This window comes from Paroedura picta, chromosome 8 (genome assembly GCF_049243985.1).
Source record: "Paroedura picta isolate Pp20150507F chromosome 8, Ppicta_v3.0, whole genome shotgun sequence".
Classification (NCBI taxonomy): Eukaryota; Metazoa; Chordata; class Lepidosauria; order Squamata; family Gekkonidae; genus Paroedura; species Paroedura picta.
Window position 1 is genome coordinate 83315648 of NC_135376.1, and position 131582 is coordinate 83447229.

General features: G+C 45.0%; 1 long non-coding RNA gene and 1 pseudogene across 1 annotated transcript; one reads left to right on the plus strand and one right to left on the minus strand.

Moving 5' to 3' along the window:
• The first annotated feature begins 56753 nt into the window (after positions 1-56753).
• LOC143844021 (annexin A4 pseudogene) lies at positions 56754-62540 on the plus strand (annotated as a pseudogene).
• Positions 62541-90624: 28084 nt separating this feature from the next.
• On the minus strand, positions 90625-120022 carry LOC143842683 (uncharacterized). Its single transcript, XR_013233284.1, has 4 exons — positions 119888-120022; positions 110354-110667; positions 100205-100301; positions 90625-90984 (listed from the first exon to the last, which is right to left on the minus strand). It is a non-coding gene; the product is annotated as an uncharacterized LOC143842683 (long non-coding RNA).
• Between the last annotated feature and the right edge of the window lie 11560 nt (positions 120023-131582).

Below are 131582 nucleotides of genomic sequence, written 5' to 3' on the forward strand. Positions count from 1 at the left end.
TGAGAATTTATGGACACAGCCTTTGGAATTCCTTATTTCAGACTTTACTATTGACGGTTCAACTACACTGAATGCATTGCGTGAACAGAAGGGCCACAGCTATAAGGAAAGAAGTGTGAAACATTTTCTACATTCCCAATAGATATTCACTGTACTGTGTGGTATTTATTATCCTGTGTTTAATTGTTGCAGGCTCTCCATATCGTTGACTCAATACAGATCCTTGCAGAGGCCATGGCTCCAGTATCCAGTTACATGAACTCGGACAGCACCTTAGCAAAAGAATGCAATTCACATGAGGCTGAGCATGCCTGATCCTCTTGAATCCAGTGGAAATTAAGCATTCACATTAAAGATTTCCCACTGATTGGGACTCGGATCTGATTCACATATGTACAGCGGTGTGAATCTCATAGCAAATCTCCACTGATTGATGGGTTTTCCATCAGCAGAGCTGAACTTCCTTGTTTTCCCTGATCTTTGCAGGTCAAACTGTCCCCACAAATACTCCTCCTAGGGGACAGCCCCCCCCCCAAGAAACAGCATGAGGTGGGACTCAGGGGTATACAGGAGGGAGAAGCTGGGGAAAATTGACTGCAAAGGCCATTTGCAAAAATTTGACAGGATCTAACCCACTGATCACAACATGATGATTTGTATGTGGCATTGGGTCACAACAAATACAAAATCACTTAAAACAACAACAACAAAAAACAAAAAGAAAGAAGTGGTACTTTGATATGTTGCCAAACAATTCCATGGGGCCTGCAAAAGGGAGCTCCTCCACCAGGCATTTGGTTGAGGTAGACCCAAACCATCGCTTCCAATTGGCCCTCAACCCTCCCCCCTCCTACTACGACCACCACTAATCTGCTTAACCCACTGGGTCCCATTAAGAGTTGAGCTGAGGCTCCTTTGCAGTTCTATCATATTATTATTGCTGTTATCATGTTGGGGTTATGGTTGTAGTATTATTGTTGTTGTCACACGTGTTACCTCATGTTATCTGTTTCCTGTTCCCTGCATACCACCCTGAGCCTTCGGGGGAGGGCGGTATATAAATATAAATATATATCAATATAAAATGTTTCTTATGTCCTATGACATTCACTATTTCCTTCACATTTGGCCAGGAAAAACTCTTCTCATGCTTCTTGTCGATATCGATTTTTAGAGTTCCAGAATGATATTTGTCATTCTTTGGGGGGAAAAATTGTACAGGTTCTCAAAAGCTTAATGAATTCATACTCATCTGCAGGTCTTTGAATCCAATTTTCCTGGTAGAAAGCCTGACCTTTAATCTTCATCTCTGAATTGCTCCAAATGTAGGCAACATCATGCTGCTTTGAGTTTACCTTTTCTTTAGGGGAGGGGCCTTCATTCATCATTGTGTTGTCTAGGCTTTATTAGAAAAATGACTGGCATTTTCCAGGGACTGAGCGGAGGAAAATTCCAGTGATTTTAATTTATGCTAACAGCGTGAGTCTATCCTTCAGGATATATGGGTTAACCCTCAACAGATCACTGAACTGACTTCTGTGCACAGCAGGTCAAGATAAATTAAATAATTAAATACCCTCAGGATCCAGAAGAACCATCTACAGTGGGGGTTGCCTGCTCTTCATGATCTCTTCATGATTGCCTGTTCTGGTCTTGCCTCCTTTTATTCAGACTCTGGTGGGTTCAGATAACTCTGCTGCATCCCTGCAATGGATGTAATTGGACTAGTTTATCATTCCCAAGGCAGAGACATAACAAAATAATCTGCTCCCAGAGAACACTGTCCATTGTGCTTTTATGTGCTGAACAGATCAGAAGGCCAATCCGCTTTACCCATGACCTGATCCTTTCCATCGGAGATGCCAGGGATTGAACCTGGGATCTCCTAAATGCAATGCAGATGTTCTTCTACTGAGCCACTAACCTTCACCCACTTGGCACAGTGGGACTGGAGTCCTACATGCATGCTACTTCCTTTGCTATGGAGAAAGCAGACTCCAGTCCTACCTGGCCTGGGAGAACATGTAGCAGCTGTATGCCACAATATGCACCATCTCCTCTGTGATGAACATGTATCATCAAGAGACGAAAAACTGGAGGTCAGTTCTTCCATTTGAGGGGAAAAAAACATCTTGACTTGATTGTCTAAGTCAGCCTTTTTCAACCCATTGACTATGGAGGAACCCCTGAAATATTTTTTTCAGGCTTTGAGGAACCCTGGAAGTGGTGACATGCCCCTTCTGAGAAGTGGACACATAAGTAAGAAACCAGCCAATCAATCGATAGATCATTTGCCATTTCCATTGTGGAGAAGGACAAGGTCTGTAGAGCAATAGGAGAACTGGACTCCAGGAATATCTAGTGATGTCAGGGGCCATCTGAACTTCTGGGAAAGGCCATATGACCCTTGGGGACTCTTCTGTAACCCCAGGGTTCCCCAGAACGATCCAAGCAATGGGGAGAGAAAAGGAGGAATATACACATCTGGCATGTTTTTATTTATGTTAATTTCATGTGATAATTTTCTCTGGCACTCTTCTGCTCTGTAGATAAGCTACAGCCAAATAACATGCCTTTTGACTGGACAGCAAATCAATCTGTACAGTACCCCAAACAGGCTTCTTGCTGTGTCTCTGAGAAAACCAAAGCCAAGCAGCTGGCATCCTAACAGCGCTAAAAACAAAAGAGCTCCTTGTTTCAGTGTTCTTCAAAAAGCTGGACATCAAAGGTTTGCCCAAATGGAAGGCTTCTGCCAGAATCAGTGATCAATAACAACATCTTTCTTTTCTCTTCTGCAAAAACAAGCATCCTTGTAGGGCCGTCAAGATGGGGAGAAAACTCTCAAAAGTTGTTCTCAGTGACTCCAGAAGCAATTGTCCCAGTGAAGAGGTGGAGTTATGGAGATGAAGCAGATGGGGAACTGTTGGCGTTTCCAAAGAGCCAGCTTGGTGTAGTAGTTAGGAGTGCGGACTTCTAATCTGGCGAGCAGGGTTTGATTCCGCACTCCCCCATATGCAATCAGCTGGGTGACCTTGGGCTCGCCACAGCCCCGATGAAGGTGTTCTGACCGAGCAGTAATATCAGGGCTCTCTCAGCCCCACCTCCCTCACAGGGTGTCTGTTGTGGGGAGAGGAAAGGGAAGGTGACTGTAAGCCACTTTGAGACTCCTTCGGGTAGAGAAAAGTGGCATAGAAGAACCAACTCTTCTTCTTCAAAGCAAGCTCTGATCTTCCGTTGGGTGGCAGCAGTGATGGAGCAGTCCCATCAGAAAAAGGGAACTTAAAAAAATTAATAATAAAGTATGGGGCTCTTAATCCACTCTAATTGGGTTCAGCAGTGGTGGCAGATAGCAGTGGCCCTGTTCCTCATCTGTGATGAGTCCAGGGAAGTACTCATGGGCTGCAAAACTGGGTGAACCTTGCTCCTTCCTCCCCCACCAACACATAAGCTCTGCTTACAACTTACAGCGAATGCATGGCCAATCCATGTACAGAGTACATTTGATTGTTCTTCATATGGGCATGGAGGGATTCTCATGTTATGTTCAACAAACGTACAGCTCATGATTGGAACTGCATCATCAGTTCCATACGTAAACGGAATAAGTGCTCACTTTTTCTTATAACCGGATACAAACAGGTACATGAAGGAAGGTACCCAAAAGATCCATATCCTGAATGAATTTGTCCTTGTGGATACCGAGAGGTTGAATCAATTGAGCATGTTCTTTTATATTGTCCTTTTTACAAAGATATGCGTGATAAACTTTTATCTCCATTATTACGAAAATTCCCAGGAAGCAACGAAAAATTATATCTTACTGTTCTCCTTATGGATTAATCACACCAGCCCATGGAGAAGGTTGCGAAGTATTGTACTCAAGCCAGAATTTTCCGAGCCTCACTGGAGAAATGGAATGCACATGGCACTCTTAAATGTTAACTCTGTGGAACAAAGATTCTGATACTATATATAGTTTTGTAGTACTGCATCTTTATGTGTATTGTGTTTATTTCTGCTGATCATTGACCATAATCAATCACTCAATCAATCAATGGATGTATGTGCATTCAAGGAGCTCTGTTTACAAGCTACAGTGAATGCATGTACAAGCCATGAACAGTGTATGCTTGATTTTTCTTTATAGGTGTGTATGGACTAATTCTCACATTACATTCAACACATGTACTGTTCAACCCACATACCTCCTGGTTTTGTCTGTAAAGTGAAAACACACTGTCTCTTTTGCACAAACAGGTGCATGGGCGAACATGACGGTGGTTCTACATGCAATCACTGCCGCATGTGAACAGGGTATCTGTGTACACTGAATCCTTGATTTTCCTTTCTTTCTTTCTTTCTTTCTTTCTTTCTTTCTTTCTTTCTTTCTTTCTTTCTTTCTTTCTTTCTTTCTTTCTTTCTTTCTTTCTTTCTTTCTTTCTTTCTTTCTTTCTTTCTTTCTACATGCATTGAGTACTTCTCATGTTACATTCAGTGAATGTACTGCTGCACATGGGACACACAACCCACATTCCCCCAGAGGCTGGCCGCTGTATTCATTTGTAAAGTGAACACATGTCGGCTGCTGATTGCAAACCAATGGGCATGTGTACATGCAGGATATACATGCCCGGTGCAATGTGTAAACTGGGCTTGAGAGTTTTGCGGCCAGGGTTTCCATTTGAAAAGCCCTCAAGGACTAAGGATGCCAACCTCCAGGTGGGACCAGGGGATCCGCTGGAATTACAACTGCAGAGATCAGTTCCCCTGGAGAAAACGAATGCTTTGAAAGGGGGACACTATGGCATTGTCCCTCACTGAGGTCCCTGTCCTCCCCAGGATGCATCCCCAAATCTCCAGGAGTTTCCCAACCTATATCTGGAACCCTACCCCCCCTCTCTTTCCCTATCAGTGGCTGGGGAGAGCTGGCAACCCTAACCAGGGCACACGTGACTTGCCCCAATATTTTAAAAACAAGGAAGTTTAGCTTCTCTGACCCCCGGGTGGAAGAATGTAGGGAGGTTCCAGGCTCAGAGCAGGTGAACACAGCAGTGTGTGTAGCCTCCAAGACAAAAATATACGGATGCCTGGTGTCAAAAGATTTTGCTTGCTGATGTGTCTGCACCATTGGCATTTATTTTGGGTGTGTGTACACATGCTCTGAAGTCAGCCTTGCTGAAATTGGCCACGCCGCATTGATCAGACCGCACCTGGAGTACTGTGTGCTGTTCTGGTGGCCTCACTTCCAAAAGGACATGGATGAAATGGAGAGGGTGCAGAGGAGAGCAATGAGGATGATCCACAGCCAGGGGACCAAAGCCTGTGAACAAAGCCTGGGGGACTTGGGAATGCTCAGTCTGGAGAAGAGGGTGTTGAGAGGGGACATGATTGCTGTCTTTAAATATTTGGAAGGTTGTCATTTGGAGAATGGCATGGAGGAGTTCCTGTGGGCAGCAGGGGATCGGACCTGTAGTAATGGGCTTAAACTATATGTAGAATCATATTGGCTAGATATCAAGGGAGGAATTTCACAGCCAGAGTAGTTCAGCAGTGGAATTGGCTGTCTAAGGAGGTGGTGAGCTCCCCCTCCCTGGCAGTCTTCAAACAGCAGCTGGACAGAGACTTTTCCTGGATGCTTTAGGCTGATCCTGCACTGAGCAGGTGGTGGGACTAGATGGCCTGTTTGTCCCCTTCCAACTCTATGATTCTATGCAATTCACCGTCAGCTCATGGAAGTAGCATCCTCAACTCCTCACCTGCAAGAGTCTTCAAAAGCTTCGCAATGCAAAACAGAGGAGCTTGAAAACCCAGGAGCCCTAAAGAATGCTGCTTTCCTTCCAGATGCTGCTTCAGCCTTCACCCCATTTCTCTTTGATAATGTCCCTGGCATTTGCAAAATTATAAGCCATGTGTTTCACCCAATAAACACGCAGAGCGCAAAAAATAAATAAAAGCCTCTTTCAGAAAGGAATCGTTGTGCTGTACACCAAGCCCGTAATTGGAGGCTCTTTATCGTTCTCTCCCGTCGTGTTTGCAGCTGCGAGAAGCATAACCTCGATAATAAGGATGTGATAATGTGACCGAAACCTGCTGATAGGAGAGTGGCTCCTGTGACAGCTAATTTATTCCACGTGATGCCATCATGATGCCTCCTCTCCTCCGCCAGAAGATTTATTAAACATTATAGTGCCACCTGTCAATTAGAATAAACTGATTAATGAAACTGGGGCACCTCGGGATATTTTTCTCCCTCCTTCTCTGGCCCTGACTACAGAAGTTCCCCAAATAAATCACACTGCCCGGAATTGTCCTAGGTTGGGATCCACTATGCACGTGCAGAGTGCACATTAAAAAAAATTAACACATTTTGGAAAGGCAATAAGGAAATTTTAGACACGTTCCAATGTGTGTTCGTGTATCACTTGGCAATTAGACGGCAGATCAGTTTGTCAGGGGCAGAAGTTCCGTAGCATTTCCAAGGCAATGTGTTTCAATGGAATCAGTTCTCTCTGACCGTTTCCGCATTAGGGGATATACCTTGTTTTAGCCTCACTTTGGATTTCCAAAGTCGGCTCTAGCAATCCTGCATTTGGGCTTTCCTTCCGTTATTTCCCAGGTTGAAATTTGTGATACTTTCCACACTGAGTCCAACAGATGCAGCCTCCCATCATACTTTACTCCAATCCCTTTTCCCAAAAATGTCAGTTTTTGGCAACAGTGCCCCTAAATACCACCATTCTATGCCCTTGATTGCCTCCCCCTTGCTCCCAAAGTGCCCTGGATGATTTAAAAAAAAAAAAACTGAATTATCATACACATAAAGAGTGATTCCTACTTCTGATCACATGTTGAAGGTTCATAAGACTCCTATTGGTGGAATCTCCCCTCCCCCAGGGCCAATGGCTGCTCTTGCTCCGGATTCCACACATACCCCCTCCTCCCTTCAGGCCTGCTGTAAAGGAAGCCTCTCACAACCCCTGACTGAGGGGAGGGAGTCATTTCGGAGAGCAATGCAGGAGAGTCTGAGGGTGTGCGTGGGCATTCCTTTTGAAGCGTCTCCATTCTGCCTAATGGTTGACTGACAGGGAGACCACAGAAAAGCCCCTTCTCTCTTAAAATACTACTGTGGCCAGCCTCACTTCTTAAGGGAAGATGCAGCCTAGCCATGTGGACTTCTCTGTGGCTCTCTGTAGTTTTGAGGCCTACCGCACAGGGTTGTTGAGCAGATGAAAAAGGATGCTGTTGTGGAGGTTCTTTTGCCTCCTGTTTCATCTGCACAACAACCTTGTGCAGTAGGCCTCAAATGTTTCAGCTCCACAGCAACATTTATGGAATATGTTAAATGTTTCTTCTGCACAATATTCTGCACAACAACCCTGTCCAACCTCCAAAGTAGCCCTTTCTGCTTGGGGAACTAATCTTTATAATCTGAAGATTAGCTGTAATCCCATAACCTCTTTTTGGCAGCCAAAGCAAGAGTCAAAATTCTGCAGGTCCATGGTTGAGGCCACAATGAACAGAAGATCATATGACCTTTCCTCCTTTTCTTCCTCTTTGCCGTGGCATGAAACAGAAAGAGTCAGGAGAAACAGATAAATTAGACCATGTTTTAATCCATTTTAATGGGTTTTAATATATTTTGTTGCAGTGCTAACATGCACTTTGGAATACAGGCACAACATACAATGCATAGGCAAGGACTAAAATCCTACAGTTTCTGGGGAGTAAGTTCATCTCACTCTGAAGTATGATACCATTTTGTCTACTTTGTGTTGCAGTAAAACCTTCTGTATTTGTTCCCTTACGTTGTACCTCTTTTATATGTGCCATTAAAGGCTTTGTGGTTGTCCTTAAGTCCCATTGCATGAAATAGGGTTGACTTCTAAGGAGCCCAATTTAGGACTGCACACTTGGAGAGCATTTGTAAATAAGCGTTTATAAGTAAAACAACGTGTAAATCAAACTGCCCCATTTCAAGTCTATAAATTAATGACTCAAAAAGCTCATATAATCCAAAATAATAAGAGATTTTTAAGGATCTGTTATATTCTAGGAATTCTAGAAGCAGAGATTTTACAATGGTTCACTGAATGATAATCCCAGGTACTGGGCAGTAGAAGAGGCTGAACTGGGTCACCACAACCATGGCCGTTAACAGTGCTAAGGAGATAGTGATTGGGGTTATTAGTCAGTGGTTAATTAACTTGGTAAGATTTAAATGAATGGATTAAATCAGGGTTGGAAGAACTGTGGTTAAACAGGGTTATTTTGACAGAACTGGTAGATCTACCGAGGAAATCACGATCTTTGAGCAGCAAATCTTTTTATACATATTTCAAATTTTCCTCAATGTTTATGAGTTCATTCACTCCTTGGCAATATACTTTCATGATACCGGCATTTATTGCCATTACTTTGTGGGGCTGCTGAAGCCAAGTACAAAACAAAATTATTTTTCTACCAGCTCAGTACTTTATAGCTATGAGGAATGGCCAGGAAGTTGCCCAGCGTTAGCTCTGTAATTATTTACAGACTCCTCGTTTTGAATCTACAAAAAAAAGATACCCCAACAGGCTTCCTCGGGAAGTGGTGGGTTCTCCATATTTGGAACTTTTAAACAGAGGCTGGATAGCCATCTGATGGAGAGGATGATTCTGTGAAGGCTCAAGGGGGTGGCGACGGGTTGTGAGTGTCCTGCATAGTGCAAGGGGGTGCACTAGATCAGGGGTAGTCAACCTGTGGTCCTCCAGATGTTCATGAACTACAATTCCCACGAGCCCCTGCCAGCAAATGCTGGCAGGGGCTCATGGGAATTGTAGTTCATGAACATCTGGAGGACCACAGGTTGGCTACCCCTGCACTAGATGACCCAGGGTGTCCCTTCCATCTCTATTATTATATAATTCTATTATTCTAACCTGCATAGCTCGGGCAGGTCTGATCCCATCCGATCTTGGAAACTAAGCAGTGTCGGTCCTGGACAGCACTTGGAAGGGCACCCTTCAAGGAATGCAAGGGTCATGATGTGGGGACAGGAAATGACGAACCTCCACCCCCCAAATGTCTTTTGCCTGGCTGTCAGGCAATCTTAGGATCTCCTGAGAATCTTATACACATGTCCTGGGATGGATAAAGAATAATAAAGAAACAATAGCAGAAATATGGTTTTTTCCCCCCACATCCAAGCCGATCCTGCATCGATGGCCAAGCAGCCTGAGCAACAATCAGACATATTGCAGATGAAATATATTTCCTTCATTTGGGTCCTGCTGGTTTTTGGTATCGCCTTCATTTGTCAGATTGGGTTTCCGAAATGGAAATTAATGGGCAACGGAGTTGTTTTTGACAAGCGCTTCCTCCAGAAGCCGCTAGGAGCAGCCTGGACCAGGCCCCGGTCTCCACGCTTGGCAGCGCAAAGAGCTCAGCTGTGAGCAATCCAAGAACACCTGCTGTTGGCGCAGTTGCCGCAGGCCACAGCAGCTGAGCAAGCGGAGGGGGGAAAACATGACACGGAGAGAGAAATGAAGCAAACAGGGACGACAACGATGAAACTGGAGCTGATAAACAAGCTCGCTTGGAGAAAGATGCTGAGGGTTCCTTGGAGGGGAGAAGCAGGTCATTCCCCAAACGGCTCAGCTGAATGTTGCAGTGGCAGTTAGGTTGCCAACCTTCAGGTGGAGACTGGAGATATCCTGGTATCGCAGTTGATTTCCAAGGAACAGAGGTTGGTTCACCTAGAAATTGGTTCATCTTCAAATACCAACATGTTGGTGATCCCTGGCCCAAATGTTCACCTAGCCCAACTAGGGCCAGGGTCTTTTTGGCCATGGCCCCAGACAGGTGGAACAAGCTGCCAATTTGTCATGTGCTCCCAGTAAGTGTAGTGGTTGTGCTGTATGGCACCGTACCCAGCTAAGGTTCTTCCCATCCACAAACCTCACCTTCCTCAGGCTCCACCTCCAAAATCTGATAGGATATTCAGAAGGTCCAGTTCATGTTTTATTATAGTTCACTGGAGGAGAGCCAGACTGGCTTTTATGGGCAAGCATAAGATCATAGAATCCTAGAGTTGTAAGGGGTCATACAGGGCTTCTAGTCCAGCCCCCTCCTCAATACAGGATCACCCTCAAGCATCCAGGAGAAGTCTGTCCAGTCACTGCTTAAAGTCCACCAGTGAGGGGGAGCTCCCCACCTCCATAAGCCACTGATTCCACTGCAGAGCTACCCAGACTGTGGGGGGAAAAAATCCCTGCTTTCTAGTCAACACCGTTCTACACCCAGTTTAAAGCCATTACTGTTGGTCCTGTCTTCTCCTGACAACAGGAACCTTTCCCTGCCCTCCTCCAAGTGACAACATTCCCAATTCCCTCAGCCTTTCCTCACAGGACGTGGTCCCCAGGCCCTGGATCTTCCTCGGCCTTCTCCTCTGCACCTTCTCCATTTTGTCCACAGCCTTTCAGAAGTGAGGCCTCCAGAAGTTGGCAAGGGAGATGCTAGGAAAGAATTCGGCCAGCCTTTGTGTTCCTTTCTTTGTTTACAGTGAATAATGTTATGCCACATCTATTTAAGAAGATTCTCTGCATTGTCCTGAGTGGTTTTACAAGGAGGTTCACTAGAGAAGAAACATTAAATTGTTCTAAATTTTTAAAAAGTACAATTGCTTCCAGTCTTGACTTCCCCCCATCAGTTTCCCTAAGGCTGCCAGCTCTGTGTCTGGAAATACCTGGAGATTTTGGGGATGGGGCCTGAAAAGGGTTCGGGTTTTGGGAGAGGGACTTCTTTGGGTATAATCCTATAGAGCAGGGGTAGTCAACTTGTGGTCCTCCAGATGTGCATGGACTACAATTCCCATGAGCCCCTGCCACCTGGCAGGGGCTCATGGGAATTGTAGTCCATGCACATCTGGAGGACCACAGGTTGACTACCCCTGCTATAAAGTCCATCATCCAAAGTAGCCATTTTCTCCAGGGGAATGGATCTGTAGCCTGCAGTTGTACTAAAGGAAATTCTCCAGCCACCACGTGGAGGTTGGCAACCCTATAAATGCCCAAAGCATGAATCAGTTGTGCCCTCTCATACACTGTGTACCTGTGACAGTGTTATGTTTGCATGTGTGAATGCTCACTGTGAGAAAGCCTGAGGTTTTTGAACTGCCTTCGAAAGGGATTCGCAGTTTGATTTCTGACTGCCGTTCTTACTTCCCTGCTGAAATATGGAGAGAAGGGTTTTCCCTGGAAACTGAAGACAGAAAGTCCCTGCGCAGAAAAAATGATTAAGAGTAGCTGACTCTAATCTGGAAGATCAGGTTTGACTCCACACTCCTCCTCCAGATACTGGATGACCTCAGGCCAGTCACAGTTCACTTAGGACTGTTCTCTGAGATCAGTTCTCCTAGAGCTCTCTCAGTTCCACCTATCGCACAGGGTGCCTGTTGAGGGGAAAGGAAGGGAAAAGGTGTTTGTAGGCCACACTCCTTCAGGTAGTAAAAAGCAGGGTATAAAAATACAGCTCTTCTCCTTCTCTAAATGCACACACATTTTTTCCTCCCAATCCCTTCTGTTTTTCATGCTAGGCTGGGAAAGGTACACTGAAACCACCCAATTTATTGGCACGTGTGTTTAGATCCTTTTTCTCCAGCAAGACAATGGAGTGTAAACTTCAGATCAATATGGTTGGTAATGGTGTTAAAACGAGTCCACTGCAGTCACCTCAAAGAACGCTCCTATGAGTCTTCTCAGAAATGTTGGCAAAAGCTATCGCTAATAGATATCTACAAAATGGAAAACAGATATACTTGCATAAAGAGGTTTTTTTTAAACCTTGAATAATACCACAGTTGAAATACCAAGCAAGCTTACTTATGCTGTGCAGTCTGCTGACAAGGCCTGCCAAAGGACGGTTGAAATATTAAACTTCTAGTCTTGCTTTTCCCAAAAGCACATTTGATTGTCATAAAGGTGCACTTTTACACACAAGATCAGACCTGAAGTATTACATTTTTTTCAGAAATCCAGCCTTCATTGTATGCTGCACTGAAAATGTCAGCTGTGATTTTATGTGCCCAAAAAGACAAGCGATATTGGGATCTGCCCTGGCTCAGTGGCAGAGCATGAGCATTAGACATGGAATCAAAGAATAATGGATGGTTTATAACAGTAAGAAAACAATCAATAAAACAATAAAAACAGCATGAAATACTAAAATAAGCAGTCAATAAACCATCTTGCCTGCAGGGTTGGTAGTATGTGCCAGCAGTGGAAGGAGTGGAAGGAAACAGAGTGGAGAGGAAGGAGGTCTGCATGGCGGCCTCAACCATAGGCCGTGCAGAAGAGGGCCATTTTACAGGCCCTGCAGCACTGTGATAACTCTGTCAGGACCCTGATTTCAGACAGGTTGGAGCCAGGATTGAAAAGGCCTTTTAGATACCTTTGGATCTAGAGATGACCAACAGATTGACCCGTGAAGAGCAGGGGGACGGTCCAGGGGACGGTCCCTCAGATATGCAGGAGCCAATCCATTATTGTTACATAGATATTTAAAAAGATCAATTCCATGACTCCATAAACATATCTTCCCCAAACGTAAACAGGTCACAAGCAAGCAGGCCCTTCCGAGAAGCTCCCAATCCATTCAGCTGCCCATATTTAGAGGCCTTTTAAAAAGATCTTTGAAGAATAACTCACAGTTCCACTGGAAAAGGGCACAAACTTCCCTCACTAATTTCACTTATAACTTCAAACACCATCCATAGGTATCAATACTTGAAAGAGCTTCCTAAAATATATTGAAAGCTTAGTTCAGTCTTGGCACTTTTTATCTAAAGTGGTTGGAAGCCTCTCATACATATGGATATCTGTTGTCCCTCAACCAATACATCCCCTCATCTTTGAACCAAAATTTCACTTTTGTGAAGTTCAGCATTCTTGCCATGCACCGATGCTTCTGCTCCGGGATGTCAACACATAATATCAATTGATTTGGTTTGTTGTTGTTGTTAGGTGCGAAGTCGTGTCCGACCCATCGCGACCCCATGGACAATGATCCTCCAGGCCTTCCTGTCCTCTACCATTCCCTGGAGTCCATTTAAGTTTGCACCTACTGCTTCAGAGACTCCATCCAGCCACCTCATTCTCTGTCGTCCCCTTCTTCTTTTGCCCTCGATCGCTCCCAGCATTAGGCTCTTCTCCAGGGAGTCCTTCCTTCTCATGAGGTGGCCAAAGTATTTGAGTTTCATCTTCAGGATCTGGCCTTCTAAGGAGCAGGCAGGGCTGACAGGGCTGATCTCCTCTAGTTGGATTTGGTTTAGATGGCATCTAATCTACAAAAGGCCATATAATTGGGTTACGACTTTGTTTCTCATCTCTCTCCAAAGCTCTTCTGTCCTGGGCCTCTAAATTCCCTTTTGGCAAATTTAGCTGAGAGGTGCTGCCAGCTCTGCCTTTGGTGAGCAGACCGAGTCTCTGTGATCTCGAGCCAAGTCTAGCAATGGCCCCCCTGTATTCCTGCCCACATTCATGACAGCAGGAGAGCCAAATGGGCTCATTCCACGGACAAATGGCAGTATGAATGATACATTCAGTATGTTCCTAGACATCAGCTTTAGGAATTGGGCCATGTCACACATTGAATCGTAGAATCATAGAGTTGGAAGGGGCCAAACAGGCCATCTAGTCCATCCCCCTGCTCAATGCAAGATCAGCCTAAAGCATCCAGCATAAGTATTTGTCCAGCTGCTGCTTGGGAGCCCGCCCCCTCCTTAGGCAGCCAATTCCACTGCTGAGTTACACTGACTGTGAAATCCCCCCTCCATATCTAGCCAATGCCATTCTACACATAGTTTAAATCCATTACTGCAGTTCCTGTTTTCTGCTGATAACATTAACCTTTCCCTGCCCTCCTCCAAGTGACAACCTTTCAAATACTCAAAGAGAGCCATCATGTCCCCTCTCAACGTCCTCTCCTCCAGGCTGAACATTCCCCCCAGCCTTTCCTCATAGGGTTTAGCCCTCATAGGGCTTAGCCCCCAGATCCTGGGTCCCTCACAGAAAAAAGGCAAGCGATTGAGTGAACACTTAGGGGGAAGCTGCAACCAATCACAATTCCCCATTGTCCGGACCTGAATGGCATGTACAAGTTCTGTATTCACATTCTACGTTCTTAGCTGTACACAAGTATCTTAGTTAGTTGTCCAGCAGAGATTGGATCTCTTCACTAGAGGGATGTGCAATTTGGTTCAGTTTAGCAAACAAAACAAGCCAGAAACAATGTCAATTCATTTCTGGATTTTGTTGTTGTTGTTGTTTTTTGCATCCCTTCAGCCGAACAGCAATTCCCCCATGCAAAGTGTGCTCCAAATCGCTGAAACCTAGATCCATGTGGATGATTCTGTGAAAGCTTCAGGTAATTCCAGAGATTGTTTTCACTTCTCTCCCTTGGGAAGGCAGGGGAGTTACAGGATGCCCTAAAATGGCTACCGGTCATTTTAAACTTCCCTTTTCCTTCCCCGCCTTCTGAAGGAAGGGGAGTGCAAAGGATTGGTGGAATGCCTTGCAACCATTCCAGCCTCACAGGGGGCACATGTGCCTGCCTCCCTGCCAGTGCTCCTTTTTGCTTCCAATACGGGCATTCAGGTGTATTGGAATATATTAATTTTTTCAGGCCGAATCCAGCCATTCTTCTTTCACAATCATATTCCTCACTACAAGTTTTGGTAGCTTGTACAGGTCTACTAGATGGGGGAGGGGGGAAGAGATCAGTGTGATGTAGCATATCTGCCCCCCTTTTCAACAAATTGGTCATTTGGGCCCAACTAATGTATTTACACATGAGACAAAATCTTCAGAGCAAACAGGTGCAGGATCACCATGATTCTTTGAGCATCCCAGAAATTTTCTGGCAGTGGTGGGCCAGAAATATTGGTCCTTCTGGAACCAAGAGAGAAGACTTGTCCATGTCTACTATCAGTTATTCATCGGCCCAAGTAACCTCAAGAAGCCTCACTCCTTGGCTGTGCCTCTCTCCTTCAAGAAAGGCCCCAGGACAGCTCAGCATAACTGGTCCCCATCCACATCTTACATATGTGCAGTCCAGACCGATTCAGCCCTCGCTTCTCAGAGTATTTTCAGCCTTACCTTCATTTCTGACCATGCCCAGGCCTTCTGTCCTGCCACCCAAAATGACCTACTGGAATTGACCTCTGTCTAGGTTCAGCAGCAGAGCTCTGGTTCTGCTGACTCCGACGTGGCTTCTTTCTGACGGATCTCCCATTGCTCTCCTGGGCACCCACACTCGCCACCATGTCTCTCCAAACAGGATCGAGTTGCAATTGGACTGGTGTTTAACAGAGACGAATGTTTCAGACTGCGCTATCTCGGTGTGGTCCTGATTAAATACGAGATGTCAGCTTCTCAGTTTGCACACGTTGATTACTGTGTTTATACCTGCCACCTCGACTAATTTAACCCCTCCCTTTACACGACAGTATAGAACATATGCTGATTAGAAAAAGAAGATTTTTTCCCCCAAAGGCAGGGATTGCTGGGGAAGTCACTAGTTTGCATTCCAAATGTAAACAAAGCTGGCTGCATTTTTCAGAGCCTAACCTACTTAGGCAGATGTTAAGAAACAGGAGATGCAATCCTTCGTCAAACAACAGGTGTCATTCGGCAGTAGGTTGCATCCATTTACCTCGGGTCAAAAATGCTTCAGAATGAAAGCCTTCACAGAGCCTCATCAAAATTGATGAAAAGGCAATAAGTGCACACATAATCCAAAGGATAGTTCAAGCCAAGGTGGAAATGAACCCCCTCTAGTCACGGGTGGCTTAAAGGAAAGAGAGACCTATTTCTTCTCCCCTTCACTGGCAGAGGGCAAAGCCAGAGGACGTCCCTTGCAGCCACGAGATCTTGCAATCCATCCATTTTGACAAGCCAAGCATAACCTAGGTATAACTCAGCCATTTAGCTGGCAACTTCATTGTGGGCTAGCTGCATTCTTTCTCTGCTGAGCGATGAGATATCAGAATGAACGGTGGTGCCTTGGCCAAGATGGAACACCAGCCTTATGCAATAGCCTCTAAGAAAGATGGTCACAACAATAGATGAAGGTGCGATACCTTCATCAGTACACTGGTGATCATGGTTTTCAAGCAACAGTGTTATGCTGAGCTTTAATACTATTTATGAGTATGGATGTTACCTGGAGTCTGGAGATGAGTTGTCATTGTAGAGTACCCCCTCCAAAACAGCCATTTTCCCCTGGGGAGCTGTTCTCTATAGTCCAATTCCAGGAGATTTCCAGGCCGCAGATGGAGGTTGGTGACCCCCAGGTCAGGAATATTCCTTGAAATTTGGAGATGGGGCCTCAAGAGTCCAAGGAAGAGCAGAAGCTTTTGCTATGTAGCCAGACCTCCTGCAGATGTGCAGTTCTGATCTGAACAAGGCTAGCATAAAACAGTTTCGTATTTTCACAGGGAGATGAAATCCTCGGTACTTTCGAAAACAAGGCTATTATGTTTAAGGGATTATTTAAGAAAAAACATCTCCATCCTGTTTCTCTCACCATTCCAGGCAGTTTATCCCTATGCCTCAATAACACCGCACTTGAAAAGTGCTAAAACGTTCAGCCAAAATCCCCCTGAAAACAACAACAAACCTGGCCCCAAATGACAACCGGTATCCATTCTCTCACATGGCACTTCAAATTACAAACAACTGGTCTGAAATGGTTCACATTGTGGGCATGATTTTCTGAAGTCTGATAAGGAGGGAATGTTTTATTTCTCACACTCGGATCCCAGAATTCCTACAATGAGTGAAAGAAGGTTTCCTCTGGCTCCTTCATCTCAACTCTGTTGAGTTGTTTAACAAGATAGATCTCAGCTAGCCTGAGGGGACCTCGTGGATGACTAGGGCCTTGACGCCCCTGGCAACAGGGTGATCTTCTCACCACTAATGAGACAGATCTTCATTGACATGTAGGGAGTTGGTCAGGTGGGCCTTTCCTGGATCATAAGCCCGTCCAGAGCCACCATTTTGCTGTCCTTTGGCTCTGCTAGTGGTGTGGTATGTGCAAAGATTAAAAGTCCCATGTAAGAGGAGCAGTAGGACATCAAATTGAGGTCAGACAGAAGTGGAGAGTATTCCCTCATGGCTCTGAACCTTGTTTTCCTGCCTCCTGCTCTGATAATCTGCTACCCCTGGCTTTAACATTGTTGAGGTTGTAACTTTGGCTCCCCTTCTTCCTGTCATGTGATTTGGATGTCACATGACTTCTTGTTCCACACTTGCAGTTCAGGCCTGGAAGAGGTCTGGAGAAGTAGCTCTGGAAGCTCATTCTGGAATCTTGCTTAGAATTATTGCTTCAAAAAACTCTGCCACACCCGATTCTCCCAAACAGATGACAATGGAACAATAAAATCAGAGTCCAGTAGCACTTTTAAGACCAACAAAGATTTATCCACGGTGTGAGCTTTCGAGTGCAAACAAGTAACTCACAAATATTAGCATTAGATAACCAAGCTTGATTTTAGGAACAGGGTCACATCCTGGAGACTAGGGCCTATTCTGCACACAATAGATAATACACTTTCAATGCACTTTAGAAGTAGATTTTCCTGTTCTGCACTGGAAAATCCAGCTGCCAAAGCACATTGAAAGTGCATTATCCTTTGTGTGCAGACTAGGCCTAGAAATATAACCTGATCACATAAGGGAAGTGGGTACATTTTACCAATTCTCCCAAGGTACTTTACTTACCAAGGGGTAAATCATATTGGACCCAGTAGGTCTCTCCAGCTTGGTGTAGTGGCTAAGACCAGTGGCTTCTAATTTGGAGAGCTGGGTTTGATTCCCCATTCCTCCACATGAAGCCAACAGGATTACCTTGGGTCCTCGCAGTTCTGTTACAGCTGTTCTTGCAGTGCAATTCTTTCAGAGCTCTCTCAGACCCACCAACACCTGTTGTGGGGAGAGGAAGGGAAGGTGATTTTAAGTCATTGTGAGACTCCTCTGGGTAGTGAAGAGCATAAAAGCAAACTCTTCTTATTCTTCTTGCCATCTTCTTGCCTCCATCCCCCCCCCCCTTGTCTATTGCTGACATATTTTGGAGTCTTTCTTATCCTTGGCTTGTGTCATACACTAATAACAGGTCACTCTCTCCGGAGTCTCTAGAATCCATATCTCAGAACGGAACAGTTGGACAGGTGATTTTAGGTATACATTTCTGGCTATGATGTTTTCCGTTGCCAGCAAAAAGCCTCTTCAAGGATAAAGAGTGACCTCCAATGGCAAACCAGAAAACTACAATGGAAGAAATTCACAGCCAGATGAGCTGTTCTGACAACTGGCCCCCAGCACAGTACTGTATAGACACAGTTGGTATGTTTTTTGCCTCTTCCCCTGCTATTTCCATTATTTATATTTAATACATCTGTGAACAATATTCCTACTGCATACACTAGGCCATCATTTCCGAAGGTTTCTCTTGATTTGAAACCCATTGAATGTTATCATTAAAGGAGACAGCCACCAGAGAGGACACCAGGAACCGAGGTCCCCTATGGGTTTACAGAGAGCAGGCTCAGAGAGGGCTCCTGATACGCAGGGGCCTGGATAGCATCTGCAAAGACATATGAATAAATAATTTGAGAACTGCCTGACTGGAGTGATCAAATGCTGTCTTTCGAAAACAGACAAACAATGAGTCTGTACAGATGACCAAACAACCACAGTGGAACTCTCTCATCTTCTCTAAGCCCCTTGGTTGTCTCTATCTTCCTATAAATGGTGAGGAGGATTTTAGCATACATCAGGTGCAGATGTATGTATAATGGCAAGAAGAAGAAGAAGAAGAAGAAGAAGAAGAAGAAGAAGAAGAAGAAGAAGAAGAAGAAGAAGAAGAAGAAGAAGAAGAGTTAATTTTTATACCTCGCTTTTCATTACCCGAAAGAATCTCAAAGCGGCTTATAATTGCCTTCCCTTCCTCTCCTCACAACAGGAACCCTGCCAGGTAGGTGGGGCTGAGAGAGCTTTGACAGGACTGTGCTGTGAGAAGAGCTCTAACAGGATTGTAACTGGCCCAAGGTCACCCAGCTGGCTTCATGGGGAGGAGCAAGAAATAATAATAATAATAATAATAATAATAATAATAATAATAATAATAATAATAATAATAATAATAATAATAATAATAATAATAATAATAATAATAATAATAATAATAATAAAAGAAGTTGCTGTTCTTAAACATTACACCAATCTGGCTCTATATCACTTCCTCCTTTCAGCATTTGTTACAGAAAACAGAGAGAGAGAGACACACACACACACAGAGACACAGAGACACAGGGGCAGACAGAGAGACCAGACAGAGAGACAGAGACAGAGAGACAGAACATTATGTAGTGGTTAGAACATTGGGCTAGGATCTGGGAGGCCAGAGTTCAAATCCCCACCCTGCCATGGAAGCTCACCTCGCCCTGTTACTTGGTCTCCTCCCAACCTACTTCACAGGGTAGTGATGTTGGGACAAAATGGAGCAGGGCAAAAGAATACTAGTTGCCACTTGAGGTTCCAGTTGGGGAGGAAATTGAAGCATAAACATCCAAATTACCCCCTCCCCTATCTTTGCACCCGATGTAAGGTGGCCCAATGAAGGTTGCAACGTACTTTCTACATTTTCCACTTTAAGATTTAGAGTTTGCAGGCTGGGGCTTCCGTCATATTTTCCCCCCTTTGCCTTTTATTTCATATTCAGTTTGAAGAAGAGTCCTGCTGAACTCAAGAGCTGGAGCGGATTGCTGCTATCGGTCCATAAAAGGTGCCGCATTCCTGTCCCCATTTGAAAAGCATGCACGAACCAGACAGGAGCCGAAATAACCGAGGAGTTAATGCATCAGTCCAGTAGAAAAATTCCAGTCATAACACAGTAAGCCCACATAAATATACTGATTGAGACCTCCTCTGAGAAAGACGGCACAATAATATGTAGGCTCCAAGGAGGTATTTATTTATTTGGGTTGTATGTGTGTGTGTGTATATGTGTATATGTGTGTGTCTGCCTTGTTTACTGAGGCTCAAGGCAGGTTGTGGTGAGGATGCCTGCACAGTGCTATCCAGTCGCAAACAACTTATGTAGGGTTTTCAAAACAAGAGATGCTCAGAGAGTCCTGCCTCTGTCAAGTGACCTTGGGTTTCATTGGTGGTCTCCCATCCAAACCCTCACTAGGTCCCAACACGCTTTAGAGATGGGATGAGAATAGGTATCATGGATCACATCCGCTAAACTACATACTATACGTATTATGCCAGGCTTTGGCCGTGATGCAGACCTCTTGTTGAAATGGGGCAAAATTCCAGATATCGAATGGGATTATAGTGCAGCCCGCCAAACACGAAAATAAAGTTCTAGGGTGCACTGAAAGCAACGTGTGCAGAATCCAACGTGTGCAGAATGAGTCTCAAATATTTCCAGGAACTCAGAAGCAGAAATCTAAGATAATTGCTCTCCCCCCCCCCAGGTCATTCCGAGCACCTGGCACTATCTTTTAGCACAGAGGGTCTACTGAGTGATTCTCAAGGGAAGGAAAGAGATCCTGTATTTCCCCCATTTTTTTTTCTTTCATTTCAGAACATCTCAGCCTTCATTGTAATATTGGTCTGAAGCTCTCTGGATGCCTTCTGCATTTGTCAATGCAAAGGGATTGCCCTCTTCAAATCTCTGCACTCCATGACTGGTGGAAACATTTGGTTAGCTCTTCCCATAGATCAGATTGTATTCCCAGTTGTTGTTGTTGTTTTCACTCCCTCTGAAATAGGACGGGTTGCTTGTGCTTTGTGAAATCTGGTCTGTAGGAGTCCACCGCTGAAAGTGCAAAGAATTTATTTTCGGAATAAGAGGATACCTCCTGCTGGGAAGACAATCTGTTAAGCGAGATGCAAAAAGGATGGTGACCTCGACTCCTTTTTCCTCTAGGAGAAAGAAGGAAAACAAAGCAAGGGAGGAGGATAAATCCTGGAAAAGCATCCTCTAGAGCAGGGGTAGTCAAACTGCAGCCCTCCAGATGTCCATGGACTACAATTCCCTTGAGCCCCTGCGAATGCTGGCAGGGGCTTATGGGACATGTAGCCCATGGACATCTGGAGGGCCGCAGTTTGACTACCCCTGCTCTAGAGATTCTCCTACACAATTTTCCCTGAAATGAATCGGAGATGCATGTGCCTATTCAAGAGGGCTGGATCTGATACATCAAGGCACGGTGGTTGAGGACATGGACACCCAACCAACAACAAGACAGAGTCCAAAGATCTTATGAAAACAAATCCTGGCTTTCAGAACTGTGTCTCCCTATGCTCGCCCCACAGTGGCACTGCATTTATGGAGAAAAGGTAGGTCAGTAAAAAAAAAAAAAAAAAAAAAGCACAGAGAGCCAGTGTGGTATAGGGCAGGGGTAGTCAACCTGTGGTCCTCCAGATGTTCATGGACTACAATTCCCATGAGCCCCTGCCAGCAAATGCTGGCAGGCGCTCATGGGAATTGTAGTCCACGAACATCTGGAGGACCACAGGTTGACTACCCCTGGTTAAGAGTGTCAGCCTCTAATCTGGAGAGCTGGGTCTAATTCCCCACTCCTCCTTTACATGAAATCACCAGTTCGCTCAGAGCCCTCTCTGCCCCACCTACTGTACAGGGTGTCTGTTGTGGGGAGAGGAAGGAAGGAAGGGTGATTGTCAGCTGCTTTGGGACACCTTCAGAAAGTAAAAGGCAGGGTATCAAAACCAAGCTCCTCTTCTTCATATGATGGAGGGATTGTTTTGTAATGGTTAGAAAGACACCCTGTGAGGTAGGAGAGTCAGAGACAGCTCTAAGAATAGTGTGACTGGCCCAAGGTTACCCAGCTGGCTGCATATGGAGGAGGAGTGGGGAATCAAACCCATTTCTCCAAATTAGAAGCGACTGTTCTTACCCACCACACCATGCTGGCTGGGAAGGCAGAGTGGGATATAAATGCACTTATTAAAGCATAAACACAAGACCTTTTGAAAATTGTGACCTACTTAACCGATGGTCTCTGCCCCCTCCTTCTCGTGGTCAATAGTTTTCTTTGGTAAGAAATATTTCAAAATCTTTTACTTTCTTTAAGGGGGGGGGGAAAGGGGACTTTAAAAAAGAAATATTCAGAGATGAAACGGCCGGAGGCTAAATTCTGAGTCAGTTGCCCTCGTGGATTGGAGAACCGCTGCCTCAGTGGACACTGTGGAGAGAACACTTCTGAACCGGAGCGATCCATATGACGCTTTCAAAAAGGAATGTGTTTTTTTGTTCCCTCAGCCTTTGCCAGAGGTTGTGAGAGGGAAATATCTCACTAACAAGCAAATTAGATGCCCCGGAGTGTTATGACAGATTTAGAAATATCCGACTATTAAAGCATTAAAAGAAAGTACCGAGCTGCAGATGTCGGAGCCACCGAAAGGATTAGGGAGGCATTACCGAGGCCTAAGAAGCAAATTCTCTCTTCATAGGGGCCTGTAAACTTCCCATTCTCATGAATGGGGATTAGGGGGGTATCGGGAGAGTTGAAAAGAGAAGTTTGATTTTCGCCTCTAGGTTTTATAGCCGCTGTGTTCTAAACCGCATTATGTAAAACGACGCCAATGGACAGGAAAGAAAATAGGTCTTAAATTCAGGGGACAAGACTCTCCAGTGGGTTATTTTGCCACTTAAAATGTACTTAGAACAAATAGAGATGCTTTATTTGCCCCGATAGCAATGTTGAAGGCTGCCAGCATAGAAACAAGGTCATCCATAAGAAAGTCTGAGTCTAGTGGCAGCTTTAAGACCAACAGCTATGAGCTTTCATGTGTATGCACATTTCTTCAGATACAATGATCTGTGTATGAATAAGTGTGCATGCACCTGAAAGCTCATACCTTTGTTGGTCTTAAAGGTGCAGCAAACTCAAAATGTGTTCTGCTGCTTCAGATCAAAATGGCTACTCCCCCCTGCCCAAATCTGGGGTCATCCATAGGGAAAGTGGGAGGGTTCTGTGTACTTGGGAGATTTCTGAGCTATGCAGGGAAATGGTGGTTCATATATTTAAACTACTAAATTGTTGATGGGGACTGAGAATGCTCATTGCCCTCTATGAGGCAATGTTGAGGGAGTTCAGATTTTGTTAACGGGGGAAAAGGAAACTCTAGGGTTGCGGGATATTGGCAAGGCTTCAGCTTATTAGCATAGGAACTTATTGTATCCTGGAGGCTCTTTCCCAGAATGCCAGCCTCTAGGCAGGACCTAGAGAACCCCTGGAATTACACCTCATCTCCAGTCTCCAGAGATCATTTCCCCTGATAAAATAGCTGCTTTGGTGGGTGGACTCTGGCATTAGGCCCCATGGAGATTCCTGTTTTCTCCCAGGCTCCATCCCCAAATCTCCAGGAGATTCCAGCCTGGACCTAGCAACCCTACCCATCCCAGCATAGGGAGTGCCTGGTAAAAAGTATCCTCCCACCTAGAGAGCTTGCTCAGATACATTTGGGTGCCAGAAATAGAACATGTTTGCTCTAGTGAATTGCCATATTATAATTATATTATTATTATTGTTGTTGTTATTGTTGTTATTTAATTTTTTACCTACCACTCCCAAGCAGCCTCATGGTGGGTTACAGGTGTCCAGTTAAAACTCCCATTAAAAACTTTAAAATGGGCAAAAAATACCAATACAGAAACTGTCAACCCAGCAACCTGGTGGAACCCCTTCCACCCCCAATTCCTACTACTACCTTCAGAGGGAGGAGGCAGGAGAGACAAGATACCCCAAAATTGTAGCTAGACACCAGGGGGGGGCATCAATATTTCTAGAAGGATATAGGATATCAGAGTAACCTAATGAATTGCACAAGAGGCCTGGTCATTGACTTTTCCCTCATCTTGGAATGCCTGACCAAAGGAATTTTCTGACCGTGGCAATTTGTTAATCCTCTTAGATAGCCCTTAGCACTGTGCCAACACCTGGAGTTATTTGTTTCCCAATTTCTCCCCTGATTAATCATAGAATCATAGAATCATAGAATCATAGAATCATAGAGTTGGAAGGGGCCATACAGGTCATCTAGTCCAACCCCCTGCTCAACGCAGGGGGTTATCTACTCCAGCCATTTCCCCATACATGATCACCAGATCATCAAGCCCCTTTTATCAAAGTAGTCCCACAACACCAAAACACCTATTCAGGTAAGAATGAAAAAGCTGAAACTACCTGAGAAAACACCTCACTGCATTACATCACTGTGAAGGTTTCCCTTTAACTCAAACAAGGTATCTTTGTCACAAATTTGCTAGAACCATTAGCGATTCTGTTTCTTTATTTCATACCGATAATGAATTCAAACATATTGTTTTATGGGCTACCCATCCAAATATGGCTTTAGGACACATTTGGGAGGATTTAAATGTCAAACCAGGTCCCAACTTGCGTGCTGGTTCATCTTGCTACTTCTCTCTTCATGGACTTATTCATGTAGGAGAAGGTAGCTATTAATCCTTTTCTGACCCAAAATATTCTTCCTTTGTAGCACTATTTCAAAGCTGTTCTTTCTTTCTTGTATGCCTTTCTTAGGTTAAACATCACAACTGTATGTTAGGAACATTATTTTTTCCCCAATAAAATCCCTTTTGGTTAATTTCACCCTCTGCCTGAGCTTTCTGGCTAGGATACTCTCTTCGAATGCACAAATGGAAAATTTTGTTTGTTACTTCTCTTGCTCAGCTCATCTCCTAGAACTGCTAAATTCCCCCATTGGGAGATGAGTCTACTTCAGGTAACAGTACCTGTGTCACAGGCAGAAATTCCCTGGCTGAACCCCAGCATCTCCAGTTAAAGGATCTCAGATCACAGGCACCAGAAAGCTCATTTTGGTCTGAGACTCCGGAGAGATGCTGCCTGTCTGTTCTACACTAGGTAAATCAATCATCTAATTTGTTACAAGGCAGCACTACATATAATTGTTTCAAAAATTCTGGCAGTGTTCTCAGTGATAATTGTGGGATTTAGTAGTTTTACACACACACAATAAGCCTTAGTGTCAAGTTACTTAATATAGATATTGGAGAGTATTTAGGCTTGCCAGTTCTGGATTGGGAACTACCTGAAGATTTTTGGGGTGGGGTTTGGGGAGGGAAGGCATATCAATGAAGTATAAAGTCATAGAGACTCTCTTCCAAAGTGGCCCAGGGAACCTCATCTCTGTCACCTGGAGGCCAGTGGTAATAGCAGGAAATATTTGGCCACCACCTGTAGGTTGGCAACCCCAAGAGTATTGCTCTAACATTTAAACACAAGACTTAATCGGTAGCGTTGTTTCCCTCAAAAATTGATATGTTGGTAGTGCAGTCATATAGTTACTCAACTTTATTGTAATGCCTTATTTGTTTATTTAAAATGTTAATATCCCATTTTAGTTTCTTACTGAAGGTGACTTAGGTGGGTGACTGGATTAGTCTGAGAATAATTTCTCATAAGAAGCACTATCTTCAATGTTTTCTGTCTTTGAATTGGTCTGATTTAGTTTTAATTCCCCCCCCCCCCGCCCCACAGTTGAATTTCACAAACAAAAGTTGAAAACTTGGGAGACTGGAAAAGGTATGTGCTTCTTAGAGGCATGTCAGTAGCCACCATTAATGAAGAGATGCTAGCCCAGATAGACCCTTGCCTGGCTCCGATTAGCCTTTTGTGTTTCAATGGAGATCTTCTGATTTCTTGGCTCTCTTTAGCCTCTCCCGAGCATTCTAAGCACAAAAAGCTCTGAGAGAACAAACGAGGAACTAAGAAGAGCATTTTGTGCATTCGCTATCACCGAGGCTCAGCTTGAATGTAGTCATCAAGCATTTGAAGATGGGTGCAGGCTTCGCCCAGGGAAGACAAAAGATGTCCTGACAAACAGGAAAGGAAAGCAGAAGGACAAATCAAACTGTTCAGAGTTAGAGGGGTATTTATATTCCAAGTGGTTATTTTTAAGCCAAAGAGGGGGGAAACTCGCTATCAGGACCAAAAAATTGGACATGTTAAATTCCTTTTATGTCTTTCATGCACTTTGCAATCAAAGTGATGATGACTTCTCTACAAAATAATGGGCATGTAATGGGCATGCCATATTCTCTAATAAAGTCAAATAGAGTGAGGATGATTTTGAAGAAAAGTATCCTGGCTAGAATTCAGGGAGGTGTGTGTTCATGCAAAACCCTATTTGAACCAGGAATGAAGGTGATAGGGGAAATTTTGGTGGTAGGGGAAATCATCAAATTTCAAGGCATATGGGGGCTTCCACCATAGCTAAAAGTAGGGATGCCAGCCTCCAAGTGGGACCTGAGAATCCCATGCAATTACAGCTTATCTCCAGACTGAAGAAAGCTACCTCCCCTGCTTTGAAAGGTGGAATCTATGGTGTTGCACCCCATTGAGGTCAGTGTACATATGTCTGGGAGAAGTGCATATGTCTGGGAGTTAGAGGTGAGCAAAGCTAGACGTGTTGGGTGCATCAGACCTTCAGTAGAGGCAATGTGGTCATAGATCTTCTCTGCTTTCTGCTCTGCCCATCAAAGGCCCGAATGCTAAAGAGTGGGTGGCTATAAAAATATGGAATATTTTTGGACTTATGGAGATCTTACGGTGTTTTCAAAACAGTCAACTTTCAGAGGCGGTTGGCCATTATCTGCCCCCACATCACAGTTTCTCAGAGATTCTATCCAAATGATAGCCAAGGCTGACTCTGCTTAGCTTCCAAGATCTGATGAGACCAGGCTAGCTTGGCCTATTGAGGTCAATCATTACCTCCCACCCATTGGCCAGGACACACAAGGCCACATCGGCCCTGTTCTCTGTGTGCCTTGTCCTTCTCCAAGGAGTATAAGCCAAACTCAACCTCCACTCTGCACCTGCGTGGGTGTGCCTGCCATCGCCTGTGTCTCCCCCCCCCCCCCCCCGTGCCACACGCTGGCTGCTTTGGGCACTTCAGATGCCGAAGCGCCCAACCCTAGTTCCAATGGCACCTCCCCCTCAAATTTAAGGCAGATCAGGGAACCCCTCCCTGTTGTCATGGAAACAGCAGACACAATTCATTTCTGGCTTTCACATTATTTCTGTGAGGTGAGAAAAGCTCTGGAGGTGCTTTCCAGTGGCCCTGCATTGCTCACCCAAGGGAGCTTCCCTGCCATATGGTAAGGAGAGAGGAGAAAGCGTCCTATTTTCCAGGCCACCAAAATTCTCTTTTGTGGAGCCACAGATGTGGGGGGGGTGAATGTTTTACTCCTGAGCCTTACTTCCTCCTAGCCTTCAGAAAACCTGCAGGCATGCTTGGAGATAAATGAAGCATACAGTGAGAGGGAGGGTTCAGGCTTTGATTCCCTTCGCCCACATGCTTCATGGAGATTAAAAAGATTTCACCCAGCCCTGACCTCCTTTTAGAATGGGCAGAATTCATCATAATTGTGATGCCCCAGGGCTTCTTTTACATAACAAGAGCAATCTGAACTTTCTCTCATCTTGCCCTGCTCCACATGTGTGTGTTTATATGGCCCCCTGTGGCCCTACCAAATGTTAGTCGAAGAAGGAATGGAAAAGTTTGCTTATACTTTTTCTAATCAGATAAAGAAAAAAATGTGTTAAAGTTGTATGCATGAGAGATCTTCAATATGTACTATAGTAAAGTACATCTGTACATAAAGTACATAATATACCTCCCTGTGATTGTAGATAATACTTTTATTGATTGAACAAAGACTTTTATCCTGTGTTTTTGATGTATGGGATCCCCAAGACAGCCTACCAAGTGGAATGCCATGTATGGATATGTAAGGGGGTAGGGTTTTCTTCTAAGTAACACCAGCTTTCCCCTGATCTGGATGACCCGAACTAGGCCAAGGTAATCATATCTCAGAAGCTAAGCAAGATCCCTTGAATGGGAGATAATGGGGTGTCAGTCCTCTTGCAAGATAATGGGGTGGGATAATGGGGTCTTAGCCCTCTTGTTTCCAAGCAGAGGCATCTGGCCTGTACATAAGTGAGTAGCTACTTCTGCTGTTTCCCCAGAGATGCTACTGGGTATCGGTTGTAGCTCAAGACCCAAAATTATTGTGGGCCCACCCAGTGGCCAGTGGATAAGCAATGATGCAGGACAGAAGCCATGCCATTGTGCACAGCAGCAGACAGGAAAGATTTCTGTGCCTGGGATTATATCCAATTGTCCACCTGGATCTGTTCTTCCTTGCAAAAGCAAAAATAAAAAAAATAAATGGGCTTTAAGAAGGGGCTGAGTAAAACCTTGCATAAAAGCGACTGCATTCAATCAGGTACTCTTCAGGATTGATTCTTCCCCGGAGATTTCATCAGCTTACAAGCCAAAAGGCTTGTTGGTTTCACTTCCCGTTGGGATTCGTCTCGGTATAAAGCAAGAGACTGCGGCGAAACAGGAAAACTTGGAACTAAAACAAAATTCTCTGCAAAAAAGGGAGGGGGGGAGAGATGTTTCCTGCTACAGCCCCTGCTCCTCTTGTGAGAACAAATTGCCTTCCAGTTCAAACTGGTGAGTGAGAATAGAGCTGCATTTTCTAAAAGACGTGGGGCAGTTCAGAATGTCAGGGGATAGTTTCATGTTCTCTGCCATGGTAACATCTGGCACAACTTGCCCTAAGTTCAAATTGCATTTTGCACTATAAGTTTTTTATTTCTAGGATACAATAGGAAAAAAAACAAAATTAAAGAAAACAAGCAAAGAACAGACATCATGTATCTTTTTAAATTTACAATGACAGTACTCGGAACATTGTTATGTTATTATTTTACTTTACCTCTAACCATTCTAAATCTCATCACCTCTCTAATCATTAGCCCCTTTTGCTTATAAAAGGCAGATGTCAGAATCCCTCTTCAAGTCTGTAGGTTATCAAACCATGGTTCCTCCTAAAAAATCAAGTTCAAGTTTCACAAGGCCTTGTATTCCTCTTATTCTGGAGGCAGTCGTAGGCTGGTCTACTCGCAAGTAAGTCCTGGGACCGATTAAGGATAGTGAGTTTAGAATTGTAGCCTCTGCCACTGAGGGAGGTATAGCTGGGGTATAGAAATGCATCATGGAGAGTTCAAGACACAGGACAAATATAAAATTAATTATAAATTGATCAGAAATAAATTTTTAAAAATCAGTTAGGCATGGCAATGATAGTATACACATTGTTACCAAGGCCTTTGATATCCTGTATCCTCTGTGTGCTATCTGCCAGGGAGGGAGGGTGGTGGACTATGTTTTAAATGATATTTATATATTTTATTTGATTTTATTAGGCATTGGTGTGACCTGCCCTGAGACCTTCGGGTGAAGGTGCAGAATTTAAATAGCTGTATCAACAAACACAAAAATAGTTACATTGGTCACAAATCACATAAAACCCTCATAAATAAACACTCTGTGTCCAAATAAACCCAATCATTCAATGCTTGTTGAAGCTCTGTTGATCTCTTTGGATTTCTGCGCATGTGCAGTTTTGCAAAACCTAATTCCCACCTCTTCAAGTTGTGTGGTGCCAAATCAATCAGACTTTGTGGCTGGCTCACATCTGATCTTCACAGGAGAACACGAAGTGAGTTTGACTGTTGGAATGTTGCTGCATCCCTGCCGACATGTCATACTGATGAATAGTTTTCTAGCAAGTGGTTCACACCCAGATTTTTGGAGTCCATTTGGTCCCGCATCTTACAGATGGAGCAGTCAAGAGCGCAAAAGAAAATGAGAAGGCAGGCAGACGCCTTTATCTCACTCCAGTCTTTGTCAGAAGATACACCTGGGAAGAAAAGAGGCTCAGCTTGAAATAGAATCTTTCTGGCATGCTTAATGAAGATATGGGCATGGGTGGTGTCAGAGTAATTAGGATACATTGCCATCTGCTATGACAACAATTTCTGGCTTTTGTATTTTCAAAATGGCCTGGGAATAATGGAACACATCCAGGCACCTTTTGAAGCTGTTTTGGTCTTCACATGGTAACTACTGAAGAAATATATCTATCAGCTGCCATTGTCTTCTTTTAAAAGGCAGGGCCAACAATGAAAAGGAAAAGATCTGAGGCAATGGCTTGGAATTGCCACCTGAAAATACATTAGAAAACCAGCAACAACACTTCTAACCTAAGCAAAGCCTCACCTTTTCTCCCTAGAGCAAAATGTCCTGAATTAAAAATATCTTGAGCCAGATTACAGATGTGAATAAAACACATACTTGTATCCAGACTTATTCTCACCATTGTAGGTTTTCAGTTTACAGGGAGATCAATCTGAAATGTTCTACTAAGGTCATTGTTCCTCCTTCATAATTCACTAAGGGCAGTGTGGGTTTGACTGGTCCGGGTGAGGAGCCAATCAGAAGGTGCAAAGAACCTTCCAATTGGACCCTCACCCGGACAGACATGAGCTGCAGCCAGTTGGGTGAGGGGCCAACTGGAAGGTGCGAAGCGCCTTCCGATTGGCCCATCACATGACTGGCTACAGTTCCCACCAGTCAGGAGGCACTCCATGCCTCCCAACTCGCCTCCCCCATGGGCCCCGGCCACTCCCACCCACCCAACCAACCAGGAGCTCTCTGCCACCATTGTCCATAGAGAGCCCTTGATGCCCCCCCAGGGCACAGGTTAGTGCCTTGGGATGGGGGCAACCACAACACTTCTTGGGGGGGCACAGAGGGGGCTGGGGAAGGCTTTTGTGAGAATTCCAGAAGCTTATGTTGTAAAGCTCTTCCCAGTGGGTTGGTCCTACTTGCTGTGATTCCAGCTCATGAACAGTGAGGAACCATAGTACATGACCAGAACTTTCAACATTGCACCCAAATCATCTTTGTTTTTTATTCATTTATCTTTGGCTCTCAAAGGGACTCACGGCTGTTCACAGTAAAACAGTAAAAATAATACAACCCCTAAAAAAACCCATAACAATACAACAGAGTTCTAACTCCAGCTTGTGGTCCAAAGAGCTTTTTCATTAGGAGTGACACTAAAGGATTCTCTGATAGTAACTCTGGAACCTCATCCTGGCCTCAAACATACGCCTGGTGGAAGAGCTCCATCTTGAAGGCCCTGCAGAAAGCTGACAACTCTGAAAGGGCTCTCATCTCTTCCGGGAGCTCAGTCGACCAGGTTGGGGAATGCAGTGGAAAGATCCACAAACCAGTGCTCCTCAAGTTAAAGAGCTGGACCTGAAGATGAGCCCTGTAACCAGACTCTTTTCCCCCAAAGAGTAAGTACTCACTCCACCTGGCGCCTCCCATTTCTCAAACTCTGTGTGCTGATGGGGGCCAGGGTTGGGAGACGGAGTTTAGCCACAGGAGGACTGTACTGGTGCTAAACCTGTTGGCAGTCAGTTTCTCTGCTGGCCTTGAGAAGCTGAAATCCTTGGCTTAAGTGAACTGTCCAAGGTGCTGAACAATTGCATTGGACTGCTCTAGTTCCTTCCAGAATACGGATGCCTGTCTCTTGATGGGACACGACTTCCTGTGGACCAGGGTTTCCCAACTAGAGGTCTGTGTACTTCTGGAGTTTGTAGGAGGTTCATAGGGGGAAGGAGGAGTTCAAATGTGCTCGCAGTGTTTCCTTCCCCTAGCTGGCAGCTTCCTTCATGCACAGAACACTCAAGCCTGGGCTTCCGAGAAAGGGATGGATAGACACGGCAAGCTCCCTTTTGGGCTCTTGAGATGGCACCTACATCTGTGCAGTTGATATCACTGGCAGCTCCCTTATTGCCATAACTGATTGTGGCACTGAGGTTGTCTTTCATACCTGCTTTCTTCCCAGTCTGTCATCCTTCTCTGGTAAGGGAGAAAGCTAGTTCTGGTCAGGATGATCTGGGGCACTTTTCCCCAGTAGGGGAGACATCAGGGAGTTGGTGGGAAGGTCCAGAAAACTGGACATACAAGAAGTCCCTGGCCAGTAGGGGAACTGTGATGACAGAGGATGGTGAAAATGTAATGCACTGTTGGAAGCACTGCACTGACCAACCCCCCAAAATGTTTAAATGCAAGTAAAAATTCTGATAAGCGAATGTTGTTACGATAGTCAGGGGTTGTTTTGCAATGCCTTGATATTTGCCTTGCCAATCTCAGCATCAACAAATACCACGAGATAGCCTAGGCAAAACCGATCCCATCCAATCTCAGAAGCTAAGGAGGACAGACCCTGGCGAGGATTTGGATGGGTAACCTCCAAGGATTTGGGTCCTGGTGTTCCTCCAAAGAACACCAGGGCTCATGACATGGAGGCAGGCAACAGCAAACCACCTCCTGCCATCCCTTGCCTGGTTGCCAGACCATGCTCAGATTTCCTGGCTACACTACATATGCCATATGATAAATAATAAATAAATGAACAGGCCTCTGTTGAGCTTCACCTTCAGTCCTTACAGCTGGCATCCGAATGAGCAGATGGAATTCAAAGCCACTCTGGTAGCAAATTGTGCCCGATTACTGAGCATCAGCAAGATGCCAAGCATTACAGCAATTGACAGGTATTCGCCATATGCTCCAAACTAGTTACAAACACTGACCTCAATAGGAAACGCTAATACAAATCCGTTATTTAAAAAGTAATGATCACCAGGGGGTGGGAAGTAAGGGAGTACTCTCAGTAGAAGCAACTGGCCTTGTTTACACCAAGTCTCATTTTTGGATGTTTTTTTAATTGGCAGAGAGGAAAAATCAGAGGATTCTTGTGTTCAAAATGGAACCGTCTGACTGCTTGATTTCTGCAATAATTTCCGTTGTGTTTTGGAGTCTGTGTTTATCCTTCTCTTCTGCAAGGCTTGGAGGAGACAGCAGATGGGCATTTTTGCTCTGATAAGATGCCCATCATGACAAAGAGTTCCCAGAAGAATCTGGAGAAACCAACGGCAGAAGGCGTCCCTCTGTAAGCAATATGATGTTTCTCTTCTCCCCATGAATAAATTCATGTACTCCACTTTCTGTTTCCTCTGTGGTCTACTCTGGGCCACAATACCCTGGTGCGATGAATTCCATATATGGGCTTTAAACTCGTGTTTCACAAATAACACTGTCCCATGCCATATGGCCAACTGGTTTGAAACTCAGGGGGACGTTGGAAGCAGTCTGTGATACAGTAGGAGGTTTTTTGTCAGAAAAACAAGACAAAAAAACCCAAATCCTTCTGTCCTGTGCAAGTTTTTGTGTGTGCCTGAAATCAGATTTTAGATCCCATCCTTTGGACAGATGTGGACATCTTCAGCAGACATTCTCTATTTATATGTGCAAATAGAGATGAATGTGTGAAGCTGCCTTATACTGAGTCAAAACCTTGGTCTAGCTACTTCACTGTCTTTTCCTACTGGTAACATCCCCCCCAAGGGTCTCAAGCAGAGGTATTCCAAATGTCTTACTATGTGATTCTTTTTAAGCTCTAGATCAGGGGTAGTCAAACTGCAGCCCTCGAGATGTCCATGAACTACAATTCCCATGAGCCCCTGCGAATTCTGGCAGGGGCTTATGGGACATGTAGCCCATGGACATCTGGAGGCCTGTAGTTTGACTACCCCTGCTCTAGATGTTAGAGGTTAAACCTTGGATCTTCTACATGCAAAGCAGATGATCTGCTGATGAATTGCAACCTCTCCCTTTCTCTGTGAGTATTACTGCCAAACCCAAAGATTGAATTATAATATCTTGGAATACCTGGGGTTGATTGGGCACTCGCCTTTTTCTTTGTGTCATCTGAGAAGTTGATCCATTTACCATTTTAATTGGCTATTGTCCCATTTATGCATTTGCGCTGTTAATGTGACTTTCTTTTGTCTTTTGGAAGAAAACATTTTTGCATGACAACATGAAAAAAAGCAGACAAACCTCAGAAACAAGAAAAAAAGTTTTCAGGTGGGGGAAGGTTCTTCCTCACGTTTGCTCATTGGTGGGCAGTGTGGAGCAAGGGGCCAGCCGTCCTCCCATTGATGAATGAAGGGAGGTGCATAATATGGGTGGTTAAAAAACAGTGGAAAGTTTCTTCATTTTAAAAAATTGCCCAGGAACCAACGAAGGAAAAGAAACATTGGAAAGTCGCTTTCAAATACTGCTGGGAAAACATGAGGGGAATGGATACTCACCACTAGAGAGGGTAAGTACAATGTAGAATTTTGAAAAATGAGGGGGACATTCTATTGGAATGTGGGGCCATATGCAGAAACAACCCCCCCCCAAAGAAACAGAGGGGACTTCTGACTTAAAATGGAAGCAACCTCTTGTGCATAATTAACCCTGGTTGCTTCATCTGTCTGTCTATGAGTTCGGGATATCATTTAATATATTTAAGCATAGTTAATTAATCCATTGTGTATTGGGAGACACAGTGCAATTAAATTTAATTATGGTTGTCCAGTAAATTTGTATCATGATTTTATCCCATCCTTCTTCCAAAATTCTCAGAGCAGCACAAATGATTCTCCCATTATACTGTCACCATAGCCACGTGAAAGAGAGATTGGGGGGAGAGCGGGAAGAAGGAGAAAGAGAGAAAGAAAGAGGCCCAAAATTGCCTAGAACACTCAAGGGCCATGTGGGGATTTGATCCCACGTTGTCCAGACCTTAGTCCATCTCTAACCACTTCACCACTCTGCAAAACACACAGAAATTCTCACCAATTCATTAGCGACTTGCCTTTAGTGAATCCACTGTGCCTTCCAGATAAATGTTAAAATTTGCATGGAGCATAGGGTTTTTCTGTGGAGCCACACCAACTGATAGCCAGAATGGAACTCACTCAGAAGACTTTTTCCTGAACAGAGTAAATATGCTGCCACCACTGATTGTGCAGTCAATGAGCGCAAACATTAAAAAGACCCCTGCCCAAAGATCTTGCAAACTTAAAGTGCAGTGCTAAGCATAGCAACACCGCTTCCAGCTTTAGAGACTAGGAGCAATGGGGGTCAAATGATGGGAGAAGGGGTACTACTTAAATATTAGAAAGCATTTTTTGGATGGTGAGGGCTGTTCATAGATGGAATATGCTTCCTTGGATGATTTTGGAATCTCCTTCATTGGAAGTTTTTAGGAGAGGATTGGTTGAGCACCTGTCAGGTGTATGTGATCTTTAAGACCTTGAGAAGGTGTAGAGCTGGACTGGATGACCACTTGTGGTATCTCTTTTCCAGCTCTGCATTATTTTAAATTAAGTTAAGCAGTGTGTAGCTCTTTTCAGGATTGCACTGTTTGACTGTAACTTCTTACTGGCAAGGACTTGAGGTTTTGCCCTACACTGTAAAGCACCACTGAAGGACATTGGTGACACAGTATAAATCATCGCTATTCATAAGGCATCTTTTTTTCTCCCCCCCCAAATGGACACCCCTCCCAGCCAAATGTGAAATAGTTCCCATGAACCACAGGCCAGAGACACCTGCCCCAATCCTGGGAAATGCAATTCTGCGTCCTTGGAGGCAGCTGTTAGGAAGGCCATCCTTTGACTTTGTGAACATCCAAGTAAGGAAACCTCCCCTTCTTCCTACGGGGTAGAGATGAAGTGCCTGCCAACTCTGGCACAAATTAAGTATGCTAATTTGTGAATCTAATCTGCATAAACAGCTCTTCCCATTTGCATATTATGGTAATTCCATGGCACATGTTTATTTCGGAGGCGGGAGGTTCGCTTCGCGTACAGCATCCTTGGCTCTACGCATCCCGGCGATGCATAAGGCGCTTGTTACGTTCCGCCAGCTGACAAACATTAAACCTGTTATTCAAAGCAAAGAACCCCGCACTGGTGTTTCCAATTATTCCTGAACAGCCAACATTCTATGCCGCTAACCCATTATCCAGCCTTTAAAAATTCTCCAGAGGGAAGGTGAGATGTAAATTCGGGAGAAGCATCTGGGAGTCCCAATTGCAAGAACATCACTGACGCCTAGCAGATAGGGTAAGGCTTGTTAAGCTAGCTTTTTACTCACAGTATTGTTAAGAGGAGTTGGTTTAAAGATGTAAGGAACTCTCCATGATATTTTTCCCAAAGTTGAAAGGTAATGCTGCTTCCCTCTGCTCCTCTGTGGGCAAGCATTGATTTCCTCCCCCCCCCCTTCTTTTTGGGCCTGCTTAGAATATGGAGAAACAGATCTCTCATTTTGTTCTTTGTTTGTACGGCAGGGCTTTTCTGGGAGGGGGGGGGGGAATGAACAGTCTTGCCAGGAAAGTTACTTGGACCAGCAAGAGCACTTTCATAAAATGACTATTGACTAACTAATGGCATAATTATACCTTCTCAGTGTTGAAAAGACCATCTTTTTTCTATCAGTAGCTACTTGAGGAAGGCCAGTTCTGCTTGATTCCAGCTTTCCTGGGGATTTATTGCAGGAAGCAGCTGCAGCTTAAGAGATGGTGTAATATGAAGAGTTGCCAATCTCTACGCTGGGCCTGGAGATTCCCCAGAATTATACATGATCTCCACACTGCAGAGATCAGATCCTTGCGGAGAAAATGGCCGCACCCCCATCCCTTCGCCAAATGTCCAGGGATTTCCAAAACCAGAGCTGTCAGTCCTAAGGATGGGGCTATTCTCATAGGGTGAAACCAGACAAATGGTAGCAAACACAGCCTTCTCCTGTCCTCCTGCCTCTACGGTATTTGGTTACAGGAGTCAAAGCCTATTGCACCCAGGAATACAACAGGCACTAGCACCTGCATTGTGATCTTCCTGGGTCCTGGCCCTGCTCCCCCCCCCCCCACTCCCCACTCGGACTTCAGATCCAGTATGGTGAAGTGGTTAAAGAGTAGCAGACTCTAATCTCAAGAGCTGTGTTTGATTCCTGACTCCTCCTGCATATGCAGCCAGCTGGGTCACCCATTTCCAGGTGGGGGCCTGGAAACCTTCATGAAGATGAAAGGGAGAAAGGCAGGATGAAAGAGACAGAAAGAAAGGAAACAGAGAAAGTGAGAAAGAAAGTGAGAAAGAACAAAGAGAGAAAGGAAGGAAGGAAGAGGGAAGGAAGGAATCAATTTTCATGAAAAAACAGCTGCTTTGGAGGGGAACAGGCCCTCCTACCTCCAGCCCATACAATAGTGTCTAAACAGGTCACCACTGTCCCCATCTCCCATCCAACCCCACATTTTCCAAAGGCCAGGCAGGCTGTGGAGCGGTGGGCTGCCACCTCCCCACCTTCTAAATCTTCCAAAGCCCTGGCCAGGAAGGTTGCAGGGGGTGGGCTGACACTCCCCTGCAGAGGTTAGGCAGGGAAGGTGGGCCTCCCCCGCCTGACCCACCACCATGTTCTCTGAGTTGAAAGAGCCCAGGCATCCAAAGCAACTTACTGGCAGCAGGGCATTCTCTAAGGCTGGCTCCTCTTTCACCCAGCAAACATCTGAAACTGGCAGAAAGTTGGAGGTGGAGAGCTGACTCATTTATTAGCCTTTCCTGGCTGAGGGCTCCCTCCTGATTGTGGCTATACTACCAGGATGGGCCGTTCCAGGCTGAGGGCTATCTCCTATTGGGGGAATATTTCCAAGAGGGCGATCAGGTAGGGAGTGACTTACCTGAATGCAATTTGAGCTGATTGCCCCTCATTGGCAGAGTGCAATTTGAACAGATTGTCCCTCATTGAGAGAGTGCAATTTGAACTAATTGGTCCTCATTGGCAGAATGCAATTTGAATTAATTGGCCCTCATTGGCAGAGTACAATTTGAACTGATTTGGCCCTTATTGGCAGAGTGCTCTGTCTCTATTGGTGGCACACCCCCAAGGAGGGCCAATCAGGTAGTGGGTGAGCAGTCAATTTGGATTTTATAAGGTTTACTGATTAAGGATTTCTTCATGTTCACCTGGTTCTCACACTTCAGCCAGCCATCATCTGTCTGTTTAGGTCAGGGTTTCCCAAACATGGCACTGAGGTACTACAGTGAGCAGGTTCTCAACATGGCAACTAGGGAGAATCCTCCCATCCTATGCCTGCCATTTCCAGCTCCGATGAAAGAAAAGAGGATTTTTAATTTAAAAAATTCTATTCTTATTTGGGCAGGTTAACCTACCCCCTCCCAAAGTGGCCAATGATGATCCTGGAGGGGTTGAGAAGGGGAGAAACCCTGTCCATCTAAACCTTCACTGGCTGAGGCTTCTTTCACTACCAGGGCACGGTGTGGTAGGAAGGCATGACTAGCTGACATCACTTCCTGGTACCACAAAGCTTGAAACGTATTTCAGCAGTACCTCCATGGTCAAAAGTTTGAAAAAGGCTGGTTTAGACTCATCCCCCTCAATGCAAATATCTCCAGTGTTTGCTTCTTGGTGAGTCTTAACCTTAGACACAAGGTGGGACGTTATACTCTTAAGCATATTTCATAGACTAATCTGTCAAGCCTTTTGTGAGAAGTGTTACCCTTCTTCACAAGATTCTTCAGTGGCAAACAGTGACAAAACTGGCAGCCATTTTCTCCCTCCTTCCCATAAATATAAATGGTGTCTTGAATATTAATATAAAGAAGATGAGTTGACAAGTTATGATCAGGTAGGAGGTGATGTGAAAGATCTCTTCTTGAGGTGGTGGAGAGCCATTGTCAGGCTCAGTAGACAATACTGACCTCAATGGGCCAGAGCTCTGATTCAGAATTAGGCAGTTTTATGTGTTCATGAGCTAACCTGGGAAAGCTCCCATGATGCCCCTCTCTTTGGCTTTGTCAGTGGTACTGTTGCATCTGTGTTTACAGCTTCCAGTATGAGGGCACAGCAATTCTAGGTCTAGCACCCTCTCTCCTCTCATAATCTCTTGGCCGATGTACCCCCTATGTCCCTCTGCCTCTGCTCACAGAATGTGGAAAATGTACCTCATTGTGACATCAAGACAGAAGTTCAGGGTAAGTACGCCTTACAGAGTGAAGGGGGCAGTCCTGTTCTTCACCCCAAATTATAACTTCCTTTTCTACTTCGAAGTCTAACCCTACCAAACAAATCCACTCAGCCCATGTGCTGAGGTAATTAGAGAGGGCTCAAAAGAGACATTCCAGGAATGCATTTTCCTGAAATATGACACCATTTCAGGCGTGTCCCTTGATGTTGCTAATGCTTTCTGGGGTTGGTTGGAAGGAGCCACTTGTAAATATCAAAGAATGGCAGAAATCACATCACTCATGGCAGATGCTGGGAAAGAAAGTAAATAAGGAAGCGTATCAGGGCATGTTCTCAGGGGAACGAAAGATGTGGGGAGGAGACAGATGCCGAGTGCATTAACAGTTTTCACATGAAGCCACCGTGGTGTATACAAAATGGATTGCTAGATTTCTGGCTATTATCCCCGGGGAAAGATAAAAGGTGTCTGTTTAAAATCTTTTCTACATCACTTTAAAAGTAGCTTTTAAAGAACCGGGGCGGGGGGGGGGGGGGAGCGGGAGAGAACCCCAGCAAAACAGACAGATAGTGATACCTAGATTAATTTCCTGTGGTATGTAAACTTCAGGCCAGCTTAACAAAACAAAAACTCTGTTTCTGTTTACCTTTGTTTACCACTGAAGACTCCGGGAGCCATTTTGGCCCTGACTGGACAGGTTGAAGTAGCTCAACAGCAGTAGAGTTACACTGTGGGGGGATATCAATGGCAGCATTTCATTGTAAATAACCGCACCATGGTAACGCTTATGTGCAGAGGAGGCAAAACAAAATGTAAATGCAATTTAGTTGTACAAGGACAATCATGCTGTTTTTTTTAAGAAAATAAAATCATCTTGAGAACAGATATACAAAACAATGCGGAAGGAGGACAGTTTAACTTCTCCGATGTAAAAAATAAGGCAGGAGGCAGCAGATTCATTTTCTTCACGGAACTTGTCCCTGCTCTGGAATTAAGGTCACAGAGAGGGGCTCTCCTGACTGTGCCATCGATCAACAAAGCTTGTCTGGTGGATGGACAAGTGAGGGCCTTTTCGGTGGCAGCCCCACAATTGTCGAACAACCTCCACAGGAAGGTACACCAGACCCCCTCACTTTCAATCTTCTGTTGTTGTTGTTTGGTGCGAAGTCGTGTCCGACCCATCACAACCCCATGGACAATGATCCTCCAGGCCTTCCTGTCCTCTACCATTCCCCGGAGTCCATTTAAGTTTGCACCGACTGCTTCAGAGACTCTATCCAGCCACCTCATTCTCTGTCGTCCCCTTCTTCTTTGGCCCTCGATCGCTCCCAGCATTAGGCTCTTCTCCAGGGAGTCCTTCCTTCTCGTGAGGTGGCCAAAGTATTTGAGTTTCATCTTCAGGATCTCCTCTAGGACTGACTGGTTTGTTTGCCTTGCAGTCCAAGGGACTCGCAAGAGTCTTCTCCAGCACCAGAGTTCAAAAGCCTTCACCCACATCAACAGGCTCTTTAGTTCCTCTTCACTTTCTGCCATTAGAGTGGTATCATCTGCATATCTGAGGTTGTTGATATTTCTCCCTGCAATCTTGATCCCAATTTGTGACTCCTCTAATCCCGCCTTTCTCATGATGTGCTCCGCATACAAGTTAAATAGGCAAGACGACAGTATACAGCCTTGCCAAACTCCTTTCTCAATTTTGAACCGATCAGTGATTCCATGTTCGGTTCTCACTGTTGCTTCTTGACCTGCATATAAGTTTCTCAAAAGACAAATAAATATGCATATTCAATCTTTAGGAGACAGCTAATATGTATGTTTCTAATTTTTATATTGTGCATTTTGTCTGTCAGAATCCATCTTGAGGTCTATATGGAGGAAAGATGGCCAATTAATGTGTTTTTAAAAAAGAAATTAATTAAAGGTGGCATAATACCACTTGACTTGCAAATATGCCACTCAAAGCGAGTAGCTGGCAGTTTATATGTTTATTTGTCAGTTTATTTATTTATAAAGCCTCCCCAAACCTGCTGAAATAACCAATTTTACTGAACATTCCCTTGCCTGGGGGTATGAATGGTTACAAATCGAATACAAGAGGCTTTTATTATTAAGCTCATACCACCAAAGGTCTTGAGCACACAACCAATAGATTACAGCAGGATAAAACGAGTGTCGCAAAACATGCCAGAACAGACAAGAGAAAAAATGCAGAACAATAAAGGTATAGATATATCTCTTAAAAGTCTAAAAACACATTAGATTGAATAAACGAGTAGACACCCGCGGTTCTCATATGATCAGCAGGATAAGACTCATTTCAGCAGTATTTTAAAGAGACCGCTATTGTAAGGTATTTTGCAACAGATCGTTATTTCTGGATCTAACTCCACGAACAATAAAGATACGATCCAGGGCTCAGCAGGAAGCTGATATTGTTGGAACATGGGTAATCTGAAGAGCCCTGAGGTCAGTCCATTGATCGGATAATAACAGAAGGTGTTTCACAGTCTCTATTGCACCAGATACATATCCACAGAACAATATGTGAGTCAGTAGCACCTTAAAGACCAACAAGATTCCCAGGGTATAAGCTTTCCGGAGTCAAAGCTCCTGGAAGTAATACCATCTAGTCTGTATGACGGTCTAGGCTCCCCCCCCTGGCACTCTATGGTAAAACCATAGAGTTTTGGAGAGCGTCTGCATCACACCATTAGTTTGCTTAGGAAATGACATTGTGGCAACCCATCCTTGCACCCTCCCTCTCCTGTTGGTTGCCAGACACAGATCACATTTAACTACTTGTGTGGTGGACTCATGGCATGGACTCTCCTGGCAAGACAGTTGAGGGGCTTGTTTGTCTCTTTTTCCCTCCAAGGAGCTCAAAGCTCCTTGAAAAAGAGTGACTGACTCAAGGTCACCAAGTTTACTTCATATTGGAGTGGGGATTTGAAGTCCTCTGGGACACTCTAACTACTATACCACTTAGGCTTCACTTTCCACAGGATAGCATATTCTCTTAGGAAAGGCCTTTTTGGTTTGGGCCAGCTCTTGGAAATAGGATTCCCAACTCCAGGTTTGAGAATACCTGGACAAGTTGAGGAGAAACCCTAGAATACTGGGGGTTAGGAAGAGAAAGAATCTGGGTAGGGTATAATCCTATGCAGAACATTTTCCAAAGAAGCTGGTTTTCTGCCAAAAGAAGTTGAACAAACCTTTAAATAAATGTCATAAATAAGTGATTTCCGTAATCTGGGGATCAGATGCCAGTCTAGGAAATTTCCACCACTCCTCCCCTAACGTGGAGGTCAGCAACCCTATCTGGAACAGAGGGAGCCCTCTGGTGTAAAAAGACAAAGAGTTCAGAAACAAGGCGAGCCAACGTGGTGTTGTGGTTAAAAGCAGCGGCTTCTAATCTTGTGAGTCAGGTTTGATTCCTCAGTCCACCACTTACAGTCAGCTAGTGACCTTGGCCTCATCGCAACTGCTATTCTGACCAAGTAGTCCTGTCAGGGCTCTCTCAGCCCCACCTACCTCAGTGTCTGTTGTGGGGAAAGGAAGGGAAGGTGATTGTAAGCCACTTTAAGACTCCTTCAGACAGTGACAAGCAGGGCATAAAAACCAACTAAATTAGTAAGCATTTGGCCAGGTAGGCCCTGGGGAAACTTCCATACCTCTCCTGGCCACTGATTTTGCCTTTTCAGGCCTGTCCTTCCTCTGCTGGGGACCCATCAAATGTCTCACCAGACAAAGAATGGACACACAACTTTCCAGAGAGGTTACAAAGATGAGTAGAAGAAGAAGAAGAAGAAGAAGAAGAAGAAGAAGAGTTGGTTCTTATATGCCACTTTTCCCTACCCGAAGGAGGCTCAAAGCAGCTTACAGTCGCCTTACCATTCCTCTCCCCACAACAGACACCCTGTGAGGGAGGTGAGGTTGAGAGAACCCTGCTATTACTGCTCAGTCAGAACAACTTTATCAGTGCTGTGGGGAGCCCAAGGTCACTCAGCTGGTTGCATGTGGGGGAGCGGAGGATCGAACCTGGCATGCCAGATTAGAAGTCCGCACTCCTAACCACTACACCAACCTGGCTCTGGAGACAGGGAGAAGCCCATGGAGCCAGGATGCAAAGCCTTCGATCTATCTTTAATCTGACACTAATACTTTAAAAGCTTCCACTGATCACAGGAAATATTACAGTAGAAATATTGGGGTCAGGGGAATATATCTGCCGTATTGCCAGAGGTGAAAAGATTTACAGGCTGTGTGCCAGTGGGAACAGTTCATCTTCCAAGAGGTGGCAGCCAAAGGTCATGCAGGGAACCAGAGCCAAAAAACAGATGCCCTTGGCTTCCTGGAGTTTAGCAATGCCAAGCTGGGCAGCTAAAGCCAGATAGCTCTTAGACTAGCTTTTAATTAATGAGAAAGGGAGGAGAAGCATGCCAGGGAAGAAGTCATATAACAATGCTACTATTTTAGTGATAAGTAGACAAGGGAGTGATTTGTTCATCGAGAGAACAGTAGTATGGATTTGGGTCAAGTCCCGTCCTTTGCTGCATCTCATAAGTGAGAGCCATCTCCGAGAGCCAAAGTAGATGTGATTATAATACCCATCATCCCCATCCATAATATCTAGAGCAGGGGTGGCCAAACTGTGGCTCTCTGGATGTCGGTGCACTACAATTCCCATGAGCCCCTACCAACATCACACCAGCCAATCATTACACAGCATTGGATGTTTGAGTCTCATGCCAATATTATCCTATCCATTCTGGTTATCTGCCTGTAGTTCATATAACATTAAAGAAGATTTGTTATGAGCATACACTGTAGGAATTCTCCTCCCTCACTTCCAACCCAATAGTCCACAATATGTACTAAACATGAAAAGACCTTCTGATATCTAAGAGATTTGTGGATACTTTTGTATGTAGTGCTTACCTGACAACTGTTTTATTCCTCAGAAGCCTTTCAGCTTGATAATACATACTGCACCCCTGAGGAAGGCAATAGTCAACACGGGTTTGGTGTTTTGTTGTCTTATTATATTCATTGACCAATTGACTGTATGTCACTTAATGAATGCCCTGTTCAATGAGTAGATCTGCCATATTGGTAAAGGGGTTCATGAGAAATTTCGATAATGTGTATGTGGTCTTCTGGTTATTATTTTATTGTAATTAAGAGATCAGTAAAGCTTTTTTTCATTTTTATTTTATTTGTATATATTTTGAAGTTTATTTACGTAGCCCTTCTGGTTGTTTGATCTTTTCAGGGTTGAATATCCCCCACCTTTTTGTAAATCTTATTTTGCTTTCTCCAAGTAGACTAAGATGGACTGGTGTTCTCCTGGATTTCAGCACCACCCCTCTCATCTAGGCCGACCATAGGTATGCATGCTTCAAGTTCATATACCTGGATCTTTAACTGGGGTAGCACTGCAGTCCTGCTTGTGTGGCTTCCAACCTTTGCTCCAGTTTTGTTTTTGTCTGTTGGGTTCAGTGGATCAGTTCTGCCAATGGAAAGGGTATGATTTTTGCTGATTCTCCACCCCCAGTGCAGATCTCCCAACCCATTGTCTCCCTTCTTACCTGCTTCCCTCACAATCAGTCTACTCCTTAGTAGTAATATACTCTACAGTCTAATCCTATCTCAACAGATTTTGGGAGCTAAGCAGAGTCAGCCATGATTAGTACTTGGATGGAAAACCACTATGGAGCTGTAGAGTTGCTATACAAAAACAGGCAATTGAGGATGGGCACACACTAGGGAAATGCAGTTAGGTTCATGGTTTCTGGCATGTCTGATTTGTGAGGCATGAACCATCACCAACTTTTAGGCATCAAACAAACTGGTTCATGAGGTCCATGAAACAGTAGAATGTACACACACACCCAGCATACTAGAGGCACCAAACACACAGGGGATCTCTAGATCAGGGGTAGTCAACCTGTGGTCCTCCAGATGTTCATGGACTACAATTCCCATGAGCCCCTGCCAGCAAATGATGGCAGGGGCTCATGGGAATTGTAGTACATGAACATCTGGAGGACCACAGGTTGACTACCCCTGCTCTAGATCAGTGGTCTCCAACCTTTATATCACCGGGGACCACTCAACGCTTGACAATTTTACTGAGGCCCGGTGGGGGGGGGTAGTTTACTCCTCTACTCTCAACCACTGCCCTAACGCTTTCTGATCGCTATGGTAATGTTTAAACATTCCTTCAAAATAAGATACAGACACGCCACAACAATGAACATAAGGAACATTTTATTTTCCTGGAAATTTTAACTCATAACAATGACAAATCAATGGGAACCCTGAGCTTGTTTCTCTGCAGTGAGATAGTCCCATCTGGGAGTGATGGGAGACAATGACACCCGAAGTGTGTTGTAAAGGGCCAGGGGGGGAGAAGTCGTCCTTCGCAGCCCACCTCCAATTAGTCGATGGACCACATGTGGTCTGCAGCCCACAGGTTGGGAATTGCTACTCTAGATGACTCTCTTCTACCTACTTTCCAAGGTTGGCGAGGATTGGATTTGCAGGGTTTGAGTTACAGCTCCTCCAAAGAAGGTGCCCCCAGGTACGTACTTTCTGGGGAAATGACAGGTGCAGGTTCAGGGATATATCCAATGACCTCTGTGCAAGCTAGAGACATCACACTCACATGATACTTATCCCTGTTGCTCTTCTATATGCCCTCCAAGTTCGGATTTAGGAAATCCATTATCCCCCCCCCAAAAAAAAAGAAACAACCCCCATCCAGGTTTTGGGGGGAAATGTCAGATACAGGTTCAAAAGTGTATAGTATGGATTTCCTGTAAGCAACATGTACCAAATGCACAGGGAACTTCCTCTACAATCTCTCCAAACTGGAGGTGGATTGTTTTGAAATTGGCTTTGAAGTTCAGTAAACATTGACTAGAGGATATAAATGTCTCCATTCATGAATTGCAACAAACTTCTTCAAAGGTTGTGGAAAGTTCATGCTGGTTGACCTGATATAAATTTCTACTTGCAAACCATGAACCAGCCCAAAATTTGTCATGAACTTTAGTTCGTACCCATCCATACAGGCAATGGCAAACCACATCTGCATGTCTCTCGCCTTGAAAAATCTACAGGGTCATCAAAAGTTGTTGGCAACTTGATACCATTGTAAAAACAACAACAACAACCACAACCTGCCCTTTCTGCCTGCCGCCTGTCTACATCTTGATCTAGATGGATTATTTCACATTGACAGTGTAATAGGAATAGCGGATGAGACGCAAAGCAGGGTTTTTTCCCCTAATTTTTAATCTTAATCTATGATGCTGTTGACTACTTTGATTCTTATTTATAGCCCAGCTGGTGTGGTAGCTGCTGCAAACAGAGTAATGGAAACAATATTTCAGCCTGCCACAGTCATTGATTTGTATAAAAGACTTGTTGTTCACCCCAGTGCAATTGCAACAGTAAATGGGAAAAATATAAGAGACACGTTTTTATGTTTCATTTTATGATTGCATCTTATTTTTATTGCATTTCCAAATTTTGTGGTTGCTTCTCCTCCAAGATCTATTCAATTGCCTATGATATTGCTGAGTATTCTGATTCAAAGTCTCTCTCAATTAATAGAACTTTCAAACTACCAGCTATTAAAATGTTAAGATTTAGGTTCATGTCCCTTTTTTAAATGCAAAGGGGGGGGGGGGAGCCAAGTTAGGAACCTAAAGGTTGAGCTGCAAAAATAGGATTAAAATCCAAATATTTATTATAATTACGTGCATGTAATAAAAGTTTAAAACTTTGATAAAATCTCAGTTGTATACATTGTGTGGTACAGCAGGTACAGAATCAACATTAACACATGGAACATATAAGGACCAAGAACTAGATGTGTTTTGACCCCTAAGGGTCAAATGACTTTCAATGTGCTTGTACAGCACAGAAATATATAATATTGGACCATTCTAGGTGGTAAAAAAAATCTAGGAAGTGTAGATAAGAAGGGCTATGAATGGATGGATGGATGGATGGATGGATGGATGGATGGATGGATGGATGGATGGATGAATGAAATATTGCCTAACTCATTCAAAGTGTATTCTCATGCGTTAAGCAGAAGAGCAATTTTTAAATTCAACAACATTTATGGATCAAAAATTATAGCACACTTTAGAAATCAACATTCCAGTTTCAGTGTCATTTCTATAAATGTGTGTGCTTATTGGTTGGAATGCTCCTTTATTGGTTGGAATAGTCCTTTATTGGTTGGAATGCTCCTCAACTCCTTATTTAAACTGGAAGTGGGAGGGGCAAACAGGATTTGCAAATGAAACTTTATCCCTTCTCCCCTCCCCACCGCAAGTTTAGGTTAGCATTACTGGAAATATTCATTTGGCAGAATCATTTAGGGAGTGCTAATGAAATTGTTCAATTTGCCATAATCGGTACAGTTTGACTTAAGTTTCATTTCCTCTGCCTTCGTAGGAAATTAAAACCACAAAGCCCACAGCTTGAGATTGTTCAGCAGTGACACAAATTGAATTAGCTTTGATTTCTAGCTGACCCACCGAGTATCTTCCAGCTCTGGGCTTTTCAATGACCAGTTTAATTATTCTTTATGACCTTTGTTGAAAGCTGTTCTCAAAGTCATATATTTACTCTGGTAAATAGCAAAGCAACATGTGCCTCTTGTGAGCTTCTGTATTCATCTTGGCTCTTATTTAACTTTATCTCCCTGGTCATTTTACTTGTCTTGGTGGAAAGTGCCTTCAAGTCACCGCCAACCTCATAGGATGTTCAAGACAAATGTGGTTTGTCATTGCTTGCCTCTGTGTAGCAACCTTGGATTTTCTTGGCTGTCTAGCCAGGGCCAGCCCTTCTTAGCTTCCAAAATATGACAGAATCCAGCTAGCCTGGGCCATCCAGGTTAGGGGGTGATACTTTTCCTAGTCCTTCCATTTTTTCCCCCTTGTATGATCTGTCAAGAAGCTGCCAGACTCAAGAACTTGAAAGATCCTGTGGGTTTGCTGGATGGGAATATTCCCTATTTGAAACAGTTCTGTCCTCACAAACCATCTAACTCGCTAGTTACAATCACATACATGGCCATTCCTTATTCCCATCACATTGGACTATGCAACCCATAGGTACAATGTTCTGTTAAAAGCCATTATTTGTGTTAATCCTTGATTGCAGAATCCTATGTGGACATTTTTGCAAAAAAACAAACAAGTGAACAAAAAAGAAATGCCTCTCCCTATTCAAGTGCAATTGAGAGCGGGGGGAGGGGGGCAGTCCCTGCCCACCCCAGGGTCCAACTGCAAATCTCCAGGAGTTTCCCAAACTGGCTCTGGCCATCCTACCCTCCATTCCCCATCAGCTGCAAAAGGCCTGGCAACCCTATCTCATGAGATGCCATTTGTCAGTTTTAAAATCCCCACTGTTGAGTTTCTGGATGTTAAATAAGCACCCAAATAACTGTACTACATTTCCCAAGAAACACGTGAAAGTGACTATCATGGCAACCTTATTTATTTGATATTCTGCCTCCTAACCAAGACTGGCTCTCAGAATCAGGAGTCAAAACAGATTGGGGACCTGAAAATTTGGGGGAGGAGAATGGGGAGGGCAGGGTTTGGAGAGGGGTGGGACCGCTTTAGCATATAATGCCATAGAATCTACCCTTCAAAGCTGCCATTCTCTTGAGGAGAACTGGAGATCAGTGGTCATTCTGGGAGCTTCCCAGGTCCTACCTGGAAGTAGGGAAGTCTGTTTAGAACAGCCATAACTGGAATGGGGCAAAATTGAGCCACAATTGGGGTAAAGGACATTCCGATGAGAGGAGGTGAAGGCTATGGATACGGGGAGTCCATGAAAACCTAGAGTGTAGCCTGTTTAGAGATGACATAAGATGTTAGGAGTGAAGGGGCTGAGAGTAGGCGGGTGCTAACCATTCTAGCACTATGTGTTTTTTTGTTCTTGCCCTTTTCAATTCTCCTTGATACATCTTGCTTGGCTCCTTTATTTCTTCTATGTATGTTTAATTAGAGCCTAGCACTGAACCATCATGAAATGCATAATTAGTCTTCTGATTACTGTGGAAGGATGTACAGTGTTGTCTTCTCCATACAATGGATGAAGTCCCACCTAATACTCTTTCAGTTTTTTAATGGTCTGCTTTTGGTCTGAGAACAGTTCGGTCAATATCATTATAAGCTGCCCGGGGTTTGTTTTATGCTGTTTTTACATCCCTACCCAAGTTTAATCGCTGTGGCTCACTTTTAACGGCTGTGCTTTGTTGCTTCGTTTTACTGTTCAAGTTGGACGCCTGCTTGAGCAGTGTTCTGGAGAGGTGCATATCAATTTTCAAAATAAAGCAATGAATGAATGTTAAATGTTTATACCCCACCCTACCTCTACAGACTCCAGGCAGATAATGAAATAACAAAGCTGCAGGGCAGAGACATGGTAAGTCTCCAGCCAGTTAAAACCAATGCATAATTAAACACAGATAAATGTCAGTGGTGATGTAAAATGCTGTTAAGTCACAACCAAATTATGGCAACTCCATGGGGTTTTCAAGACAAGACATGGACAGAAGTGGTTTGCCACTGCCTGCCCTTGAGTAATGACTCTGGACTTTTGTGGTGGGCTCCCATCCATGTACTAATCAGGGCTGCCCCAGAGGGATGGACCAAAACCAATGGGATGAAATTAATTCAAAAGAAATTCCGTCTAAACATCAGGAGGAAGTTCCTGACAGAGCGGTTTCTCAGTGGAACAGGCTTCCTCAGGAGGTGGTGGGTTCTCCATCCTTGGAGATTTTTCAACGGAGGCTGGATAGCCATCTGACGGAAAGGCTGATTCTGTGAAGGTTCAAGAGGGTGGCAGGTTACAGTGGATGAGCAATAGGGTTGTAAATGTCCTGCATAGTCCAGGGCTTGGACGAGATCAGTGGTTCTCAATCTTTTCATTGCAGTGACCCCAACTTAGGTGCCAAGGCCCAGCAGGGACCCAGCCAGAGGAGCTGCCAGTTTAGCACTTCAGATGTGTTCCTGCCACCCCCCCCCCTAGACATGGCCATGGGCAACCCCCTGCAGGACGTGACTGGAGGGGGGTGAGGGCCCTGCCTGGGGGAGGGGGCTGCTGCTGTCACCACCACATCCACGTTGCTTGCTGTCCCGGGACGGGCTTGGGCACGCGTCTTGCTCCCTTGGCTCGCCGCTTCTCTCCTTTCTCTCTTCTTTTAACTACGGGGGTTTCTGCAGCAGCCCTGCTGCAGAGCACGCGAGGCTTGCTGGATGGAGTCAGGCGAGATGGGGCCACTTCGGATCCACGGGGGGGAGGGGGTCACTTTCTTGCCAGCTATGAAAGAGTTTTGGCGCATTCCTCAGCAGGCACCGGTGCCACCCTCCAGGCAGGCTAGGCAGCTGCAGAAGGAGCTAGTGGGGTACTGGAAATGTGTATGTGCGCATGTACACAACAATTGAGGTCACATGGAAGCAGCCGTTGCCATGGCTCCACTGCCTCTGCCCACCTCTGTTGGCCGCCGCCTCCACCCGCCGCCACCCGCCACCACTGCCCACCACCACCACATGCCTCCACATGCTCCCACCGCAGCCACAGTGGCAGGCAACCTGGTGACCCCATGGAAGGGGCCAAATGACCCCAAATGGGGTCCCGACCCCAAGGTTGAGAACCACTGGACTAGATGATCCAAGAGGTACCTTCAAACTCTATGATTCTATGACCTTGTTTAGCTTCTGAGATTTGTCTAGCCTGGTCAGAGCTAAAAGTCAGTGCAGAGAGTCAAACATAACCGAAATTATTGAACCACCTAAGGACTGGGGACCTAAGCCTGCACACCACTTGAGGGGAAAGGATGCTGTGGGGATACCTCCATGCTTTGGGGAAGACAGGGAGAGCATAGTGACAGGTTCACAATTTGTCTCCATGTTTCGCAATTATACTGATATTTAGGGTTTCATGAGCTGTGTTTTCTCTTTCTATTGTAAAACCCTTTGGACACTTGGATAATCATTTGGGAAACTGGATGAGAAACTTGAAACAAATAAAACGGAGAAACTACTCTACTTAAATGTACTAATTTTCATAAGAATCTCTTTAAATTCATTTTGCTGCCGACAATTGTCTAATCCTACCATTTGCCTCTGGAGAACTTGGCAGTCTTGTATCACATAAATGCCTATTCAAAGTTCAATGGATCTTCAATCACACCTTTGAGAATGTCTTTTGTTTAACAGAACTCTTGAATATAAACTGCTGGGATTCATTGGAACCGGTAACTGTAAATGTTGCCTAGGGAAAGATAGGAGGGGGGATTCCAAGGTTGGTCTGCGGAGACAGACAATGGGAAGACACTTCAGGTCGTCTCTTGCCATGAAATCCTTACAGGGTTGCCATAACAGCTGTGATTTAGTGACACTTTCCACCAACACTGGTTTTATAGTTATATCTGTCCATGTTTTACGGGCCAATTTTTGTTGTGCTGCTATTATTTACTTATTTTGTTGATAACTTGTTCTTCTTTGCAGCTATTTGCTTTTATTAATGTCTGTATATATTAGAAGCCAGGAGACAATAACTGGAAAAGCTGAAAAAATGGAATGGGGCTCAGTGGATAAAAGATTAGTAAAATGGATGATTGATTGATTGAATGATTGATTGATTGATTGATTGATTGATTTATTGATTGATTTATAATTGGATTTGTATGACCACCACTCCCAGAGCTGGCTCACGGCGGTTTACAATTTTTGGTATATAATCCATATAATAAAATAACCCCCCTCCTATTAAACCTGTTAAAAACATTCTAAAACCCAACGTAGACTATGGTGAAATACAATTTAATTTATATCCCAAGCAAGCCACGTGGGTGGACCAAAGATGGCCGATGGAATTTGGGATGTTGTCACTGGGGACTTGTCAAGTCAGACCAATCTAATACTGACCCAGATCCTAAGGGGAGAGGGGAACTCGATCTTAATCCCGGCACTGCTACCCGGCCTCAGACAAACACCTGGTGGAAGAGCTCTGCTTTGCAGGCTCTACGGATCTCGCAGAGCTCCGACAAGGCCCACAGCTCTTCCAGGAGCTCATTCTACCAGGTAGGGGCCAGGACCAAAAAGGCCCTGGCCCTTGTCAAGGCCAGGCATACTTCCGGCGGTCCTGGGATCATCAGCAGATTCCTACCTGCAGAGCGAAGAGCTCTGCAGGGGGCATAAGGAGGTAGGTGGTCCCTCAAGTTTGTAGGACCCGAGCCGTGTATAACAGTGAAGGTTAAGACCAGAACCTTGAACCTGATTCGGAAACAAATTAGTGGCCAATGCAGCTGATGTCGTGAGGACCTGCGCATCTGTGTTCTGAACCAACTGTAATTTCCGGATCATAGACAAAGGTAGGCCCACATAGAGCAAGTTACAGAAGTCTATCTTAGAAATGACCATTGCATGAATCACAGTGGCGAGGTGTTCCGGGGGCAGGTAGAGCACTAGTAGCCGTGCTGGGCGCAGATGGAAAAATGCCGTCTGGCCTACCCTAATGAACCGGGCCTCCATAGAAAGCGAGGCATCCAGGATCACTCCCAAATTCCTGGCTTGGTGCAGGAATTTGCAGATGCATGATCTGTCTGCAGTTCTCAGAAAGCTGAGTTGGTCCCAATAAGCCAGTAATCTGAGGTGTTAATAATAGCAAATAGATTGTCTTCTCTCCAAACAGCCCTGGCCATTACCTTGCTAGAAAGAACATGGTGTGCCAGTTCCCCAGGCTTCCTTCACAGTAATAGTGTGTTAGGAAATACAGCCTTCACGTGTCTCCATTCAAGCTATCTCTCGGGCTTGCACCTCTTCTGGAAGGAGAAACAATTCAAAAGTCAGGTTGAGGAGGAGAAACAAGAAGCAAGGGGGACCTGTTTGTCCTGCCCATGCACGGGAAGGTATGTCAATGGCTGCTGGATGGTAAAGTACCATGTGAAGGAGCTCGTAATGTTGAATAGCTAACTTGCATCAATTCATGTATGTGCAGGTATGAACTGGCCCTGTTAAGGTATTTACTGCAGATAGAATGGGTAATATCTCCCTCCTCTTTCCACTGAAACGGACAAGGCATCTCACGCAAGATATGGCCAGAGAACCCCCAGAACTAGGGCCCAAAGACTTGCTTTTTAACATCTACCTGATGAAAGAGTTCTATAGACATTGAAAGCTGGCACGACAAGTTGTGTTCTTCCACTTGGTTGTTATTCGAAGTATTGCATGGGCTTCTGCTGGTGGCTTTTGCTCTGGATCAAAGTAGCTGTCTACTTTTTTTCCCCCTACCTTCAAGGAAAAAAAAAACATCTGATTTATAAATAGATGGGAGAGCATTAAGGCAAAAATTAAATGAGGCTGCCTCATTAACAGTCACAATCAATTTTGCCCCCAAATGACACCACAGAAAATAAAATCCAGGCTGAAATTGCTTGTTTCGGTTTAGGCCAGAAGTCCGGAGATCTTTCAGATGGAGGGGGGAAGCTACTGAGGAGGATAATGAGCTTCAAGGGGAGCACCCCACCACTGGCACTTTCCAATTAAGAGTGAGGGACTTTTGTGCCTGAGAAAATAATGTCACTTCCCAAGTGTGTCGGATATATTTTTAGAAGATGTTCACAAATTTGCCTGAAGGGCACCAAGTTCCCGGAATCATCCCCATTGCCTCTTGCTACCTGCTGATTGCTTCCAGCATCATTGTACTTCCCTCCAAAGCCTCCTTTTAAAGGGAAAGATGCAGACAATATTCTCCATTTTCACAGCGCACAGTGCATGTACATCTAAACAAATCCCAAACTGAAAAATGCCTGTTTTATACAGTTTGCCTGGCTTTCAGCACTCAAAAGCCCTTTTCTATAGGTAACAAGAAACATGACATTAAAAAGCGGCCTTGACGCACCTTCGGCCACCAGTTGATGGGTGGATGGCGGGCTGCAAAAAGGCAAGCACAGCTGGTGGAGGCACGCAGTATAGTGCACACCTGCATGGCATGCACTATGGCTGAACACAGGGCAGAGCTTTGAGCACCTTTTATAAGGCACACATGGTGAGCCTCTGCAATTCTGCCATAGATCACCGCCAGGACAGCTTCCTGCCCTCCCTCCCTCCGTTTCAGGTTTAAATATGGTTGTTCATGGTTATAAGTTTAAGTTTCATCACAGCTGTGGTAATGGGCATGAGTAAGACCCTTGGTTCAGGGCCCCTTGGTTCAGGGCCCCAGTCTGCGAACTGAGGCCCTGAAGAAGGTAGTCTCAATAAGAGACCGGCTCGCTAACAGGCGTGGCCAACCCAGCTAGGAAGGCCAGAGCCTCAGAGCCAGGTTTGCTGAATGAGGTGGGCGTCCATCAGTTATCACATGCCTGCTTCCCTGGGAAGGACTCTAGGGGCAAGGGACTTGCCCTCCCAGCTGGGAGCTGGCGGGTTCCTGGGCTCCCCTAAAACCAGACACAGAGCAACCGGATGGCTGTGCAGGGTTGAGACTTTGCTCTGGCTGGAGGTGTGGTGTGGTATCAAATATAAGCTGTGGCCTTGTTAATGCCAAAACTAGAGACTCATCTTGTGTGGCCCTCATGCCGTCCTTCCAGTCAAACACATTAGGGTGGTTTAGTGACGGTCCTGTTATTCGTTGAGCGAAAGTTGAGTCTGCAAAGAACAATTTGACCGAAACAAAACAGTTTGACAAATTGTGCTTGCAATATTGAATCAAGCAAATGCCTGGGAGGGAGAGGCCCAGAAAGGGCAGGAGTGTTTGTTCCCAGCTTATCACAGCCTGCTGAATATTTGTACAGCTAATGTTGTCTTCCAGGTGGCAGCCATCTGAGCGTCCATCCAGACTTCTCGGTCCCGAACCGGGATTCTCGTCTTTTTCTCTTTGGCCAGTGAATATTCATTTTTTTTCAAAAGATATATTTCATAGTCTGGGCAGAGGACCAGGGGCAAAGGGGTGTGTGTTTTGTGCTCATATCAGCTCAATATTCGCACTGAGGATCAATGCCTGGACAAGCTCCTCACCCGACCATTACTCATTGCTAAAGTCTCTTTGCTTGCAGTTCACTTTATTTATTTACTCAGTAGCAGCCTGTCCTACATTGATTTCAAAGCCAAGTGGATTGCGTCCTGTAATGGGCTGCCAGCAGTTCTCAAAGAGTCTCCCCAGGTTGTCCCGTTTTGACATAACACTGCTGGCAACTACCTGTGCACATTTGCAAGAACAGTTCAAGCCCACCTTTTCTACCAATCCTGCTCTCCCCTCTCCTGCCCCTGAGGTGTCTGGTCAAGGTCTAAAACTATTTATGATGCAAAGAATTGCAATAAGAGTGCCCTGGACAAGAGGAAGAGCTGTGGCTTTTCAATGCAGTAGGCCATGCACTAGATATGGGCAGAGGCTTAAGAAGGCGGAGCAACAGAAAACGGCCTCTGGCATCGTGGCTAGAGTGGCCAAGTGGCCCAGTCTGGGAAACAACGTCCCACTTTTAGCCTAGGTCCCCTGTGGCTGCTGGACAGGCTGATAGGGAAACTACGAGGGACTGAAATGGCTTCCCACAATAACTGTGCTATCACTCCTGGCTGTGTAACCAGAAGTGACATCACTGTGTCGAAGGATGCTCTAGGACAGGGGTAGTCAACTTGTGGTCCGCAAACGCTGGCAGAGGCTCATGGGAATGGTATTCCATGAACATCTGGAGGACCACAGGTTGACTACCCCTGTTCTAGGATGTCCCTAAATGTCATGGTTTTTACCATGGTGTTTCTGGGCAATCCTAGAGCATCTGGTGGCTGGGTGTCATTACTTCCACTTACATAGCTGGAAGGACCTTGAAGCATCATAGGACACTATTTTGTTAAGTGTTCACAACCATCCAGTCTATGAGGGGTCACCAGCCAACTATATGGTGACTGAAAAACAAACTGAATGCTTCATTTTCCCTTGGAGAGGAAAACTTAGTTTCTTGTTAATTTTTTTTAAGTTTGTTCTGAGGCCTAGTTCAAAATTGTGAAAGGGTGTCTGTTGTGGGGTGAGTAAAGGGAGGGTGACTGTAAGCCACTTTGAGACTTCTTCAGATAGTGGAAAGTAGCATATAAGAACCAACTCTCCTTCTTCAGTAATATCAGGGCTCTCTCAGCCTCACCTTCCTCACAGGGTATCTGTTGTGGGGAGAGGAAGGGAAGGAGATTGTAAGCCACTTTGAGACTCCTTCAGGTAGAGAAAAGCATAATATAAGAACCAACTCTTCTTCTTCAGTAATATCAGGGCTCTCTCAGCCTCACCTCCCTCACAGGGTGTCTGTTGTGGGGAGAGGAAAGGGAAGGTGACTGTAAGCCACTTTGAGACTCCTTCAGGTAGAGAAAAGTGGCATATAAGAACCAACTCTTCTTCTTCAGTAATATCAGGGCTCTCTCAGCCTCACCTTCCTCACAGGGTATCTGTTGTGGGGAGAGGAAGGGAAGGAGATTGTAAGCCACTTTGAGACTCCTTCAGGTAGAGAAAAGTGGCATATAAGAACCAACTCTTCTTCTTCAGTAATATCAGGGCTCTCTCAGCCTCACCTTCCTCACAGGGTATCTGTTGTGGGGAGAGGAAGGGAAGGAGATTGTAAGCCACTTTGAGACTCCTTCAGGTAGAGAAAAGTGGCATATAAGAACCAACTCTTCTTCTTCTTCCTTGGTCTTGGACTGACTAGGTAGTAATGTGATTGGTGGTGGTAATAACATGAGGTTTGAGGACTCCAGGTTTTTGATTTGGGTTTGCTCAACCTACCCCTCAAATAGGATCTCTGACAGAATATATAGAAACGTCCTGGTGTGCTGCCTACAGCGTGGTAGGTCAGTTCTTCAGGTCTATCTTAGAATACCTCCATGGCCTCCCTCCGCTGGTTCATCATTGAAGTTGCTAATCCCTTGACCCCTGTGTGCCTGGGGGTGGGATACATGGAGCTAAAGCTCCACCTGCTGACCACAAAAGAAAATAATGTGCTTCATCGGCTGCCTGGAGAATGGAATGGAATTCCCTTTGGAGAAGGCACAGGCAATGCACTCATGACTCCTGAGAAGCTCTAAATGCATCTGGGTTATTAAAGGGCAAGAACCGCCGGGGTCATTCAAAAGGGAAGAAAGAGAAAGAAGAAAAGGAAAAGGAAACTGTTTTGTTTCGGTCATTTAGAGAAAAGGAATGCTCCATTCTGAATTTCTGTACTAGAGAGGAAGAAGAGAAGAACAGCAGGCTTTTTATATCCTGCTTTTCACTACCTAAAGGAGTCTCATAGCAGCTTATAAATACCTTTCCCCTTCCTCTCCCCACTACCAGTGTCCTGTGAGGTAGGTGGTGCTCAGAGGGCTCTCAGAGAACTGCACTATGTGTATAGCCTTAAGAGAAATGTGACTGGCCCAGGGTCACCCAGCAGGCTGACTGTGGAGGAGAGGAGAATCAAGGCCAGTTCTCCAGATTCAGGTCTGCTGCTCTAACACCACCCAGGCTCTCCTACATCAGGTTGACCTGAAAGTACATGACCCCTAGGTCTCCCAGGAAGCTTTTGTGGCAGAGGAGGGATTTGAACCTGGGTCTCCCAGATCCTAGTTCAGCACCCTACCACAGTGGCTCTCTGTCTCACCTTCAAGATTTATGGGCCTTCTGAATATTACTTTCCATAGACACCTGTCACTGCTTTTTCAGCAACCCCATTGTCCCAAAGCAAAGATGGCTGCCCTAGCCTCCACCCACCCCCTCTCCTGAATGATCCCATAGTCTTAGCTTACAAGATGTTGCAAAACTGGCCCAGTAAGGGAGCCTTATGCTTCAAGTGGCAAGTTCTGCTTTGTCCAGATGAAGCAGAGTAAAGTGCATTCCCCATGCAGAGGAGCTCCTATCTCCATCTCAATTTCTGACTATGCAAGTATTTTTGCCTGCAGTTCTGTAGGTTGTGGGCCACTCATTCCTGGCCTCCACATTTTGCAAAGCAGTATATACTAAAGAAGGGGTAGTCAAACTGTGACCCTCCAGATGTGCATGGACTACAATTCCCATGAGCCCCTGCTAGCGTTCACATCCAGAGGGTTACTCAACCAGTAACCAATGCAGCTGCCTCAACACTGGCTGGACGTGGACCCTCCAAAGTGTTCTCATGAGGATCCTAGAGGCTGCATTTTGCACCAGCTGAAGCTTCCCGGTCAAAGCCAAGGGAAGGCCCACATAGAGCGAGTTACAGAAATCCATCCTGGAGATGTCATTTTGATCACTGCGGCCAAGTGTTATGGGGACAGATAGGGTGCTAGTAGCCTTGCCTGGCATAGATGGAAAAATGCCACCTGGCCTGCTCTAGTGACCTGAGCCTCCATTGTATGGGAGGCATCCAGGATCATGCCCAGATTCCCGGCAGATTGCAAGGTCTTTAATTGCACTCCATCCAGGCTGGGCAAACGCACTTCCTGATTCAGCCCTTCCCTACCAAAACACAGGCTGTCTTGGAGGGGTTGAGTTTCATCCATGAGCCATGTCGCCACTGCTTGCAAGCAACTCGCAAATGTTCGGGGGGGGGGATTTGTGTGCCAGTGCTATGTCCTGAGAAGGAATGTGCTGGGCCAAAAGAAGAAGAGCATCCAGTAGGAACTAGTAGAGAATGGCGATGGCCTTGGCAACTTTTTGTGCACAATATAAGGGGAGTGAGACAATGCCACAACTGTCCATTCACCACCGTTCCACTAACTAATAGCAGCCTAAATCCACTAATTGGTCTTTTCAGAGAACAGCTAGATTCAGTTCCGGTCGCACTTTCAAGAACAATAAGATTCTCAGATACAAACTTGTGAGGGTCAATGTTCACTTCGCCAGCTATCCTGTTGGTCTCGAAGTTGCTGACTCAACTCAAATTGAGCTGTTCTTTTGCATTGCTGCCCTTTGAAACTTTCCAGGTATCAGTTCTTGACGGAGTGTCTTCAAATGTCAGGGTCCAAGATCATCCCTTTGGATGCCGTCCCCATTTACCATTCAGAAAGTGTCCTCCGTCTTTCCCCTGCTTTGAATTCATCTTCAACGTCCACTTCAGTTGCGGTTCCTGGATCTTGGTATTTCATCGCTAGATTAAAGAGTCTCCTGGCTTCCGAGGCTGTCTGTCACTTCTTCACCTCTTTTCTTCCCTTTGCTTTAATAACATCACCAAAGGAATATCTCATCTTCAAGTCTTGAACTGTCATGAAAGAGCCTGTCTTTTCCGTAACCCCCTGAGAAGGTAGCCTTCTGTCTAATTCTTAATCAGAACTCTGAATCTGCCCCCCCCTCCACGTACAGCTTGATGACATAGCATGAGAAGTACAAACAAGCACGTTAACGTCTTTTCCTCCTAGCAAAAGCTTAAGTTCTCCAAAAAGCTGTGTCCCTCACTTATGAAGGTATGCCTATAAATTGAAGCTTATTTCCCACAAGACGGAGGAGCTACTGCTGAGTAGAAGGTCATTCAAGAGTGCTGACCAACGGGGGGTGGGGTGGGCAGATGTGGTTTCTATATTTTGGCCCTACTTTTTTGTTACATCCCCCTAACATTTTTCTCTATAAAGATAACCTTGCCTTTTGATTGTGATCGCTGCTTTTCAGCTTCCATTGACATCCATTTCTTTTCCTAGAATGTTCCCATTTATTTAAAATATCTACTTTCTCAAAACTTATCCGGCCCTGCAATCGATTTCACAATAAAGCTTCAGAAATAACTTGTCCTGATGTTTAAAACATACTTGAATGCTTTCTCCCCTCTGATTTTCTCCCACTACCCCAAAGCACATACTACTTTATATATACTGCTGGTCATTTGTATGGGCTAGAGCAGTGGTCCCCAACCTTTTTATCACCGGGGACCGTTCAACGCTTGACAATTACACTGAGGCCTGGGGGGGGTAGCATTTTGCCGAGGGACGTTGCTGCCACCACCTGAGCTCCTGCTCCACTTGCTTCCCCGTAAGCGCCCTTGACTTTCCGCTGCCCGCTGGGGGGTGCTGCCAGCAACAGCTGCACAGTGCCATACCAAGGGGGACCCTCAGCCATGGTGGCTGCCGGAGAGCACCAAAGGTGAGCTGGCGGCAGAGTGGCAGGGCAGCCCCTGAGGCAGCAGCTGGGTAGGAGGATGAGGAGGAGCTGCGGCCAGGTACCAACCAATCCATGTACTGGTACTGGTCCCCAGACCGGGGATTGGAGACCACTGGGCTAGAACATTTCTGTTTGCATTTATAACAGGGTTATGGAAGTTCTTAAGCATTACTCCCACTTTCCTAGATATTGTATAAATTTGCCCTTTCTGTCTTTCTAAAATGGTGGATGTGGTCACTCCAATCGCATGCAAAACTTTCACTATACCTTAAAGGCCTCTGTTTGTTTTTCACTGGCTAAATGGGGCATTTGAACAGCTAGGGCCCTTTTCCTTTCCTGTTCTTATTCTTAGATGAACATTTCCATTACAATTATTTTTATACATTCTCTCTCTCTCTCTCTCTCTCTCTCTCTCTCTCTCTCTCCCCCTCTCTGTTTATTTGTATGATTTTTTCTTGTTCTTCCCTAAAGACAATTTGACTAACAAATCACTTTCATGTATTTTCTCCTCCATTTTAGAAACCACCCTACATTTCAGTCTGTAATAGACCTTTCCCTTATAAAAGTTTGTATGTCCTATTCTCTTCATGTGTGATGGTACTGCATCAGATTATTTCTTTATTTTTGTTTTCCACGCAATTTTTTGCTCCCTCTAGTGGTCACTTCAATATTTTGTTGCTGTATCCCTGGCATATTTGTATGCATCTTTAAATATACAGTGATGAAACAGTGAAGTGACCACTAGGTGGCACAAAACACATTGAGAAAAGGAAAAATAAGATGCACTATGTGTGCATAAGTGAGGAAATAACACCTGTGGAAAAACCCATAGTGTACTGTAGGTGGTAACCTTTAGCTGCAGGGGTTTGTATGTGTGTGTTTCCCCTAATATATATGCCTTTCAAATTCACTGGCAATTTCCCACCATTCTAATCTTTACTCTAATATTTGACTGAAGTATTTTACTGTTCTCTTTATCTTCTGTTCTGCAGATATCCTCACAGTTTTGCTTCTTTTGCATTTCCCATACTATCCACTTATTTCATTCTGCATGTACGAAATGCAAACATACACCCCCCATAATTCTGATTACCTCTATTTCCCTTTTTAAAAGCTGTGTAAATTGATCATTCGGTGTTATAAAATGACAGTGATTGGCAGATAAAATAGTTCTTGGGGCTGGCTGCATGCCAAAAGTGAGGGAAGAAGAAGAAAATGTTCTGATCACAGGCTTAATTCTCCTGAATTGTGAGATTGAGTAAAAGGATGTGAATGACATGAACACTATACACACAGTCATCCCCGCAAACAGCTGTAGTTTCTTTCCTACATAGTCTTCAACACTAATCCATTCTACAAGTACCTGAAGACTAGATTACTATAACACATTGTGTGAGGGGATGCCCTTGGACAGCAGGAAAGCAGCAGTTGGTGCAAAACCTCGCATCATTAAAGGATTGCACATATTTCTCCACATTTAAGATTGTTATATTGGCTGTGGGCACTTTTTAACATAGGAAGAAATGTAACCCAATGTGATATTGGAGTAACAAAAATCAAAAGTCAGACTAAGACTTCAGTCAAACTTAGCTATCTGAGAGATTCAAAATCGGCAGAGTTCTGATTTTCCATAGTGAGGGCAGGAAGCTGATAAACCATCAAAAGATCTTCTACCTTCAGTGGTGAAGAGGATGCCCAGAAATTTCAACATGCTAGGCTGGGAGTGGTCATAGATGATGATGTTGTTATTGATGTTGGAACCAAGAGGAATTTGGCCCAACAACACCAATGTTCAAATGGCTGCAATTTCCTTGAATTCAGAATTGAGTGGAAATTTTGAGAGGACCATTGTTGCACTGATGACCCCCACCACACTGCATAATGTTCAGGAACTGAAGAACATTATGAAGGGAGTTGTCTGCCTGACTGAAATTTTAGCTTCTCATATAAGTGAGGAAAGCCTACAGACTAATGGAACCTACAGACATCAGTATGGATGTCGCCTTGAGATGGACATTGTCTCTGACTTGTCTTCAGTGTTTTGGAGAGTGCTGGTATCTCTGGCAACTGAGATGAGAATCACTTTGTCAATGAGGCCTTGCCCCACAAGATGCTTGGGGCCTATTTGAAGCTGGGGAGAGTAGACGGGGCCCAGCTCATTACTATCCTCTGTTCCAGAAACAAAACATTATCTTTTAAGGATATTTGATAACTACAAGTCGCTTTCTGGTAAGGACCTTATAGAAAGCATTAAATCCGCTTTATTAGCAATAGTAAAATGCATAAGAAGAGTGCCTTCTTTTGTTGAAGGACTGTATAAAACCATGAAGGGTTTGCGAACCATTGATAATATGCTCATTTGAGTCATCATGTCCCGCTGTGAACCTGACATGATAAATATTAAGACTCAATAGAAACATATGTATGGGAAATCCCCCTACTCCCTCAATAAGGGAGACTCTTCAGGAGACTATAGAAAGGTTCTACTATATGGTGGTATAGGGAGTGGGAAGGCAGAAGGGATTGTGTCCATGCTTGGCTTTTGTGGGTCTTTCTTGCATGCACTGGGATAATAGAAATCCTCAATAGCAGGAACCTTCAATTTATGATGCTGGTAGATACTGGCTGCAGCTTCTCTTCCATATTCAATTCAAGGCACTGGTATTCAACCTTAAAGCCTTGCATAATCAGGGAGTCCCATATCTGCAGAACTAACTCAAAAATTGTACCTACAAGGCAGTTCCAGTCATCAGAGCAGAGACATTTAGTAGCCCCTGCCCCAGATTGCTGAATGTGACTTGTGAAATTCCTGGCAATTTTGGGGGTGGAGCTTGGGGAGGGGAGGGACTTCAGGAGGGTACGATGTCAAAGAGTTCACCTTCCAGAGCAGCCATGGAGATCAGTTGTAATGACAGGACCGTATATGGCCTTAAGTCAGCATCAAGACAGACATTTCAGAATCTATTTTAGTAACAGAACATTTAGACATTTATTCGAAGTTTGGTACCAGTCCCTGGAGCTGTCCAGATCAGGACCGTTTCCGCACTGGGAACTTTGCTGCCCTGGTTCCCATGCAGGAGCACAATTCTGGGGCAAATGAGGTGCATCAGGCCAAATGCTCCCCCATGTGGCCCCAGCTCAAACTCCAGCCTGCAGCCCGTTGCAAAGCCTCCAGTGCGGAAACAGCACAGATAGTGGCCAAAAAGCACAACTCTGCTGACAGACTGACCACGTACATGGTCATTTCCCCATCTCCCCTCACCCCAGTCGCTTTTGTGCCTCCTCTTTTTTTCCCTCAAGAAGACAGAGAAAGCAATGCCCCAATGAGGCCATCCGTGGCTTTGTTTTTCCTGAAAAGACACTTCATCCCAGTCATGAAACAGTGACAAGTTTAGAAAAGGAACTGTGTTATGCAGCAGAACTGGGGGCCTCCTCCATGAGACAGAAAAAGTAAAGAGGGTTCTTGTTGAATAAAGAATCACACCTCTGACAGGAAATCTATTTCTTTCCTGGAAAACTGGGGATTAAATGAGCCAACCTAGTGCAGTCCCATGAAACTGCTTTTCAGCAGCAGGTTTAAAGCAAGGGATTAACTTGACAGAAGAGGACCCCGTTTTTCATCTCCGAGAAAGATGGGCATACGTGAAATGCAAACGGAACAACTAGGACGACAACAAGAGAGCTGACCCTTATGCTGAGCTTGCTTCCCACTCTCGTATACATTTTTAATTAATTTGACTTCCCACCTTTTCAAATTACCTCATACTGGATTCTGAGTACCTCATAAACTATTCCATTACAACCAACAAGTTAATGAAGAATTTAAGAAAATATCTCTATTGGCTGGCACCACAGTCCATTGAACTTAGCATTCTGTCCCAAAATGTGACCAGATAAGAAGAGGAAGAGGAAGAGGAAGAGGAAGAGGAAGAGGAAGAGGAAGAGGAAGAAGAGGAAGAAGGAAGAAGGAAGAAGAAGAGTTGGTTCTTATATGCTGCTTTTCTCTACCCAAAGAAGTCTCAAAGTGGCTTACAGTCGCCTTCCCTTTCCTCTCCCCACAACAGACACTCTGTGAGGTGGGTGAGGCTGAGAGAGCCCTGATGTCACCGCTCAGTCAGAACAGCTTTATCAGTGCCGTGCCAGCCTAAGGTCACCCAGCTGGTTGTATGTGGGGGAGTGCAGAATCGAACCCAGCATGCCAGATTAGCAGTCCGCACTCCTAACCGCTACACCAAATTGGCTCTAAGTTCTTCAAGGGGGGTTTTGAGCAAGATGTGACAAGGATGACAATCTTGCTGTGTGTTCCCAGTACTTGTTATTTCAAGGTGCACTACCTCTGTACATGAAGGCCCCATTTAACACAATAGCTAATATCCCTTTTTTTTGGGGGGGGGAGTCCTAGTGAACACCTCAGAAGATTAGACAGATAATTCAACAAGAACTGAACATGTCGGGAAAGTGGGCAAATGAGAAAATGCTGCAATTCAGTAATGGAGAAGTACAGAGTTCTGCATTTAGGTTTCAGAAATTAGTAGCATGCTCCCTGGAATGGAGATCCACTTCTGGATAGCAGTGTGTGTCAACAAGATTTTGGGGTACTTGTGAACTGTAAGCTAATGATGAGCAGACAGTGTGATGCATTTTTCACCCTGCACTGATTTCTATGAGACTCTTTTGGCATCTCTTGAACTGCCGTGATCTCTTTCCTCTTTCTCTGTGGACGCCTTCCAACAGTGGATTGCAAAAGGAGGTTAGGCAAAAGCCCAGTGGGGCGAACAAATCTGACTTTAAGGAAATGAAACCCATCAGTGAACTCGATCACTTGTGAATCCTCAAAATCTACAAGACAGAGCTGCAGGTGACTTGAGAAAAAATAGAAAAATAGGAAGAAAAAAACCTACTTTCACCTTTTAGGAAGACTGTTAGTTTAAAAAAAAATAGTAAGCATTTGTAGAACACCACCAGATGTTTTGCATCTAGTGTTGAACCAAGGCTAATCTTTATGCAGTAGTCCATCCATCCAATTTCATTCATTTATTCCCTGCCATTCTCCCCAAAGGGACCCAAGGCAGCTTACATCATTTCCCTCTCTTCTGTTAGGCTGAGAGGCTGTGAATGGCCCAAAGTCAACCAGTGAGCTTCAATGGCCCAAGAGGGGATTCAAACCTGGCTGTCCCAGATACTAGTCAGACCATCTTAATGACTGTATCACACTGGTTGGCATCGGCTTGGTACTAGCAATGAATTGATCAATAATTCTCATTGTGGCTCCATCTGCGGAAATGCAAATCTGGAGACTGGGACCATGAACAGATAAGACAGTACTTTCTGCAAACCTGAGAAAACCCACAGGATTGCGGAAAACTCTGAATTTGAAAAATGAAATCTGCTGAGGGGTTAAGGCTCTCCTCATAATAAAAGCAATGCCTGTACCTTTAAGAAATGGATGTTCTCAGTGGTCATTGTGGAAGTTGCTAGACAACCACAACAATATTGCAGGGTTCTAGCTTGAATTATTTTATGCCCAGAGGGCACAAAGTTGATTCAGACAAAGTTGATTCAAACAGGCAATGGCCCAGTTTGGCTCTCACTTTTGTTTATATTTATACCCCACTTTTCACCCCAGTTGGGACCTAAGGCAGAGGACAATGGCGTTCTCCCTTCCTCCATGTTATCTGCACGACATATATGAGGCAGGCCATGCTGAGAACATGACTGGCACAAGACTCAGGATCCAAATGTGGCTCTTAGACAAGATACCTGTGAGTCTTCTGTGAACTGTTACCTTTGGTGGCACATATGCTATATTTCAGAAAAGTAGGCAAGGACCTTGCCTGGTGGGGACTGCAGTTCACAGGTAGTTCCCACCTCGAAACAGCCATAGACAGGGAAGTGGTGTACTAAGAGCTTTCAGAAGGTGCCAGAGATTAATGCAAATGTAAGTCTTTGGACTTGGTGGTAATTATGGGTCTTTGGATTGGTGGCAATTGTGAATGTGGCTATCTATGGCATGAATACCCATGCTCCAAACACTACAGCACACATTGGCTCAGCCCAGCAATCAGATAGATTGGCCCTCATTGGTACGGGATCCTTTGTAAGGTTATGTGCTTGAGCATTTCCTCACACAAGTCCCTGTGAAGCTCTTTGCAGCATACATGCCCTTTCCTATGCGCACATACCATCACACTGAGTAGCATTCTGCTAGTCATTAATAAAAATCCAATATTGCTAGATTGAGTCAATCTGTCGGTGTTAGGAAGGAAAACTAAAAGTCAGAGTGAGAGAGGTCAAGGAAGCCATCAGCCCTTTTCAAAAAGCAATTGATTTTCTGTCATTAGCGTTCTGCTAAGCTCACAGTTATGTCCCTCCAGCTGATTGAGATGCATCAGGGGTAGGGGAGCTCCTCATTCTCCTTATTATCTTTTCCTCCTCTTCCTGTTCTCTGTCATGACCGGACGATGAAGCCAGGAAGAGAAGGGATCCCTGAAATAAAAATTTAAAAGGGAGCTGGAAGCTGGTTTGAAGACCTTCATGAAATACAAAATGGACCGACTTGTCATAATTGATCCTCGTTCCTAACACCCCATCCCTTAATCGGGATTCTCACTTTCATTTGAAGGAATGAGGACATGTTTCCAGATCAAAAGAGTGCTCAGCCACCCACAGAGGTGCACGGCACTAAGCAAAATGCTGCTGATGTACTATGGCACCATTCTCACTTGGGAGCCTCTTCCACGAAATCAGTACACACAATGCCAAGGCCAGCCACCTACTGCTTTGCTACCACTTCCTGGGGGTGGAGAACAGCACTCCCCTGGCATTGCAAAATGCAGGAACCAGACGTGACAGCAATGCACTGGGTCAGCACTCTACCATATACCTGAACCCATTGGGCATGCTATTAAGACACGTGCTGCACTGCTGGGCATACTCAGGCATGCTGCTACCGCAGAGCACGGCTGGGTCAGGGGGGAAGCCAGGAGCAGGAACAGCTACTGGGCACAGTCTTAACTGAAATGAGCTCATTTATCTTTAAAAATTGTTCATATGTTTCACCTTTCCCCCAGAGTTTGAAGAAAGACAAGAAAGACAAGCAGGAAAGTCTTTGTGAGAAGGATGAGCTCATTGCCGCGGTTTGGTAGATGAGACAGAGGGAGGTGTACAAAAACAATTTAGTGTCATTAAAACGTTACTCACTGTTGATAGCAGACGTTTGAAGTTAGAGAACTCTGAAGTCTCTTCAAAACAGTTCAGAAAATGATAGAGGAATGAGAAAGAAAAGGTGATCCTTGTTAGAGAAGGCTCTGACGGCAGACTGCTTCTTGGCCTTGATCACGTATAGCTATTAGCGCAGTGGTCCCCAACCCCCGGTCCGGGTCAGTTGGTACCGGGCCACAGCTCCTCTTATCCTCCTCCCTGGCTGCTGCCTCGGCGGCTGCCCTACCACTCTACCGCTGGCTCACCTTTGGTGCTCTTCGGCAGCCACCATAGCTGGGGCTCCCCCTCAGCGTGGCACTGCACAGCTGCTGCTGGCAGTGCCCCCCGGCAGGCAGCGGGAAGTCAGTGGTGCCGGCAAGAAAGCAAGTGGAGCAGGGGCTCAGGCAGCAGCAGCGACGTCCCTCAGCAAAAGACTACCCCCCCCAGTCCTCAGTAAAATTGTCATGCGTTGACTGGTCCCCGGTGATAAAAAGGTAGGGGACCACTGTATTAGCGATCTGGAGAATCTCTCTCTGCAGATCAGTGACGGGTCTTTTTAGAGCTCTGGAGCTTTCCAAAGCTTTTATAAGGAGAATTTCGCAAGGTTTGCATACCTTGCTTCCTTCTGCCATACGTAGATACGTTCAGCCCCCTATACGGACCAAGAGCTCCCCCTTAGGAGAACTGCTCAAGCAGCCATCTTTCCCGTCCCCTGACAAATAAATTCTTATGTGCTCAATAAGTCTCAAAAGTTCCTGATCAAAAGTCCTAGCTATTTAAACCCGTTTCCCCAATATTTCTTCAATGATTAATCCTCTATATACGTTCTCAGTTTCAAGAAGGCTTAATACAAATCAAATTATAAGGTATCACATAGGCATCTGCTCCAATGTTATGGGGTTGTATTTCCTAACAGACCCCAAACTGAGCATATCCCCCCCCCACTGTGTTCCTTCAGTTAGGCTGAGCAGTCTGCATGGGAATCATCCTTCCATCACTCACTGTCATCAGAATTCTTTGTACACTTTTGCAGAGGAGATAACCTTTGATGTTTGAGAGCAGCTTTGGTCTCAAACTATGAAATTAACAAGGTGCCAACTTTTCAGAAAAAATTGATGAAAGAGGTTTTATGGGTGGCATTTGTTACCCAAAGATATAAGCAAAAGGTCTAGCCCGTTTCTTGGTAACTGTTGGAGATGTTATGTTTCTATAGGCTCTTCTTTTCAAGTGTGGTTATCTTGTGAGAGAGTTAAAAGGTTTTGGATTAAAATTCATGAGAAATGACAGAAGATATTTAAAATGCAGTTTCTGTTCGATTCGAAATGTATGTTCTTAGGTATATTTCCTGAGAATTTGCCAATGCTTGCCAGGGAATTTTTCTCCCATGAGACAATGGCAGGCACACTGTTCATCGCCTCAAGATGGAAGTAGCAAGAATTCCCAAACTTGGACTTAAGGTTAGAGAAATTAGAAGAATATGCTGTGATGGAAAAACCAACCTGTTGAATGGAAGACCACTGGAGGAATTTCATAAATTCTGGGACTTCTTCTTAAAACATGTCAATACATAGCTTATTGGATAGATAAACGATTTCCCTTGTGTCTTTTATTCTTTAACTTTTGTGTGTCTGTTGTTGTAAAATATACACTTTTCCACCAGCAAAAGTTCTTTGTATACCGGCAGCTCATTAAGTGTGCTGACCATTTCCTCTTGCACAGTGCGACCCTAAATCTTTGTTGGCAGCACCTGACTGGTTAGGGCAAATCAGGGCTACTCGATGAAGGTAGGGGTGAAGTTACTGGTTGGGGCTCCACTTCCGCAGCCTTTGTTGACAAAGCTGGCTGCGCCCCAGTCATCCGCTGAGTTTCTTGCTGTTTCAACTCTAAGAAATTCACTCCGCAGCTTTGTCTGATAAACTCATCACTGGCAAGGGGGGGGGATGTGACAAGTGTGTTAGCTGAGCAGTCAAGAGATTTTGCTTCTCAGCATCATTGAAATGGGACTATTGGATTCATGGACCCAAGGCATACAGCCAAGGCACTTTTCTTAATCTCTATCAAACGCATGTGCCCTCTGAATCATAGCTTTTTTGGGCGGCCCCCCCCCCCCGGCCAAGTTTTCTAGCTGTCTCTCCTTTGATACTTCCCTGCCAACTTGGCTCACTTTCTGAAGTCTGTCTTAGGGTGGGCAACCTTAAGGTGAAATTTCTGGGAGGCAACCAGAGGGCGGGGGAGCGCCCCCAACATTTTTGCTCTTTAAATTGTATTGCTACACAACATACTTGATACATAATGGTAGCAGACCTCTGTTTATTTCCCTGCTTCATTTAGACACCTTCTTTCTCCCCAAAGGTAGCTTTCAACATTCTCCTGTCCTCCATTTTATCTGTGCAACTGTGGGAATATGTGAGATCTATTTATTATTTATTGTCTGGAGTGTATGCAGCAAAGCCAGGAGATCTGAGGATTGTCTGGCAGCCAGGCAAGTGACATTCAGAGGTGACGTACCATTACCTGCCTCTGTGCCATGACCCCTAGTGACCCTTGGAGGCACTATCACCCAAATCCCTGGTGGTCTCCCATCCAAATACTCGCCAGGGTTGGCTCTGATTATCTTACTAGATCTGACAGGATCAGGCTCCCCAGGATTGCAGTGCAAGATCTACCGTGCATAAATACAGAAAGATGACAAGAACATCCTACAAGGGCAGCCAAGGGGACAGCTAGCGAGCACAGCAAGGTTAGGGACCTCCTCCTGTTTCAAATTGTTCCTTTCCTGTCTCTTGATTGGCTTGTTAAGGCTTTCCCAGTTCTTCCGAGAACAGTCGGCTCTCTTCCTCTCCCCCAGCTTCATCAGTCAGACAGGCTTCTATCTCCCTCTGCTCTTTCCTATAAAGTTTGTCCCTTTGATTTATTCCCAAGCAGCTTTTGCTCAGCTTTACTGAACATTTACATTTTGACGACAATAATGTGAGGTGGGCGAGGCTGAGAGTGTATGACTGGCCCAAGGTCACCCAATGAGCTTCCATGGCAGAGAGAAGATTTGACCCTGAGTCTCTTAGACACTAGCTGGACACTCTAACCACTGCACCATTGAAAGCTGGTAGGCTATAATTATAAAATAAATAAATAAATATTTTATTTGTATACCACCCCATCCCTATTAGCTCAGGGCAGTTAACAACATTTTAAAACAACATATTAGGGATTCAGTCCCTGACACCTCCAGTTTAAAAGGATCTGGTAGAACATGAGTGGAAGACTTTCACCTCAGACCCTGAATGGCTGTGGCCAGCCTGAAAAGATGATAAGGACCTTAACAGACAAATGGCCTTATCTGTTCCATTATATATTTCTGGTAAGGCCTTGGAGGAGGAGTGTGTCTCATGGCTTAAGTTCCACTCAGCAGTTAACATCCACTCAGGATGGCTGACCCACCCCTGAGAGCCTCCTCCTCCAAACCAGCTTGCCTGTCTGTCCAGCAGCCAGCCAATCACCTTCCATCCACCACCTCTGACCACCCCCTCCTCCTTCCAATTCCCTCTGAGGCTTGGAGGCTACAGATCCCTGCCATCTGAAAACTGCCTCTGCAGGTGATTTCCCTGCAACCTGCAGCCTTTCCAGGTCCTGGGGGAAGGCCATCTGCTGAGTTCTTCCACCCCAATTTAGTGCCTGTTGTATTCCTGAATGTATTCCCTAGTCCAGTATAAGGCAGAGTCATGTTTGTGCAGAGAGATGTCATTAAAGATGGATCCTTCACAAAGATCTCAACCGACTGCCTGCTCCCTGCAGTTCATATCTCAACCAGACGTTCTCTGACCGCCCATTCAAAGAGCATCTGCTATGTCTCATAAAAAGTTCTGATCAGTGTGACTTTTGTTCCCATCATTTCGCATGGAAATTCTGGCTGACATGTTTAGATATAACTTCAGGGCTCTCCTTCCCCTCCCCCCTGACAGCGTCAGCATGACTGCAGGGGGATGTCACTGTTTGTACACGTATGCAACAAAGTATAATCTAATTTATTTAAATGGCCGGAGGACAATGAAAACATCTGGAAAAATAAGAAATTCAGGTAAATAACATGGCTATTTATAGACTGTTGCATCGCCAAAGGACCCTACAGGAAACACACAACGAATTCAAATAACTCACACATGCTCCAATGCCTCCTATTTAGTAGGACAGTCCCAATTTTCTGATACCTGCCCTAGTGAAACCACTGTCACAGTTTTGCATTGTGGATTCTTTTGTCTGGGGGTAGGATGGGGCTGCTGCTTGGATATTCCTCGTCTTCTGTTCAATAACGCACACTGCAAGTCTTGGCTGTTCCAACATAAAGGAATAAATAGATACCAAAATGCCTTCTAACACACGAACACAAAAATTTCCAGTCTGGGGCAATCCAAGAAGAGCTGAATCCCTGTGTTGTTGTTTATTGCATCTTAAGCCATAGTGCCTTGAAGGCATTAACCTCTCCAACCTCAGAAATCAATGTAGTCAGTGAAGAATATCTTCTATTGGGAAATTTTTGCCTGAATCTCTTGATGTTTCTTCAGGTCGTTCCTTGTTCAGTCTCATGAACACACAAAAGAATTCAGTGAGCATGAAGGAAAAGGGAATTTTAAGGGAAGGTGACAGTGGGATATGTGTGTGTGTGTGTGTGTGTGTGTGTGTGTGTGTGTCTTTGTCATGTCCTTTTATCATGGGAACCTGGGCCATCAGAACAGCAAGGAATTATGTATCACAGCTCTCCTCAGAGGGTACCCAGCCATGAGTTCCTGTCACCCTCAAAACAAAGATCAAGACCTCAGCAACCTACAGAGTAGTGCGGTTGGCTTCTTGCTGTCTTGAAGATCTGACATAACAACGCGTCATTTCTTTTCCCACACAAATACTTGGCTCAGAAAATAGTTCAGAACAAAGTTGGAAACAGGGGAAGTCAAGGGTCATAGGCCACGGTTGTTATGTCACAAAATAGCTAGAGAATATTACTGCTGGCAACAAATCATGTCTGCATGGTGATTTGCCTTTCTTGTGCCATCTTACAAAGGGCATGTATGCTGGTGGTGGAAAGCTCGGTCAAGTCACAGCTAATCTATGGCAACCCCTGATGGAGTTTTCAAGGCAAGGGACAAACAGAGGAGGTTTGTCATTGCTTGCCTCTGTGTAGTGCAGCCTTTCTCAATACTGTCAAGAAACCCCTGAAACATTCTTCAGGCTTTGAGAAACCCCAGAAGTGGCCCAATCTTGCAGAATATGGTTGGGAAGCATAGCTGTGTACATGCCTACCTGGGGCCCCTTTCCTTCCCACCCCCAACAGTGAGCAAAACAGCAAGGACAGTTGTTAAGAGTTTGAGGCAGGCAGCAAACACGGAAGAGCTCTATAGTTCCTGGTGGGTTGGGTCCAGATAGGGGCTTCGCTTTGCAGCCCTGGCCTAGGATAATGCAGAACTTCATGCTTTCTCAATCCCTTCCTGTATGATCCTGGTTTGATAGAGGAGGCTCCCGACTTCCGTCATGTGCTTTCACCTAGCACATAACTGCAGTTGCTAATCTATGTCCTTTAGGCAACTTTCCTTAGATGTAACCCACTTTATTTTTTCAACCTATTTATTTATTTATTTATTACCCGAAGAAGTCATGGCTTACAATCATCGTCGTGCCTCTGCAATAGGCTAGCTCGCCCCCTCGCCATGGCAAGGAATGTTGTTATTTGTTGTTGTTGTTGTTTATTTATTACTATATTTTTAGACCGCTTCTCTCCCAAAATGGGCTCAAGGTTGTTAAACAACATAATTAAAATACATAGGCATCATACTTTAGAATTAAAACTTTAAAAATAAATGCCCTCCTTGTCCCTGTCACCTGCCCCTACAAACTAAGGTCCCACTATGTAAGGCTGCTGACTTCCAGGTGGTATTAGGTATATCCTGCTGTTACAGGTGATCTCTAGACAATCCCCGGGGAAATGGCTGCTTTGGATGGGGGGCTGCATGCCAGTATCCCTGTCTGAGTTCCATCCCTTTCCTAGAGAGCCAGCTTGGTGTAGTGGTTAGGAGCACGGATTTCTAATGTGGCAAGCCGGATTTGATTCCCCACTCCTCCCCCATATGCAGCCAGCTGGGTGATCTGGGCTCACCACAGCACTGATAAGGCTATTCTGACTGAGCAGGAATATCAGGTCTCTTTCGGCCTCACCTCCCTCACAGGGTGTATGTTGTGGGGAGAGGAAAGGGAAGGCAAATGTAAGCCACTTTGAGACTCCTTGTGGCAGAGAAATGTAGCATATAAGAACCAACTCTCCTTCTTTTTGTTGTTGTTCTTCTTCTTGTTGTTGTTGTTGTTCTTCTTCTTCTTCTTCTTCCTCTTCTTCTACTTCATAGAAGTCATGGACTGGTATAATGCTCCATAGGTCACTGCACTGCTGCAGTTATACCCCACCACTTGTTTCCAGTGAGGGGAGGGCAAATCTTCTTCTAAACCCTGCACTACCTAGTTTCCACCCCACAAATCTCCAGGTATTTCCCAATCCAGAGCTGGCAACCCTACCCACTGAAGGACCGAAACAAAATGGCAGCCATGCAGGTGCAAAGATTATTAAAACCCAACAATTAAGGGGGTGATGGAAAATGCTGTCAAGGCACTGCCAATTCATGGCAAACTCTGCAAGGTTTTCATGGCAAGATACTTCAGAGGTGGTTGGCCATTGCTTGCTTCTGTAGAGCAGCCCTGGACCAGCTTGGTGGTGTCCCATCCAAGTACTCACCAGGGCCAGCCCTGCTTAGCTTCTGAGATCAGACAAGATTGCACTAGCCTGGTCCATCCAGGCCACACCATCTACCTACCTCCCCCAATGATCACATCCCAAAGGACAAGATCATCCATATACCCTGCAAACTTGCAGAAACTTCACCCTTAAGTGCTTGGGATTTGTATTTTAAGCATTATTGATTTTACCATACTGAAACAACTAAAGGTTCTCCCACTGTTGCAATTAAACACTGACAGTTATACATAATGTATTACATACAGCAGCTAACTGAATGTAGCAGATATTTCATATCACTGTGAGTTTTTTTTTTTCTGGGCTGTGTAGTGGGAAAGTGCAGATGCTGCAGTTTGCATATTGCATTAGGGCTTGCCTAAAATGACACGTACAAGATCTCGCTATTTGGAGCCAAGAGGCAAGCTTTTCAGTATGACTTTCCTGCCGTTCTCATGCTAATCAGACGTTAACAATGGAGAAAGCCTCGAGGGCTTCACTAATATCATACCCCAGGAGGGGTATCAATTCAGATTTTCATAAGGGAGGGGGCATATTTGAGGATTTCTTTTTCAGCTTTTTGCCTTTGTGCAACCCCAATTAGGTCATGGAGCAAAACCAATTTTGAGGCTGTGTCAACTTTTTAGGGCTGTGAGAGGTCATGGTGGTAAGTCATCTTGTAATTATAGCTGATGAAGTTCCATATGAAACTGACCATACTAGAGGTCCATTTTGGATCTTCTCTTCTGTGAAAACAAATTTATTTTTTAGCCTTCTCTTCTGGGAACATCAGCTGGTCTAACATGAAAGAATCACACACTACCTCAGACTTTTGAAAAACCCAGTGCTGGTTCTTCTGGACCTGTCGGCCGCTTTCGACATCGTGGACCATCAGCTGTTGGTCCACCGCCTTGCCGGCACGGTGATACGGGGAACAGCGTTACGCTGGATACGCTCCTTTCTCCAGGACCAGACCCAGAGGGTTGCAGTGGGGGATGAGTTCTCGCGTTCCTACAGACTCCCTTGTGGGGTCCCTCAGGGCGCGGTCCTCTCCCCCACATTATTCAACATCTTTATGTGCCCTCTGGCCCAACTGGTACGGAGCTGGTACAGAGTTTTGGACTGGGTTGCCACCAGTACGCTGATGACACCCAGCTCTATTTCCTCATGGACGGCCGCCCGGACTCCCCCCCGGAACCATTCGCCAGATGTTTGGAAGCAGTGACAGAATGGTTCGAGCAGAGTTGCCTGAAACTCAACCCCTCCAAGACGGAGGTCCTGTGGTTAGGACGTAGGGAGCAGGACCAGGAAGCGCGCTTACCCACCCTGGCAGGGACGCAACTCACCATCACGTCCCAGGCCAGGAACTTGGGTGTGACCATTGACGCCCAGGAGAGCTGCGGGCCCTGCGGGATCTTTCAAAGTTCCGCAGGGCCTGCAAGACGAAGCTCTTCCGCCAGGTTTATGGTTGAGGCCGGAGCTGATAATAGATCTATGCCCCCCCCCGGGGACCCGGGTTCTGGACCCAAAGCAAAACATCATCAGGACCTCCTCTCCACCCGCTAGTAGTGGGAGGGAGGGGGGGAAGTGGAGCTGCCGTTCTTGCCATGCCGGTAATATTGGCAATGTTATTATTGTTTTTATGGGTTTTAATGGGGATTTGTGATATTGTTACCCGCCACGAGCTGCAAGGGAGTGGCAGGATATACATATAATAATAATAATAATAATAATAATAATAATAATAATAATAATAATAATAATAATAATATATTCAGGGAATGGGACCCTACGTACTAATTCTTGGGCATGATTCACAGCAGGGTTCAAAGATCTATCCCAGTTTTAATGGCAACAAAATTATGCAATCATAATGGTTCCTTTTGGGGGGCGGAGTAAAATATTTATTTCCAAAGGAAAAAAAGGGGGCAGGAGAACAAGTTTTTAAAAAACCTTTTTAAAAACAAAAACAAAAAAAAACGGAGAGAGAAAAATGGAGAGAAAAAGGGGGGCACAAATATTTTATATTAGAAATAAAAATATAATTGCAGCCATGACAGATCCACACATAAGTACCTATGAAAGGTATCCAAGTGCCTTTTAAAAAATCATCCGTGTGCAGTTGCTGGCTATATATAAAAATATAAAGTTCTCAGACCACTGATTTACAGCAGATAGGCACTTATCTCTCCAATGTAGTAAAACAAGTCTTTTAGGTATAGTAAAACCACAAATGGTCCATTTTCTTTGACCACTGGGTAGCCTCCAAGAGATGGGCAGAGAGTTGCAGTTCTTTTCTTTTTCTTATTTTTATACCGTGAGACAAATGCAGTGAAATTACCAATCCCAATCATAACCTGATTAGCCAGCTTGGTGTTGTGGTTCAGAGTGGCAGCCTCTAATCTGGAGAACTGGGTTTGATTCCCCATTCCTCGCCATGCAGCCAGCTGGGTGACCTTGGGCCAATAATGGTTCTGTAAGAGCTCTCAACCCCACCTACCTCACAGGGACCGTTTATGCACTGGAGGTTTCATGCTGGGCTGCAGGCTGGAGTTTTAGTCGTGGCAGATTGCCCCACCTCTTCCTGCACCCACACAGGGGAGCATTTGGCCTAGTGTGCCTCATCTGCCCCTGATTTTTGCTCCTTCACGGGAGCTGGGGCAGTGAAGTTCCCAGTGCGTAAACGGTCAGGGTGAGGAAGGGAAGGCCGTTTTGAGACTCCTTCTGGTAGTAAAAAGCAGGGTTAGCAAAAAACAAACACACATACATACAGCTCTTCTTCTGTTACAGATGAGGTTATAAAAAGAGGTTAAGTGGAAGACTGTTAAAAAGATACAATACAACTGGACATGTAAGAACCTGAAATAGCATACAAAACCATCACTTTCAGAGACCATATATTGATTGGGAGACGTTGGAAACAAAGAAAGGATTGCTTTCTCCTTTAGGCCCATTTGTAACCCATCTGTTTGGGTGGCTGCTGGACTACGGAATAGACAGGCCTCTGGCCCAGTCCAGTGAGGCAGTTCCTATTTCCATACGAGAACCAGCTGCCTCAAAAACCCCATGAGGAAACTCAATGACGGCGCTTTGCTGGATCAAGACAGCCTTGGCAAGTATACTAATCTCAGCATATTAAATTATCCCTAATTGTCACAATAATTTCTTATGTAGCTTTTCATGAAAGACAAGCGAGAAATGTTGCTTGCCGACGAAATCACCCCCAGAGTCAATGTAAATGACTTACAGATTCGTGATTGGCCCAAGGTCACCCAGCTTGCTGCATGGAGAGGGATGGGGAATCAAACCCAGTTCTCCAGATTAGAGGTTGCCACTGAACCACAACACCAAGCTGGCTAATCAGGTTATGATAAACAGTCTAAACTAGCCTTTCCAACCTTTTGACCATGGCGGTACTGCTGAAATGTTTTTCAGGCTTTGAGGTACCAGGAAGGGATGCCAGCTGGCCACCCCTCCCTGCCACCCCTCCCTCCAAAGTGAGAGGAGCCTCGGATGGCAAAGGGGACCTCCTCTTCCCACCCTCTCTAGGCCCATCAGTCAATCACACCAGAGGGTCAGAATACTGGAAGAGAACACCTCAAATGATGGTATTTTCCTTACCAGGTCACTAATACCTGCACTTTGCCAACCTACCTTTGAAACTCTACCATAATTTGTAGGGCGGTGGATGGGATTACAGCCAATTCCCATGGGACAGAGGCCAGCTCATCTGGAGAAAATGGCCACCTCGGGCTTTATGGCATTATACCCTTCGCCCAAACCGACCCTCCTCAGGGTCCCCCCAAAATCTCCAGATATTTCCTGACATGGAGCTGGCAACCCTCCTGATTTGACATTTAGCTCTATGTGCGGGACCGATTAAGCAAGTCAGACCAAGGGAAATTAGTTCATTGAATTCCATTTAATGTTTTTGACATCCTTGGAGCTCTGTAGACCTGGAGTCAGGTTGTCAGGGAGACACTCAAAGAATTGGTCCAGCCTGGAGCCATGCTTGGAGAAAGCCCTTAAGGTCTCCCTCAGAAATGTCATCTTAAGCCACACTGGCATGTCTCCTCAGGGACCGCAGAGTTTAGGCAATATTTAATCTACACTTTTGGGTAGGGCAGAGAAACTGGCCAGTAATATGGAGGGGGTTTTTTTTGACAAAAAGGATGGAGAAGAATTTTAGAAACAGGAAGGAAAAAATAATCACTTAGCCTCTGTTCTTCTTCACAACAGCAATGGGGGGGGGTGATTTAGGGGGAATGGCATAATAAATGTTATGACCCACAGGCTAAAGTAGTAGAGGGTTCTGGTTCTAAGGTTTTTGTACCGACTCCAGTATTGAAGAGGAATGACAAGAAAAATTAGCAATTTATGGACAGACTAGTAATCAAGCCTGCTGTAATATAAATACAGCGGGTGCTAGACCAGGGAGCCCCTGGCAGCCGCGCTCCGCTACGCGCGGCTGCCGGGGATTCCCTTTGTGGGCGGCCTGACGCAGCGAGAGGCGCGAAGCACCTCTCACCGCATCAGGCCGCCATCAAGGGAGCAACTACGAGCCATGCTCCGCGCGGCTTGCAGTTGCTTCCTTGTCAGCAGGGTGGGAATCGGCCAGGCCAATCGTCTGTCCGGAGGAAGGGGCCAATCAGGCCCCTTCCTCATCACGGACAAAGCCCTCCCACCAAGGGCTTAACTAATTATTTAGTCTGCGGCGCCCGCAGCGCCGCAGGCATGTTAAGGATATAGGATCGCTCTTGACCACTTGCTGACTAGTAGACATAGGATGCTGGCAGGACAAAAGGTTTCCTTGCCCCCAGACACCCATGGCCACTCTGTTTCTCATAAGAAATTGCCTGGATCCAGTCAGAACTCCATCAGAGCATTCTACCAGTAGCTATCCAAAAAAGGCTTACAATAAGGGAACAGAGGCCTGTACAATGCAATGAATGTACAATTAACAATGCCATGCAATTACAATAGAATTAAAGTATAATCTACAGATTTTATAAACTGCCTTATATGGCGTCAGTCCACTACTCCATCTGGCTGACTCTTTCTGTCTTTGACCAGACCAGCTCCCCAAGGCTTCCAACAGAGATGCTTCCTTCTACCTGACCAAGGAGAGAACCTAAGACTGACTGGCTTAGTACCTCCTGTTGCTAAGGTGGAGGTGATGGGTGGGGGGGCATGGTAACCACCTTTCCTGAAATTATTCTTCAGACATGTATTCTATTATTTCTTGTTTCCTTTGTCCATGATGGGGAAGCCAAAACCACTTACATCTCCTTTCCCCCATTTTTATCTCATAAATAACCCTGTGTCATAGCATGTTGGCAACAGAGCATAGGACTCACAGTCATCAATTCAATTCAATTCATTGATGTGGCCATTGACTAGTAATAATTCCAACATCTGTTCCTCTTAATATTTCTGGTAAGGCCGATTGAAAAAGTAGGCAGTCAATGTCACTGAGTCACACTTGTGGTCTGAAGCCAACTGGTCTGTTGGAATAGGCAAGATCTGTAGTGTACATGTTTCCAAAACATATGCAGAATATATCATAGAGGGGGCATTGGAGGAGATATATGTATTTAGCATAGTTAAATCAGGAACCTCCTAACATTTTTCAAATTCTCTCCTCCTGTGTCTTGATTGGCTCTTGTGGAGACTTCCTGTTCCTTCAAGCACACTTCCTCCCTCCTTGCCTCCAGAGCAACAGGCAGAGCGCACACAGAACAGGCAGGATTCTGTTAGGGAAGGATTCTAGCTCTTCTACAAAGGTTTTTTTCTCCTCTTAATAAAACTTATTTTAATTTTTTAAGCAACCTGCTGCTCCAGCTCTTGGAAAAATTTAAACTCTTCCAACATTCTATTCCTCACAGTCAGAGGAACAGAAATCCTCACTCCTTTTTGGGGAAACAGCATTGTTTTTTTAAAGAAAGGCTGAAGATCTCAATTGAAAACATCCATTCTAAAGTGACCAGATCGCTTGCTTGCTCAAAGTTTTCAGACATTATTTAGTGGCTCTGTTCTTTTTAATACTGTCCGAGACCTTGGCCTCTTTTCCTTATGCAAATCGGAATAGACAAGAGCACCGATTCTGGATGGCAATCCACACACAATACACGAGGATTTCATAAATATTTTGGCAATGTTCAAATATAGAGGGGAGCGTATTGATTGCCTTGTTAAAAATTTTAATCACAACACGAAGAAAACAGGCAGTTCTGAATAAACGTACCAACAGAAAAAAGAGAGAACCTGTCCTAGGCTATCAAAATATGTATAAAGTATAATATTTATACAATACAAATTAATAAGATATTGAATCAAACGTCATAATGTGTCTTAACTCTATTTTAATGATGAATGAAGCAACCAAAACAGACTCTAGATTTGTGCCATTTTCAATGTTGAATTTTCATCCGTGGTTATTTCCTCTTATGACTGTGAAAATTATCCTTGCAAGTTTCCAATATTCCAATATTTTTCCTATTCTATATTGCTGACAATCATGTCTTTTTACTATATATCCAACTCAAAGTTGTAGCATAAACTATTCATATAGCATCGGCCTTCAGCTCGCAGGTATGGGAGAGCTTTGTCAAGAGACTGATTTTAATCAGTCTTTTATTTTTATTTTTGTTTTGTTTCCTTTTTCTCCACTGGAAAAAAAAGGATTGTAATTCTTTTTAAACCAGCATAGTTGTGGACTCACATGCAGCAGCCAATTTCCTCTTAACTATGCTTTCATTTAGCGATTTGTCCGGTAACATCACCAGAACACCAGTGGAAGATCTCATCTATTCATTTCCTTGTCTTTCATTTAATTATCCAAATTATTACTGGTGGGCCTCTGAGTAGAAATGTTGAACTCCCCCTATTATATTCAGTTTCTACATTGGGTGGTTTGGGTTTTTTATAAAAATCTTTTAAAAAATAAGTTTTATTATACACATATGAACAAAAACCACACTAGAAAAACACAACTGAACAAAACCATCTGATAACAGACATAGCAGTTAACTATCATAAAAACTGTTTTGTTCTGACCAGTAAAGAAGGACACAAAAGACGTAAAAATGTATCAGACAAAAACGGAAATGAAACCAAAAACAAAAGGATGAGGGGCAGTTGGCATTCTTTCTGCATAAAATTATTAAATTCAGTTCTTAACAATATTATATGCATCGCCTTAATCCAATCTCAAACACAATAAAAAATAAATAAATAGAAATGCCTCTATCCCATTTAAAAACATTCTTAAAATATATAGTCTGGAAATTCCATCAGATACTTTATTAAACCAGTCCAGAATGTCATCAAGTCCTCTTCCTTTTTTCACCCCTGAATTAACCTAATTTTATTTGGGAGTTTCTAAAGTGCTGCTATAATTCTTATTTTTGCATGCCACCTCTCTTAAGGGGATCCCTTTAGCATTCTTCCAGTACCGGGTTAACAAGCAATCTAGCTGTGGCTAAAAGCTCCAGCAAGGTGTTTTGTTTGATTGTTGATATTGGGAGTTAATGATATATGTTGAGCAGGGCCAGTTTGTGAGATCCAGAATCCCGAACCTGCCCTGATGATCACTAGGTGATCTTGTTGCTCAGCACCCTGAGCTCCATGAAGGACAGGTGGTGTAAAAATGTGCCAGCATTATCTTGAGATTCAAGATTCGGAATAATAAGATTTTGGAGAAAGAGAGCTCCTCTTGCCCTTGAGGCTAGTTGATAAAAGGGTGAGACAGAAACTGTGTTTTGGGGAAATAGTCTAGGCTTATACCAAACTTGTGTGAATGTGAGGGTAAACATTAAGAAAGCACCGATCTGTATATTTTCAGTTCCTTCAGAGGTCATCAATGTCTAAAAAGGCCAATTTCTTTTAGGGATTTTCATTTTTGCAATTAACTATAATATCTATTGACTAGCAAGAAAGCCCATTGCAACCAGGAATACAATGGGCGCTAGGACCCAGGGGACACCAGGAGGTGCTTTTTTTTTCTGCTGCGTGGAGCTGTGAAAGGCTCCTACAGGGTTTTTTTTTTCTGCTGCTTGGAGCTGGGAAAGGCTCCTACAGGGTTTTGTTTTCTGCTGCTTGGATCTGCGAAAGGCTCCTACAGGGTTTTTTTTTCTGCTGCTTGGAGCTGTGAAAGGCTCCTGCAGGGTTTTTTTTTCCTGCTAGCTCTCGTGGGCGTGCCGGCTTGGAGCTCCTACAGGGGTTTTTTTTCCTGCTGCTTGGAGCTGGGAAAGGCTCCTTCAGGGTTTTGTTTTCTGCTGCTTGGATCTGCGAAAGGCTCCTACAGGGTTTTTTTTCCTGCTGCTTGGAGCTGTGAAAGGCTCCTGCAGGGTTTTTTTTTTCTGCTAGCTCTCGTGGGCGTGCCGGCTTGGAGCTCCTACAGGGGTTTTTTTTCCTGCTGCTTGGAGCTGGGAAAGGCTCCTTCAGGGTTTTGTTTTCTGCTGCTTGGAGCTGCGAAAGGCTCCTACAGGGTTTTTTTTTCTGCTGCTTGGAGCTGTGAAAGGCTCCTGCAGGGTTTTTTTTTTCTGCTAGCTCTCGTGGGCGTGCCGGCTTGGAGCTCCTACAGGGGTTTTTTTTCCTGCTGCTTGGAGCTGGGAAAGGCTCCTTCAGGGTTTTGTTTTCTGCTGCTTGGAGCTGGGAAAGGCTCCTTCAGGGTTTTGTTTTCTGCTGCTTGGAGCTGCGAAAGGCTCCTACAGGGTTAATTTTTTTCTGCTGCCTCTCGTCGGCGCGGCGGCTTGGAGCTCCTACAGGGTTTTTTTTTTCTGCTGCCTCTCGTCGCGCTAGCGGCGAAAGGCTCCTCCGGGGGTGTTTCTTTTTTTTCTGCAGCTTCTCGGCGGCTGGAGTCTTGTGTTGTGTTTGCGGCGGGGGCTTCCTTGGGGCCGGCCTGACGCGGTGAGAGACGCTTCGCGCCTCTCACCACGTCAGGCCGGGAGCAACTGCGAGCCGCGCTGAGCGCGGCTCGCAGTTGCTGGGGCTGGGAATCGGAGGGACCAATCGGCAGGCGCTTCGCGCCTGCCGTTTGGTCCCTCCGGTTGTCTGTCATGAGGAAGGGTCCAATCCGGACCCTTCCTCATCCCGGACACATCCCGCCCCAGAACCCCTTACTGTTTTATTTAGTCCGTGGCGCCCGCGGCGCCACGGGCGGTGTACAGATGTATAAATTATACTAGCTCTCTCTCTCCACCATCTTAGGAGGAAAATCAGAGGGCTTTTCCAAACAATTTATACCCACTGAGAAAATATCAACCAACTTTCTGAATCATCAATGTTACCGGAAGATGCAAAATGTACTTGCTGGTTCCGGTTTTTGTTATATGTTTTTGTTGTCCTGTTGGTTTTTAATGGGGTTTTATTGGGGGGTTTAGTGGACATTCTGCAACCCGCCATGAGCCGGTCTCCGGAGTGGCAGGAAATAAACTGAAACAACAACAACAACAACAACAGCAATATAATAATAATTGCAATGTGTATGATTGAGCAGAACTCAAGACAACCAGCATATAACAGGGTGGGTGGGAAGCTGCTCCACTCAGCTGCCACAGGGGGGAGGGAGGGAAGGGAGCTGGGCTTCTTCACGTTGTGTCCTTATAAGGGTGCCACTAGCCTGCCCCCCTCACGTCTGTGCACATTGCTTTCCATGCCACACCTGCCTACCCAGCTGCTGAAGCAGCACCAGAGCATGTTTCTCTTGCACCTGCTCCTCCACAGTGTCACTGGCGGGCTGCGGGTAAGTCTATACCACATTTATCACCAAATGCCCTTCCATAGGTACAAGCATATCTTGGGTGTGTGACTCTCTCTCAATATACCTGCTTCATACAGGTTTGTGTGGGAAAGAGCTCTTTTTATTTTATCTTCTTCAAATCAAAGGATGCTTTACAGAAGGCCAAAACACCGCAGCCCGTTTTAACATGCACACTTCATTGTGCTGATCTTTGCGCCCTTCCAGAATCAATTGCTTTTAATTTTAGTTCAAGACGGTTATGAAATGTCCCCATGTCTGCCTTGATGTTAAAATTGAATTTTCCCTGAGATCTTTTCCCCATTCGGCTTGGGTAATGAAAATAACAGCCGACTTTAATCTTCACATTTGAAAAAAAAATCCTGTCTTTTAGGGTATAATCAAGATCTCTTCCTTTGAAGCAAACTCAGGTTTCACGGCGGCCTTGTCTTTGTCCAAACTCCCTAACAAGGGCTGGGCCCACACAAATCACTGAGTCAGGAATTGCCATGACACACTCCCTTCATGGTAATGGAGAGCCTCAAATGCTTTCAAGCCTTTGCAGGCTAGTGTTTTCCCCATTGATCTCCCATCATTCTCAGGCCTGATTTGTGGTTATTGCTGTAATATAAACTGATGAGTCTTAGTCTGTCTGTAGCAGTAGGAAACAGCAAGAGACCAGGAGCACCTTAGACCTAACAAGATTGTGGCAACTCCAGCTCCCTGCTGACCAGTGTGAACAGATCTTACACAAATGCTGCTGCAAAAGAGAGCGTGGACATCACAGAGATCAGCCCTTTTCGACCTTTTGACCACAGGGAAACCCCTGAAATATTTGTCAGGCTCCGAGGAACCCCCAAAGAGGGCAGGGAAGTAAAATGCAGGAACCAGCCAATTAGTCAACTGAGCATTTAGCATTTCCATTGTGGAGAAAGACACTAGGGCTGTTGAGCAACAGTGATTCTTAGTGATGTCAGGAGCCATCTGAACTTCTGGGAAAGGCCGCATAACCCGTGGGGAGCTCTCACATAACCCCAGAGTTTCCCAGAACCTTGCTTGGAGTCCTTGACACAGACAATTATTCAGCCCCAGATGGTGGCAGGCAGTCAAATCTATTCCAAATGTGTCCGGACCAAAGAAGGGCCCCTGCCAAAGGCAGGAACATTATCCTCCTGGGAGGTTTTCATTATCACGTTAAACCAACTAAGTGACATTTGAGTCAATGGGCATTCTCTTGTGACACTCGCCAGCAAACTGGCCTCCACAGAAACACATTACTTTGTCCTATGAAATATTCTACCCTGACCTGGATAGCCCAGGGACCCTGATCTCACCAGACCTGGGAAGCTAAACCAGATCAGCCCTGGTCAGAATTTGAATGGGAGCCCACCACCACCACCACCACCAAGCAAACCTCCTCTGAATGTCTCTTGAAAACCAGATGGAAGTTGCCATAAATTGGCTAGAACTTGATGGCCACAGAAAAAAATAATTTGTTGTCCATCTTCACAAACCATAACGCTATGACAGGGGAACCACGTACTAGTTTGTTCTGCAAAGATCTGGAGCCAGTCCTGGATAATGGGACTGCAGCCCTGCCTCCAAACAGCCACTGTAATGCAACAGCCACATGCTTGTGGTTGTATCCATACATGTATAATCCTTCCACTTGAAAAAGAGGTGGAACAATCATCGGAATCCGGCGTGTGTATAAAAGGCATCACATGCTACATAAGCATCGAAGAGGTGCACAAGCTGATTGTTGAGCCGGGACATGTATTGAAGAATATCCATTGACAGGCAAAGGAAACAGAATAATTTACAATGGGAGTTCAGAACTCCCATTGTCATTCACGTCTTCATAGAAATGACAAAGTGTGGAGTTAAAAGAATATGGATTAAAAATGTTTCCTGGATTATTCCCAGGACATAAAATGAAACAGGAGGCTAAAAATAAGGCTATTCGGACATCTTGAGTCATTACATCCTAGGAAGAATTCCGAACACATAGGAATACGTGTGGCCCCATAATGAAACCACATGAAAAAACAGCACATGGGTAACTTGGAACTGGCTATTGCCTGGCTCCCCCCTCCCCCTCCATCTGGGGTTGAAGAAAGTATGATGTGTGCACTCTACACCTGAGGAGGTAGAAGGCATTCCTTTTCCTCAGTGCAATGCTGAACGTGAGAATGGGTCACCTTTCCCACACCAACCAACAACCCGTTGTTAATATCACCCCCATGAGCGAGACACCTGAGAGCAGGAAGAAATCACAGATTCAAGGGCTTAGTTGCGGGATCTCCAGCAGGGTGTCATGGCAGCCACTGAGATGTTTCCTGGTGCCCCAAAGCAAAGAGACAATCCCAGCATTCCTCACTGGAGCAGGAGGTGCTCCAGAAGAGCCCAGGAGGCATCTTTGTGTCTGTAGAGATCAACCCACTCCGAAAAAGCTTCTGCTATCATAGATGGATGTTGCTCTTGGAAACTCCCAACGTTTACCCATCGGTCCAAGCCCCCGACAGCAGCCATTTTGTAGCGGCACCTACTCTGTGTTCATAACATTTTGAAAGTACCCACAAGCTCAACCTGCCTGGGAGCCTTTGGTTTACTTGATACACATTAAAAGGTTTATTGAAAGACAACGATAAGAATCAATTACTGAACCTTCTAATTTGCATCCATTAATCCGCTGAGTATCCATCTTCCCATTGGTCAAATGTCTTTCCCACTGGGGTGATAAAGACCCTAAATTAACATTCCTGTTTTTTTCTAAAACAAAAATAATAATCCATCCTAAAACAGGAGCAAATCTACACCACTGTAGTGGGGTGGTTAAGAGTGGCAGACTCTAATCTGGAGAACCAGGTTTGATTCCCCACTCCTCCACATACAGGCAGCTGGGTGACCTTGGGCTGGTCACAGTTCTCAAAGAGCTGTTCTCACAGAACTGTTCTCTTAGAACTTTCTCAGCCCCACCAGGATTAGTGAAAAGTGGGATATAAAAACAGCTTCTTCATAGAAAATCTACCTTCATAGAAAATGTTTCATAAAATATTTTTAAATATAAATGAATAAATAATCCAGCAACATTAGATTGTGCTGTGAAATCTTGACTTCAGCACCAATCCCCCGGGGTTGGATCTTTTTTTTTGCAGTACTGCAACTAGTAGCCTGAACAGCCAGGAGCTCTGTACATTGGACATCTCATTTCAATAGTGGGTAAGAGGTAGGCCTCATGATGGATGAGTCTCTGCCCAACCGGCTTGCCTAATAATTCACAGAACCCAAACACACTGCCTCATGATTCTTCCGTGTCAGCCGAGCAACTGGGACATCTTTTTAACTTGCTGCCAACAACACTTTTGAGGCTGAGCCATCAAAGGGAGTGTGAAGGGAAAGGGAAGTTGTCTTCTCCAGTCATCCATGGGATTAACATATTTCCCATCCAGCACGACGCCCTGGTTCCTATCTTGCTGTTAAACAAGGTTTTCTCAACCAGGGTTTTGTGAATCCCTGGGGGTTCTTGATGGCCCTGGAAGGGTTTCCTAACAAAGTGGGAGCCAATCAATTTATATATATATTTTTAAAATTTGTTAAACATTTAGCAGGTAATATGACAATATATGATCATGTTGACCTGCACCCTTCCCCTAATGGCCAATGATGGGATGGAGAGGGGGAGGGGAGAAGCCACTGGTGGCCGTGTCCAAAGCTCTGCTTCCCAACCATATTCTTCATGATCCCACCACTCCTCGGGTTTCTCCAAGCCGGAACAATGTTTCAGGGGTTTCTCGGTGGTAAAAAAAAGTTGAGGAAGTCTGAGCTAGGCAGATTAGATGGAGTCAACTATAACCTCTTGATTAAATCCAGCCAGGATGAGTGTAAAACATGGACAGGACCTGATGAAACACAAACCCCAAGCTGCTTTCTCAGTTTAGCTGAAGACATGAAAATGCCTCACGTTAAGTCAGGCCACCGATATTGCCTCATGTCAATGATGCCAAGACACTGATCAGTTTGGGCTAATTGAACAACCTAAACTCATGGCCTTTTCTGGATCACAGTCTACAAAATACATCTGGGAAACGGGTCAGCAAACGTGAGAACACGTTAATCAGTTTTCGGTTGAAAAGACTGGCCACTCTTGGCTTTTCGACGAATCTGGTAGGTATGCTAAGGGCTAAACAGGTGAGGAAGCACACAAAAGCTCACGCCTTTGAATAAAATTTTGTTGGTCTTTAAGGTGGCCCTGGACTGAACCTTTGTCCCTCTCCTTCAGACCCACACGGCGACCCACTTGAATCTATCCGTCAGGATTCTTTCAATATTTTGGCCAGCCCTACTTGCCTCTTGTTGAGGCTGCTGGAGCAGCAATAATCTGGCAGCCTTTCCCCTTCCCTCCACACACACACACACACACACAGAACGGCTTCCCCTTTTATCGCCTTATAAAAGATACCAGGCTTCTTAATTAGTGTCACTGAAACCATGCAAATTAGCCAAAAGCAGCTTTTCTGTCACCGATGGCTGTGTCGATAACAGCTATTAGGCGTGACATTTCTTTCCCCAGCCTCCTCCTTTGATGGATGTCTCTGCTTGATTTTTAATTTTTTTATTATATATATATATATATTTACAAAAAAATAATAACCCCTCGCATAATACCCGTCCATGACAGGAATTGATTTTTAAATATGCAAAGAGGATGAGGGAAGCAGATACGCTGACAACAAAGGGGAAACATAATGATCGTGTTTGAAGGGACACGCGGGAAGAGCCCTCGGACCGGTGAGATAATAGAGCGAATCAGTCCCCCCGGGATTATGGTTAATCATTGTAATCCTTTCAGAGGAAGATGGGTTTCATAAGTTATATCAGAGTCCCCCTCACGACGCCCTGGTTCCTATCTTGCTGTTAATTATTTCCTCATGGCCACCTAGAGAGTTGACAGTTGTGCTTGGCCAGGAGCCCAGAGCCAAGTCTATCTCAGCAATTCCCAAACTTCCTGTCAGAGAAGGCTGGAGTGTGGTGGGGTGGGGCCAGTGTCACTTGACAGATGAAGCCGTCCTGTTGACGGGATCCACCTCAGAGCAAAGACCCCTCTCGTGGCATTTGAGTTCCCTTTCTCATGATGGGCAGGCACCATGCAAACGGAGTGGGTTTTGCTGATGTCGCAGACGCTTTGCTAAACAGTACGAGGCACATGCAGAAGGCAGTTTGGTGGACCGGCGCATCAGTGATTGCCATGAACACGTGAGTGATGATGTTCCTCCCTAAGAACAGCCACCCATAGCAACGAGATGGGTAGCAACGTTCAACTATATTTACAACAAATTTTATAGTTCATCTTTGGATATACACAACAACCAGGCTCTTGTGTCACAGAGTGGTTAGGCAGCAGACATGCAGTCTGAAATCTGTGCCCATGAAGCTGGGAGTTCAATCCCAGCATCCGGCTCAAGGTTGACTCAGCCTTCCATCCTTCTGAGGTCGGGAAAATGAGTACCCAGCTTGCTGGGGGGTAAATGGTAATGACTGGGGAAGGCACTGGCAAACCACCCCATATTGAGTCTGCCATGAAAACGCTAGAGGGCGTCACCCCAAGGGTCAGACATGACTCGGTGCTTGCACAGGGGATACCTTTACCTTTTTTTAACATCCAGGCTGATAATAGATTGAAACAGAAATTACCAGTCCATACATATAGGCAGAGGGTGAGCAGTAAATTAGCATACAGCATAATGAGGACGTCTAACAGATTCAAGGAGCAAACAAGGATAACAAGCTTAGTTTAAATGGTTGCTTTGTTCATATGGTTAATTCAGGGAGAGGGGAGTGCATAGCGAAGGAAATAAATATTTTGAAATTGCAGATTGATGGGCAGATGTACCCTTAATTGTCAAATGCTCAAAGTAATTAACTGAGGCCCAGGCATTACAACCCATCCTTCTCCTCTCGCGCAAGGAGATGATGTTTGCAGTGGGGCGAATGGCTGTGTAGTGATCTCCCAGATCAAAAGAATACATTCTACTATTCATTACATCATATTACAATCTATTATTCCAACCAATTATCCAAAATAAGAAGTAAAATTGAAGAGGATGTATGGCACCTTTGAGGGATTGCTGAAAATACACAGAAAGGTTTCATCTAAAATTCACCAAGTCTTCATGTTTGCTAATACTTTGGATAGCTCATGCAATGGGAGTTCTGTGCCTTGCAGACATGCCCCGGCTCTTTTCCTTTGGGCAGAGGCAAAAATGGGATAGAGGAGGAGCTGCTTCTCCCTAAATGTTGTGGTCCCATACAGAGAAGAGTCGGTGTGCCTCTGAGAGACACAAAACTCCCCAACAAATTCAAGGAGTTTTTAATAAGTAGGTGGAGTCTAAGTCTTCCAAAATGTTGTTCCTGGAGACTAGAGGACTCTTATGAACACTATAGGAGGCAAGGGCAGGGGGGGGTCTGCAGTAGAAGGAGAGGGAATTGGCAGAAATCACCCCTTCCCCTTCCTTTGATGAAAAAAGATTTGGGGGACAGCTCCAGCAGTGCAGTGACCTATGGAGCATTACACCAGTCCATGACCTCTATGGACAACCCCCTGAAATATTCATCAGATTTCAATGAACCCCGAAAGCAGTGACACGCCCCTTCAAAGAGGATTCAGGAGCCAGCCAGCCAATCAATCACTCATTTACCATTTCCATGGTGGAGAAAGAGATGAGGCCTGTAGGACAACAGGGGAAGTGGGCTCCAGTGGTATTTCGTGATGTCAGCAGCCATCCAAACCTCTGGGAAAGGCCACATAACCCCTGGGCAGATCTCGTGTAACCCCAGGGTTTCCCGGAACCCTGACTGGGAATCCTTGGCTCATAAGGGCATAAATGAAGTTCTCCGCCCTTCTTACCAAGTACTAGCAGAGATTCAAACATTCCCATGTTAGGATGGTTCATCCCGAAGCTAGGAGCAAGTTCCTGACTCCCCAGTCAGCATCGGCGGTTGCAAGGGAGCCTGTGCCGCCAGCCGAGCGACTGAGGTGTCTTGATTTGAGACGCTCTTAATGAGGCTGTGTTGACCTCCTCTAGGTGGCTCATCGGCAGGTCTGGCCTCCCAGCGCCTGACAGGTAAATGTTAATGCTGGCAGAAATAACACCTTCCCAGAGATTATAATTAGACACACGGAAGGGTGTTTTCTCCTTTCATTTTCACCGATGCCTGTTTGCGACTGGTCACAGGAAATCACGGTGGATTGGAAAGGGGCTCCTCTTCTCCGAGCGGGATATGTTAGCAGTCCTCTTCGTCGGTGGGTGTTCTTGCCAAAACAAACAGAATTAAAATTAGTTTTTTTGCTCTTTCACACTGCTGTTCAGGACAGCTCTGGGTGGGGGGAGATGGGGTGGGTGGAAGCCCCACAGGTGATCTGAGACTGGCTTCTCTCTTTACCTCTAGAATCAGGGATGTTTTTCATTGGCTATGATAGCTCCCCCCCCCCCCCTTTAACAGGGGTTGATAAACTGATACTAGGCAAAGGGTTTATTTTTATCTCTCTTTCGAGAAAAGCTTCAACTACGGACAGCGCTGCGTCAAGCCGTTGTAACTAAACCTGAGGAGTCTGACCTTCTTCAAGCTCCTTCACACACACACAAAAGATACAATTCTCTGCAAGGGTTCTAGAATCAGAGACCTTGATTTGGTCCTTCTCAATGCCCCTTAAGGAAAAAGCATGATTCGATCCACTCATTTTGAGTACCATTTTATTTGATAGGACTTACTACCCGGGAAATCCCTTGAAGATTGCAGGTCTAATCGGGTATGTATGTATGTTGGTTTGTTTGTTTGTTTTCACATTTCTATGCTCTCAAGAAGTCTTGCAGCAGTTCCCAACAATACAATAAAATACAATAATACCCGCCCCCAAACAAAAGTACCCCTTAATACATTAGCTTGATGGCAGACTGTTTTTATTAAAAAGTAATAAGAGGGGTGGACTCGGCTCTGGAGAACTGGGTCGGATCCCCTGCTCCTCCTCCTCATGCGGCCAGCTGGGTCACCTTGGGCCAGTGTTCTCTCAGAGCTCTCTCAGCCCCACCTATTTCACAAGGTTTCTGTTGTGGGGAGAAGAAGAGAAGGTGATTGTAAGCCACATTCAGACACCCATGGGTAGTGAAAGGGGGTCTAAAAAGCCGGCTCTTCTTCATCATCCAGAATCTATTTTCCACAAACTCCATTGGGAGCCCCTCCCCCTGCTTCTTCTCTGGGCTCAGTTTTCAGACCCCCAACTGAGCTCAAGGCTCCCTCCAGAACGTGGCCCTAGTTGCTTTCACACATGCTGAGCAATGCACTTTGATGTATTTCAGCAATCTTTTGCAAGCAGATTTTTGCCATTTCGCACATTAAAACCCAGTTGTTGAAGCGCGCAAAAAGTGGATTGACAGTGTGTTATTCAGCAAGCCCTAGGCAGTCACGACACCCATTGGCTGCTTCTGTCCCAGGTGGATCCCTTGTCATCATGGAATCCTGTGGATCCAGGGAACATGCCTGTATCACCTAAAGTTTCAGGGACAATATTGCCAGAGATGGGTGTGTCTGTGCCTCTGTTATTGTGGGAACAATCAGCTTTGGCCACTCCATTTATTGCTGTCCTCGGGTCTCAACTTGATGCAGGGGATAAGAGTGGCAGCTTCTAATCAGGCAAGCCCGGTTTGTTTCCCCACTCCTCCTACACACTCGGCCAGCTGGGTGACCTTAATCATAGAACTGTTGTCATAGATCAGTTCTGTCAGAGCTCTCTCAACACCATCTCCCTCATGGAGTGCTTGTTGTGGGGAAGGAAGGCCACTTTGTGACTCCTTCAGGTAGTGAAAAGCGGGGTATAAAACCCAATTCTTCTTTTTCCATGTCTCACACAAACACCCCTTATTCCCTGCTCCGTACAAGGACCCTGTTTGTGTCACAAGGGCTCTGCGTTTTTAAAGATGCATCCCAATCTCCGAGGCTTTCACTCCGAAAAAATGCCAGCCCACGAATAACCAGCAACAGTGTTTTGTAAAATCCCAGATCTCCTTTCCATAACCAGGTAGTGTCTCTGTGAAGTGAGGAACTGCTGCCCCCTGGTGGTAAAGGAAGCAGTTGCAGGAGAAACCTATGTAGATTATTTTAAAACTGGGACTTCTGGCTTATTCTACTGGAGGGGGCAGACAGCAGACAGGAGAAATCCATTGCTGTTCAAATAACCCATCTCCACCCTAAAGTGCTATTTTTTGTCCAGGCGTAAATACAAGATCAGCACGACTTATCAATAGGTTCATATTGCATGCATGTCTAATGGAAAAATCAAACAAAGCGTGAAAGCTCTCTGTTTCTCACAACTCTAATAGTTCTTGTGAATAAAACTGGAGGGGAGATTTCACATTTGGACTGAAAAACCTGGAATAAAAACATGGGACCAGGTGAGATTACCTTAGTGGCTAAACAGGCCTGTTGGATGCTATCTTTTTAATAATCGGTTCTGTTTAGCCCCCTCCCAATCTGACTGCTTCTTGAAGGTATTTCTAGAGCTGGCAGCTTTTTCTTTTTAAAAAATGGGAGCTCGTGGCTAACAAAAGCCTAACAGGCAGATATTACATCCGTGAGTTTTTTCTCCACCGCTTGGTCCCACCGTGGGAGCCAGCTTGTCAACTCAGGTTGATAAATTGCTACTGGGGGTTCCATCTTCCCGTAAAGTTTGACCGGCATCAGTGAGGATTTGGGACTTATTGATTTTTTTAACAGCAAGCGCTTCCAGCCTTTCCAGACCTGGGTCCCACTGACCTGCGAGCATATGACAGAAAGTCAGGGTCCTATGTCAAAAAAAGGAAAGATCACTGAGAAGAAGAAGAAGAAGAAGTTTTCATACCCTCCTCTTCCATGCTTTAAGGACTCTCAAAGCAGATTACAACTGCCTTCCCTTCCTCTCCCCACAACCAGCAATTGGTGAGACAGGAGGGGCTGAGATAATTCTAAGAGAACTGTGACTGACCCAAAGTCACCCTGCAGGTTTCACGTGGAGAGTCAACCCCAGTTCTGCAGAGCATAATCTGCTGCTCTTAACCACTACACCGCACGGCCTCTCTGTGACTTTACTGGCATTGAGGCCAGGACTATGAGCAACAGACTTGGGACTGGAAACACAAGCCAAGCACCAGGAAGTGAGGAAAAAGTCAAGTGTAACAACATGGGAGGGATCCACTCCATTCCTGAGTCACTTTGCCATCCTGCTGCTCTTTTAGCACATAGGCAAAGAAAGGCAAGGGAGATGGTACCCTGGTGGTCTACAGATACACACCACCAGCAGGGGCTCCCCAAAGACAGGAAACAGAATGGGAGATCTCTGTGGGCTACTAAAACTCATCAAGCATTTGTTAAAGACCCAGTTTGGTGGACCTGTTGAAATGCTGGAAACGCAGCTGCATCTCTCCAGCCCCGACCACTTAAGTGTGGGGGATTTGGCCACTAGGAGCCACTAGTCATGAAAGGCCAACATCCAAAATATGCATCTTCTAGCCACCAATACCCATCTTCTTTAGCTATTTCAATTAAGCCTCAGATAGATCCAGACAGCTGGCAGAATGGTTATGCTATGTAGTCAGCCTATTAATTAAATTACATTTTAAAATTACATTTTAAAAATATAGCGACAAGCGGATTCTCACCCATTTTTGCAGAAACACATTCCACGTAATGATGCGGGCTGCTCCCACTGCATCCCCATGCCCCCTCATCCTGGCATGAAGCCAAGAGGAGACTGGGGTCCTCAACTTTCACAGTGACCGGGGCACAGTGGCAGTGGGCAGGGCTGGCACTGAGCTCTGCTCACACCGCCACCACCACCCATCTTCTGCCCCCACCCCCGTGGCAGACTCCTTCATCCCAGCCTGAAGACCAGAGAAGGAGAGCAGGGCGCTTGACCTCAGGTAGAGGCTGGGTGCAGGTGAAGGATAGATGAGTACAGCAGTTGTGGGTGGCAGAGGCTGCACAGCAAGCAGGGCTCAGCACCAGCCCTGACCAGCTGCCACCTCCACCACCTGTCTTCCATCCTGCTCAGCTGCCACCACCTCAGCTGCTCACCCCATGGCTGGCTCCTTTCACATCTACTGGCATGCTCCTTCTTTCCCCTGCCTGTCTGTCACAGACGGGGGTGGGACAAATGGATGTTATGTCTGTTATCATTTCCAATACAGGAAGCATGTCAGTAGATGTGTTTCCATATCAATGGTGGATGAATATTAATCCAGCATGTATTTATTTGTGATATTAATAAACCTGATTCCTTTGTTGGTAAGAAGTCTGGGAAATGTTTGATGCAAATTTATGCAGAGGCCCCTGAGGGAATGGGGGAAGTTTATGGCTAAACACATTATGGGCCTAAGCATATATGACAATAGCTGTATAAGCCAAATATCGTAAATTAAATTGGTCATCTCCAGTTTATGATAGTATTTAAATAACATGAGAAGGTAGAGGGGCTAGAGGGTTTTTTACTGTGTAACCTGCCATGAGCTAGCTTGTCAGGAGTGGTGGGGAACAAATTGAATGAATGAATGAATGAATGAATGAATGAATAGATAAATAGATAAATAGATAAATAGATAAATAGACAAATAGAAATGTGGGTTCAGATTTCCCCTTCTGCCAAGAAACTCACTATGGGCTTTTGTGCATTTTCATCTTCCTTGCTTGTAAATGCCTGTTTCTTTGGGATGGGGGAATTTCTGTTCTGCACATGTTTTGTTCCCTGTATAGATTGATTCCATATTACAGCAGTTTATAACCAGCATATGGGTTTTATGCCACAGCTAAACCTGTGTAATACTGGATTAACCACCAGAGGGAGCAAAGCACAAACAGAAATAAACCCTGAAGAAACAGAAACTTACAAGTGAGGAAACTGAGGAAGTGGGAAAGCCTTAAGTCAGGAGTGGCCCGGATGTCCGTGGACCACATCTGCAGAGCCACAGTTTGACCACTCCTGCCCTAAGTGAATGTGGTCAAGTGGGACTCTCTCCCCTTCATCTTCTTCACAGGGATGTCATAAGGACCAAAGAGAATAAAATAAAAATGTGTTCAGTTCATTATGTTTCCTAAAGGGTATCGCATGACCAAAAGAAAAACTACCTGTACAATATCCCTGCGTTTTAGAGGGTCCAAAAGAATCCAAGATGGGATGCCTGCAAATCTCTTTTTCTTTTTCTCCAGTCCAAGTCTTGATTTGTGTCATCCTGAGTGGGCCTGTAAACATCCCAAAGCATGGGGGGGGGGGGGGAGGAGATGGCTGTTGGAGCCCTTGCAGGCTGTCAGTGGCCTTCCAGAGGGAAAGAAGACAGCAGAGAAGGGCAATCCAAATGGCACAGCTAGATGGCAGGATTAAAAAGAAGAAGAAAGAATCCTGCACACTCCTCTGCATCTGATGGAGGGCCTTTGACAAGGCAACTTAGGGGATTGCATTCAGAAAGTTCTCCACCTTTCAAACTTCAGCAGAGAGTCCCAGGGGCGAGGGGGAGACCCCTTGAACACACTGGAAGAAGGACATCTCTTCCCGGATGTCTCCCTTTCTCTGTGATGGCTGCAGAACTGTGATCATTTATTTTCCCATCTGCTGTCTGGCTGTGTGGATTGCCCTTCTCCCCACCGAGCTGTTTGATCGATGATGAATAGCCGGAAAACTTTTCTTCTGTCTCCCAGCTTTGTGACATTCCTTCCCTTCTCTGTGCCAGGCCCTTCTGCTTTAATTACTTTGGGAATCTCCCTCAAGAACCTGACTGATTTGAAAAAAGAAACCCACACAGCAAATTTCATATTAGCCAATCTGGTTCCAGAATGGGGAGGGGACCTAATTTTCCCTTCCTCTTTCTTGATACTGATGTCATTTTTTGGAGCAAGACACTACTCAGAGAATTGTAAGAAGAAGTGCTGGATTTTTTGTACCCCACTCTTTACTACCTGAAGGAGTCTCCAGAGCAGCTTATGATCACTTTCCCTTCCTCTCCCCACAACAGACGCCTTGTATGGTAGGTGGGGCTGAGAGAGCTCTGAGAGACCTGTGACTGGCCCAAAGTCACACAGCAGGCTTCATGGGGAGGAATAGTGGCGAATCCAAGTTGCTCTCTAGATTAGGGGCCACTGCTATTAACCACAACACCAAGCTGGCTCTCCATAAGCAGATATTCCAAAATTCTACAGGCCTTCAATCATCAGTTCCTCTAACCAGGGGTAGTCAAACTGTGACCCTTCAGATGTCCATGGAATACAATTCCTACAAGCCCCTGCCAGTGTTCTCTGGAAGGGGCTCATGGGAATTGTAGTCCATGGACATCTGGAGGGCCGCTGTTTGACTACCCCTGCTCTAAGTAATCTGAGCTTCTAACAGATTCCCCCTCCCTACTACATGATAAACTGGCCTCTGAAAAATCATGCAATAAACAGTGGCAAATGAGGGGTGGGGGCAGAGATTGTCATCATGAGGTATGAGCAGAACTCAATAATTCTTCAGATTTGCTATGATGTGCTGTGTGCTCTTTTAAGATTCAGGCCCCTTCCCCAAGTGTCACCGTTTCCATTCAAAACAATTTTGCAAGAAACTAAGAACTCCAAAAGGGAGTCTGCATTTAAATGATTTAAGTCTGTTGTGCAAATGATCCTATGAAAGGGATCAAATGTAATTCCTCCTTGTAAATTGCATCAGGAAAAAAAAATAACGTAAGAAAATCCCTGAACAATTTCATTCTACAAACAGCTGGTGCAATGAGGCACAAAACGTAACAAAAGAATTTGGATTCTCTGGTGGGAGACTACAAACAAGGTTACATCACTATTGCTGAAAGGACAAACTCTTTAACCTGAAATTCAGGGCTGATACCTAGAATTAAAATAGTTTTATGAAACAAGATGGCAATTAGGTTATTTTGGGGGCAGGAACTAACTCTTTATGGGTTTTTAAAAAATGATTCTCTAATTTCTTTATGATTTTGATGATTAAGTTAAGTGTCATGGAAAGCAATCAGGGTGATGAGAACTTTCTAAAAAAAATTCTCTCCCCTAAGCAAGTTGTTAAACTTCCCAATTGGGTCTTTTCTTCACGGTCAAGCAAGAAACTATCCAGAAGTCCCATCTCACAACTTATAGGCCCTTCTGCATGCCAAGAAGATGCTCTACCACTATGCCACAGCCACTCCCCATGGTCGGGGAGGGGTGCTGAGTTTAAGAATGAACCCATAGAACTCCTAGAGTAGGACATATCCTATTTTTCCAGACTTACTTGGCAAATCCATTTGCTTGATCTGCCTACTCGTGAAGTAGGCCCAGCTTCCAGCCTCGTAGCAGCAATGCAACATGGAGCATGGTGATGCACTGGCAATGCAAGGCACTGCTGTGTCCTACTAATGACCATGGCACCACGCCTCTTCTGGTATGGAGACACAAACTCAACTAATGAGGACTGGGATGGGGTGACTATACAATCTACAGATCATGTTCTAGGCTTGTAGAATTTATGGGGAGCTAACTGCTCTCCCAGGGAGAGTACAAGCAGTTCCATGCTGTTCTTCCCCTTGGAAAAAATAGTCCCAGTGGCTGTTCCTAGAAAATATCATGATGAGAGAGTTTGGGCCCCCTGTCTTCTAAAGGTTGCATTCTGCCATCCAGCCTTGAAGAGTGAATTGACTGAGATAACCTGTAAGGCACAGCTTGTTCAGGCAGGGAAACTGGAGTTTGCAGGAGTTGACGCAGAGCATCCCACAGATAGAGATGAGTACAAACTTGAAAAAATCATTATGTGTTGGTTTGTGGTTTGTGGATGGACCATGGACTGACCTGGGAGGTCCACTTGTGAGTTGAATCAGGAACACGGGAGGAAAGGGGAGAGAGATCTTAGGAAATAATGATAATTACTAACCTTGAGGAAAGGTCAGTGGAAGCAGCAAAACAGATAGAGAAGACTCAATGAAGTGAGTGCATTGGAGGAATCCAAGACACATGCATACACTGCTGGTAAGCAGAGTGCTTTCGATATAGAAAAAACATGCCCTCTGGTGGGTATGATGTGTTTGCCAGAAAAGCAATAACGATCGGCTTTCCTGTGGTGGACAATGATATGTGAGAGGTTTCATCACTCTCCAGGTACCTTTCAGGAAGAGCTAATGGTTTAGATTAATAGAATTAAGTGTTTCTTATATAAGGTAAAGGAGCACAAGGAAATGAGACTGGGTGCTGATGGGATTAGTCCAAGGGTGAGTCAATTGGTTCTTGAGAGACCCATTGTCCTAAATGATTCATCTCTCTGGGGAGGGAACACTAGACAGTCACACTTCTAAACTAAATGTCCAGGCTTGTTTCTGACTGGCATCTATTTTGTGTCATTTTGGAACAGGCAGGAACTTGCACTATGCTTTCTGAGATGAAATTTTAAGAAAGGTATTTATGGTTATTCTTGCTATTCTGCCCTTAGTGAGCCGTCTGACTGCTGACATCATCACCATGGTAACCACCTGGAAAAGACTGAATTGGCCATAGTGACATGGTAATAGGTTTTACTTCCCTTTCTCCACAGCTAGCTTGCTCTGCTCTGGGCATCCTAGCCATCTCAATCTCTCACCTGAGCTACTATGACTCATGCTGAGGAAAGAGCAAGATATGATACTGCAACAATTATATATCCATATATGCCAGTGGGTGGTGCTGTTCCACATCTGGGTGTTTGGGCTGGTTCTATTTGGGGTTGATTATTTTTAAGTAGCAATAGTTTTTAAGATCTCTGCTGGAACCCCCTTGGAAACTTTTTATTAAAATGTCTTCTTTCTTGAAGCAAGGCTTTTGCAATACTATTGTATGTGTATGTCTGATGGGATGGTACGCAGAGCATAGTCATGTGGGTCTTTTGGTTGATCGTGTTTGCTGCAAATTGCTAACTGATTACCAGTGCTTTGAATGATACAGATGTGCACCCTTCCACTTTGATCAGCTACATTGGAAGGTCTCTTCCTTTGATGAAAGTAGGTCTCCCTTTGGTGGAAGAACCAATGAAGCTGGAAGAAGGCTCCATTGAGCTGGAGGGAGGATTCAGGTTTTTCCAAACTGACTGTTTGAATGCAAACCATAATGAGAACATTCATTGGTTCTCCTTGCTATCAGTAACATTTGCTGTTTTAAAGACTACCTTGTTCATTTTAGCAAGCTCATTTTGCTAACCTCCAGGTGGGTCCTGCAGATCTCCTGGAATTACAACTCCAGACGACGGAGATCAATTGCCCTGAGAAAAATGGCTGCTTCGGACAGTGGACTCCATGACAGTAAATCCCTCTGTGGTCTTTCTCTTCTCCAAATCCCCACCTTCAAATCTCCTGCAATTTCATAACCGAGACCTAGCAATCCTAGAGGAGAGAGAGGTTCTGCCTCTGAACCATCAAACTATTTATCTTTTTTGCTTTTTAGAGCGTTCGAGCTCACAGTTCTGAGAAACAGCACAGAGGGTTAATTGTCCTGGCCCCATTGACTCTTACCTGCAATCTCTGCCTGAAGAGCACAGGCTGCAAAATGCCATGTTGCTTAAGTAGTCCAGGCACATTTTCTTCAAGAACCATAACCATTTTAATGTTCCTGGCAAACAAAGAGACAATTACCCTTGCAGTCACTGAAGGTGTTGATGTGCACCAAGGGGGAAAATAATACTAAGGCAAAACATCAGTGCAACATTTCTGCTGAAGACATTATTTTACCATGCAGACAGCCTAAGTGAACAAAGGAATCATTACTGTAAGCTTTCTAATGTTGTGCTAAAACCAGAATATAACTTAAACATGGAGCCCCCTGTATACCACATTGGTCAGACCACATCTGGAGTACTGTGCCCAGTTCTGGAGGCCTTACTTCAAAAAGGATGTGAACAAAATTGAGGTGGTTTCAGAGGAGAGCAACAAAGATGATCCAGGACCTGGGGACCACATTCTCCGAGGAAAGGCTAAGGGACTTGGGAATGTTCAGCCTGGAGAAGAGGAGGTTGGGAGGGGACATGATTGCTGTCTTTAAGTATTTGAAAGGTTGTCACTTGGAGGAGAACAGGGAGCAATTCCTGTTGGCAGCAGAGGAGAACGCCCACAGTAATGGCTTTAAACCATATGTAGAATGGCACTGGCTAGATATCAGGGGGGAAATATTCACAGTCAGAGTAGTTCAGCAGTGGAATTTGCTGCCTAAAGAGCTCCCCATCATGGGTGGTCTTCAAGCAGCAGCTGGACAGATATTTATCCTGGATGCTTTAGGCTGATCCTGCATTAAGCAGTGGGTTGGACTAGATGGCCTGGGTGGCCCCTTCCAACTCTATGATTCTATGACTTCTTTATATTTATTACATGTTTAGCCCACCCTTCCTCAGAATAGCATACATTATTCTCCTCCATTTTCTCTTCACAACAATCGTGTTGGGTAGGTGACAAGTTTACTTATCTACTTACATGTTTCATTATAGTCTAGCTTTTTTGCTGGGGCTCAAAGCCAGATAAAGGTGGAGGAAGCCATCAAGTTGCAACCAACTTATGGTCATGAGATGGGAGCAAGGGGGTTTGCCATTGCCTTCTCTGCGTCGTAACCCTAGTCTTCCTTGGAGGTTGCCCATCCAAATGGCTCAGCCTTGCTTAGCTTCTGAGTTTTGACAAGATTATACCCTGTGTAGGTTCCTCCCCTCTGCAAATTCTGCCCTCCCCAGGCTCCATCTCCAAATCTCCAGGGGTTTTCCAACCCAGAGTTGGCAACCCTATATTTTGAATGCCTTGCTACATTTTTGTCTGTAAATGCCTGGAAATCTATTGTCAAGGTAGTGGGCATATTTTGCCTCCCCCCCCCCAGTTGCCATCATGTTCCCAGCTATAGTGTATAACTGGGAATTCTTCAGTTAATGGGCAGGATAAAGGGGTACGCTCAAGAGAGACCAGTGAAGTAGAAGCCGAACTGGTTCCCTGACCCTGTGACCTGCTGCCAATGAGCATTAAGCCATCTCCCATCTGCACAGCTCTACTTCTTCATTTGCATAACCCCGCCTTTCGTTCCCCGCCACTAAAGTGGACGGAAACTTGGGAGCCGTTTTGCAGAAGCAATAGATTTCACAGAGTCTTTTTTTATGGTTGTTCATTACTTGATGCTCGTACGAAGGAGGGAAAGAATTCTCTTACGTATCTCTCTCTTCCTCTCCCGTTAGATCCATTGAAGTCTCTTCAAGCTTTGCCGTTCATTTCAAATGCTGCAAAACCAGTACTTAATGCGCTGATTGCTGGGGAGTACTTTGTGAGGCTTCTTCAGAGAACTGGATTGTCAGTACAATTAAAAAGGAGGAGAGGGAACGGAGAATACTAAAGCGCTTTTCCTTGAGGTAGAGCCCAGAGTGGACTGACAAGTAATTACATCGTCTTTGCAAATAAGATATCAAAGGGAGAGGTAACATCAATTATTTTGTCTCTTCTGATCCTCAATTCCAGCCCACTCCTGTTTCTCGAGGACACACAAACACAAATTAAGCTTGGCGGGTCTTTGATCGTAGGTGAAACAAGAACAAGTCACAGCTCCGAACGCCTGCAGGATCCCATCCGGCTGGTTGATAATTGTTGCAAAGGTACTTCCCACCCTCTCTTACTATGGAGACGGAGTCCAAACCAGAAAGCAATTAGGGCATGCTCATTCATGCAAACATCTCTTATGTTCTCAGAAAGAAACATCAAATCACCAGAAGGACACCCGGGATGTGCTTCTGAAGCCCAGCAGTTACCAAAATGCTGAATCGGCTCTAATTTATCAAGCAGGGAAGCATTCTAGCAGTTCTCTAATGTGTTTCCAGTGCGAACTTGTACATAATTCATGGCCAAATATGTTTAACATTAACAATAAATTCATGTAGGATGGAGATGCCAATCCACGGATAGAATACTGCCTGACTGCTATTCCTTCCAAAGGTCAAACATGACCAAATATTCCATGAAGGCTAGAACCCTACTAGAAAAAAATGTTAGAAACCTAATATTGAAACTGCCATCTCTTTGAAAGTGGGGGATAGGAGTACAAGGCCATGTACGAGGTGAGTAGGAATGTTTAACCCCCCAGAAAAGGTTAAAAAGAAGAAATAATACAAAAAAAAACCCTACTCATTGAATCTATGAAAACCTATTCATAATAGTACAAGATAGGAAAAAGAAAAGAAAAAGAGTTTAAAAATTGAAGAAATAGTAACAAAACTAATTAAGAAGTTTGATGAAGGTTGTAGAATGTACCCCTCCGTTAAAAATGGTGTGTACAAGCCTGAGGGAGCCTTGGTGTAGGAAAGAACACTGGACGCTAATCTGGAGAGCTGGATTTGATTCTCCCCACTCCTCCTCCGAAGAGCCTCTTGTGGCGCAGAGTGGTAAGGCAGCAGACATGCAGTCTGAACGCTCTGCCCATGAGACTGGGAGTTCAATCCCAGCAACCGGCTCAAACTCAGCCTTCCATCCTTCCGAGGTCAGTAAAATGAGTACCCAGCTTGCTGGGGGGTAAATGGCAATGACTGAGGAAGGCACTGGCAAACCACCCCGTATTGAGTCTGCCATGAAAACGCTAGAGGGTGTCACCCCAAGGGTTAGACATGACTCGGTGCTTGCACAGGGGATACCTTTACCTTTACCTTACTCCTCCTCTTCCACATGCTCTTTTGGGCAGGAGATGGAGCAGCAGGTAAACTAAGGCAAGAAGTCACATTCTCCCAGTCACTGCTTCTTGTCCCCCTATTTACTGGAGCAGATGCATGCTCTGGGAAAGCATCTTCCACCTCCTTTCTGTCTCTCCATCTGTGGAAGGGAGGGAAAAGCCATGCTGCGTCTTCCTCATTCTGATCATGTCACTGCCTTTTTCCCTGTCCAACATCACTTTTGCTAGGCAGCAGTGGGGCAGCAGTCCAACTTCTCTCTTCCAGCTAGAGATGGGCAATTTGACACGGATAAGCCGAAAAGTTTTCGTAATAGCTCATCCCCTATATTTAAATGGTCCAAATCAGAGGTGGGTATCTAAATGCATCTCCTCCGCCCCCCTCCCCCAAGAAGGTTGAGGGAAAATGGTATGCTGAACAATTGATAATGACAGGCACACAACCTGCTCCTTTTAAATCCTCCCTAAACTGCAAAGCAGCTGATAATGGCTGACCACTCCCACCACAGCTCTCTAAACTGGTGATTTAAAGGGAGTGGGTAGTGGCCTTGTCATTATCAGCTGTTAGGTGTGCTGCTCTCTCCCTTTAAAAGCTCATCCTACCTCCGCTGGCAGTGTTTCCTGTGAAGGTGGAGGGAGAATTTAAAGTGAGTAAGAAGTCACCTAACAGCTGATAATGACAAGCACACTACCCACTCTCTTTAAATTCCTCTTCCAGCAGGCTTAGGGATGACGCCATGGCTGTTTGAAAATGATATGGGCCTTGCTCCTTCACCCTATTTTAGACCATCCCCAGTCTAGTTAGTCCAGCGGAGGACATTTAAGACAGTTTGGGGAGGATACTGTATTTAAGTGTGTTTGCTTGCGGGCATGGGTGGTATGGGTGCCACCGGCTCACCTTTGGTGCTCTCTGGCAGCCATCATTGCTGGGGCTCCCCCTCAGTGTGACACTACACTGGGAAGTCAGGGGCGCCGGCAGGAAAGCAAGTGGAGCAGGGGCTCAGGCAGTGACATCCCTCGGCAAAGGACTACCCCCCCCCCCGGGCCTCAGTAAAATTGTCAAGCATTGACCGGTCCCCGGTGATAAAAAGGTTGGGGACCACTGCCATACAGTACCACAAAATCCCCTAAATTATACCACTGTGTGTGTGTGTGAAGGGGTTCAAAATGGAAGTTGGGGAGAGTCCTCCTACCCTGTGCCTGACATTTCCATCTCTGAACAAAGAGGAAAGAAAAAAATGTTTTAATTAAAAAAAAAAAGCTGCGAGAGCCAGTTTGGTGTAGTGGTTAGGAGCACAGACTTCTAATCTGGCGAGCCAGGTTTGATTCCCCACTCCTCCCCCACATGCAGCCAGCTGGGTGACCTTGGGCTCGCTACAGCACTGATAAAGTTGTTCTGACCAAAGAATAATATTAGGGCTCTCTCAGCCTCACCCACCTCACAGGATGTCTGTTGTGGGGAGAGGAAAGGGAAGGCGACTATAAGCCGCTTTGAGACTCCTTCAGGTAGAGAAAAGCGGCATATAAGAACCAACTCTTCTTCTTCTTCAGTAATATGAGGGCTCTCAGGTAGAGAAAAGCAACATATAAGAACCAACTCTTCTTCTCTTTAAAAAATTCTACCCTTATTTGGGCAGGTTCTCCCCCCCCCCCCAATGTGACCAGCTATAAGCCTGAAGGTGGTAGGAGGAAGAGTGGCCCTGGCCATTTAAACTTTTGCACCCATGGCTCCTCTCACTTCTGGGGATCAAGGAGGCCTGGCCTGCTGACATCACTATCTGGTACCTTGAGTACCGCCAAGGTCAAAAGGCTGGAAACCCCTGCTCCACCCACTACACCACACTATTGGCCCAAGGAGATCCTCGGCATATCTGTGAGTGAATGCAGCCTTTTACGACAGGTTTCCTTGGGGTTATGCCACCCAGGGAGTCAGCAGACCCACGAATACTGCCTCTCCAGCAAGAAGATTTGCCTTGTAAACATAGCTGTCCCATGCACGGCTAGCATGTGGAATGATTTGCTTAGAAGCCCGACGAAAGAAGTTGACAGTATTCTTGATCCAGTCCCTTAATAGAAAGATCAAACCTCACTCCTTGCATGACTAGGTAACAGAGGAGCACTTTACTCCCCGCGTGGAAAAGGAGTGCCTTTGCATTGTGTGAACCTGAATCTGTCCAATTATGCCTTGAAGATTGCATTGTGGAGATTGCCTGGGATTTGGCTTTAATACTGTCATTTCTTTAAGGCATCTCGCTTGATGATAACGTTCCTTTGCAGCTTATTCTTTTCTGAATGCTCACCGCAATCTTTAAAGGCTATTGCTCGCATCTGGGCGCATGGCGAACGTAAGGCCTGAACCACCCTGTCATAGCAAAGGAACAAAATTCTGTGCATTGTTCCCAAAGGAACTGCTGACAGACAGATTGGCCTGCTTGGCTGATAGATGCTGGTGGCAACTGAACACACGACGTACCACTGCCACAGTGGTTGTACATCCCTGCCTTCTAAACCGGAATCGTCAGGTAAACTCATGCTTGCAAGTTAAAGCAGAAACCAAAAACGAAGCCTTCCCCCCCCCCCCCAAAGTTTCAAGGACATTGTTGAAAAGCAACACTACCTGCTTCATGGCAATATATTTAGCAGGATGTAGTATAATTACAAAGTTATCTCAGTTTTTATTATCGGTTCACCTCCTACAACCTGCCCCTGATTCCACCTGACCTTTTCCCTCCAACTTAAATGAAATACTTTTGTTGTTTTTGAACTTTCAAAACCATGTCATGTGCCATTACAGAATAGAATATGAGCAGGTGATTTTATCTTTTCCAGCCTCAAAATAGGTAATAATGTGACAGTGTGGGGCAGCCATAGACCAGCAAATAAATAAAAAATAGGTATAGCAGCAGCTCAGCAAGAAAGAAAGAAGAAACAAAAGGCAAAATCCTGTATCGGAGAGAAGAAAAAGGGTGAAATCTATGCTAATGTCATTAATTGGGGATGTAGAAAGGTATAGTATAGCTCTATGTCACCAGGTTTTGGAAGCTAAGAACTTGGATGAAAGACCGTCAAGGGTGACTTTAAACAGGAAGGCAATGGCAAACCACCTCTTCTTAATCAAAACTCTGTTGGTTACCCTAAAGCAGCTACAGTTTTATGACACTTTACACACACACACACAAGGGCAATAACTAAATACTAGAAGTCTCAGAATGAGACTAAGCCTGCCTGAGACAACATCCTACCAGGAAGGTGGTCCGTAAGTCTACCAAATGGCAGCCCTGAAAGCACCTGGAGGCTGGACTCTTGTTCCACTCTTGTCCTGGACCAATTCTGCACTGGAGGCTTTGCGACGGGCTGCAGGGTGGCGTTTGAACCAGGGCAGGTTGCTCCGCCTCTTCCTGCTCTCACATGGGGGATCCTTTGGCCTGGTGTACCTCATCCACCCTGGATTTGTGCTCCCGCATAGGAGCTGGAACAGCAACTCATGTGCAGCAACTCACTGCTAATTTCCCATTTAAGAGAAGTTCCCAAATCAGTTGGGGCACTGGAACATTCATATTGTTTCTTTATTTGACTTGTCCTTCATTTCTAAGTTGCGAATTGAGTATCAATGACAAAAGTGTGTGGAGCTGGGCCAGGGCTAATTAGCGTTGCCATCTCCAGCTTGGAAAACTCCTGGTGACTTGGGGGTGATGCTAGGGAAGGAGAAGAAACTCAGCAAGGATTTGCTGCTCTAGAGCATGCCCTTCAAAGTTGTTTGTTGGAGGGGCATGGATCTCTGTAGGATGGAGACGTATTTGTAATTCCATGAGAACTCCAAGCCCAACCTGGAGGATGACAACCCCAGGATCAATATAGCAGTATAACTGCTATGCTCATAGAGTTAGATTCCCAAACTTCTGTTTCTTCCTTCCTTCCTTCTGTTTCTGGGAACTTTTCAGAAGATCCGCGTCAGGTGAATTGACAGTGAGTGATGAAAACTTGTCTGCAGCTTGAATTTGTTTTAGAACCGCATTCCCCATAATGATGAACCTCCTGATTATCTCCTTGCCAGTGGAGTAATCTGTGTTCAATCCACATTATTCGCTCTCTGAGCTGAAAAACAATAACAGAGGCCTCAATCCCGAGAGATTTCGTCAAAAGGCAGTTTACTAGTTAGGTCTACCTCTGTTTGTTTCAAATGCAAATTCTCCATCAAAAAACAAGAGTTGGCACTTTCCCCTCTCTTCGCCTCCCTTCCCCCTGATTCTCAGATCTGATTTTGTTGGTAGGCTGCCTGGAAGAAGTCAGAGGGAGGCTTTCATGTTAAGCTGTTGCTGCAGTAAACAATCTCCCTGCTTCTTTCCGATAATGCTTGAAGACCTTGGCTCCGGTGAGCACGCTTATCTTTCCATTGCATGTAATTGTGTGTGTTTGTGTGCCTAATGCATCTCGAATAACCGCAATTACCTAGAGTGTTAGCGTTATCATCCAGACTTTGGGCCAGCAGCTCCGCTCTCTCCTGCATTTTCAATGAATCAGGAGCTGACAAACAGGTCCAGAGATTAGAGGAATCCATGCAGCAATGCAGAATAGACAAAAGCATGAGAATATAAGAACTGTCCTTCTGGATCAGACCAATATTCCATCCTCTCTCACACAGTGGTCAACCAGTTCCACTGGATGACCAACCACAGGGCCTATAGGGTGAGGTGTTCTGCTGATGTTGCCTCCTGACTCTGAGATTCAAAGGCCTCATGGCTCTGAATGGGAAGGTCTCAGTCCCCATGGCTTGTAGGCACTGATAGACCTGTCCTCCAGGCATCTGTCTAATCCTCTGTTTATTCTTTTGACTATCACTACATCTTCTGGAAGTGAATCCCACCTTTAATCACTGTCTGTGTAAATTAGTACTTCCTTCCGTCCATCCTGACCCTACTGTCCATCAGCTTCTCTAAGTACCTTCAATCTCTGTATTTAGGGAGAAAGAGAAAAATCCCTCTTTGTTTATCCCATGCATAATTTTCGAAACCACAATCATGTTCCTCCTTAGTCTTCTCTTTTCTAAACTGAGGAGTCCCAGACTCTTCAGCCATTCCTCATACGGCAGGTGCTCCAGTCCCCTAATCACCTTGGCTGCCCTCCTGCTGTACTTTTTCCAGTTATGGAATGTCCTTTCTGAGATAAGGTGATCAGAACTGTACACAGTATTCTACAGCATGGATTGCATTGGCAGCAGAGAATCATTTAAAAATATATACCTGTTTGAATACCTATACCTGTATAAATTCCTTCAGTTCACAAACTCATGTACCATTTTCCAACACTTGTGTTGAGTCTTTCTCTCTACTTTGAAAGGAATAAGAATGGGAAACCAGTAGTCCATCAATGACAAATTGTTTCGCGTAACAGCCTACCAAACTGATCACAGGAGGGTCAACAAAACTGATCACAGAAATTGTCTCTCTCTGATGTCACCTGCCAACACTGGTATTTGGTTGTGTCCATTTAGGCTTTGTGGGTAGTAACCACTGATGGACCAACATCCATGAATCTGCTCAGGCCCCTCTTAAAGCCATTTATGCTCTTATCCAGCATTACATGGGAATTGACAATGAAGTCTACCATTTATTACTAGGGCTTACTACTCTGCCCAACCAAATGCAAAACCTTCCTCTAGGGCAGGGGTCCCCAACCCCCGGTATGCGGCCCGGTACCGGACCGCAAAGGCCATCATACCGGGCCACCAGCAGCCGCGCCTGCCTCCCCCCCTGCAGCAAGAGGGGGGGAAAGAGGCCGGCGCGGCAGCTGGTGCGGTAGCTGGCGCGGCAGCCGGCGTGCCAGCGACGCAAACGCGCACGCGCAGAACTGCCGCGCATGCATGTTTGCTCCCCCTGGTGGCCAAAACGCTCATGTGCGGCAACTCTGCGCATGTGTGTTAGCGCCACCTGGTAGCCAAAACGCATGTGCGCAGCAATTGGGCATGCGCGTTTATGAGCAACTGTGGCAGCCAGGCCGCTGGCTCTCCCCCACCCCCGGAGGTGGTCCCCGACCAGAAGAAGGTTGGGGACCAGTACTCTAGGGTAGCGATCCCCAACCTGTGAGCCGCGGACCACATGTGGTCCTTCAACTAATTGGAGGTGGGCCCTGAAGGACGCCTTCTCCCCCCCCCCCCCCACGGCCCTTTACTTCATCCCCTCCAGCCCTTTACAACACACTTCATTGTTGTGGCGTGTCTGTATCTTATTTTGAAGGGATGTTTAAACATTACCATAGTGACCAGAGAGCGTTAGGGCAGTGGTTGAGAGTAGAGGAGTAAACTACCCCCCCCACCGGGCCTCAGTAAAACCCGTTGAGTGGTCCCCGGTGATAAAAAGGTTGGGGACCACTGCTCTAGGGCAAAGATATTTGGTAGGAAAGGATCTTCCTCCCGGGGTGGCCAAGCTATGGCTCTCCAGATATCCATGGACTATGATTCTCATGATCCCCCTGCCAGCATGAGAGCCATAGTTTGTCCACCCCTGCTTCAGAGTGCTCCATGAGTTGGAGGAAAGCCCCATGCTGAGCTGAATGATAGAATCCAACCCCATTTAAATGATGGCCTAAGCCAAGGAACTTCATGATATGAAGACACCATATCATATATTGTATGGTTGTGCCTACTCAAGACAAAGGAGGTCAAGAGAACCCCTCTAGTCCAAGTTTCCTGAGAAAGGACATGATTTCCCCATCAGCAAGAAGGATGTTGTGTCACTGTATCCTTCTCTCTATTGAAATCCACAGAAACTCCAGGACCCGCTCTATCTTAACTCTAAAAAACCTTTAAATGAATGGCTGGCACATAATTATTCAAGACTGTGAAAACCAAGGATGACTGTGAAGAGCTCCAATGTTTTGCTAGGAGTGTCACTTGTATGATTATCTAGCCACTGGATAGAAAGTATGAGTGTGTGCTTGACACGGGGCTCTTGGGAGCAGAGTCTTTCCTTGAGGCTAGGGTTGCTCACCTGGAGAAGCTGAGAGAGAGGGGGGTGGCTTGGGTATGAGACCTTCAGGGAGCCACTAGATCAGTTCCATTCCTGCCCTTGACAGCTCTTCTGCACTTGTAGAGAGTGAGAGTCTTGAGGCCAGATGGTGTCAGTCTGTGAACAAGGGGTGGAATCCTAGAGAGGAGAGCTCTTTCTTGTGTGAAGAACTAATACCCTCTTGTATCAATAACTCTCCGGAGTGATTTCTTTCTTTCTTTCTTTCTTTCTTTCTTTCTTTCTTTCTTTCTTTCTTTCTTTCTTTCTTTCTTTCTTTCTTGCAATGGATGATTGTCCTAGATGGAAAAATTGGTTAAATGACAATAAGCACACTAGGAATAAATGGATAGTTCTCACAATGGGGGGAAGTATGCAGTGAGCCAATACTATTTCAGATGTTCACAAATTATCTTGTACCAGAGGTAAGCAGTGCATGAAGGATGGAAGGGAAGACCTTGGTTTCTATGCCCTGCTAGTTGGGCCTCCAGAACAGCTGGTTAGCTACTGTGTGAAACAGAATGCTAGATTAGACAGATCCAGCAGAGCTCTTTTTACATTTATGCAGGGCAAGAATATAACAGAGCTATTCAAAGGATACAATCAGCCAGACAGGGACATTTAAATCCTTGCAGGTATTGTTATATTTCTGCTTCCAGGTGGCTTGCTATAAAATCATTAAAAATAATAGTGCATTGTATTCTATTTATTGTATATTGCCAGAGGCCTTTACAAAATGAGAGTTAGTCAATAAAAGTATAACACAGAGAATTTCTCAGCATAACATAAGAAACCAGTAAAAACAAAACAAAAATGTGTTGAAATAAGATCAGCATTTCAGATTGGTGGCTTTCATTAAAATGACCTTAGCTTGGATCTTTCTGGCAGCCAGAGCAAAAAGAGCCATCCTATATGACAGGGGTAGTCAGCCTGTAGTCCTCCAGATGTCCATGGACTACAATTCCCATGAGTCCCTGTCAGCGTTTGCTGGCAGGGGCTCACGGGAATGGTAATCCATGAACATCTGAAGGACCACAGGTTGACTACACCTGCCATATGAGACATAGGGGTCAGTATCTGATAACGGAGAGGTTGATTGATCAGAAACAGACGGAAGAGATGAACTGGGCATGATCTTGACAAGGAATTTGTCTCTTGGCTCTAAGTACAAGGAACAGGCCAGAAGAGAGTGGGGGAGATCTTCTGAAACTGAATTCTCTTGTATATAGTGGCGTTGAGCCAAAGGTGTTGGAGAGTTAGCAACCAGAAAGCATAGCAGATAGCATTGTTTCAAATAGTAAAAATGTTAATGCCATTCTAAGACTGTGTGCATTATATTTACTAAAATGCATGCTCTAGAATTATATTTTATACCATGGGAACATTCTCCAGGGAAAATTTAGCCTGGAGAAGAAGAGGCTGAAAGGGGACATGATGGCTCTCTTTAAGTATTTGAAAGGTTGTCACTTGGAGGAGGGCAGGGAGCTGTTCCTGTTAGTAGCAGAGGATAGGAACGGCAGTAATGGGTTGACATTATGTGGAGAATGTTATCTGCTAGATATGAGGGGGGAAAATTCACAGAGTTGTTCAATAGTGGAATTAACTGCCTAAGGAGGTGGTGAGCTTCCTTTCACTGGTGGTCTTTAAGCATCAGCTGGACAGATACTTCTCATGGATGCTGTAGGCTGATCCTGCATTCAGCAGGGGGCTGGCCCAGATGGCCTGTATGGCCCCTTCCAACTCTAGGATTCTATGGGGCTTATTTTGACTGCAAGATTATGGAGTGCTAAAATCACAAATATAATAAAAATAAAGCACTATGAAAGGAACAAAATAAAACAGGAGTTTGGTGGTACCTTAAAGACTCACTTAATCAGAGCTCACTTCATCAGATGGAAAGGAAATTTACATAAACATTATTAAAGCAAATTCATTCAAAAAATTATTTCTGGCTAAATACATCTCATTCAAGGAAGGACATAACTTGCTTCCTAAAAATGTGTTGAGATGCGACCTTGCAGGTCTCCCTTGCAAAGGGATTCTATAGGGGAAGGGGCACTACAAAAAGGCCCTGTTGCTCATAAAGAACAAAGACGGTGGTAGCCATTGTCTGTAGCATTGTCTGTACGCCAGAAATAGACTCCTGAGAACAAGAAGGAGGCTTCCTGGGAGCTACAGTAATGTCACCAAAGAAAGTCATACCAATGGGAGTAGAATTGGATTGGGTTAACGTGACAACCCAGTGCAAACAAAGCAAAGATAGCAAGAACACTGATAGGTCTCCACTGCAATAAGAATCGGTATTGAGAGGAGCTAAGAACCAGTTGGGATTATTATTAAATATTATGGGTCAGATCTTATGCACCACCAGAATAAAGCACAGGGAGATCATTTTTTTTTCTCGTGTCTTCTTCCCCTGTGAACTTGAAATGGGTAATGCTGGGAATCAGAGGAGCCACACGGACAAAAAGCCACGCAACGTGAGCAGCATGGAGGAGGAGAAAGTGAGATAAATCACCCATTCCACCATAAGCCCCCCAGTTCATGGTAGAAAGAACTTCCTCCTCTGCTGCCTTGATTCATGAGTTGGGATATCAAAACCGGCCTGGGGCAAGGACAGCCAAGTGGCCTTTGGGGTACCAGCAGTCCATGGGATCTGCTCAGCTCAGATGTGGGATGCGATCAGGACAGCAAGAAGTGTATGTTTGCCAGAGAAGAGAGCCTATGCCCATTGTCACTGTGGCCCAGACCCAAACCAAGTGGATCCAGAGTCCAGTCATTGTTCAGCCACTGAAGCACAAGCAAGTCCCCGTCTTTCAGCCTAAACCAGGAGTGGCCAAACTGCAGCCCTCCAGATGTTCATGGACTACAATTCTCATGAGCCCTTGCCACTCTATGGACATCTGGAGAGGCACTGTTTGGCCACCCATGGCCTAGTCTATTTAGCTGAGTGGTTCTGAGAATAAAAGACAAAGGAGGGTGGATTGGCCAGAGTCCCTGGACAAAGGGTGAGATTCAAAGACCATGTATTTCCTGATAGTGTGGTCACCTTTATGGTCTGTCAGAGCTTACCCGAAGCCAACCAGGTAACATTTTATGAGGGTCTGACCCCAAGCTGGGTACCAGGCACACCTCTCAGCACCTGTATTCCGTTGGCACACAGATACCTGAGTGTCATAACTCTAAGGGAGGGTGACACTGTGGCTAATGGGCTATGCTGGATTCAAATGAAACAGCACGATGAATGTGTTGAAAGGGAAAGCTATTCTCCTTGGTGCTGATAAGGGTTTGGTGATTTAAACACTCCTCTGAGAGCCAACGGCTGAGATCTTGAATTGCCTGTTTGGAAATAATGTTGGGGGGAAGCTTTGATTTACAACCGATCTGAAATTTGGCTCTGTATTCCCCCCCCTGAAGATGACAGAAACTCCATTTTATTTGTTATGATGAAATAACGGTTACAACTTTCTCCCTCCGCCCTCATCCGAGACTACCGGACTGTTCTCTGACTTTTATTATTCCCTTCATCATGTTCATCTCTTACCCACCAAGCAATTACAGCCAGCCTAAAAACACTGCTCATGTCAGAGTCGAATATTTATAGCGCTGATACCCTAACATTTTTCTTTTATCAACTACCCAACTGGCTCTGTGCCCTTCGCTCAGCAAAACTGTATCAAGCCTAGATGTGGTGGATCCCAGAGGCCCTATCCGTGCTGTGTCAAATCCTATTTTCCCAGGATTTCTTCTGTGTTACGGACCCTCGTTTCATCTCCCATCCCGTCACTGGTCGATGATTTGTACATTTCTTGTCTTGCCATTTGAGGAGAAGCTGTAGAAAGCCAAGCCACTGGAAATTATTTATTGTTTTCTCCGGATAATTTCACTCTAATGGAGCCAAGAGGAAGGACAGCTGTTCTGCATATTGATGCTAGTCTGTGAGGAGGAGAAGCTTTGTAGGTTGTAAGCCAAATAAGGGACAACTCCTCTACAGAGGAAGGTCAGGGGCTAGATTGTGCTTCAAAAATCTTGACCAGGCTTTCTCAACCAGGGTTTAGTGAATAACAACAGTGCCCACAAATGGCCATCATTCCGTGAGACAGTTAAGGCCAACTGTGCAGCAAATTTGTACAGGGTCCTCAGAGAAGCCCAAAAGGCATTAACTTGGACTGAAATATGATGACCTCTGATGGAAGAGATTTGCACTGGAAGAGAGAAGCAGAGAGGGGATAGCTGAAGAAAAGGACCGGGAAACGATCTGAACTCCATTGACTTCAGGAGGGCTTTTTGTCAGAAAGAATTTCTGAAATGTGTCGATGCATAATGAGCAGGGGAGAGAGAACAGGGAATTAGGCAAATAAATGCTTTTAAAAATAAATGTTAAAGACTTTGGTTTGCAGCTGGTACCCAAGAAAATGCCAGAGTGATATTTCTAATGGGAAAGTCTCAACAGATTAACAGTAATTAAAATGGAGCTAAATCCTCTCATCCACATATTTATCTAGTGAATAGCATACACGGAAACCATACTAAGTCCCAGGCCATGCAGAAACACGTGCCTTTATTTTCTCATTGCTTAATCATTGATTGTACTTCTGTCCTTGAGAAAAGAAGGGATGCCTTCACTGTCAAAATGAATGGCAACATTTTCCAAACTGGGAAGTCAAATTATACAGGCGTTCAGAATTCTCTGACCATTCTGTGAGTGGTATGGGAGGAAGTACCTACAACGCTGTTTTTAGTAACATAATGATGAAAAGTTATTTTTCTTACCGTCATGGTATAAGTCATGATTGGGAGTGCCAATTTTAGATTAAATGAAATGCAGCCAGCCCACTTAGTTTGCTGTATGGAAAGGGGCAAGAGGGCCACGAAGAACCAATGAATAGCCTGGAGAAATCTGAGCATGGGCTGGGTCTGACCAGAACCTAGATTTTTAGAAGAAGAAGAAGAAGAAGAAGAAGAAGAAGAAGAAGAAGAAGAAGAAGAAGAAGAAGAAGAAGAAGAAGAAGAAGAAGAAGAAGAAGAAGCGGCTTACAATCTCCTTCCCTTTCCTCACCCCACATCAGACATCCTGTGAGGTGGTGAGGCTGAGAAAGCCCTGATAATACTGCTTGGTCAAATCAGCTTTATCAGTGCTGTGGCGAGCCCAAGGTCACCGAGCTGGCTGCATGTGGGGGAGCATGGAATCAAACCTGGCTCACCAAATTAGAAGTTTGCACTCCTAACCACTACACCAAGCTGTCTCTTTACAGTTAGAACCTAGCATAAGCTTGCAGAGAGCCTTCCAGAATCTAAAAGTACAACTAATCATATATCCTCTCCCCCCCCAAAAAAATGCTTCATGACATCAGAAGATGAAAGAAACATGAAAATATATAAAAACAATAATCAGTAATACCAATAAAAAGTCAGCAGCACAACAAAACAACAGCATAAAAACAGAATCTGGAAAACTCTGCCCCGCAGTCCCATTGGTAGCTGGAGGGACCTGGCAATCCTACACCCCAAGGGTCACTTGATAATAGAGTTAAATGGATGTCTATGTACTTAGACTAGGGATTCCCAACCAGGGTTCTGGGGAACCCTGGGGTTATGCAAGATCTCCGCAGGGGTAATGTGGCCCTCCCAGAAGTTTGGATAGCTGCTGACATCACCAGACATCCCTGGAGCCCATTTCCCCTGTTGGTCTACAGATCTAGTATCTTTCTCCACCATAGAAATGGTAAATGGCCAGTTGTTTGATTGGCTGGTTCCCGCATCTTACTTCTGTGTACACTTCTCTGAAGGGGCACGTCACCATTTCCATGGTTCCTTGAAGCCTGAAGAATATATCAGGGGTTCCTTCATGGTCAAAAGGTTGGGAAAAAGCTGACTTAGACCATTAAAACTTGAGGAAGAACAACCAAGCAGAAAAGCCTTTAGACATTCTTTCTCAGTCCACTAATTTAAAAAAAAAATTGTTGAGAGAACAAGCATTGTATAATGTATTTGTTCCACACTATTTTAGCAGTTAAACTCTTGACAAGGGTACCAAAATTGCACTGATCATTTGCAGGCCCTTTTGCCTCCCAAGAGATAGAGGCCTCTTGCAACATTATTAAACTTTTTCCCTCCACTACGAGACTAGAGGGGGAAATAATAGTGCCCAGAATAAGTGAATTTGACATTGCATGGTTTGATTATCAAGGTCTATAGTTCCCTCGTACCCTGAGGTAAAAAATGTCTGTAGCTATTACAAATTGCTCCAAGCATGCTCTCAGCTAGATCATTATGGTACTTTAACATGCCTCACCCAGGATTTGAACTTCTGGAGGGCATAGTATGCCCATATCCATACCAACACAATAATAAAAAAAAACATTTTGCTATATTTCATCTCCCCTAAACCTCTATGCTTATGGCGTAGCTTTCCCATGGAGCTACATGACTGCTTGAATTTTGACAGCACAGATGATGTTTCTGCCATGAAAAAAACATGAAAGGAAAGAAAACCTGCATTGTAAAGGTATTTCCCCCCAATAAAGCATCTGACAGCTTGATATATGTTGAGGCTTCAATTTTGTCCCTCAGTGATATCATTTTTACTCTTTGCAAATAAAACTTTGTCTGAAAATATTAATTATGGATTGGCTAAAGGGGAGGGAGGGAGGGAGGGAGGGAGGAGAGCTATTCTGTTCCACAGAACTCAACAAGAGACATTTGGAAAGTCAATCCTCTGCTTCGCCCCATCCTCTCTGTGTGTATGTGTCTCTCTGTGTATTTCCCCCCACTGGAAACCTAGACAAGAAATAACTGGGCTGAGGCATTTATTGTCTTCTTACAGCATCAGCGCATGTTAACTGTTGGCAGCGCATGTTAACTGTTGGGTATGCAGAGAGAACAGAGAACCAGGCTTCCTGCTTCTCCCTCCCCATGTCTGGTAAGTTTCCCCAGTTTCTGAGAGGCCCAAAAAAGGGAGAGAGACTCCAGACTGGAGAATCTTCAGGCCCAACTAGGGACTGGAAACCCTAGATGGCACCCACAGACACCATGTTGGAGACCACTGTGTTAATTCACTAGGGTCAATCCAATCTTCAGAGGTGATTTGCCATCACCTACCTCTACACAGAGACCCTGGACTTTCTTGAGGTCTTCCCATCCAAGAACTAACTGGAGCCAGCCCTGCTTAGGTTCTGAGATCTGATGGGCTCCAACCACCCTGGGCTACAGTAGTCTAATTTGGATGTCTTACTAATATCAAGTGCCCTTGACAGATTTCTCCAAGGACAGCTGTAACTAGCAAAGCCCCCTTAGCCACTGCTAGCCTTGAACATATGCCTTTATATTCATCCCTTCTTCTCCACTCTTGGTAGCCTCTCTCTTTGGGGCAGAGAGGTCTTGACTGCTTGATTTGCTCTCTTTTAGAAATCAATTACTATTGTCTCACTTTATCAATTGTTGCCAGATGTCGCAAAGCTACACGACAGCAACAACATGAGGGATGAACACATAAATATGACTCAAATGGCGCAAAAGAAACCGTAACCATATCAAAAGTTGGCTTTTCGCCATGCCTTACTTATTCCGCATTACGTTCTTGGGTCCATCAAAGCACAAAGGAGTGAGAAGATGGGATCCCTTTGATGACCAATTGCTTGCTGGAATATAATGTTTTGACAGCCCAATGCACTCTGGGAAATGTCACCTCCTGTCAGAATTCTCACAACCGAGAAATCGTTTCTTTTTCACTGTCTCCAGTGGTTGCTATATTGATGTTATTAATATAAGCAGCTAGTAGAGTGTAGGGGGGAGGTAAGGTATACTGATCTGTCACCCAAGAATGTCTTTGTGCTGGGCAAATATCAATTAGTAGGCAGAAACATTTAAAATAATCCCCTCAAGGAGGTGATATTCTTCTGCGAGGGTATGCAAATCAAGAGATTTTTGGCTTTCCAAAATGTATCAATAATATACCCTTTGCCTTATTGTCCCCTACCCACTACCACCACCCCACCCTTCAATGCAGTGGGGAAGCTAAAAAGTTGTTATAATTTCACACAAGCTTCCAAAGTCGAGTGTCCTTATAAAAAGAGCAATTATGTACGCACTTTTAGCAGTGAGTGGCAAAAATAATTAAATGAGTAATTGCATCCCCACTTTGAAGCTGTCACACAATTAAACTTAATTAAACATTCTCTAGACTTCACTAACCCGCAAACAGCAGAAGGCTAGGGGAGGGGGGGCGTGGTGAGAAAAAGGGCATTTGGTAAAAGAGTAGAAGGGGAAACTTAAGTTCTCTCCATTAGTGTAAGAAGGAGGGGCGATGAGCCAGTTTGGTGTAGTGGTTAGGAGTGCGGACTTCTAATCTGGCATGCCAGGTTCGATTCTGCGTTCCCCCACATGCAACCAGCTGGGTGACCTTGGGCTCACCACGGCACTGATAAAACTGTTCTGACCGAGCAGTGATATCAGGGCTCTCTCAGCCTCACCCACCCCACAGGGTGTCTGTTTTGGGGAGAGGAATGGGAAGGCGACTGTAAGCCGCTTTGAGACTCCTTCAGGTAGGGAAAAGCGGCATATAAGAACCAACTCTTCTTCTTCTTCTTCTTCTTTTCAGGACATCAGTAGACAGGCTCTATCACAAGAAATAACAAGATTAGAGCCAGAAAAACCTGGGGAGAGAGAGAGAGGGAGAGGGAGTCTGAGATCAGTGACTAAATAAATTTTCTCCAAAATGTGCTGAAACCTGTATGGATGCTCCAAGGGTAGAATGAAACATTCCTGAATTCTCCTTTCCATGGTAGCCAACTGGGGAACAGGGGACCCCAAGGAATGGCATAATGAGGGTCCCCAAGAGGCAACCAAGCAATCCCACTGCCCTCGGGCAGGGTTAGTCAACCTGTGGTCCTCCAGATGTCCATGGACTACAATTCCCATGAGCCCCTGCCAGCAAACGCTGGCAGGGGCTCATGGGAATTGCAGTCCATAAACATCTGGAGGACCACAGGTTGACTACCCCTGCCCTATGGTGTGTTGAGAATGGGTTTGACCACAGTTGCATAGAATTGGGATAAGGTGGTCTTCTTTTGAAGGGGTCTTACTTTAAATTGTTAATGCATCTCCTCCAAAGTAAGGACTTTTGAGTGTAGTGGGACTTCGTGTCAAGTCTGCCACCTGTTTCTCACCAGGATACCCCCATCACATGTTTGCTGATCATTACCCACCACGAACCGGGCTACTGAGTGGTGGGGTATAAATTTAATAAATAATAATAATAAATAATAATGATGACCTGGCTGGGGTTGTCTTGGAGCCCTTGGATCCTCTTGGCATGTGATGGGCAGCAAAGGGCAGAAATGTTGCTATTACTGTTGATTCACACACACCCCACAACCACACACACACATACACATTGCTTTATTGTTCCCTACCTGCTGCAGGAGAGAGATTCATTTCTTTTTACATCTAAACCCAGGCCTTCCCCGGAAGTTCAGGACAGCTTACAAAAAAATGTCAAATATATATAAAGTGGCTTACCATCGCCTTCCTTTTCTCTCCCCACAATAGACACCCTGTGTGGTAGCTGGGACTCAGAGAGCTCTGACAGATAGATAGATATAAAAAGAAGAAGAAGAATTATGTTAAAAGTTGACTTATTTTTGGATCATTCAAGTTGATCAATTGAGTTAGAATTGCCAGTCCTATCAGTAAGCAGTCCTTGAACACAGATTCTGTTATATCTGTGGGTTCATGGAAGAAACACCAGGACTACTGGGCAGACAAACAGCTCTTTATTGTGATCCCAGCATGAGTACAAGTTGTAGCAGGTGACAAGACTAAGAAACCCCCCAGAAAACTTCATCATGTGTACATATAGACAATAGATCTTCCTGCCTAGGCACGCAATTGGCTAGATCATATTTGACTGCTTGGAACCAATTGGATCCAGCAGACTGGATTCTTGCTGTGTATTGGTCAGGTGGCTTGGATCCTGCCTTGGAACTCAAGCTTGGTCCTCAGTCGATCCACATACACAACAGATTCCCCAGAACTCAGAGGCAGAGCTGGACAGTCCAAAAGACAAACTACTGTTGGATCCCAGATATGTGACTGAGGACTCGCCTTCAAAAGAACTTTCTGCCCAAGGATTACCAAATCTGGTTGGGAACTGCCTGAAAATTTAGGGGGGGGGGTGGCCACTGAGAAGGCTGGGGTTTGGGGAGGAGAGGAACCATAGTGAGCTGTAGCCACAAAATTCACCTGCCAAAGCAGCCATGTTCTCCAGGGGAAATTGATCTCTGTCATCTGGAGAGCACTTATCTTCCTGGGAGCTCTCCAGGCTCTTGCCTGGAGGTTAAGCAATTCACACCCAAACCTGAACAAAGGCAAAGTAACAATCCTCAGTGGAAGACAAACCATTTCACTCTTCCTTCCCACCCCCCCCCCCACCCCTTTATTTCATTCTCTGCCAGAATGACATCTGGATATAACAGTCCTTGCAGTTTCATCAGTGGTTAAGTAAAGATAAGTAAAATACATGACGTAATACAGATCAAAAACAAAACTTCAGATATACGAATGATCCTTATTCTTTTAAATGTGTTAAATGTGTAAAAAGGAAAACTGAAAAAGGTACAGTGAAATAGTTTGTCTCCCACTGAGGCTTGTTACTTTGGCTTTGTTAAGGTTTTGGTGTGAATTGCTTGGTCTTCACTGAACAGCTGTTTTGGATTTGCTGATTGTCCTGCCTGGAGGTTGGCAACCCTGTTGGAGCAATTAAGAGCCATGGACTCTCATCTGGAGAGCCAGGTTTGGTTCCCCACTCTTCTTCCACATGCAGCCAGCTGGATGACCTTGGGCCAGTCACATTTCTCTCAGAGCTCTCTCAGCCTGACCTACCTCATAGGGCAGGGGTAGTCAAACTGCGGCCCTCCAGATGTCCATGGACTACAATTCCCAGGAGCCCCTGCCAGCGAATGCTGGCAGGGGCTTCTGGGAATTGTAGTCCATGGACATCTGGAGGGCCGCAGTTTGACTACCCCTGTCATAGGGTGTCTGTCTGTTGTGAGGAGAGGAAGGGGAGGTGATTGTAAGCCACTCTTCTCTCCTTCTTCTGCCCCGCAATCCAGCAGACCTTTGACTAAAAAGTTTTTCTTCCTTCTTTGGACACCACCAGAAAACATGGGAAGAAAAGGGGGAAAGCCATTTGTGGTCCCTCTCTGACCATTTCTTTAGAATGTCCCAAATGGCTCAGAAACAAGAGACGTGGGCAAAGGTTGGCAGCAGGGTATGATTTTGGAATTCAATTTTCAGCTAAGCGGTTTTATCTGAGACAGGGGGATACGACATTGTATTAAAACGTTCTTACGTGGCTATTAAAAGCTATCAGCACTGAACTAGAAAATCACCTCGGTCGGCAAACTTAATAACTGCGTGGGGCACTAGGAGAGAAAATGAGGACACGGCAAAGAACGCCCCTGCCCAAAATGGCTGCCTGGCCACATTAAGATCAATGGGGGGATGAGCAGTAAAACCCCTTGTGACTTTGGCTGGAGAGATCCACATAAGATGTTATCCAACAGGATTTGCTACTGCAAAAGTGAGTCAAAAAGAATCCTTGGAGCACAATAAAAGGCAGCCCCCAATTCAGCTCACACCCCGGCTGCCTCAGCAGCGGTAGTAATCGATAAAGGATGGCAAATACTAAAATGAGCTCCTGTGATCCTGGTCATCTTTTCCAAGGCTTAGATAAGACAGCAAAATCACTCACCAACTTGCAGAATGATGATGTGCCTTGTGGTTAGGAAGGGCTGCAGCAATGTATTGAATGGGGTAGTCAAACTGCGGCCCGCCAGAGGTCCATGGACTACAATTCCCATGAGCCCCTGCCAGCGAATGCTGGCAGGGGCTCATGGGAATTGTAGTCCGTGGACCTCTGGAGGGCCGCAGTTTGACTACCCCTGTAAGAGTTCTTCTGCCTTTGCATAAAACTGTCCCTGTTTCAGTTTTAGAAGAGAGTTTATGCATTGCAAAGTGTGCGGATAAACTTTGTAGGGGAAGTGAAACTGATTCTTTCAGAGGAGAGGAGTTTTAGAGCCTGGGGAGTAGGAGGTTTGGAGAAGAGCAGGACCTCAGTGGCATGTAGTAACATAGAATCCTCCCACCAAAGTAGCTATTCTCTCCAGGGAAATTGAATTCTATCACTTGGAGATCAGTCTGAATTCCAAGAGGTCTCTGAAGGTTGACAACCCTACAAAAATATTCCCTGGGAGGCAGGGTTCAAATAAAGCAGCCTTTCTCAACTCTTTTAATGTTGAAAAACCTCTAAAACATTATTCAGGCTTCAATAAACTGCAGACGTTGCATGATCATGATGAATGTGGTTGGGAAGCATAGCTATGGACACGCCCCCCTGGGGGCCCTCCTCTTGCCACCCCCTTCGGGTCCGCCATCGGCCATTTTTGGAGGGGCGGGTGGGTCAACATGGCCATATATGGTTATATCACCCAAGAAATGTTTAACACATTTTTAAAATATATTTAAAATTAACTAACTCCCACCCATTCAGGAAGCCCTTCCAGGGTTGTCAAGAAACCTCAGAGTTTCAAAAAACCCTGGTTGAGAAATCCTGAGACAAGAGCATGAGAAGAATCCTAGAGTAAAAGGATGAAATCCCCTAAATATGACTAACCTTTCTCTCATTTAGCCTTTGTTTTTAAAATGTGTTTTCATAGAATCATAGAGTTGGAAGGGACCTCATGGGTCATCTAGTCCAACCCCCTGCACTATGCAGGAAACTCACATCCCAATCGCTCATCTACTGTAACCTGCCACCCCTTTGCCTTCACAGAATCAGCCTCTCCGTCAGATGGCTATCCAGCCTCTGTTTAAAGATTTCCAAAGATGGAGAACCTACCACCTCGCAAGGAAGCCCGTTCTACTGAGAAACAACTCTGTCAGGAACTTCTTCCGGATGTTTAGATGGAATTTCTTTGGAATTAATTCCATCCCATTCGTTCTGGTCAAGAGAGAACAATTCTGCTCCATCCTCCATATGGCACAATTTAAATACTTGAAGATGGTTATCAGATCCCCTCTCAGTCGTCTCCTCTCCAGGCTAAACAGACCAAGCTCCCCCAACCTTTCTTCATATATCTTGGTCTCCAAACCCCTCACCATCTTTGTTGCCCTCCTCTGAACACGTTCCAGTTTGTCAACATCCCTTTTCAACTGGGGTGCCCAAAACTGAACACAGTACTCCAAGTAAGGCCAAACCAGAGCAGAGTAAAGCGGTACCATCACCTCCCGTGATCTGGACACGATACTCCGTTTGATACAGCCCCAAATCCCTTTTGCCTTTTTAGCCACAGAGTCACACTGCTGACTCATGTTCAATGTATGGTCTACTAAGACTCCTAGATCCTTTTTGCACATGTGACTGCCAAGACAAGTCTCCCCCATCTTATATTGTTGTATTTGGTTTTTCCTACCTAAATGCAGAACTTGACATTTGTCCCTATTGAACTTCATTTGTTCAGTTTGGCCCACTTCTCAAGCCTATCAAGATCATCCTATAATCTGTTGCTGTCTTCAGTTGTGTTTGCTACCCCTTCCAGTTTAGTATCATCTGTAAATTTAATAAGTACCCCCTCTAATCCCTCATCCAGATAATTTATAAATATGTTGAACAACACAGGCCCCAGGACATTCTTTATTACATTCTTCCACATTGCTCTGGGCAGCACAAGTGCCCTGTCTTTATATCAGCTCTGTAAGGCTGGCTTGGCTGTGACAATACAGTGTTAATGGCGATTACATCATACATCTGCCAATGTCAAGGGGCTTGGAAGGAGTATGACTCACTTTTATGTAGTCCCATTCTAAGTAGAGTTGTGCCCTTCTCTGCCCAGTGGACAGTTTTCCTGTGGGCTTGCCCGCCTTCTTGTTTCCTTTTTGTGTTCTTGTTGCTATGGGCATGGAGAGAGCTTTGTTCTGTATGTATTTTGCACCATATAATGGTCAATTCAATATTATGTTGCTTATGTCTGGCATATCTCCCTGCAGATTTAAACTATGGGTTTTTAGGCCAGGCATGAACTGATATAATATAGAATCAATGAGAAGAGGGAGAAAAATACATGCAGACCAGGGAAAAACCAACCTGAAGCAACAGGAAGACACTGGGGAGAAAAATGAGTATGCAGGAAAGATACAGAGGCATTTCACTTTAAAAGAATCCCAATATGAGCCTCAGGGAAGGGTGCTATACAAAATGAATGAACAAACGAACGAGACCCCGGTTTCATCCAGATAACATAGCCAACTGGTTTGTGGATGAGCAGAATACAATCTTCTAGGCAAAGAATTATAAGGCAAAAGTCATTTTTATAATGAAATCAGAGTTTACTTGGCTTGCAGTGTTAAAAAAAACCTTTCCAGAAACTTTAAAGTTTCTTTAAAGGCATCTAAGGGGGTAAAGCAAAAGGTTAATACATGGTGCCAACTTTGCTATGTCTTTCCAAGTTTTCAATATGTCACCTTAAAAAAAAAAAGGAGTAGGAAGTCCTCCACCAGCAGAAGCTGCCATAACAAGAGGTTTGCACCTGAGCCAGGAAAATGGCCAATAGAACTATCCCTTTCTTAAAGTTTTCCCATGAGATGAAAATGTGTCCAATCAGAATTGTCATCAAGGGCTTTGAATCCCAGAAGATGAAGCCTTGCAAAGAGGAACCAACATAGACTAGGTGGAGACTACTTGGCCAATGAGGGGCTTCAAATCTCAGGCTAAGATTTAGTGGAAATGGCTTTACTTGCTGGTTGTGTGATTGCTATTAATACACATTGCACTGCTTGGTCAGACAGGAAATGAATATGAACACACCACTTCCCACTGGGGGGCAGCAGGGAAGGCTGAGATGGTCAGCTTAGTCAACCACATTGTAACAATCCATCCAAGCCCAGAAGGACTGTGGTTCAGTAGAAAAGCTTCTGGTTTGCATACCAAAGGTCCCAGGTTCAATTCCAGTTATCTCCAGTTTTAAAAGGATCAAATAGTAGGTGATGTGAAAGACTTCTGCCTGAGAACCTGGAAAGTCATGGCCAGCTTGAGTAGACAATAACGATGTTGATGGACCAATGGTCTTTTCCCATATAAGGCAGCTTCATACCTCATGTTCAGTCCTAGGTTGTTCAGAAGAAGAAAAGTTGGTTCTTGTATGCCTTTTCTCTACCAGAAGGAGTCTCAAAGCCGTTTACAATCGCCTTCCCTTCCTCTCCCCACACCAATGAGGTACGTGGGGCTGAGAGAGCTCTGACAGGACTGCTCTATGAGAACAGCATTATCAGAAGGACTGTGACTAGTTCAAGGTCACCCAGCTGGCTGCAGTGTGGGGGAATGGGGAATCAAACCGGTCTCTCCGGATTAGAGGTGGCCCCTCTTATCCACTACACCAAGCAGCTTCAAAAGGCTACATTTTATATAGTTGTGCAAAAATTAAATGCATCTTTTATTCTCTTTGGTAAATGATTTAAAATGGCAAATCAGCCCTGTCCCTGTGTGAAATATGAGACAGAAGGAAAGGTTTTGAAAACTTTTCATATGTGCTCTCAGTTGATTAAGCAATTAATGAGAGGAGAAATACTCATTGGTTGCAGCCTGTTCCATTGAGAGATTATCTTAATGATGAATTAAGGATTGAGGACCTTGACGTGTCTCTTTGAATCTGGAAAGAGAGTGCTGGATTGTGAAATGAAGCAAAAGGAGCATGATCAAGACTCAGATCTTCAAGATTATGTTAATCACTTGGTTGAGGAGCATAATTTGATCATCATTTTAATAACTAATAGCATCAAAATGGGAAAAAAACTGTGGAGGCAGGCTATCACAAAATCTGAACAGCATGACGTTGTTACTAAAAATTCAGTAAACTGAATTACCGCCAGGGTGGAAGAAAACAATTATACAATATTATGGGTGTTATATAAACATGGAAAAACAGTTAAAGGTATTGTACAGAAATCCCAGAGAAGGAGAAGGAGAAGAAGAAGAAGAAGAAGAAGAAGAAGAAGAAGAAGAAGAAGAAGAAGAAGAAGAAGAAGAAGAAGAAGAATTTTATCAGCACCATGGCGAGCCCAAGGCCAGAACAGCTCTTTCAGTGCTGTGGCGAGCCCAAGGTCACCCAGCTGGCTGCATATGGGGGAGTGCAGAATCGAACCTGGCTCACCAGATTAGAAGTCCACGGTCCTAACCACTACACCAAACTGGTAGCCAAATACTGGCTTTTATGAGTGCCATACTATGGAGATACAGATCTACTGGGCCAAAATATTAAAAGAATTCCAAACAAATGACTGAATATCAGTTTGCCACTTGATACACTGATAGCTCAACATTTGCTTTTAATCTAAGCTTGGTGCAGTGGTTAGGAGCGCAGACTTCTAATCTGGCGAGCCAGGTTTGATTCCATGCTCCCCCACATACAGCCAGCTGGGTGACCTTGGGCTCACCACAGCACTGACAAAGCTGTTCCGACCGAGCAGTAATATCAGGGCTCTCTCAGCCCCACCTAACTCACAGGATGTCTGTTGTGGGGAGAGGAAAAGGAAGGCGAATGTAAGCCACTTTGAGACTCCTTCTGGCAGATAAAAGTGGCATATAAAAACCAACTCTACTTCTTAATTTCTGATAGCAGCCAAAATAATAATTATGAAAAATGAGTGTTTGGTAGAAGCTCCAGCACTTAAAGAATGGATCGCCTAACTATGGCAATTTCACAAATGCCAAAAATTATTTGGCTGTTCAAACTTGCCCTATAGTATTCCCAAATCACTGTGGATAGGATTGCAGCCCAAACCCAGAGACTGAATTTTGGAACTTAAATTAAATTTGCGATTTTATTTATTTTATTATATTTATATACCACCCTCCCTTACAGCTCAGGGCGGTTTGCACAGAACATAAAGAGAAATACATTGCAATCCAGAGTAACATCAATTGAACAACGGTGGTTTCCTAACAATTCATAACTAACGGTTGCAATGTTAACATTAACCATGACCTAGGTTTGTGATAATACTGTCTTCTCTTTCCATCCAAATTGGGGCTGCAGGAATGCATGATTTACAGATTCCATATTTGTCACATCTCCTTTGAGCCTAATGCTTCAGAGAAAGGGGGAAATGCTTAGCATAAAGTTGCCATTTTCTGTGGCGGTCCCTTGTCAATCAATCAGTTTTATTTACTGTCATAGACCATCCAATTAAAAATACAAACATAAATAAAAATCAGTCAGTTATGAAAGGGATAAAAATTTACATGGGTAAGACAAATGTATATAAATACACTATAAGGATTCTATATAAGTCACAATATATAGGATTGGACCAACTCTTCCTTATCTTTGTAGCTACCCAAGCATGCTTAGCAGTTGTTTTTGTTAGCTCCTTATTTATATCCGACAGTATTAATTTGAGGCATTGTTTCCGCATACCTCTGGGACATTCTATAAGCATTCATGTCAATAAGCTTGCACATATGTTATTATAAAGCTTGCACTCAAAAAGGATATGCTCTGTTGTTTCTATTTGTCCTTCATTACCAATACACTTCCATGCCTCTATCGGTATTCCTTTAAACTTTCCTTCCAAGTTAGCAACAGGGAGAGCATTATAGCAGAGAAGAGTAAATTTTCCTCTGTGTTCAGCCCCTTGTCAAGAGCCCCACCTAATTCTGTTGCCGTCCGGCTATCAGAGTCCTACAGCATCAGAGAACCGAAGGGGAACCTGGCTAGCTAGAGATGATTGCCGTTTGTTTGCTCAACAAATGATAGTCTTCATTGACCTGTGACTCAGCATCATATTTTCAAGAGAACAATCAGAGAGGAGGACACAATAAGAGAGTATGGAATCATCACTAAGCATCAGTTCTATTGCAAGAAGTATGGATTTTCAATTACAGGCAGGTTGAATCGCACTCAGCTACAAACATCATCTCTGGACTCTAGTCTATACACATAAAAGCACTGCTCAGGAGGGTGATAGGCGTACTTTTTTGCAAAGCAGGTAAACATGGAATGCACTGCTGGAAGATGTAATGGCGACCACAGGCAAAGGCAGCTTTAAAGGAGGTCAGACATATTGGTGGAGGATAGGTCTATCAGTGGCTACTAGCCATGGTGGCTAAAGGGAGACTCCACATTCTGAATCCCAGTGCCAGGAGGCGACATCATGGGAAGATCTCATCCTCTAGAACTTGTTTGTTGGCCCTCCAGAGGAACTAGTTGGCCACTGTGTGAGATAAGATACTAGGCTAATTTGACCACTGCTCTGATCCTGGAGGAAGGATGCTTTCAGGACCCCTCTCCCTGGAACCCCCATTTTCATCCCTGTAAACATGCACATCTAGGTTAGGGCCAAGCAATGGAAGATGAAGTCTCTTTCAAACTCATATCAAAATGACTGTGAGCCTCACAGAGGTTGTGAGTGTAATGTAAGGAAAGCTCCTCCATCAATCCTACAAAAGCCATCTCTGGTGAGAACCATTCCCCCATGGACCCTGAAGCCTCATCCCTGAGGATTTGATCTATTTCAGTGATCCAAATATTCAAAGCAATAAGCAACTGGCTGATCACAGCTCTTTCCTCCTCAGGCATGTATCTAGGGGGTGGCAGCCAGGGCATATATCCTGGGCACCACAAGATGGGAGAGCGCAGGAGGGAGGCGCAAAGGCTGCAACTCATGACCTGCCCGCTGCCAGCAGCCCTCGGCACCCCCACCCACTCCTCTGATGGCCACCCCCATCAGGTGGCTGGCCCCTCTGGTGCTGCCCACAGGGAAGGTGTCAGGTGACTAGGCAGGCCCAGGTTTTAGGCAGCTATGAGGTTCAGAGGGCCCCCATCCCTGCATCACCAAGCCCCGCCCAGCTGCCCGGGCATGAACTCAGCTAGGTACGCACTGCCTGCCCTGATTCAATCAGATACACTTCTCAATCTCCTCAAAACAATATTTCCAATACTACATTGCAGACAGGGAAAACATCCCTCCATAATGTTGACAGACTTTCTTTTCAAAACTAGCCCATCTCTGAAGAGACTGAATAGTAAGCTAGATGAGTAAGTGTTGAGATTTCTCAGGCCACTTTCTATGTTGCAATTGAAGAGGAGCCTTAGTTTGATCACACAGCACATGCTTTGGGTGCACAAGCTCCCAGGTTCAATTCCATTGTACTAGATTTTAGGTAGATGGAATGGAGAAGGCTCTGTCTGAGAACTTGGAGAGATGCTACCAGAGTAGACCGTTTCATATTTTCAAGCCCAACCATTGTTAGTTTTTAGACTATTCCATACGCAAACGGCTTGGACAACTCTGTAATTTTCAGTTGGGTACTTAATCAGTAAGGCTGGTTGATACTACTTTAATGCTACACCAGCCAACCAAAAGTGAAGGTGAATGATGGTGGCCAAGAATGCAGAGACACCACAAGTGAAAGGAGTGCTGAGATCTGATCTGTGTCTATAGTCATTAAGTGAATCATCCATCAGTGCTATTAACACTGCCTCTTTCCATAAAACATTACGGACAGTCATTAAGATATTTGCATGAATTTGTCACACTGACTGAGTCCAGACAGAGAAGCTCTCAGAAGACTTCTGTAAGTTTAGGAAACTGAATTCTGCTGTGTTTGTTGTGTTTTTTTCTTACCGTTTGGTATGCAGAAAAGCAAGATAAGAACACAAAGAGCAGGGCATTCTGGAAGTACTAAAGCAGGCCTCCCCGAGCACCACGGCACCCACTGACACCCTTTGTGGTGCTCACCTTCTACTTTCAGGAAATGGGTGGAGCATTTGCTTGGCAGGGCAAATTAAAAGGCATCCTGTTAAAAAGAGCTTCTGCTTGAAAAGTCGAAGAGAGGAAGTGTGCCTTCTCTGCCTTAATGGCAGTGCAACTGATAACTTTGTGCACTGCCAGGAATGTGAGGGTCATTGCTGATGCCTCCCCTTTCATGGGGTCTCATATCACAAAGGTAGCTCACCTAGCATTCTAACATCTGAGCCAGATGAACCTACTAGCGTGCTACCTGTCTCCAGAAGACCTTGTTAGTGATCCATGCCATGGTCACCTCCAGAATGGATTACTGCAACTTGTTCTATGCAGGGCTGCCTTTGGCCCTGGCCCAGAAATTGTAGCTGGTACAAAATGCAGCTGCTCAGGTCTTGCAAAGACTCCTTGGAGGGCTCATATTCAACCTGCCCTCCAGCAGTTGCATTGGTTGCCAGTTGAGTTCCTGATCAGGTTCAAGGTTTTGATATTGGCCTTCAAGGTCCTTTGTATTCTGGAATTTGGTGCACTTTGCATCTTCTCCATCAAATGCCATGATATTTATATGGCTCTTTCCCCGTTCAAATTTTTTTTTTATATTTCTTTTGGGCATATACATTAATCTTACATTAAGTTGCCATCCTACTGTTTAAAGTGCATTTGAGATAACTGAACATTAGTGGTATGTAGGGATCAGGCATGAAGCAGAACATTCTGATTCAGTTCAAGGTGTTCCCGAAACAAGCCCCTGACCCCAGACAACCCAACCCTCCCCAAATGAACTGATCTGGTACATTTCATGTCTCCCTGCTTAGAAGTGGGGGGAGTGAAATGGCAGGCTGATAGTGGAGAGTATAGCGGGGCATGCACTCCCATCTGCTGTCAGCCTGAAATGGCTGGCAGGTTTGGCAGCCATTTTAGCAGCCAGTGGGGAAGGGGGTGAAACAGGCTGTTTAAATGGCTCAGCTGCTAAGTTTAATGACCCAAATCCCAAATGCAATCAAACAAACAGTTCAGGAAATTTCAGGAGGGTGGCGGGGGGGGGGGGATGGGACAAACCAGGCAAATTCATGATGAATTTGAGGTCATGAACTGATTTGTGCTCATCCTGTATGGTCATTTTTCTCTATGGAGAATATCAGGGTTATTGGAATCCCATAAATCAGGAGCTCCATTTAAAAGTGGAGGAAGTATACAGAGGGCTCTTAGGCAACCTGACATGACAATAGCAGGGTTTGACCCTGTGACTTTCAGATCCTACTACCACACTCTAAACCACCACACTGCACAGGCTCATTCTGGTTTAACTATCCTAAAACCAAATGTTGCAATCTTTTTAAAGAGCACACTAGAAACCGACTTGACTTGTGCAGCCGGGAGGCTTTCAGAGATGGCCTCCGTATTGCCTCCCGAGATA